Source organism: Lepidochelys olivacea (assembly GCF_965140295.1).
Source record: "Lepidochelys olivacea isolate rLepOli2 genome assembly, chromosome: 4".
Lineage (NCBI taxonomy): Eukaryota > Metazoa > Chordata > Testudines > Cheloniidae > Lepidochelys > Lepidochelys olivacea.
The window spans coordinates 120581996-120726174 of NC_140414.1; the positions used below are offsets into that span (position 1 = coordinate 120581996).

General features: G+C 40.0%; 1 protein-coding gene across 4 annotated transcripts; it reads left to right on the top strand.

Moving 5' to 3' along the window:
* The first annotated feature begins 15539 nt into the window (after positions 1 to 15539).
* On the top strand, positions 15540 to 105474 carry RAB28 (RAB28, member RAS oncogene family). Of its 4 annotated transcripts, none has more exons than XM_084626507.1 (8): positions 15540 to 15932; positions 24466 to 24562; positions 30458 to 30546; positions 40277 to 40406; positions 92909 to 93012; positions 96079 to 96156; positions 102961 to 103069; positions 104423 to 104517. In XM_084626507.1, the coding sequence occupies exons 1-7, from the start codon at positions 15858 to 15860 to the stop codon at positions 103054 to 103056; spliced, it is 669 nt and encodes a 222-aa protein (XP_084482633.1). In that variant the 5' UTR covers positions 15540 to 15857; the 3' UTR covers positions 103057 to 103069; positions 104423 to 104517. The 4 variants fall into 4 exon arrangements, with proteins under 4 accessions (XP_084482633.1, XP_084482632.1, XP_084482635.1 ...); XM_084626506.1 differs by having other exon boundaries at positions 15541 to 15932; positions 102961 to 103061; positions 104423 to 105474; XM_084626508.1 differs by lacking the exon at positions 102961 to 103069 and having other exon boundaries at positions 15547 to 15932; positions 104423 to 105474.
* Positions 105475 to 144179: the final 38705 nt, after the last annotated feature.

The following is a 144179-nucleotide window of genomic DNA, read 5'->3' on the forward strand; positions in this document are numbered from 1 at the left end:
ACTTAAACAATGTTTTGTTTTTAATTAAAATAAGTATAGACTGTAATTCATTGTATTCTTTTTGGAGTAGTATAAGACTTTGTAATTAGAGTAAGTGATGACAAATTTCTGGTAGGGATTCCAAAACATAGGAGATTGTTAGTGAAAACAAGAGGAAAGTGTTGCAAATAGTGTTAATTAAAAAAGTCCATGTGTAGTCCCTTCGAGGGCATGTGAATAAATAATATCTAATAGAGTTTCTATAGGCGTCTCCATTTATACTGAAAATGAGGAAGTCCTTATAATACATAACTATTAGGAAGCCTTTATGAAAGGTATTTCTCACATTTCATCCTGGAAACCATTAAATAATCTGTTTTTATTATACAGAGCCAAACAGTTGGTTTAATGTTTTGTTTTAGAAAAGACCACAAAATCATAGGGATATTAGCCATCTCATAATTTTTAGGGGTGTCTTAAAACCATGTACTTTTATTCCTGGCTTGAGAGTTTCCTAAAGTTACAATCTTTGATCCTTGTTCTCCAGAAAACATTACCCAGGATGCACATAAAACAGGCATTAAAGGGGTTTCCTACCCTATGTTTCTTCATTAACCATCTACCTTACCACCCACCAATGCTGTGGATTTAAGGGAGTCTACATAATTGAGTCCATAAATTAACAAAAACCCAGACAGCTGCCGAAATGAAGCAATAGATGGGACATTGGCCCTAATGTTCTCGTATTAGCACATTAAACAAGCAAAAGGGGAGCTCTTAATTACGCCTTACTTTATGGGAACATGATAAATTCCTTTTGCTGACCTTACTGCAAAGTCAATGGATTTTTGTGTGCCAGTGTTGAATTAATAGAGATAACAAAAGTGCTTGGGTTGAAGGATTATTTTGAGTATCTGAGAAACATTGTAAGTAGGTAGTAATGAACCTCAAACACAACCCAAACTGCTGTTCACCATTCTAAACTACCAGTTATTTAACATTTCAAACTGACAGCTTGTAAATGTACATTTTATTAAATGCACAGCAATAAAAATTTGTAGGTTTCTGTCACTTTGAATTTTAGTGGCTCAAAATGAGGCCTCTAGCCTTTTAAATTGTAGTTTATATAAGCACAGCTCTGAACCATTCACCGTTCTTAAACTGGTGCTTTTTAGAGCTTCATTATTTACATTTCTCACATAATATCCTTGTCAGAACCCAGGTTTGCATGTCTCATGTCACTGATGGGCTGACTGGCTTGTGTTTTCAGTTGCTTTTATATTGTAGACTATACATAATTTTTCTTACAACGTTTTAGGAAGTCAAAAAATAAAATAAAGCAAGCAATGATGTCACACAGTCCAGCCTACTCTGCCCTGGAGCCAAATGTGGCTCTGTTGATCTCAGTGGAACTCCTTTCTTTGAGTAAGGTGAACAGGATTTGGCCCAAGGACCAATTGACTGAGCTGGATATTGATGTTGAAAGTTGCAGGCTGAGTGAAAATGTTGGCACATGGCAGTTAATACCACAATACAGCAGGAAATGTTTTGGAAAAGTTCTTGTGGAACGAAATGACAACAGGTCTCTGCTCACATCTGAATGTGAGCAATCGGGCTTGATGCAATGGCAGTTTTGCCTGAGTGAGGATTGCAGGAAATGGCCCAAAGGATGCATACACGTTTTTTGCCAGATGTTTTAAATCGGAGTTTAGTTCCCACTTTGGAACATAAGAAGTGACCAGATTTTCAAAACTGCACAGTATCCAGTACATCCTACTATTGTCAATGGGAGCTGCCGGGCATTGAGGATAAATGAAAATATAGCCGCTTCCCTTAGGTGCCTACATGGGAGCTGTGCTCTTTTGAAAATCTGTCCCTTAGATACTAAATTCAGATATGACTATAGTGACTCCCTGTTCTTTTAGCCTATAAACCATTGAATACATATAATTTCTCTACCACATAATAAATACCATGTTCATAAAAATGCAAAGGGGCTGATCTTTTGGACATGAGAATTTTTGCAAAAATGCTGTTAACTGTATCGTGTTTATATGCATATACATACACACACCATTATTTTAACTTACTGAAAAAAACCCCAGTCCTTTAGCTGTGATGTAAAACCTAGGTCATGCCCATGCATGGACACTAATAAGCCTATGGAAGTTTTTGCCAGAGCACTGGTGTTACCCTGGTGTTCTGGATCAATTCCAATTTGGGTAGCTACATTTCTGTCTTAGTTCTCCTTGTAGTTCTAATTGGCAGTTGAATCCTTTGCCACTTTCTGTCCTCAACTATTATGTAGCATTTCCATAGTTTTTTTCTATTGAAAAGTTGCTACATTTCAGAGGTGGGTGAAATAGAAGCATTCCAACTTCTGGAAGCGTGATGATGTCAACAGGCTTCAGAGTACTGGCCGAAATCCCATCATGTACTTGGCTTATGCTTGGCAGATTTTTTTTTTAAATAATGTTGATGGATAATATCAATCTTTATTTTAAAGCATTTACAAATATTTTTATTGCTCTTAAATTTTCAAAGTTGTGGGAAATTATGGGGGAACCAGACAATTATTTAATGACTGTAGATGTTGAGATTCTAAAAGTTAGAGCTTTATAAAGTGTTAAAGTACAAATTGTTAGCATCTCATGTCAAAATATACAAAGTAAGTGTCCTTAAATCAACAAATCATACCTGTTTTTACTCCTCATTTGCTAATCCACTTGTAACAAGCCTATTTCAAAATTCTAAATAAGTGGATTTGGACTCTAATAAATTCTCAAGCAGCGTTTTTCTTACTTTGCCTACCTGTAAACTTTGATTATAGTTGGAAATACTTTTTTGTTGGTTTGCATGCATATAGTGAAGCTGGTTTTTACTGACATTTAGTGATAAAAATCGAACACTTCCAAGTCTAACTATGCTGTACATGTGTGTATTTAAAGGGACACTGTCAAATTGAAAATTATATTTACATTTTGCAAAAATGTGTACTCTTGGTGATTACAAGTAATCAGAGGCTCCAGAGTCAGAATAGCTAGTTCTGTGCTTGCATCTCAGTTCCCATGCTCAACCCGATAGAGGTGTATTCCACCAGTTTAATGGCAGATGAAAGTACTTTAGTGTTGACACTGGTCAATGAGTTACACATGCTATTTATTTTTAATATATTACTGGACCTAATCTGAACTCCTCCAATAGTTTTTATTAAGCCCGTATCTAGGTCAATGGGACTTTTGCCTGAATTTGGACTGAGTAAAAACTTCAGGGATTTGGCCCATTATTCAACATCCAGAGAGTGTGATGAGTGCTTTGATTTATTAGATATTGTATTAACATAAATGATCTATTTCGTCACAACATTTTTTTTATGTAACCTCAAAATTGCAATTGTCAACTCCATTTTCACTGGTAAAATCAAGGGTGTTAGTAACAATGGCCTGATTCTCCCTTTACTTTCCCTGGTGTAATTTCACTGATTTCAGTGGAGGTCATCCTCCTTTATGGAAGTATATGATGATCAAAGTTATAGAGATGCATTTTAAAGTAACAGAGGCTGTTTTAAAATTTTAGGATGTTTTGTTCCTAACAGTATCTTCTTTCTTCTCTCTCTTTATTCTGTACATCCATCAGGCTGCTAACTCTCCTTGATAGCTTAGATGCACATTAGGTCTGCATACATAGCCCATTGAAGACAACTCAATCTCTATCAAAAATGCCTGAAATTTTGGCAGTTCTAAATTACCCCCAAATAGATCCAAAACTTCCCTGGGAAAATTAGGGTTCTTTATACACAAAATAGCACCCAAATAAAACGCTTAGTAGGAGTTATGCTATTAAATCTTTTTAATTCAATTGTGTTTTGACAATGAAAGTTCATAACACTTTGACTCAGACATCTAATTTTGCAAATCATATTTGCTTAGGAAGTAACGACACATAATCCCTATTTTAGTTTCTTTTATATAGCAGGGACAAAGAATGGGAAATGTGCCTGAAATTCTAGCCCTCTTCTATCCAACCCAAGAAACAATACCCATTGCATGGTGAGCTTTAACAATATTAGTAAGAATTGTTCTGAAAATGCTATCAAATGCAATGCGCTTGTTAGTAACACTGGGCAATGACAAAATAACCATCCAACGTAACGTTTCAAAGTGGAATATGGCAAGTTACACACCTGCATCTAGTTATTGAATGTCTCTCCTATCACTGATCATCTCCTGACAATGCACACTGCCTTCTCTGGTACTTCTGTCATCTCTGCCTTATGCGCTGGCATTTTAAGGTGAAGCGGCCCAGCTGATATGGAGTTTCTTGGGATGGTGGAAGAAACACTGGGCCTGATCCTCCATCCCCCTACACCAGCTCACAGTGTGTAGTAAAGGGTACTAAATTAGAATGGATTTCACATCCATTTCAAATTTACCTTGCAGTAGGGTAAATGACCACACAAGAGAATCAGATCCATGGTGTCCATATTCAATGCAGTTTTTCCTCTTAGTGATTGACAGAAAATGCTGCATCCAATGGAGTTGTTTCAACTTGTTGTGCATCAGTTAGACAAACAGATGGAGCAATGAAGCCTCAGCAGTGCTTGGGAGGAGAGGGGCATTACCGTCTCACCTTTGGGGACCTGAGGATAGAGATTTAAGGAGCTGTGACCCTGGTAGCAGATATTTTCCATAAGCTATGGGGTTCAACCCCAGCATACAACACTACATGGATTTGCTTCAGGAAAGCAGCTGCTTGGCCAAAGGTTCATTTATCCAGTGGATCATGACTCAGAACATAGGCTATTTAAACAAAAGTGAGGTGCCTGGGGAGCTAATTAGTAAGGAATGGCCCTTCAGTATTGACTTTAACAACACTTGGCAAATACATGATTTTACTGGGCTCAAGTCAGGACTGAACTCAACAGCATGGTAGCATACTCTGCAGCAGAGATGGATTAGCTATATATTGGGAGAGTGCAAGGTAGTGGTTGACACTATAGCTGGTGGTGAGCGCTCCCACATGGGAGATGCAGGGTCTAGTTCCCCTACTACTATGTCTCTTTAATTCTATATCCACAGTGAAACAGTTTCAACAGAAGAGATTAATGGATCCCACATCAAAATACCCCAGCAATCAATGGCTAGAGCACTTTCCTGAGACCACTGTTCAAATCCTTTTGCCCCATCAGGCAGAGGGGGGAACTGAATCTGGGTTTCCCACATGCCAGGTGAATACTCTGCCCACTGGGCTAAAAATTATGAGGTGGGTAGTGGCACCTCCTCCATCCGGATTTTGAATGGGAATCCGTCTGGTAGGCAGCTTCAGAGCACACCTACCAGCTCAGACCCCATGGGTGAAATAGGTGCTACTTTATCCTTTCACAATTTGTGGATCGCACCGGGGCTTAGGTGGTAGACAGGTCCTGGGATGCCTAGAGTGAGGCAGCAGCATGCATGTTCAGAGGCAGAAACTTAGGGGCTGAGGGAACTTTTACAGTGGAAATTTAGGTACCAAGTGAGGTCAGGCAACCTACAGGGTTAGGTGGCAGTTGAGCAGCGGTGTTGTGGATCATAATGGCTCCTAATATTGGGACTTAGGTGCCTAAGTACCTTTGTGAATCTGGGCCTTTCTCTTTGTAAAAGAGGGATAACAGTACTATGATTTCTTTCACAGGGTGCTAGGTGAGTCAGTTAGCTCATACTTGTACAGTGCTTTGGATATGGAAATTATGAAGAATTACCATTGCTGCTGTGACAAATATAGCAATTTCCTGCCATAGCCTTAGGAGAGTTATTAAATTAAGTATCTTTGGGGTCCATTGTATTAAATTAATGGTTTATGTATCTTGGCATGGGGTTAGACTAGATGACCTCTGTGGTCCCTTCTAACCCTATGAGTCTTTGTATTTTTGTGGGTCAGGATTGCATGTAACCCCTCGGGGTCTGTGTGCGACAAATGAGAGACTTAGGAGTTCAAAGTGCTATCTTGAACAATGTGCCAGGCAAAAGTATACTTTTGGAACAAGAAGTTTTAAGTGGTTTTTCTGAGGGAAATCTACTGGGAGGTGAATGCAAATCTAGCCTTTTGAAGCTATGCCCTGAGGGGTGGGTCATTGTCTGCTGATCAGCTGTTACATGAGGCCGAGATCAAAGGACCAAATCATATAAAGGAAAGACTGAACGATCTATCCTTGTTCTGGTTCTGAATCCGAGACAATTATGAACTTGTAACCATTGGGAAAACCTAGTTGTGGATTTTGAAGCAGTGACATCTACCAGAGACCAAGATTGGAGTTTGGGTGACCTCTGCTAAGCTTTTTAGCATGTGAGAAGGTTCTTTTATTGTTTCTAATGTATTCTCTGTAATACTTTCACCTTAATAATAAATGTGCTCGCTTATAAAGAGCTGTGTGGTAACACAACCGTGGACAATTACTCCGTTCATAACTTCTGAAGAGAAATCAAAGTATAGATGCTGTCCTTTTAGGTGATCTGGCATGCTGGGGATATCACAGTGTAGGCAGGCAACTATGCAGCCTGGGGGTGAAAAACAGTCATGAGGGAGAGAGATGTGGGTCTCTGTCCAAAAGAGGTAATGGCTGGGAGCCAGAGGCCTAAAAGTGGGTGCCCTTCGTAGACCACAGAAGGGGAACACAGATGCAGTTGCCCTGAACTGTGACAGCTGCAAAAGGTGATCATAGAAAACATGACTAACCTATGACCCATTATCATGACAGATGAGTAAATAATATGTAATGAATAATTCATTCAACTGCTTATGCTGCTTTTCCTTTTAGTGAAATGTTCACAAACGGATCACTATTTTTCAGATTGATTTATTATTGGTAGAAGACATTGGGCTTGTTTATCTATCTACACTACTGTAGAGCAGGTGTCCAGTGTGGGTTGTTGATGGTATCTCAGATTAGAATGACTATTTCAGTCCTAACTCTTGGCCCTGTGTTATCTAGTTAGCAACCTGCTGTGTTTTGCTGGGTGCATGGAAGATTTCAGTGTCTTGTACAGAAAAAAGCCACCTCCTATCTTAACCGTTATGAAAATGGTCTTTACATCTGTAACAAGTAATTCTTCTCTATCATTTCTACTCATTTGTCAATCTGGTCAATTTTATTGGTTACAGTATTCAATTTAACATCAAAGGAATCAAATTACCCCCCAAAAATGTGCACAGACGTAAAACTGATTTAGTAGAGATATTAGAGATGGCAACTGATGAAGTGGAAACAGATTTTTATATATGCAAGCCTTTAATGTAATGAGAGTTAAGGGAGAAAAGGGATTAGACCATCACAAAACCATAAGTGGATCTGTGGACTAAGAGAGCTTTTCTAACAGAACTGTATTCCTATTTTTCTGTTTGGGCTTTGATTTTTTTCCCCAAAGGTGAGAATACCATTGGTGAAACAGGTGTAGTGAATGTTCTGGCTGCCAGAGGAAGAATGGATATGGTTCCCAATGGCGCTTGTCAACACTGCATTGAATGCCCACTTGTGGCCTCAGTGTCTTCCATGGGCTTTAAATCAGTGTGTAGCTGCAGAGTGAAAGAGATCATTCGGGAGCAGCAGGATTCTGGTTGAAATGGTGAGTGTACTAGCTCTGCAGAAGAAACTAGGGAAAATAGCTCAGGACTGAAATACTGATCCCCTGAATCAGTCCCTCTTTGTTTACTTCGAATGATGAGCCAATCATGACTATTTAGCACTTTCTCTAATAGTAGTTGACTTATCCCACACATGGAGGGTGTATCATTCTGCTTTGATGACCATCTTGTTGCTGTGAGGTTTGGGGAAGGGCATCTAAAATGACTCATTCTTGTCACAACCACTCCACATAAAGGATGTGCTCATACCTGTTTATATCTGTATTTGCACACTGAAAATGCTTCCTTTGTAGACTGCATATTCACACACAAACCTTGATTTGCTTGTGACCACCTAGTTGTGTGTTTTCACATGCAAAGTGCATGCATTTACTCCTGAAGAAATGCACATCTAAATAGATAGCAAGGATTGAAAATGAGACCTAAATTGAGCAAGCCACAATCATTTAGTGTAGCTTATTTAGCACATGGGAGACTAGATATTTTAGAGGATTGGTATTAGCTCTTCCTCCCCCGGACCCGCAGTTAAAATCCAGACAAGTCAATAGTCACTGGCGGTCATTACCATTTAAAGTAGGGATCTTTAACTCGAATCACCAGGAGGGCCACATGAGGACTAGTACATTGGTCAGAGGGCTGCATCACATGGTTTTCCTCTCTGTTGTTCACTTTCTTAGAGCAAGAGTATTCATACCTTAAATATACTCAAACTAAAAGAACTCATAAAGAAAATAAATGAACTACAAAGGAAAATTGTACATGTCAGATCTATCTATTGTGGTATTAAGAGTTATGTCATTTTTTGGTGTGTATTTTCAATACTGGCATTGACCCTTTCCCCCAGTCTGTTCCTCCATCCCAGATCTACATATTCACCTGCTCCCACTCATTGTCTCCTACTGTCACACACACACACTGTCCCAAGAATATTCATCATAGCTTTCTCTGAATTGCTTTTATTGTATTACAATACTCTTCCCCCCCCCCACATGGCTTTTCCTTTTTTTGCATCTTTCACTCTTCCTCTGCTTCTTTGGTTGCCTCCCCCACCCAGCTTCTACCCTTCCTCTCTCTCACTCCTCTCCTTGTTTCCCCTTTCTGTTACCCTTCTCTCAGGCATGGCAGAATACCTTCTCCCCTTCCAACTGGTCCGTTCCATTCCGAACCTCCCCCTACCCCGCCCCCTTGCTGCTCCACTGCTTTTTCCCTACTCCTGATTTAAGCAAAGCACCTAAATGAAAATAAGCAGCTGTTAGCAGGTTAGTGGGAGCACTTCAGTGTTGGTTAATTTAACTCCACCTATTCCATAGTGGAGGAACAGACCAGAGAGCAGGGAGTGAAATTACCCAGCTGCGGAGGGCTTCCACCAATTTCACAGCTGCTTATCTTAAATTAGCTGCTCTGGTGTGCACATGAGCAGACAAAAGGAGGCGCAGTGTGCAGAGAAGACAGTCATACCATGTACCATCAAAGTCTTCCATATAATGTTTCTTTATTATGCTTGTGGTAGTAAACATTATGGTTAAGACTGAGAAGTATTTCCATTCCAGCCCCCTGTATTTGTTCAGATGCTTTCTGAAATCTCTTTTCTAGGGGCTCAAACCTTCTGTTCTCCAAAGGTGAACTTTTTGAGAAACATTGAGCAACAAAAGCTAAGCTGGTTTTCAGTTAATTAGAAGATGGGGAAAGAGACACCTGTCTAGTTTAACCTGTGCACATGTGTGTTGAACACAACATAACTGTCCATGTGAAGTTCACACTTGGTAGGACGGTAGTCCTCAAGGAGGAAAAAACATTAAACTAATCATTTTGTGGAAAAACATTTCAAAAGCAATAAAGGTTTGGAAAACTGTGTTGGGCATAAACAGTATAAGCAGCTTTGCTACATTAGGCCCATACTATTCTTTAATAACAGTTCTGGTATAAGAAAAAATTACTTACCATATGGATATGTAAACTTATTCTGGGAAGTATATTTTTCTTCTTCTGATCACTAATCCAGAACCAGTGTTCAGAACAGTTTACTGGTCCCAAGAATATTTGCATTGGTCTGCCAGAGTGTTTCTCTGTCCTGGTGAGTCATGAAACACTTGCTTTATAGTGTGAGTGTCAACTACCTTAGTACACTCATTTTTCAATGTTATTTAGCATTAATCATACAAAACTTCAATAAAGTCACAAAGCATAATAGAAAGTTCATGTTTGTCTCAGTTCCTTTTCTTTCCTTCTTTGAGTCCTATTCAGATACTGACCTCTCAGAAGTTGGATAGGTTAATCAGAGTCACCACGGCCCAATTAAGTTAAAGGTGACCTACACAGGAAAATAGTAGGGGTATGCCATGTTTTACTTCTTTCTAATGTATGAGAAATAAATTCAGATTTTTCTCTGCTTGTCTTTTTACACTGGAAATTCAGGTCTTGTCTATCCTTGGATTATTGGAGAACTAGTTACTATTAGCTCTGATTCTGCAAACACTGGAGTACATTAGTAACTTTATCAACATGAGTAGTCCCCTTGAACTCACTGGGGTTATATTGTGTGTGTATATGGAGGATTGAAGCTTTTATGACCCCACAGTTACCAAGGAAGTGAAGCCTGATTGAAAGAAGAAATGATTTTTATTCAGACTTTTTAAATTTTGGTTATAAAAAAGACACTGTCAACCTGTCATCTCATCAGTTAAAAAATACAACAGTTTAGTTTCAGTTACTACACCTGCTCGAGTCCCTCTGCCAATTTTTGTTTTACAACTATATTGTCCTATTTTTGAAAAAAAAAAACGTTTCTCATCTTTGTTGCTGTGCGAAACACCCAAACAAACAAGGGAAACCAGCTATGGCACAAAGAAAAGGAGTACTTGTGGCACCTTAGAGACAAAAGAAGGATTCTAGGTGGACTCCTCCTGAAGGTCGAGACAGCAGACTGGACTTCTACATAGAGTGCTTCCGCCGACGTGCACGGGCTGAAATTGTGGAAAAGCAGCATCACTTGCCCCACAACCTCAGCCATGCAGAACACAATGCCATCCACAGCCTCAGAAACAACTCTGATATCATAATCAAAAAGGCTGACAAAGGAGGTGCTGTTGTCATCATGAATAGGTCGGAATATGAACAAGAGGCTGCTCGGCAGCTCTCCAACACCACTTTCTACAAGCCATTACCTTCTGATCCCACTGAGAGTTACCAAAAGAAACTACAGCATTTGCTCAAGAAACTCCCTGAAAAAGCACAAGATCAAATCCGCACAGACACACCCCTGGAACCCCGACCTGGGATATTCTATCTACTACCCAAGATCCATAAACCTGGAAATCCTGGGCGCCGCAGCATCTCAGGCATTGGCACCCTGACAGCAGGATTGTCTGGCTATGTAGACTCCCTCCTCAGGCCCTACGCTACCAGCATTCCCAGCTACCTTCGAGACACCACTGACTTCCTGAGGAAACTACCATCCACCGCAAAAAGAAAAGGAGTACTTGTGGCACCTTAGAGACTAACCAATTTATTTGAGCATAAGCTTTCGTGAGCTACAGCTCACTTCATCGGATGCATACTGTGGAAACTGCAGAAGACATCTATGTCTTCTGCAGTTTCCACAGTATGCATCCGATGAAGTGAGCTGCTGCAGTTTCCACAGTATGCATCCGATGAAGTGAGCTGTAGCTCACGAAAGCTTATGCTCATATAAATTGGTTAGTCTCTAAGGTGCCACAAGTACTCCTTTTCTTTTTGCGAATACAGACTAACACGGCTGTTACTCTGAAACCTACAATCCATCGGTGATCTTCCTGATAACACCATCCTGGCCACTATGGATGTAGAAGCCCTCTACACCAACATTCCACACAAAGATGGACTATAAGCCGTCAAGAACACTATCCCCGATAATGTCACGGCTAACCTGGTGGCTGAACTTTGTGACTTTGTCCTTACCCATAACTATTTTACATTTGGGGACAATGTATACCTTCAAATCAGCGGCACTGCTATGGATACCCGCATGGCCCCACAGTATGCCAACATTTTTATGGCTGACTTAGAACAATGCTTCCTCAGCTCTCGTCCCCTAACGCCCCTACTCTACTTGCGTTATATTGATGACATCTTTATCATCTGGACCCATGGAAAAGAAGCCCTTGAGGAATTCCACCATGATTTCAACAATTTCCATCCCACCACCAACCTCAGCCTGGTCCAGTCCACACAAGAGATCCACTTCCTGGACACTACAGTGCTAATAAACGATGGTCACGTAAACACCACCCTATACCGGAAACCTACTGACCGCTATTCCTACCTACATGCCTCCAGCTTTCACCCTGACCACACCACACGATCCATTGTCTACAGCCAAGCTCTGCAATAGAACCGCATTTGCTCCAACCCCTTAGACAGAGACAAACACCTACAAGATCTCTATCAAGCATTCTTACAACTACAATACCCACCTGCGGAAGTGAAGAAACAGATTGATAGAGCAAGAAGAGTTCCCAGAAGTCACCTACTACAGGACAGGCCTAACAAAGAAAATAACAGAACGCCACTAGCGGTCACCTTCAGCCCCCAACTAAAACCCCTCCAACGCATTATCAAGGATCTACAACTTATCCTGAAGGATGACCCAACATTCTCACAAATCTTGGGAGAAGGCCAGTCCTTGCCTACAGACAGCCCCCCAACCTGAAGCGAATACTCACCAGCAACCACATACCACACAACAGAACCACTAACCCGGGAACCTATCCTTGCAACAGAGCCCATTGCTAACTGTGTCCACATATCTATTCAGGGGACACCATCATAGGGCCTAATCACATCAGCCACACTATCAGAGGCTCATTCACCTGCACATCTACCAATGTGATATATGCCATCATGTGTCAGCAATGCCCCTCTGCCATGTACATTGGCCAAACTGAACAGTCTCTACGTAAAAGAATAAATGGACACAAATCAGATGTCAAGAATTATAACATTCATAAACCAGTCGGAGAACACTTCAATCTCTCTGGTCACACGATTACAGACATGAAAGTTGCGATATTACAACAGAAAAACTTCAAAACCAGACTCCAGCGAGAGACTGCTGAATTGGAATTAATTTGCAAATTGGATATAATTAACTTAGGTTACTTTTTATAATAACTCAACCATTCCCAGTCTCTATTCAAGCCTATTTCCCCTTGTTTATTCTTTCACCCCCTCTCCCGCACTGTTCCTCAGACGTTCTTGTTAAACCCTGGATTTGAGCTGGAAATGGCCCACCTTGATTATCATACACATTGTAAGGAGTGTGATCATTTTAGATAAGCTATTACCAGCAGGAGAGTAGAGTGGGGGGGAGAGAAAACATTTTGTAGTGATAAACACCCATTTTTTCATGGTTTGTGTGTATAAAAACATCTTCTGTATTTTCCACAGTATGCATCTGATGAAGGGAGCTGTAGCTCACGAAAGCTTATGCTCAAATAAATTGGTTAGTCTCTAAGGTGTCACAAGTACTAGTTTTCAAGATAGTGGCTGTAGAAATCAGTCTAGAATTGAAGTTGAGAGAAAGAAGCAAGAATGTAATTGGAATTATGAGATGTTAAGGTCTGGTACGTTGTAAATTGCCAAAGTTGAAAAGACTGACATATCATTACTTCATATGGCATTATAAGGATAAACACATGGAAGATTATGAATCACTTTGTGATCTGTTGATGAAGAGCACTATATAAGACCTCAGTATTAACATCAGGAAACTGAGATTCCCAGTCTTCCTGTGGGGGTTAGCATTAGTTTATCTCCCGGATAGTTTTCAGGGTATTGTACTATGAAGTGACCATGTAGACTAGGCAAAAATACAGGCCAGGCCATGGACACTTGCCAGCTAGTCAGCATCCCAAGTATTCTTGCCACTGAATCTTCGTTACTGGTAATAACATACAAGAACCCAGATTAGCTCTCAGAACCCAGGCTGAGTCTGCAGGAGCTGCGGTAAGAAAAAAACCCTCATGTAAACTGAGCAAATTTTTACTGGAAATCATTGTGAGATGGAAAATGGGACCCTTAGATGCCATTTTAACCGTCAGTTTTCAGAAAGGAATGCTTTAAAGAAGTGCATAAATATGCTTCTTACAATGCACGCAACGGGAATGCCTCCTTTTTGAACTCCAAATATGCAAGCTATATGCCAGCTATGCAAACTCACAGAGGTCTAGAGACAGGAAACATCCTTTATTCTGTTTGTACATTGCCTAAAATAGTGGCTCTCTGGGTACTACCACAGTCTATAGAAAAAGATTCCAGGACTGTAACTCTGAAGCCTAGAATGTCTGTTGAGTCAGTGTGAAGCAATATCACCATGTTAAATAATCACTAGGATTCACAGTCTGTTAGCATCCAATTTTTCAGTTCTCAGCTGGTTTTTGCTTTTTTACACTTTGACTTACACTTCTATGACAGCACAGGTGTTTTCACCTAGCTCCATAATGAAAAGAATCAAGATGGATGTTTTGAGTATTTTCCTCATCTATGTTGTGTATGTATCATCATCAAAGATTCTCTAGTGAGAACTTAGTGAGCAATGCACACAGCTGCCAGAAAATGGGGGGAATGAGACAAAGGACCTTTGGCACCTTTCCCCTTTTAAAAACAGAGCCAGCCACCTCCCCCACTTCTGAGAACCTACTCAGCAATTGGCTATTATTATTATTATCATTGGTAATGGGCTATTACCAGCAGGAGAGTGAGTTTGTGTGTGTGTGGGGGGGGTAGAGGGTGAGAAAACCTGGATTTGTGCTGGAAATGGCCCAACTTGATGATCACTTTAGATAAGCTATTACCAGCAGGACAGTGGGGTAGGAGGAGGTATTGTTTCATGATCTCTGTGTGTATATAATGTCTGCTGCAGTTTCCACGGCATGCATCCGATGAAGTGAGCTGTAGCTCACGAAAGCTCATGCTCAAATAAATTGGTTAGTCTCTAAGGTGCCACAAGTACTCCTTTTCTTTCTACTCAGCAAGTGTACCGTGGGGGGGGGGGGGGGCTGACCACAGCTGGTGGAGTACTTGTAGAGCCCCTTCCCTGCTGGCATGACAGATGGGTGGCTGGGCCAAACCCGAGGGAGAAGCATTGGGACCTGGCACACAGGGTCCCATGCCATTCAAATCTGGTTCTGTTTGATGGCTTCCCCCCCTTGGGCTCCTTCCTGCGGCCCTGCACACAAGAAGGGGTCCGATCCGGCTCAGGCTGCCAGCTGCGTTGTAGGGGAGCAGTGCCACCAACACGTTAGTCCTTGATGGCTACAGCCAGAAACACACCGCCTGAGCCCAGGCCCTGGAAGGGCTTCTTCCTTTGCGGGGGGAGGGGGCTGCCTGCCTCCCCTGGGAGCGCTTCAGTGCATGGGCCCGCGCCCCGAATCACTGGGGCAGGAAGGGGAGAAGCGATCTTACAGCCCCCGCTCCCCAGCCTGGGCAGCAGCACAGAACGGGGGAGGGTGGCGCTGGCTTGATCTCCCCTGGGGGCGGCTCCAGCCCCGCTCTCATTTGCACCCCGCCCGACGGCAGCAGCCTGGGGACACGGTTCCCCTCCCCAGGCCACGGCAGCTCCTTCCCCCGCTTCCTAGGGCCGAGCGACGCGGGGGGGTGGTAGGGGGGGCCTCCACGCGGCCTGGGCAAAAGAACCCTCTGCTCACCCCCTTCGCCCAGCGCTCGGAGACGGGAGTAAATGCCACGCCCCTGAGCGAGGGGGTGGGGCGAAAATTCCCATGCCCCGCCCCCCGCCGCCCCACCTCCTGAGCAGAGGGCAAATAATCCCCGTGCCTTGCCTGGGGGGCAAAGCAGAGGGCGGGAAATCCCCTAAGTCCCGCCCCCTTGGGGCAGGGAGAGGGAGGGGCCAGTTGTGGCGCTCCCCGCCCCGTGACCTTTCACTCCACGGCCCTTAGTTACCACGCCGGGCGTCACGAGGGGATGAAACCATTGAAGCGCTCAGAATTCCGGGCCAAGCCACTATCGCGCAGGGAGGGGGGAGAGGCTGTGAGGGTGCAGGGACGCGGGGGGCCCAGCGAGCTGATTCCCAGGCCGGGGAGCGGCCGCTGGGGCCGCCGCCCCGTCTCTCTCGCCCTCCTCCGGTTCGGCCGCGCGGTGGTCTCGCCCAGGCTCGGCCTTAGTGACAGCGGCCGCATCCAGGGAAGATGGCGGCTTCGGCCTCTGTGCCGGTAGCGGCTTCGTGAGTGCGGCCCCCGCTCCCCGCCCCGCCGGGCGCAGGGACCATGTCGGACTCGGAGGAGGAGAGTCCGGACCGGCAGCTCAAGCTAGTGGTGTTGGGGGATGGCACCTCCGGCAAGGTCAGTGCCGGGGCCCGTCTGCCCCCGCTCCTCGCTGCCGGGGCTGCACCCCAGCCCTCCCCGGGATGTTCTCTGTCCCCTCCAGCCGCGGAGCGTCCCGGGGTGCAGGCCCCGGCCTCGCACCGGACCCGCCGCCTTCGCCCCCCAGCCGGCCCCACCCCGCGGCTAGCAGCGCGTGCGGCTCGCGTAGCTCAAAGAGCCAAGCCCCTGCCCCCCGTCGCGAGCGACTCGTGTCTGTCGCGCCTGTCGTTGTCGCCATATCTGGCCAGTGACTGACAGGCGACCGGCCGCTGTCCCTAGCCCCGTCCCCGGGAGTCCAACGACCTCGGACGCGAGCCCACAGCGCGGCGGTGGGGGTGGAACAATCGCGCCACGAGCGGCCTCTCCGGCCGGGTCTCCAGAGACCTCTTGGGGCAGCGAATGGCCGCGATGAGGGTTCCCCGCTGTCAGCGCAGCCCCCCGAGACAGGCAGTGGGAGGGGAGGCTACTGTGGCCAGCCCCATCTGTCCTGTGGGGCGCAAAGAGCAGTGGCGCCGAGCAGCCCCCTAGACCCTTCCGCCCCCTGGCAACCGGCGCTCAAACGCTGGGCAAGGCTCCTGCGTCCTGCCACGCTCTGGTGCGGCAACCTAGGAATTCTAGACTGGCTGAACTTCAAGTATAAAAGTCCTTAATAAAGGTAAAAGTTGTTAATACAATCACTACAGTCGCCTCTGTGGTGTTTATTTTGACATTAAAACCGATTTATCCTATATTGTTCCCGTATTTTCGGTATGTTGCACACTTTGTATTGGCAAGGCATAGTTGCATCACAGAGGTTGTCGGGTGGGGGGGTGGGGGGAGCTGCAGCTTTTGGCATCTGGACAGGCACTGAGAAGGGATTTGGGGTTCTGGCAAGGCAGAGGGAGGGAATCTGGGGTTCGGGGACAAACATACTAGCTGGATGTTGCTGCTGAAATAATCAACAGTGCACTAGTTAGGAACGTTGCTGTTCAAGTTGTGTTCTTAAGGTTTCAAAAACTACTAGACTACTCACACGAATAAGGCAACTTTATATCTGTCAGAGCTATTATTTCAGGATATGGGAAGTCACCAGTGTGGTGTTTTAATTTTGGTTCACGTTTTCAAGGTTTTCTTTCTGTGAAGGTTAGGAACGTAATTAACAAATAACATGGTTACAGAATTGTGGACTACATGAGGTCCCTGACCAGCCTAGAGTCAAATAAGGCAAAGCACAAGTCACTATGCACCAAAGAAGACAATAAGACCTGATCTTTACTTGCAACAAAAAGTGATCATAGTGTATGTATTATTACACATATCTTGAATGTGTTTATAAGACATACCTGATAATCTCCCTCATGAATGTGAATTTCTAAAGTACAATTTCTCCTTTGTTACTGACTTTCCAGTAGGAAATTAAAAGTTCAGACATGGAAAAACTGGTTTACTTATGATTCAGGTGAAAAACCAAGACTTCGTATAATTTGCAGGTGTTGGAAAATCTGCTTGCCATTGATAAGTAGGAAAATTCTCTGTGGTGAAAAAGGCAAGTGGCTAAATGTAGACTTTACTCTTTTCTTTAAATGAAAGAGTATCTAGCTCTAATGGTTGTAAAGAAAACCTTTTATGCCATAAAAATAGTGTTATGTTTGAATCAGTGGACAAATAATTCCAAGTGACAATTTAAGGAGCGTATTATAAATGCTCAAGATTGCTCTAGTCTTTTGCTCTTAGCTTTCTCAGTATACAAATCAAACTAAGAAGTCGTTTTCACTACTGCTGTTTAGCACCTTATGGCAAGACCTCTTACCATAACTGGAATTACAAGCATTGGTGCATTTTTTTTTTTTTTTTTTTTCCTGGTTGCATCCCGAATCCTCTGCTGCAGGAAGAGGAACTTGCAACTTTGGGCCTTGCAGAAAAATCTTGCAAAAGTAAAAGAGGTCTGATAGCCTGAATGAGGGGGATAAAAATACAGCCTTGGGGCCAGTTCAGGTGAATTTGGAGACCTCTTAAGACCAAACCATTTGAGTTCCTCTCTTGTATTGTCACTTGTTCCCCCTCGTTCTTAAAATGGTGTGGGTATAAGCATAAGTTTCTTTATCCCCCACCCAGCCTCCCTCTTGTATATGTTTCTCATCCAGCCTCCTTTGTGCACGTTCTCAGCCCCCATTCACTGTGCACATTCCTCTCTCTGCAGGAACTATGATCTTCAGTCAATGGAGAGGAATGGGAATAGTGGCAGAAGATATATTCCCTCATTCCCTCCTGAGATCCAGAACTTCATGTTTTCCTTTTCTTCCTCCGGGCCAGCATTGACAACACTGGTCTCCTGCCTCTCAAGGAACAATGATTCAGCCAGCTTACAAGAAGGCAGCAAACTTGCATGTCTTCTGGTGTCATGCCTGGGAGATAGGGGGAAGGATTCAAATTCTGTGGAACTCCTGGCAGTAGTTTAAAAACAAAACTGCTCAGACAGCTCAGTGGCAGTTGCAGTCCAGGACAGTGTTTCCATTTCTCCTCCTCAGTCGTGCCCCGTTCATGAGGCAGAGAGCAATGCTTCACTCCCATTCACTTTTTGAGAAAATTTCATGACAGGTGTGTGGGGAAAAACACTCATGGAAACGACACTACGTGTATTTTTTTTGCTACAAAAATATACACAAGAGTATAGTGGGGGTTCTGAAAAATGAGACCTGGAGGGGAAGGTTGGAGAGAGAGAGCCCACCTAGCACTCAGTGCACAGCAGTGGCATTGCGACCTGTCAGATGATGTCTCAGTGCTACTCAAGTTTGGCCCGTCAAACTCTCCATAGATTGAGATGGAGGGATAGATGGGCTAAACCTGAGTGGTGACATGGCAGGGTGGTAAGGGAAATGGGAACGATTCAGGGTAGCTGGGGAGTCTAAATCAGGTTGACTTGATGGGAAGGAGTGGAAGTGCTGCTCCTGGAGGAGAGACGTATGGGTAACAGCATGATAGAAAGGTAGGAGCGACTGATAGAAGTACAAAGACACAGGCCAGAAGAAAAACAGTATAATAAAATGGAGAAAATAAACAAAAGATTAAAATTTTAAAAAATGCTAAGAAAATATTAAAAAGAAAAAAAATTGGGAAAACAATGCATGACCTGAGGGAAAAATGGTGATAAAAAGGGGTTGGAATGAGTTAGACAAAAATAAGGAAAACAGATTAAACCAGGTGAGGAAAAGAAATCTGAAACAGAAAAGGAGGATTGAGTTAAGCAAAAATACACAGCAGTATAAAAGAAATGACTTTCTTTTATAGGAAGGAATAGGAGGGAAAGAGAAAAGGGAACAAAATTCAGGAACGAGAGCTTTTGTCAAAACCCTCCCCTCCAGAAACGAAACCAAACTTTTTTAAAATTAGTGACATTAATATCGATTGAAAAAATGGTGTCAGTCTCTGGATTCTGCTTCTACATCTTTCCACATGCTCATTGGTTTGCATGTTGAGAAACATGGCAGTAGTGAAACTAACAAAAATCACATTAGTTTTGCTCTGCTGCTGCTCGGGAAAGCTGTCTCTCTCTGTGGAACTAGGTTCCGGAGCTATTCATGGGTAAGGTGTTCTTGGAAAAATAAAGGTCATGGGAGTGGGTAGAGCAGCAGAAATGCACCATCCCCTTACCTACTGGGAGGTTAGAGGAAGAATAAAATAGCTGGGACCACCCCAAAAGTTAGGAGGCTTTCGGGCTGGAGATAAGGGGCAGTGCACATTCCTTCTCTCCCTTCCAGATGGGTGTGGGTCTTCAATTTATCAGATATCTACTCTCAAGGTTGATACAAAAGATGGAACTTAACTGTGTCCTGCCCCTGGTAGGAATCCTAAAACCCTCTTCCCGTACATCAGCTTTGAGATGGGCTTCTCAACTGTGCATTGCTCCTAGATCTTTCTGATGTGTCTATTCTCCCCCCTTCCTCTTCTTTTTTTTTTTTTAATTTTGAATTGACCTGGGGGTAGTGAGACTCTATTTTCACATTCTATAACCTCATTGATCAACATAATTTCAGACTTCATTATTGCTGATCTCTGAGGAAGTACTGTAAATATTGGTCTACTCATCATATAACTATTTCCAGCCATTAATGAACTGGAATTTCCTTCTCTAACTAAAAAGTATTTAGCATTTATAGCTTCACTACCCACCTAATACTTTGTACTTTTGTACTACCTTTCATTTGAAGATCTCAAAGTACTTTAGAAACATTAATTAAATTTCACTCCACCACTATCATGTAGATTACTATCATAGTCTCCATTTTGCAGATGGAGAAACTATTCAAAGAGCCATATTCAGACTTGCAAACCTAGATAGTGAAAATAAATAGGTTGTCTGTAAACATTTATCAGCCATTTTTTCTTTTATAGGACAGTTTTTCATTGTTGGGTCGCAGTGGAGTGGGAAGGCCAAAAAAACAAAATTATAAAATTATTTGCTTTGTAAACTAGGAATAAGCAAAATTTTAGATCACTGTGTTTTTTATAAACTAGACCTAGACTTTCTTCAATGAAAAGTTATCCATATTTGAGTTACTCCATAACCCGTACAAAAATTAAAGCATTTTGTGCCCTACAGTGTTCTGTCATTTTGTGCATCTAACTAAGATTCTTACAATCTGGTGCTGGTACAGAATGTGGTCCAGTGGGCATTGCTACTATAAATAGAGACATGATAAACTGGAAGGGGTGAGGTGAGAGGGGATACAGATTAATTTTTGGGTAGTGATAGTGAATTCTCAATGGGTTTGGTAAAGTGGAAACCTTTGATGGAAGACCTTTATTGTGGGATCCAGAGGTAACAGCCAAAGTCCCATTAGCACTTCTGAAAAATTTACCTCCTAGGGAGGAAAAGGCAAGTAGGGCAGCCTTTGGGAAGTTCCTACTCCTGCTCTACAAATAACCACAACATGGCTGGTGGGAAAGCATAACTGACACTGTCCAGTGGGAGCTGCGATCGGCCGAACCTGTGGACGCAGCAGGTAAACAAACCGGCCTGGCCCGCCAGGGGCTTTCCCTGAACAAGCGGTGTCCCAAGTTGGGGAAACACTGACCTATACCATGACTTGCCATCTAACATTTGACAGATGGTAACTGTTTTTCAGACAGTCTGATTTTTTTGTTTGTTTGTCTGTAAATGAATGTTTGCAGTGGTGGTGTAGCCTTTTCTGTCCCAGGATATGAGAGAGACAAAGTAATTTCTTTTATTAGACCAAGTTCTGTTGTGAAAGAGACAAGCTTTTGAGCTGCAGAGCTCTTTTTCACGACAATTTATGGACCATTTGCAGCACAGGTGATACAACTAGTTGGTGATTGATCTAAAAATATAAGCAAGCAGTCTTCTCCTGTCCTTCACCCCTTACATTAAACTGTATCCTTGTTTTGTAGGGAACTCCCCCCAGATCACTCATTCTTAAAACTGCTGGTTTGGCTTTTAAGCTCTTTATTGTTCTTCTACTCTTATGATTTAATTATATGAATTGCTAATTCAACACCCCAAGAACTTTAGCTGAAAGGGGAGGGACTGGGCTGCTTAATAAATATCAGGCATATGCATTAAGACCCAGATTCAGTCAGCCATCCCGGTTCAGCAAAGTACTTATGCATATGCTTATATTTAGGCAAGTGCTTAAATGCTTTGCTGAATTGGGTCCTAAATAGAGAGTCTGTCAACACAACGGGCACTCTAGTTAGCAGTCATAGTAGAGAGGTCATGGAATGAGACCCAGTCTATGTTACAAAATTGTTCTTCAGATTAATGAAACTTTTTGGGTGGGGAAAACCTTGTTAAAAACAGTCACAGAAAATGTTCTTTTGAGCTAGAATGGCTTTCATCAACCATTGGAATGGAAAATAATTTACCTTGACCACACAGGCCACGGCTGCTGCCAAATTGTTACCTAAAACCTTTCTCAAGAACCCCTCTACAGAATAGTTTTAGGATCGCAGGGAGCTTTTGCATTGTGGATGGACCTGAATGGGCATGGAGACAACTTTTCCATGTGTAGAGGACTTGAACTGCTGCTGTCAGTGTTCTTGTGGATAAATACTTGTTCTGTGAATGAATAGAGAACTCCAGTCTTCATGGCTGGCAATCCTACACCTTTCGTGAGCACTAACATTCATTAAAAAATTAAAAAAGGAGTTAGTCAATGACTTTCTGCTATAAATTCCTTTGCATTCAGGAGAGTGGAGGAAAACTATTTAAGAGAACTTTGCCATGCTGTTGATTACTGGTTGCTCTTATTGGTTGGCTGTTAATTGAATGTGTTGTTTATTTTTATTAACACCCCTAGAAACCTTTTGGGAATATCAGGTGTCACAGAGTGATAAAGTTAATATTTACTGTACCCTTAAAACAGGGGAGGGTTTGCTTATTTATCATGGATCTAAATTAGCATTTTATATATTCCAAAACCCTATGATATAGTCAGATTATATTTTGTTCTTCATCCCAGGTGCTAGTTATTATTCACTAATGAAAGAGGAAATTACAAGGGAAAAGTTCCTATTTTGTAATTAAACATTCAGTTTACAGGAAAAGAGGGCCTATATAGTGTACTTCTGCACTTTATTTATACTTGCCTACATCTGAGGTGGTGATAGATTTTTTTTTTTTTTTTTTTTAAATACTGTTTGTGAAATGATCAAATGCTCAGTGTTAGATTACAAAATCAATGTGAATGAGTTAGTGGTATTCCAGTCAAAATTTTTACTGAATTTTATTTTGAATATGTACTTTAAAATAATTGTCAGATAGTTTTGCGGTGACAGATGGATTTTCATCCTCTGTGATCCTCAACATTTTCACTTTCAAGTGTGGTACAAATGGCATGAATATGCTTATTTAATTATAGTTTGCTTGTTTTCTAATTCTAATTTTCTAATTCTCTATGAGCCTGAGTCCACTAGAGTAAATTAAAAGATTCTCATTAATTTAATTGGGTTTTGGATCAGGTCTAAAAATATCTTCTGAGTTCAAGACACCTATTAATCTCTGACAGTGGTGGGAATATGAATGATACAATCAAGCAACTATTAAGTTTTGTATTACTTCCTTCACAAATAACTTTCTGGATCCCTATTTCCCTATTCATGCTTGATTCCTTAATTGTGGAGTCCTTTGGTGGTGGTAATGTATAAATAACTTCTCATGAAAAAAAGGTACAAGCTGTTGTAGAACAAGAGCGAGCGTTACAGTGTCCCTCTTCCCCCCTCCTCCTTTTTTTTTAATACATTAGTAGTGTAACATGTCTGGTTTTCAGTAACAGGACTATTTGTATTATTGTAATATATTGTATGTTAACTGGATATCCTCTACTACCCATTTTTAATAACACTTGATGTCGTTTAGTGGTTTATTTAAAGATTGGCTAGATTCCTATTTAGTCACTTTGGATGTCAGTCTCTGGCAGTGTAGGGGCTTTGTGAAGCTGTTTCCTGATATTTTTTTCCCTTACAAATAGACGCAGAAATATGGCTAATTTCTGCAGTTTGTAGATGTTATGTTAACAAGAGACTGATAAATGCCTGGCAATGATTTGATATAGGATACATTCTTTAAGCAACATCACACTTTTTTAAGGCATCACATTATTTTTTTTTCAACAGTTCTAGGAATGCATATAACTGGTGTTTTCTATTCTTTTGTATCCTTTTTACATTATATCATGTATTTTTATTGCCTTTGATGAATGGATTAGAACTGGTCATGAAGAAACAGAAAATACATACGTTGTTACTTTCTGCATATTAAAGTCATTAGAAGCATGCCCTTTTTGAGGTTCCTAGTAAAAATTAAGAAATCTGTTATTTCAAAAGGCAGCTCTATGTATCCGTGTACATTCACGATGACATAACTTTGTGAAATTTAACACTAGGAAAACAATTTCCAACGTACTGTTTGACACAATATATGCAAAACTTCATGTGTGTAGTCTCAATAGGCATATAAATGTTTGCAGGATCAGGCACTAGGTTAGTCCCCAGGTAGGCCCTTATCTTGCAACATTTGTGCAGGAAGTGGATCCCTGCAACCATACAGACCTGCAGTGTGGATCTGTGTGTGAGCAGTTGCCTTGTGTTGAAGGTTTGTGATTAGTGCTGTGCACATGGTCCTGTGTTGTAGAAATCAGGACTTTCTTTTTAACAATTGTTAGCCCTATGGGGTAGAGACCATATCACCGTATGTTTGTATGGAGCAGAGTGCGCTATTTGGCACTCAGTTAAAAATGTAACACAATTCTGCATTTTTAATATCAGAATATTTTTAAAATGTACAGGAAGCATGCTGAATGTTTTACTCTTTGTTTTTTTGCTGACATAACTTGCCATTATCATCTACTTTTATTATTTTTTAAACTTGACAGAAAGCTTGTCTGCTATCATAGAATATTGTTAGCTGGCGTTGATTAAAAAGCTGTTTACCTTTGTTTTATAAGATTTAGGACTGGTTTAAATTGGGTTTGCAGCCTTTAAAATACCAAATAATTTGATATGGTTCTGTTTTTAGACATCTTTAGCCACACGTTTTGCCCAAGAAGCTTTTGGGAAACAGTACAGACAGACTGTAGGACTGGACTTCTTTTTGAAAAGAATAACATTACCAGGTAAGAGAATATAGAGTCTTAGATTGAAAGTGGTGGTAATAGTAAGACTCCAGCGACAAGGTCTTGAGAATGAAATACATAACATAAGCTAGTGCTTTTCATGCAGATGTTTTTAAATAGAACAATTAATTTGGCTATTGAGGGTAGTTTCTCTCGGATTTCTTATTATGTAGACACCAAGTGAAAAAGGATTGTGTACTGGCAGTTTATGTCTTTAAAGATTGTTATTTTCCTAGAACCATTATTAGCCACATTTTAAAAAATATTACTTTTTGGTATCCCTATTAAAATTAACCTCTTCAAGTGGATAGTAGTATAATACACAACATAAACCAAATATAATTATGTATTAACTGAAAATATCTTTACATTTTGAAATAAATCTAGTTTTTTAGATAAAATACACTGAACTTGTATTTCGGTTGTGGGGGAGAAGTATAATGTACCTATGGAATCGCTGTGCTCTAATATGTGAATGCTGTTTTATGCAAGGCAGCATGAAATTGCTGGCATTTAATAGACCACTAAAATTTAACGTCCCTCGGCACTCATAAAAATACAGTTTGAGCATTCAAGATGTTTCAGTTCACGACGGCAAAGAAACTATTTAGATGCCAGTTGCACACACTGCATGGAAAATGCAAAAAATAATAAAAAAAGAATGGTTAGTGCTTAAAGTTTGTTTCTGAACAATTGGGGGTATAAAAAGAACCATTCATTCATTGTGGCTGTTCAATTTGTAAGCATGAAAGTATTCCATTAAAAGCAATTTACCCTGGTGAGCTTAATAAATGAAAGCTGGAAAAAGCACTTTTAAGTATTAAGTTGCAGTCAGGTATGATAAAGTTGATGCAAGTTCTGTCTTTATTTTGGTAACATACAAGTAGCAAACTAGAAAAGAAATTTGCAATCTTCCATGAAAACATGCAGTGTTCTGAACTTCATTTTGTTAAAACTATATTGCCAATAATTTTTAAATGTTATGTTAATTTTCCCCCCAAGTGATATAGAATGCAGGAGTACGTAAAAGGATTCTGTTCTTCAAGATTATTTTATTAGTTATTCCACTGTACTCTTTTGTGTATGACTTGACGCAAATTCCAACTCTGTGTGCTTATTTCTGTATAAAATGGATAGAGTAATTTTTTATTGTCCTGCCTGCTCTTCTAGAAATACAACTATGCAGAATACTTACAGCAGCACTTGTAAATGGAATGTGTACACAAATCATACAGCATGTATGCTGAGAACTTGTACTTTTGCAAGGTTTTTTCCAATGGTTAAACATACAGAAGCTATTAGTTGTTGAGTTTCTAAATATTCCTTTTGGGTGGAAAATTTGGAGAAGTATAATACTTTTGTCCCCATTCATAATAGTTTTGTTCCATAATTATTATGTTTCAAAATAAGAGTGTAGGTGTAAATCACACCCAAACATATAGAATAGTGACTGCTCATGTATATTTTCTTATTTCTGTATTTGTAAAATAAATACATTTTATATCAGGAAAGATGCATTTTTCCCTTGGTTTCTCACTGTGTCCCTCTGTCTCATTTTTATGGAAAAGTCAGATTTTGGGGGGGAAAGGTTTTAAAGTTCAAAAAGTAACTATGGAATGCACTTCCTCAGTAAATGGATTCTTTTAATTTATTGATTGCAACTATTAGTTTTGTTTATTCAAAGTTATTAATATTTCTCTAAAGATGAATTCATATAACTAGACAAAAGTATGCAAATATCAGTAGAAAAACATACACTAGTTTGCATCCTTTAGTAGGACAGCTGGTAGATAACTGACTTTGGAACAGCACTAATTTATGTGTTGATTTTAAATGTAAGCAGATTTTTCAAAATTGAAATGATAGTTTTAAAACCAAACAGAAATATGTATTATTCCATCCCCATAAAAACTATTTAAAAACAAATAGGAACTTAATATTAGTAGATAAAAATGAAATGTTGGTTTGGAATGTTGTGTTTATCCAGTATAGTCTTATACTTTTCAATTTTTTTAGTAACTGATATAATTTTACAGTAAGAAGTGGAATAACATTTTACCAGTTGATGATTCAAATAAAATAACAACTTAATACATTTTGCAAGTATTTTTGAGTAGTGTAATTGTGAACAATTTGATTTTTAGTGTTCTCCATGAAATTTTTTCCAGGTAATTATTTTCCAAATACCGATCCATTTCAGTATATTTCATGATCCAATATTCTGTAAAGTCTGGATGCAATCACTCTACAGATTTTATGGCTTTAAATAGTCTATCTGTTAGCCAGAGGTTCTGCTGATAGAGCTTCTTAAGAGCCATAGTCAAAATACTTGCAGGGAGGTTGTGGGTACAGTTCACTAAACAGGGTTCTACTGTGAAAAGGATTTTTTAAGTCTTCAGTACAAGAAGTAGGCAGACTTGTGTTTTTAGTTTCATCTGGACTGTGCAGCGCTTTAAGTAAGGTTAACCAATGCACCAAGCATACTTTTACAAAGGTCACTGTTGAATCCTTTTAGTGGCTTCAGTTCAGACCAAAAGCAACCTATATACCTATATGTTCCAATTTACTCATTTTTTGCATCCCAATGCATGCCATTTTCTACTAAGTGTGTGTAAAACAAATTAATAAACAAACAAACAAAAAACTCCACTTGAATTTTCTTGTTTGTCATCAATAGACTCTATGCAATTTTTCTGGAATTCTTTAGCTTTAATTGTTTACTGGTACATTCATTTTGGTGCTTGGAGAAAGCATACTATAGCTGTAAAAAAGCAAACTGTTGATATTTTTCTTCATGTATAGTTAACTTTTTTGTTATTGCCACTCATGAGTTAATATACACTTCCTTTAAATTGGTCAGTAGATAAATACATTTTATGCCAAAAGTAAAATTTAATGTTACCATATCTGATATTTGAATTTTAAATAGTCATATTGTTCAGATTTTTTCTACTGTCATAGCTATCCTAAAAAGTTGACCACAAAATAGATACTACACAACATGGAATAATCTTGCAAAAAAACATATGAAGCAGTATAGGGTTAATACTAATTTATTACTCTACATAATCAATATGAATTTCAGTAATTGCTCTAGTTTAATTTAAGCCAGGAGTCACCTTAACATGAATGAAACAATGAAGCTTTATTTAGACAAACAAGATTTTATTTTCTATAATATTAATAGAAGGGGAAAACTTCATAAGTTTTTAAGACTATAAGAGACCTAGATCATCTAGTCTGACCTCCTGTGTAACACAGGCCAGAGAAGATAACCCAGTTACCCCTGTATTGAGCCCAGTAACTTGTGTTTGTCTCCAACATTGGATAGTAATCAATTTGGAAACATTTTAACACACACAATTATGATTCTAAAATTTCCTTGTTTCAAAAATTACACTATTTCTAATATATTTTCCCATATATCTAACATGAATTAAATGGTAAATTGGCAATAGAACGAATACAGTGAAGTTAAAAGAAAAGGAGTACTTGTGGCACCTTAGAGACTAAGCTTTCGTGAGCTACAGCTCACTTCATCGGATGCATACTGTGGAAAGTGTAGAAGATCTTTTTATACACACCAAGGATGAAAAAATACCTCCCACTTTGTGTGTATAAAAAGATCTTCTACACTTTGCACAGTATGCATCCGACGAAGTGAGCTGTAGCTCACGAAAGCTTATGCTCAGATAAATTGGTTAGTCTCTAAGGTGCCACAAGTACTCCTTTTCTTTTTGCGAATACAGACTAACATGGCTGTTACAATGAAGTTAGATATAGGACACTACAGAATGAGTTGTTTGGTGGGCTTTTGGGTGTATTTAATTTGGTTACCCACTGAAGAAGCATAGTTGCTTCCTAGTGCTGATTCACCAGTTTGTTCATAACCACATATGTGTTATGAAAGACTTACTCCTGTGTTATCTGTAGTCACTATAGATTTATGTTCTAAGTTTTAAAAGCATCATTTAATGATTTGTCAATGCCTTATGAAAACAGATATGTTTCTTATTACAGGTGAAAGGTTACATTTGAATATTGAACATAAATACACTGTTTCCATAAATATTCTTTGTTTTTAAGAAGGGGATGTCATAAATTTAAAAACAGATTAATAAGTAAAGCTTGTTTTTAGTATTCTGAATCAATTGAATCTTTTAGTAAGTACATGAAATATTCACATCTGAGACATATGTACCAATTTTAAAAGATTTGGCTAAAAAGTCTGAACACTTAACCAAAGTAAAACAAAATGTGTTATAAAAATGTAATTGTTACATTTTGTAGCCCAAGCACAGTATATCCATGTATCTGTTTGTAACTTACTGTCTACTGTCACAAAGCAGTAGAATAAATTTTCATCAATAAGTGGGATATTTACTTGTGTAACTCATTTAATGCTAATAAAAGTTCTTCATGTAAATGCTCTGTTTCTTTATGGGTAAATAGATAACAACATTTTGCTCAAGAACATAAAGTTTGTAATATAATAATAAATATCCAATTTAAGGCTAAAACTCTCTCTGTAACCCATAGTATTTTGCTTTTTCTTCCCCCATTACATACCACACTATTGGTATGAGTTAAGAAATGTTAGACTTATGACTTATGTGGAATGTGTCACTTTATTGCATTTTTGTCTAGAAATAAAAATTAATTGGAAGTTATAGTTTTTTATACTTAAAGTATTATTAATGTATGCATTGTAGTTAGACTGGTGAAAATTTGTATTGAACTTTACTGTACTAGAGTCTGATGCTTCCTGACAATCAGTTTTGTACTGTAGAAGGTATCTGATCATAAAAGATGACAGTCAAGTTATGCACTCTGTGTGTGTTACAGGTTGGCATAGATCTGTGTGTATGTATGTATTTTTGTGTGCTAGTTTGGATTGTTTGCTCATAAAATACATCTGTTTCATTACATCTAAAGATGGCTCAGTGGACCATTGAGTTCTTTGGATGCAATAGACTTTAACAACTATGTGAATTTGACAGGTTTGCATGGACTGAAGATGATTTTTTTTTTTAACCTCTTTGCATATCATTCATTTTGGTATTTCTGTTCCTTGGGTTTTTTTAGGGGTTGTGTATAGAACAAACAAAACCCATTATCTACAGTATAGAATAATGGTCTTCAAAACTGAATTTAAAGCTACTTTGAGTGGTGTACCAAAAAGGGATGGTCTAGTCATTGGTTTAAAAAAAAATAACTTAGAGGCTGAGAATTTGTAAGCCAAGTCAGGTTTATGGCTGAGTGCCTCTTTGGAGGGGGGAGGGCAGAGGAGGAAGGATTTTGTATCCTAAAAATAGGGTTGTGTTGGCATTTCCATTATAGTCACCTAGCTGTACAGTAATATTGAGAACAGCTCTACCAAAATAGAGTTACTCTGTGCATGCATCCTAGTTTTAAATGTTTAAGACAGTTGAACAGGCGCACGGGAGATAAAATATGTGGTTAGGTTGATATTACTAGAAATAAAGGACAATGCAACTATTGTGGTATAAAGATTTGTTTTATTAAGCTTCTTTTCAGATTGCTTCTCTGAAATACATTATTAAACTTCGACTTAGGAAAACTGTACCTTATACCATTCTAGTTCTTTTCCTCCATAGAACATTTACAGTGAGATGTGGTTCATATCTAGCTATATTTTTACTGGATCTTAATGAGTATAATTTAATAGGAATTAACTTTTTTCCCCAGTTGATTTGTTCATCTCCATATTTTGACCAAACATTTATTAGGTGTACAAGAAAATATTTGTAAAAAGTACAAATATGCTGGAATTGTATCAACTGCTTTAATGTTACATTTGGAATTTAGTTGCATCTAACTTCATCAAATCAATGTCTTCAAAGAAATCAGCTTCTGCATATTTTTCTTTTTCAGGAAACTTGAATGTTACTCTTCAAGTGTGGGATATTGGGGGACAAACAATAGGAGGCAAGATGTTGGATAAATATATCTATGGAGCCCAGGTACAGTAAAAACAAAACAAAAGTTATCAACTTTGTTTTCATAATCGTACTCTTTCAGGAAACTTTTTTAGTCACAAAATTAAGCATCTGCTTAATTTAAAATTTATTTTAGCATTGATTTATGTGCAAGTTTTATTTTTGGATATAGTGATGTTTGCGCTGGCTTTAAAAAAAGCAGCAAAGGTGCTAGTTTGCAGATCCCTAACAACTCTCGAAAAACAGATGTATGTTTCCATGCATTGTGGCTTGGGTTGAGAAAAGCAATCACAGTAAACAGTAAAGGCTGTTTGGATATCCACATGGTATGGTAGATATACTGGCTGCTTTGAGAGCAGATGCCCCCTGAGGGGAAAAAGTAGAAGGAGGAAATTAAGAGCAATCCTACACCATTAAGCTCATACAAGCAAGTGGGGTTATAAGAGGGCAAACAAAAGGAGGCAACCAGGTAGCTAAATATTTTTTGCAGAACATGCATATAGTGAAAATTAATTTTTGCCCCAAAAGCTTATGAAACAACTTTAAGTGAATGCTAGGACTAAACAAAATATTGCAACAACATGTAGATTTATGAGATGCAGTTTTTAATGATGTGCACATAATAGGGCTGTCCAGCGATTAAAAAAATAATGGCGATTAATCACACTGTTAAACAATAATAGAATACCATTTTTTAAAATAGTTTTGGATATTTTTTACATTTTCAAATATATTGGTTTCAATTACAACAGAATACAAAGTGTACAGTGCTCGCTTTATATTTATTTTTGATTAAAAGTATTTGCACTGTAAAAAACAAAAGAAATAGTATTTTTCAATTCACCTAGTAAAGGTACTATAATGCAATCTCTTTATCTTAAAAGTTGAACTTACAAATGTAGAATTATGTACAAAAAATAACTGCATTCAAAAATAAAACAATGTAAAACTTTAACACCTACAAGTCCACCCAGTCCTCCTTCTTGTTCAGCCAATCGCTCAGACAAACAAGTTTATTTACATTTGCTGGAGCTAATGCTGCCCGCTTCATGTTTACAATATCATCTGAAAGTGAGAACAAGCATTTGCATGGCACTGTTGTAGCCGGCGTTTCAAGATATTTATGTGCCAGATGCACTAAAGATTCATATGTCCCTTCATGCTTCAACCACCATTCCAGAGGACATGTGTCCATGCTGATAATGAGTTCTGCTCGATAACCATCAAAAGCAGTATGGACTGATGCATGTTCATTTTCATCATCTGAGTCAGATGCCACCGGCAGAAAGATTGATTTTTCTTTTTTGGTAGTTCAGGTTCTTCAGTTTTCACTTTGGAATGTTGCTCTCTTTAAGACTTCTGAAAGCATGCTTTACACTTCGTCCCTCTCAGCTTTTGGAAGGCACTTCAGATTCTTAATTCTTGGGTTGAGTGATGTAGCTATCTTTAGAAATCTCACATTGGTACCTTCTTTGTGTGTTGTCAAACCTGCAGTGAAAGTGTTCTTAAAATGAACAACATGTGCTGGGTCATCATCTGAGACTGCAATAACATGAAATATATGGCAGAATGCAGGTAAAACAGAGTAGGAGACATACAATTCTCCCCCAAGGAGTTCAGTCACAAATTTAATTAATGCATTATTTTTTTAATGGGCATCATCAGCATGGAAGCATGTCCTCTGGAATGGTGGCTGAAGCATGAAGGGGCATACGACTGTTTAGCATAACAGGCACGTAAATACCTTGCAATGCCAGCTACAAAAGTGCCATGCGAACGCATGTTCTCACTTTCAGGTGACATTGTGAATAAGAAGCTGCCAGCATTATCTCCTGTAAATGTAAACAAACTTGTTTGTCTTAGCAGTTGGCAGAACAAGAAGTAGGTCTGAGTGGACTTGTAGGTTCTAAAGTTTTACATTGTTTTGTTTTTGAGTGCAGTTATGTAACAAAAAAAAATCTACGTTTGTAAGTTGCACTTACCCGATAAAGAGATTGATGCACTACAGTATTTGTATGAGGTGAATTAAAAAATACTATTTCTTCTGTTTGCCATTTTTACAGTGCAAATATTTGTAATAAAAATAATAATATAAAGTGAGCACTGTGAACTTTGTATACTGCGTTGTAATTGAAATCAATATATTTAAAAATGTAGAAAAACATTGAAAAATATTGAATTTCAATTGGTATTCTATTGTTTAACAGGGCGATGAAAACTGATTAATCATGATTAATTTTTTTGAGTTAATCATATGAGATAACGGTAATTAATCGATAGCCCTAGCACATAATTTTATTTTTGGCTTAGTAACATCAAACTAAGTACTACATTCTTTTATTTTTGGCAATAGTTGCAACAGGAACCATAGACAATGTATATGATAAAATGTATTGTTTTCATGTATTTTTTCTTTTTACTTCTATTTTCTGGTCCCTACTTCTCACAATAAAGGGAAGAATATGGCTCTAGACTTGGACAAGAGTGGAGGCTTGGCATCACACTAATAAATATAGAACAGGGGCTGCTAATTAAAATGACTAAGATTTGCAAATTGATAGGGTAAAATAATCTGACCTCCTTGTCGATTTAAAATTCAGTCAATTTCTAAAAAAGGCTAAGTAGTTTTAAGTATTACACCTGAACCTGAGTCACCCTGGTAACGTCTGTGGTTTTACGGCCACGCTTAACTTAATTTTTTTTTAAAAAGATTTTCTCTGTCCTGTGAAAGACCTATCAAGCAACAGGTGAAAGTGACTGCAGTGAAACAAGGAAACTAACTATTCACAGTGTTCCCAATGAGCACACATACTTTTTCTTTTATTACTTTCACTGATGATTTTAGGAGTTTCTTGTAGCAATAGTAGACCCAAAAAATTCAGACCAAAGTGTGATTTTTATAAAGCTGATTGTGTTCTTTTAAATCATAGTAATCTGTAATTTAGCAGCATTGGGTGATCTGGTAACATTTCCATTAAAATAACTAAGAACTGCAAAAGCTACTTTTATTTGATTGATAAACTACACTAGTTGCAACTTTCTAATAAATTAATGTCAGTTTCCGTCTCCTTAATTCTAGTAAGTATTATGCCAAGATGTCTGTCCTCCCAGGGCTGGTCTGAACACTTTCTTAGCATTAGCTTCCCAGCAGCCTCCATGAAGAACAGATGAAACAGCATGGATAGTTCTGGAAGAAGCTGTCGTCTGTTCTCTTCCAGGCTGAAAGTTGCTTCAATGTAGGGAATCTGAAGGTTTAGTGGAAACGAAAAAGGGGAGATCGAAATAGGGCACCATGTGGAATTTGAAGGGAAGAATCCTAGTCTACATATATAACAAAATTCTTGGGAGCAGGCAATATAGTGAAGTATAAAGAAAGGGAGTAGATAGGCAGAACATATAGCTGCATCCACCTGCATTCCATAACACAGCAGGCAGTTGAAATTGCTGGTGTTACTCGCCTTGTCACCAACGACTATAAGAAGTCACCTTAATTCAGACCCAAAACTAATTGCTCTTTAGAGATACAATCAGGTTGTTCAGAGGGATGAAATCGGAGAATCCATTTGCACTCTGACTTGATTTGTTTTTGCCTAAAGAGGTTTTTGTACTTTGATAACCTGCTACGAGATATGCTAAAGTCTAACTTTAAAAAGTGCAAATAGAAATACTGCATCCTGATCAGTTGCTCTGTTTGTTAAACCCGTGTGTATATCTTGGAATTAAGTAATGTGAAAATATAATGCATACTGAATATTAAGGTAAGGTTTCAGCCCTGGATCTTTTATTTCATAGATAAAATGATTCCATGATTGAATAATGTATTTGATCATTATAATAAGCCAAAGCTAGATATTTAATTAAGACAAAATATATGATGATATTCTTGAAGCAAAAAATTCATAAGGAATTATTACCTACCTACTTAGTGTCTTGAAATATGCCACTGCTCCAGTCTCCATTTACAAATTAACAAAAGTATTTAAATGCCTAAGAATGCAGATAGGTGTCTAATAGGATTTACAGAAGCATGTAAGCAGGTTAGACACCTAATTCCCATTGAAAGTCAATGGGATTTTGTCTCCAAAGTACCAAAATTATTTTTGAATAAGTGACTTAAGTGCCTAAATCATCAATGTGGTTTTCAAAATGTTACCATTAGTTCTTTTAATCTTTCCTGAAAAGTCAGTCCCTTCACATCCAATCACTTTTACGTGTGAGTTCATAAATCCCAGATCATTAGGCATCAGATTTATAAAGGTATTTAGGCACGTAAAGATGCAGATAGGTGCCTTATAAATCTCACTAGGTGCCTATATGCATCTTTACATGCCTAAATACCTTTTTTAAATCTGGCCCTTAATGCCTTGTTAGCTGTGAAATGAATGTATGACCGAAGCAACCATATACTGTCTGCATAAATATCTATCCAGAATATTTCATTTAGGTTCTATTAAGTGTGCAAAAGGCAATAATTTCAGTTCTTAAGGCAGATAACGTCATGTGTCATTTCCATAGAACTAATTATTAAGTACTGGTAGTTTTCTTGTTGCTTTGCCTGCAAAAAAGACTTGCCTCCTGCCCCAAGGAACTTAACCATGTAAAGCTTTGATTCTGCAACTTCTTGTGTGTGAATGGACTGCTATGCCTGTGCAAGTCACATGGACTCCACGTGGATGTAGAGGTCTACTACCCATATGCATCATTTTCCTGGGTTGGGGCATATGGTAGATACAGATTCTGCACAAGTCATTGTAAACAATATATCCTGTACCCATATCCTCTTAGTCCATGATCTGGTCAGATGACATAATCAGACTGTTGGGTGTGCTTAGTATTTGGATGAGGGGTATTCAAAGAAACTCCAGGTGCTGCAGAAATTGGCATTAGTGGCTTCCTTCTTTCTCATTCAGAATAGAATCAACTCTCCAGGATGGAGCTTTGGGTTATGGTACTGTTAGAGATGCCATCTTGTGGCTGAGGCATAGAACAGAGCTCTGGGCTTCCTATGTCACATTTTGCAATCGGAGTGGTATTAACCTTGGTGTCTCAGTCTATTTCCAGTGTATCTACCTAATTTTCCATGTACTTTCAGCTGAAGAAGTTAGTAATTTACTTCCCCTCCTAAAACTGTTGTTGTTTTAGTGTTGCTAGCCCAGAATGATGTGGTTGCTGCATTCCACCCCAGAGCTGGCTAAATTTCGTGGTGGCTGAAATGATTCTAGCAGACAGTAAAGAGCTTTGGGATCTTTCTGAATGAAAGGTGCTAAGTAAATATTATTTAAACAGCCAGAGTAAGGCACCCTTTAAAAGCTAACTTAGATTTTTGTTTAATGTATTATTGTGATAATTATCAGTATAAGGAACTTTTATGTACCTATGTTAACAATGGGAAAACTTATTAAGAGATTTACAAAAGAAGATGCAAGTAGATTGGCTCCTTTTTGTACTTTTGTGAGCTATGTAGTTTGCATCTAGTCCCTAGTGAGAATGTGGCCACATCACAGATTTGCCAGTCTTGGCAACCTTTAGGTTCGTCTCTTCAGAGAAGCTGATGATTAATAGGCATAGACAGTGAACTACCTTACCTTTTAAGCATGGATGCTCTCTGCATGTTTGTAGGGGGAAGATGCCACTACGTGAGCTCCGTCTGTTCTGTGGCTAGAAGATTTCAGTGTCTATTACTTTTAATCTGAGGCTTTTCATGAGCATTCAATTTAATTTAATTTGATGTCAAATTAAAATTTAATCAGCTCTTTCGTAATCATATCTATCATTTGGATAGGGCTATAACTTGATAAGCATTGATAATAAAATATTTAAACTATAAAATTATTGGATTAGCATTTTCTTTAATCTTTTTAATATACTACTGTTGTAAATATTTGAAACTTCTTAAATGTTTTTTCTAGTGTCAAATTATGTATAATTCCATTTAATACTGTTATGAAGCATTTAGAATTGCATTTTTATGCTGTAAATATGTTTTAGACCAACTCCCAACTCTGAGCTGTATAGCTGCAGACCCTATCCATATCTCTAGTGTAAAGTATCCTTCAGAGTTGGCATATGCTACTTCATAAATTAGCTTGTTAACAGAATAAGAGTAGTGCGGACCATACCTTCTCTAGAGACCAGCAAATCATTTCTGCAGTACACTCAGCTTCCAGTGGACTATTTTTGCAAATATGCTACAATTCAGAAACAAAAAACACTCACATGTACAGTAAGGTAGGCATAATGTCTCCATTGCCAGAATGTTGTTATGCAAGCAGGGAATATGTGCCGGAGACTAGAGAATTAACATACTGTTCACGTCGTGGTATCCTGTCAGTTCTCAAACATTTTTCTTTCTCATGGTGGGGCAGTGTGCTACATCTGTGTTACCAGGCTAATTTTAATTGTTTTTCTTTCTCATTTTTTATCCTTTAAAAATGCCTCCAAGTGTATTTCATGTGCATGTTGGGGAAATAGCAATGATAGAATTTTATATCTGTTCTCTCTGTACTTAAAGTATTGTAAGTTTGGGGAGGATACACTGTATTTTTCCAGAGAAAATGAAGGTTGAATCTCTGCTTTCAGTAGAAAACCGAACTAAATATTAGATATGAAGTTGTGACCAGCACCTCCATAATTGTAAAGTTCAGAATAAGTCAGTGGTAGAGCATTATACATTATCTTTTTGTTGGGGCAAAAAATAAGATTACAGATTAGTATTTAGTGTAAAGGCCATAAAATCAGTCTGTCCTTGTCTTCTATTGCATCCCTGCCAGTCCATGTCTCAAATAATAGAGTTACACTGATATAAAACCTGGGTAACACATTGATATCCGGTATTTGAAGACAGCATTGGGCCTGTTTCCACAATTTGTGGATATCCTGGGTTGCAATCAAAGTAAGCCCCAAGAGATGAAAGGAGAGAGTAGTGAACACTGTCAATCCTATATCATTTCCATGAGTTCAGACATCAGCATTTGCTTCTGTTGTTTAATTAAGAAGAGGGTGCGGTTCCGGATATACTGAGAGTGATCTCCCAGTTCATGCATAAGGGGTAACCTGGAAAAAAGTCTAGACATTGGAGTGGGAGAAAGAGGAAACAGCAGGGAGAAGTCGGTATTGTTAGAGGTGTGTGTGTGTGTGTGTGCGTGCACACGGGCAGGCAGGCAGGCCATGGCAGAATTGTGCAGGACCTTAGGAGCAAGTACCAAGAGTTTAAACTTGTTGTGTGGGACAATCAGTGAGAGGATTCAAAGACAGGGAATGATTGAGGAAAGTACATCATTTTTTAAGGCAGTGTTGGAGATGGCCTGGAAGGTAATAGTAAGGACACTGTGGAGCTACAGCTGCTAGAACTCACTTCAAGAGTATCTTCCACGAAACCTCTGTTGTGGGATTCCTTTTCTCCTAAGGGGGAGCAGGGGCTATGCTTGGCTTTGCAGCAGCACAGTGGTGGTCTGAAGAGATACTGGAGACAGCCAGCCCATCATGTTAGGTATAAATATTTTAAATACGTTACTCTGCATTAATTTTGTTTAACATGCTGCTATCGCCCAAGTGTCTTCTGAACTCTGGAGCTATCTGAGATAAGGACTGTCATGCTTTGCTACTAAATGGGGAAGGTGGCAGTACTGGAGCTGGAAGGAGCATGCCACATGCTCCTCCTCATTTTCTACCAACCTCACTCCTATTCTCCTACCTAAACAACCCCTACCCTTGTGCTCCCCTTTTTCCATTCCCATTAGACATGGCACAACACTGTGTCTTGCTCACAACAAAGCTTCCACTAGTAAAACAAAAATTTGGATACAGTGCAGTTTTTTGGCATCCCAACTGTCAGGTAGCTATGATAAATTGTGTTAAGCTTTCTGCCCTCACTGGGGTGTTGCTTTATTGCCCAAATCAAGATGAATGAAGGTGGGGCTTTGCCAAGGGGGTCTATCTTTTCATTTCAAGACCTTACCATCCTCCTTTATTTTCTGCCACTCTGTTTTTATAACAGCCACAAATTGCTCAAAAATCCATTTGTGTAGAATAGCCACTTGGTTAGTAGGCAGTATGTATCTATTACATTCTCCTTGGTATTTGATGGCACATCTCCAGTTCACAATGATCTTTATTTTGAGTTTCCATGTGAACACTTTCAGTCCTCACAGTCAACTGTTACCTTGATTGACCTGTTCATGAGCATACTTGCTTGAGGGCATGGCTTGTCCCAATCCCAGTCTCTTTGTACCCCTTCCCCCCAATTCCTACTGTATAACTGATGTTCAAAGTTAGGAAAGTAACTTTGCTATATAACTGCTACTTCCCTCCTGCATATTTCCAGGTTGAAATATTTCGGAAGAATGGGTAGAGTAGGAGTAAGGAGATCAGTAACTGGGAGAGATGGAGTCAAGGGGCAGGCGATGGAAGAGTTGGAAGGGAACGGTTGGTGCAAGACATTAGATTCAGTGAGTGAGATAAAAGAGGAAAGAGTGTTTCATGGGGAAGAGGGTGAAAGGGAGATCATGCTAGTTCTTGTCCATCTCCTTGAAGAAGCTGATAATACTGTACGGAGAGGGAGGAATCAAAGTTGTCGTAGGTTATAAGCAGGGCTTCTGAAGGAATAGTAAAGCCGTTTTGCAAGGAAGTTGGTGGTACATAAGGAGAAAAGGATGGATTTGTAGTGGAGGAACGCTACGTGGTCTTTGTGATTTTTCTTTAGAGGTATATAGAACGATGGGAACAGGATCAGCAGAAGCAGATTCTGGATGTGAGCCTGGGCTATGGGATATTGAATTGGAGGGAACAGTGGGAGAGAAGGACAAAGGGGTGAATAATTGAGAAGAGAATGAAGGTGAGAGCTGACCATTGAATCCATGGAGGAAAAAAGATGAGAAGAGATAGGCTAAAGCCTGCAGGGAAGTCAGGGATGTCAATGGACTTTCGCCACAAAATAATGGACTTTATGGGACACCTGACTAATATCTGTCTTTTGAATATTTCTCACTTAGGACATGACCTAAAGTCCATTTAAGTCAATGCTAGTCTCTCCATTGACCTATGCTGAGCTTTTGATCAGGCCCTTAGAGTTTTGTTAAAAGCCTGCCAATACTTGTCTTCTACAACAGTAAAGGACTGGAGCTGGCTTTTTGCCCCAGCTGGGAGAATAGAAGCAGCAGGCAGGCAATAAGAAATATGTGATTCACAATTTAAAAAAAAAAAAAATCAAATCTGGAAACCTATGGTGAAAACTAGATAATTAGCAGCCCTTTTACAACTTAGTTTTTACAATCATAGAATATCAGGGTTGGAAGGGACTTCAGGAGGCCATCTAGTCTAACCCCCTGCTCCAAGCAGGACCAATCCCTAACTAAATCAATATTAACTTTCATTTTGAAAAGCTTTTGAGGTTTTTAAAAGAAATGTAAATGTTGGACAGTGACATTCTACTCTGAGTAATATACTGGTTGCTGTTTTTCTTTGCTAAATTTCCATTGTGTTTCTCTAGCTGTGATACAATTAATATATGAGTAATAAAGTCTGTGTACTGCTATGTGTCTTATCTCATAAAATATTTATTTAGTGGAGTTGCTTGAATCCTAACTGTTCAGTTTGGATTACAATAATAATAATAATAAAACAAAATTTACAATTAGTGGCATCTCAGCTTTTGAAGAATTTTAAAAAATAAACTTAATGTGAATTTAATAGTAACTTATTGCAATGAATAACTTTTGTCAATGTATAATGTTTCAAATATATCTTTTCTCCTCAGGGTATCCTTTTGGTATATGACATCACCAATTACCAGAGCTTTGAAAATTTAGAAGACTGGTATAATATGGTAAAGAAAGCAAATGAAGAATCAGAAATTCAGCCACTTGTGGCGTTGGTAGGCAATAAAAGTAAGTTATTAATGCATAAATACTAGTTAATTGAAGTACTTTGGCTGTTTGTTTAATATTGAGAAATACTATAAGACAGATCTTTAGTTACAAAGGAACAACATAATGGGTTTTATGTTTTAGGTCTTTCTAAATTCTATATTGTAACAGTGACTGTTTTTCTTTGCTAGGTGGAAATCAGTTAATAAAATAATCTGCTTCCATAATTTAAAAGCATGGAATTAAGCTTTAAGCATAAAAAGAGATTTTTTCCTGGAGCATTTTTATTTTCTTGCATACCGTCTATAATTTAGAGGTGGATTATTCTCCATAGTTCTGTTGGTATTTGTCATTCATTGTAAACCCTTTTTTGATCATCAGAACATAGTTTAATCCTTTTCTTACTCTTAATCATCAAAAACCCTTCTTAAGAAATTATTTCCCAATCATAAAAATACCAGCTGGATCCTAATTTTCTCCTGGTTTTAATCAGTCCTTCAGAAACTCCCTGATTAGAAATCACAGGGCTTCATCCCACTTCTCTTAATCTTTTTACCATTAACTTCAGTAGGAGCAGGTTATGCCCAGTTTAAAAAGATAAAAAAAGCCATGCAATGAAAAAGTTCTAATAATCTTTAGTAACGGACATATATTTGTTTAAATAACACAAAGGGTAAAACACATTTTTGTGTCTTTCTCAAATAATTCATGTTCATGTCAAGACCAAACCTGATACATTTCATCCAGAAAGATAACTTTTTGAAACTGTTACAAGCAAATGAAAGTAAAGTTGAGATACGTTAATTCCTAGCCGTTAACTCTAGAGTTGCAACCGCAATGCTGAAACTATTTCTGATGTTCATTATGAAAGACTGCTTTTGTTTTTCTGGGAAGAACACAGAGCAACACTTAGTTACAATATATAAATAGCACTTCTGAAAGTATAACATAGACTCTGTTGTACCATAACACACCAGAGCCAATAGTACAGATTCTGTTGAAATCCAAATGAAAAATATTTTTCATTGATTTATATTCTACCTAGAAATTGGACTTCCCACCTGGAGTTGTGCAAAGCTTGTAAAGTATTTACAAGAGGATACACATAAGTAATGCTGTTTTGCTGGAATGACACCATCATAGACAGAAAATCAGACATTGATTTTCAATTTCGGTTAAAGGAGAGAACTGTATCTCTGTTATATAATTTGAGTCAAATTCTTTTCTTAATTATGTACATGAAACCTCATTAAACTAGTGGAACTCACTGAATACAACTGAAAGTAGGATTTGGTTTTATGGGTCTGTATGAATTTTTGAATAGCAGACTGACATTGACCAAGAAAAGGGCCTGTAGCTCATAAATATATGAGCTGAAGGAGTGGGGTACCTCTCATCTGTTTTGGAGAGCCTCTAATTTATGTCTGTTCTGTGGCCAGCTGGATATGAAAATAAAGCAAAATAGAACTTTCTTGTGATCCTAAAGAATGTATAGTGCTGTTATGGAAATCTCTAGAAGTATGGCATCTCTCCAGAGGAAGGGAGCATGGAATGCTACGTAGATTAGTAATTATTTTATATCCAAGTGCCTTATTGCTATTTAACCATGACCGGAATGAAGCATTTAGAAATTAATTACCTTTCCAAACTTTATAACAGGAAGAGGAAATCAAAGAAGGATTCTATCTCAATATGTCCTGAGTACTTTATTGTATTCATGCTCCTGTTGTGACACAAGCAGGCAGATAATAAGATCAGTACTCACAGGAGAAGTATGGTTTTGATGCCTATGTATCACAGGGGTTAAAGCTAACACAACTGACAACTGCGTCTAAATAAATGCATTCCATTTAGAATGGCTCAGCTTCTGCAGTCAGTAGGTGATGATAGGAAAACGTGTTGGGAGCTGCGACCTATTTGGAACATACAGAGTCACAGATTTAAAGGCCCGAAGGGAGCATTATGATCATCTAGTCTAACCTCCTGCATAACACAGGGTAAATAATCTCATCCAATAATTTCTGTCTCAAAACCATAATTTATGTTTGAGCTACAGCATATCTTTTTAGAAAACTGCAAAAAATGCTGAGTACCAAGCAGTTCCCATTCAAGTCAGTACTTCTGAAAATCAGGCCACTATTTAGGTGACTAAATATTGACTTAAGAGCCCAACTTTCAAAAATGCGTGGTTAAAGTCTTGGCATATGTTTAAAGGTGCTGGTGTCCCTTTTCAGTATCTTAATGTTACTTTGCTTTAAACTCCCATTTATCATACTATTCCACATATTGATACCACCTGTGAAGGAATAGGAACTTTTCTTGATGTCAGTTAGTCCTCTTGTGAAAGCGTTTAACTGAAGTGGGGAAATAATTCTCATTTAGATAATATTTTAAGAAGGGGGAAGAGATGATATCTTAAGTCTACATTTTCCTCCTTCACTTTGAACTACGTACATACATGCATTAAGGTAGTTGAAAATACCTTTTCCAAATAAATGCTGTTTTCAAATGGTGCAAGTTATCATCAAGTATTGTAGAATGTTAATGTAGTTGTGTACTGCATCTTCTTATGATACTTGCTAGCCATAGAAGAAGACAGTTAGCATATTTGTTAGTAAAGAGTTTTTTTTTTTTTTTTTTTTTTAAATTCTGCTTTCGCTGTACTACTAAATGGTTTGGAAGTGAACATGTTGGTAAAATGACAGGTTTCAGAGTAACAGCCGTGTTAGTCTGTATTCGCAAAAAGAAAAGGAGTACTTGTGGCACCTTAGAGACTAACCAATTTATTAGAGCATAAGCTTTCATGAGTTACAGACTTTTTGGTAAAAGTCATCTTTTGGAATGACAAGGTGAGTGAGGTAATATCTTCTATTGGAACAACTTCTGTTGCTGAGAGAGACGAGCTTTTGAGTCACACAGAGCTCTTCTTCAGGTCTGGGAAAGGTACTCAGAACCTTACAGCTAAATGCAAGATGGAACAGATTGTTCAGCAAAAGTAGGTAGCACATATTCTAAGGGACCATTCAAGGTAGAGTGACCCATTAACATCTCTGCAGTTTTAGGACAAAACGGGGGGTGGGGGGGGTTAGTGGATTACAGATTGTTGTAATAAACCATAAATCCAGCGTGTCTGTTCAGTCCATGATTTTTGGTATCTAGCAGAATTATGAATGTAAGTTCCATGTCTGTCTTTTGAAAGTGTTGTACACATTTCCTTTGAGGATGAGGACTGATGGTCAGATATAGAGTGATCGCTTTGTGAAGTGTTCACCCCACAGGTGATGTAAGGTTAGGGTGACCATATTTCCCAAAGGGAAAAAGGGACACCACATGGGGCTAGCCTGAGCCTTTATCCCCCCATGCAGGGCTGGCCCAAGCTGCTCACCCACCCCTGCTCCTCCCTGCATGAGGCTCTCCCCATGCAAGGCTGGCTCCCCCACTCTCCACATGCAAGGCTGGGGCTGGCATCACTGTTCACCCAAACCCCGCCTGCCCCCTGCCAAAGCCCTGCCCCCTCTGTGTGAGGGTGCCATTGCCACTCCCCCCACACACACACACATTCCTCCGCACCCCAATTTTTTGACTTGATCAGTTGGCAAGTGTAAATTGGACAAATGCCCATTTTTAGCAAAAAAGTCAGGATGGTCAGGACAGGGCTTAAAAAAAGGGACTGTCTCGGCCAAAATAGGATGTATGGTCACCCTATTTAGGGTGTTTTTGTCTCTCACCATTTTCCTGTGAGAGTTCATTCAAGAGTGTGGTGATAATTGCTATTGGGGCATTTAGTGCACTATGCTCTCATACGAACTCTCACAGGAAAATGATAAAAGACAAAAGCACCCTTACAATATGTGCTAACTACTTATGCTAAACAAATCTATTCTATCTTGCATTTAGCTGTGAGGTTCTGAGTACCGTTCCCAGACCTGAAGGAGAGCTCTCTGTGACTCAAAAGCTTGTTTTTCTCTCTACAACAGAAGTTGGTCCAATAGAAGATATTCCCTCACTCATCTTGTCTCTCTAATATCCTGGAACAGACATGGCTACAACTATATCTTTTGGAATGGGCAGAAAAGGCAGATTAAACTTTTGTATCAATTGGCTTTCATCCCCAGTTCCTTATAACAAGGTCTATTAGTACTTTGTTATCCTTACTTCCAATGACTTTTATTACTTGTCTCAGATAGTTTTCACTCTCTTCTCTGTAGCAGCCAGTTGTAGTCTTGTTCTGTGTAAGTGGAGATCTCATCCAAAGTCATAATCATGACCACGGTGTATCAAGCTTGTGGGGTCCTTCATTGAGACAAGACATCAGAAACTAAACCGTAATGATTGCTAATTCCATAAATGATCAGAGTATCCATGGATATATAGCATCACCAGGGATCCTAGTTTTCCGTAATTAAAATCCCCCAAATTCTCTGATTAAAAAACCCATAAAAATCTTATTTTTTTCCGCAATTAAAATGAGACGCTGAACTTTAGTTTCCCTAGCCACAGGTATCGGTTGAACACAGTGTTTTATTGATACACTGGAACCCCATTTATCCAACCTAATTGGAACCGGGGCCACATTGGTTAATCGAAAATTCAGATAATCCGGAGAGCTTCAGCCCCGTACGGCGGGGCTCTTACTTTCAGCCGTGTGTGGTGGAGCTCGGGCTTCAGCTGACAGCCCACGCCCCGATTCGGGCTGTCAGCCCTAGCTTGGTTAATACGAAGAGCTGGGTGATGGAAACTCAGATAAACGGGGTTCTACTGTATATGTTTTTATTTTTTCACAAAATGTAAAAACTAAAGATTCTCTGTAAAAACACAAATTCTGCATTTTTCCATGGCAAACGGATTTATTGGATTCCTAATGATCACTTGTCACAAAATACAAATAAGGTGATTTTAATTTCAACTAATTTAAAATGTTTTTTACTTCTCTAAAGACCAAATTTTCAAGTGTGGATGTTTGAATTTTAGCAACAAAACCTGCTTTTTTGTGTAAAATCCAGGTATGTTAACAGTATGATACTTAGAATCTTGATCTAGCAAAGCACTTAAACAAGTAGTCAGTGGAATTACTCCTGTTCATTAAATTAGGCACATATTTTCTGTTCGTTTCTTCTAGCCTTTTATGGCTTCTTCCAGCTACCTGTCTTAGAGCGGTGTTTTTTCTCATCTGCTTTTCAGTTAGCTTTTGGAGATTATTCCAATAATGTTTATTTCTGCATTTCTCCCTTGCAGTAGTGTAATTACGAAGACTTCCAGTGTTGCAAGTAGAAATCCTTTCTTGCCAGTACGCTGCATTAATGGGAGGGACACAAAGGTGGGGGGGCACGTGACTTCCCCACATGACCCTGCACGTGACTCCTCCTCACCAGGGTCCCCCTTGCTCTCCCTGTCCCCTCCCCATGATCCACATCCATCCTACGTTATCTGTGGGGAGGGGAGTTCCGTCCTCCTCCCGCTGTGCCGAAGACTTTTGCTGTACATACCCCAGGGAGGGGAGGACTCAGAGACACAGCTGCGTGGAAGGGCTAGGGGCCAGGCTGGGGGCGGTATAGCCATGCCAAAGGAGCTGCCGGTGTGGGGCTGCTCGGTGGCCCCACGTTCTGCTCCTTTCACCGCTGCAATTCTCGGGAGGGTCATGAACCGCATGGCTATCCCAGGAACCACAGCGGCGAAAGGGGCAAAACGTGCAACTCCTCCGGCAGGGCTGCTGTACAGACCCCATGCAGCAGGACTCAGAAGATGCAGCTGCTTGGAAGGGCTGGGGGCGGGCTCCTCCTGTGTCTTTCCGGTACGCCATACCAGCTATAAATATCTTACTGGTATGGCGTACCGTACCGTACCACCGTACTTGCATCACTGAAGGCTGCCATTAGACACTATTTCCACAGTGGTTATTCTGCATGTTTAATTGCAGTCCCATTAATTAGAAGTTTTCTTTGTGACTTCTAATGATGTTGTATTCAGCATCTGATCATTTGGACAGACAGCCTTAATTTGGCCTGCTTCGTGCTTTTTAAGCACTTATGAACTGCATGCATCTGCAGTGTTGTGTTTCTGTAGTGACACATTTGATGATTTGGGTATGTTGACAAAGTTACAATATGCATCTCTCTCTCTCTCTCACTCTCTCTCATTTTTTAAAAGAAAACTTAATTATTCGGCTGTTCTGCAGGGTAGAAAATGGGAAGAAACCCAGGGTTCCATCCACTGAATACTGATAAGGAAATCCATACTGAGGATTTACCTGGAGCTGTTAAGCATTGCTTGTATCTGGCTTTCTTTTCAGAAATAGTTATGAATGTGTATGTGGTGTTTTTGGTGTTTTTTTTTATACAACAGTTGCAACAAGATTGTTTACTGAAGTTTTTCTTCCAAACACCTCTGGCATGTTTTGCAGATTGGCTTCACAAATGACATGCACTCCATTCAGCAGCATGTGTGTTAGGCTTTTTCTCCTGTGGCACTTATATATGCACATTTGTCTCTTGTGGACACGAACACCTTTGTGTAAGGAATATCTGACTCATTAGTATTTTCAGCATTTCTTAGGAAGCAGTTTTATCATATGTGGCTTCCATCATTACACATCCTCAATATTAACATCTTTGAAATCATAATATTAAGTAGTAGTTACTTTAACACAGAAAACTGCCAAAAACTGCTTAGGTAACTTTACTGTTTGTTTTACATCAGTAGCCTGCTAGTCAAAGACTTTAGGTAGACCTTCAGAACCCAGCCACTGAGATGTTGGTGTGAATGCCCTTTCCAGGTAGAAGTTTGTTTTGCCTCCAGGTGGGGATGCAGAATTGTGTTATTCAGAGCACTAAACACCATATTAATTATTGTTTTTATCAAATTTAAAAGAGCTACTTTTCCAGTTTGGCATAATCACAATACGATAACTTTCACAGTCTTGTGGTTTTTTCCCATGGAGCAGGTTGCAGAAGTATCTAACTTTCTCTTTTCAGTACAGTACAATATTATTAGTTGACAATCACATGAGCTTTTCTTTTATAACTATCTGGACTATCTCTGCTTTATACTGCAGGATTCAAAATTAGGTAGAAAAGATTTCATTAAAAATTTGCTTTAGCCCCTTGATATATGTTCCCTGTATAGTTAGTTTCTTTAAAGTCTTTCAGGCTTGTCTTCAGAAGCAGATCCTCTAGGCAAGCAGGGTAACCTGACCTTGCTTAACTTCCAGAGGATTAAACCATCCAGAAGTAGGAGAAGCTGAAGAAACCCCAAAATTTAGGAGACAGTCCCTGCCTTCCTTGTCCCTCTCCCTCTGCTCACACCAACCTTACTTTGAGAGAACTATACTATTTGTTAATTTAGTACTGGCTTTCTTAGGTGTGTTGGGATGAGTTGAGGTCCCTTAAGTTTTTCATGTTTTTTTCCTCCTCTTGCTTCTGGAGTATTTATCTCTTCTCTGTGCAGCAGGAAAGAAGGAATTTGCCCTGCAGATTAGATCATTAGGAGCAGGAGACAGAAAAAAACACAAAAACTTAGGGGAACCATCCTTCTATGAGAAAACAGTACTGTTCTCTTCAGGATATATGGTCTCTTTTCTCCTAGTCTTCTGTTATGATGGGGTTTTCTTCCTTTCTCGTCTCTTCTTCCTTTACTTTCCCACATCATATCTCAGTGGTCTTGTTAGGCTCAGTTTGAAGGCATGTCTATCTACACTACAAACTTAAGTCAACCTATGTTAGGTTGACTTACAGCTACCTCAGTAATACTGCAGTAGTTCATGTCCACACTACCCTCCGTCTAGCGGTGGTGAGTGTCCCCACCAGGAGTGCTTCCACTGACTTGAGAGGCAGTGTGAGGAGCTTCCTACCTGGAGACTGGCTGCCCCCCCGGCTCGCTGCTTGAAACACAGCAGCTGCCTGGGCTCCCAGTGCATAGTTCCATGCCTGGAGCCTGGGTGCAGGCAGGTTCCCAGCAAGGAGTGGGGAGCTGGGCACCTCAATGCAGCCAGGTATGGGAGCTCGAGAAGTAGCGTGGCTAGGAGTGGGGAACCTGGACCGTGGGGGTAGCCTGGCTCCGAGTGGGGAGCCAGGGCAGTAGCCTGGGTCTGAGTGGGGAGCCCAGTGGGCAACTGGGCTCTAGCTGGAGCCCCCCACTCATCCCGGGGTGACAGCACAATCTGTGAGCAGCTTTCTTGTCAATTTCACAGCTCCCGCATGAAGCCCTGAAATAGATAAGAATGACTTCCAAGAGCTGATGTAAGTAACCCACAGAGTCTAAAATGGACTCTGTGTCGCCCTAGCTATACCGACATAAGCCCTACGCCTCTCGTGGAGGTGGAGTTGTTGTTATGTCGATGTAGTAAGGCACTTATATTGGTGGAAGCAAGGCTGTAGTGTGTACCCTGACATAATTAGGTTGATGTAAACTGCGCAAGTATAGATTGTAACCAAGGTCCAGCCAAATCTGCCTCCTTCATTTGCAGCCTATCATCAATTAAATCAGTTGCTTAATCACATCAGCACTTCTCAAGCTTTTATTTTTATTTATTCAGTAAGCAACTGATTAACATTTCACATTTATTTTCTGACAGCAAAATTAAATACTGAATTTCACATTTGTTGTAAAATCTGTGATGACTGTGATAATACAGCTTTTCTAAAACAGGAATGTTAATAACAGAAGTAAAGAACTTGTTTGCTAAAGTCAATTACAATACTAAAGTTACATTGTATTAAATATTAATCAAGGCAGCATGGAATGATGAAATAAGCTCCAGTTCTCAGCAAGTAGTTCAAAACAAAAACCTGTGTGTTGACTTTATCCCTTTAAGATACTGTATTCTACAAGTTTATTAAGTATTATCACAAGCTAAGACAAGTAAATTTTGTACAGTAAGATCTTTGCTTTTTTTTAACTTTGTGTGTTCACTTTCTAACAATTCAGTAATTCACTGTAAGCTTTCTAGTCATTAGTGTGAGTTAGCATGGTTCTACTATATTTTATTTGATTTGTGGTTTTTTTTTTACCATGACTAGTTCTTTTATATTTTCTGTATCTGATGTATTAACAGACTCCTCAAGTGTCAAACCAACATTCTCTGTGGATATATTGTAAACAAAAATTAACCCAGGTTGCATGGGAGCTACTCTCTTTTTGATTTATAGCTGCCTAGATAGTCTCAGGGCGGTGGTTATCTGTAAATTATATTGGGGGTAGAAATTATCAGGCACCAGTGTATGGTGGATGGATGAATGATTTCTACTCTTAGAGATATTAACCAGATCCTCTCCCCAATAAAGACTAATAACTCAGATTTTTAAACAGTCTTCATGACAGATGAGGGCATAGAGGAGAGTGCATCAACACTAATTAAGAATGTTGACTCTATGTTCGCCTGAGCAATGATTAATTGATCTTGGAGTGCTATCTCTGAGCAGGAAATGATGTGCTGTTATATTGTGAAGTTTAAAGGTTATATTTTAGTGTACCCTTTAACTTGCATTCACACAAAATACAATCTTATTACCTATCTTATCTGACCACAAAAAAGAAACATTTTCCAGTCTACGTATGAATGTTTGGCTTTAGAGTGCACTCATGTGAATCCTTTCTATATCAGGGCTTTCCTGGTCTGCTTTGAGTCCAGTTATTGCCTCCATTACCCTTTCTTCCCCAGCTAATCAAACTTCAAAATATGTGTATTTTCTCAATAACCTTCCCTTTCTGAGAGGCTGGCTTGTTCAATATAAAGTTCAAAAGAACACAGTTCTTCCACCAACCTTTCGAGCTGGCTCCTGCTCCCTGCAGGGTTGCGCTCTGCAGATCCTCTGCCTGGGAACTAAGGAGAGTGTCTGTGTAGAGCAGTTCACACAATCCTCCTGCTCATTTGAGTTTCTCCGGAATGAACTCAGCCTAGTCATATACCCCACAGCAGGCCTGTTCCTAGGCCGGTCTACAGTGACCAGATCTGCACTGACAAAGTTTTGTCAGGTTAGCTCTGTGGGTCTGGGGTGCCAAAAAATCACATACCCCAGACAGCCAGAACTATGCCAGCAAACCCCTCCAGTGTAGATGCAGCTATGGCAACAGAAGAGTGCTTCTGTTGGCGTAACTAATGTTTTTCGGGGAGGTAGTATAACTATACTGATAATAGGAGTACTTGTGGCACCTTAGAGACTAACATTTATTTGGGCATAAGCTTTTGTGGGCTACAGCCCACTTCATCGGTTGAATAGAATGGAACATATAGTAAGAAGATCATAATATACACACGCACAGAACATGAAAAGGTGGAGTAAGGGCATCAAGATGGCCCGTTTAGACAGTTGATAAGAAGGTGTGAGGATACTTAACATGGGAAATAGATTCAATATCTGTAATGACTCAGCCACTCCCAGTCTCTGTTCAAACCCAAGTTAATGGTATCTAATTTGCATATTAATTCAAGCTCAGCAGTTTCTCCCTGGAGTCTGTTTCTGAAGCTTTTCCGTTGCAAAATTCCCATCTTTAAGTCTGTTACTGAGTGGCCAGAGAGGTTGAAGTGTTCTCCTATCGGTTTTTGAATGTTACGATTCCTCATGTCAGATTTGTGTCCATTTATTGTTTTGCATAGAGACTGTCTGGTTTGGCCAATGTACATGGCAGAGGGGCATTGCTGGCACATGATGGCATATATCACATTGGTAGATGTGCAGGTTAATGAGCCCCTGATGGCGTGGCTAATGTGATTCGGTCCTATGATGGTGTCACTTGAATAAATATGTGGACAGAGTTGGCATCAGTCTTTGTTGCAAGGCAGGTTCCTGGGTTAGTGTTTTTGTTGTGTGGTGTGTGGTTGCTGGAGAGTATTTGCTTCAGGTTGGGGTGCTGTCTGTAAGCAAGGACTGGTCTGTCTCCCAAGATCTGTGAGAGTGAGGGATCATTTTTCAGGATAGGTTGTAGATCTTTGATGATGCACTGGAGAGGTTTTAGTTGGGGTCTGAAGGTGACAGCTAGTGGCGTTCTGTTATTCTTTGTTGGGCCTGTCCTGTAGTAGGTGACTTCTAGGTACTCTTCTGGCTCTGTCAGTCTGTTTTTTCACTTCAGCAGGTGGGTATTGTAGTTTTAAGACTGCTTGATAGAGATCTTGTAGGTGTTTGTCTTTGTCTGAGGGATTGGAGCAAATGCGGTTGTATCTTAGAGCTTGGCTGTAGACAATGGATCGTGTGGTGTGTCCTGGATGAAAGCTGGAGGCATGTAGGTAAGTATAGCAGTCAGTAGGTTTCTAGTATAGGGTGGTGTTTTATGTGACCATTGCTTATTAGCACAGTAGTGTGCAGGAAATGGACCGCTTGTGTGGATTGGTCTAGGCTGAGGTTGATGGTGCTGAGGTTGTTGAATGATTTCAACAATTTCCGTCCCACCATCAACCTCAGCCTAGACCAGTCCACACAAGCAGTCCATTAACTTGGGTTTGAATACAGACTGGGAGTGGCTGGGTCATTACAGATATTGAATCTATTTTCCCATGTTAAGTATCCTCACACCTTCTTGTCAACTGTCTAAATGGGCCATCTTGATTATCACTACGAAAGTTTTCTTTTCTCCTGCTGATAATAGCTCATCTTAACTAATTAGCCTCTCGCAGTTTGTGTGGCAACTTTCAACTTATCTGTATGTATATATTTTTCTTATTATTATATGTTCCATTCTATGCATCCAATGAAGTGGGCTGTAGCCCATGAAGGCTTATGCTCAAATAAATTTGTTAGTCTCTATTATTATTATTATTATCATCTAAGGTGCCACAAGTACTTCTGTTCTTTTTGCGGATACAGACTAACACGGCTGTTACTCTGAAACCTGTATACTGATAATACAACTCCTTCTTGTTGGCATATGTTGCGTTTGCTCTGCTCGTATAACTATACCGGTATAGATGTATCAGCAAACCACAGATAGTGTAGATAAGCCCTTATTCATATGCTTCCATCATATGACCCCTGGACTGAGAGAGAAACTAGTCAAAGGTGAGGCTGAACCCATGACTCCCTTAAAGGTCCAGCTTACCCTGTGATATAGCCCATCTGACAAGTTGTTTGTGTAGATATAGAATGTTTTATGTTAAATAATCATCCCTACACAGATTATTAAGAAAACCCCACATTCCCTGCATGTTTTGTTTTGGTGGTGAGTTTGGCCTTTAACATCCTAAAGAATCATTCAAGACAATGAAAGAAAAAAAAATGTCCAATGAAAGCAACCTTTTATGCAAAGTTCTAAAATATTTGCAGCTCAATTCATGAATACATTCTTTATTAGGTTAAGGACATGGGAAAATTAAAACCATATTTTAAAAACAAACTTCTTTACTTATGTTACCAAAAATGCATCAGAAGGGACGCCTCAGTGGCATGGTCCTGACCCTAAGTTCTAGTTGGTGCAGCAAAGGGGGATAGATGTTGTGGCACTGCTGGCTGACTGCAGTGCCAAAGAGGTCATGGGACTACCGCAGTTAAATTGCCATTGCTGGCAGGACAGTTTTGGGAGTGCTATTTGCAATATGTTAGAGGTAATAGTTACCCCGGCTTGGATCAAGTGCAGTCTGAACTACAAGTTCATTCCTTCATTAGCTAGCCAAGCATGCAGCAGGTTGTGTAAGATAGAAGAAGTTGGGAGTATTGATGTATAGTTCTGTAATGTTTATGTAGATATACTCCATGAGCTGTGAAGTGGGAATATGACCGGGAGAGGACCTCCAGGGTGTATCAAAGAACCTGGATGTGGGTACCAAGAGGGTAGTTGGGTCCTGGACTTAATATCTACATGTTCATCTATGTGGACAAATGTACATGGTGGATCTGATCTCATGGGGGAGCCCAGGTTCTACTCATAGTCCCCATCCAGAGTCCTTCTTGACATTAGCTGGGAAGCCAGAATGGAGACTGTATCTGCTAGACCATCCAGTATGCTAAATAGGGATTTCACTTTCCTTTTAGTTTCTTCCAAGGTTGAAGATGATTCTAGGGCAGCTAGCTATGATGGGGCACGATGGCAGATCAGAGTTTTGGCAGTTTTGTCTGTGGAGGCCCCATGATTTGGCAGCAGCCGTAGCAAGGAACAGAGCAGCATAGGGATGCATCCTGTCAGTACTGTAGCAAAAACGGCTGCGTCAGCTCATTGCCATCTTTATGGACATTGGCTGTGAAGTCCAAAGCCATTTCTGACAGGAGTAGGTAGGACAGGTCTATAGTAAGCCTGCTCTTTGGCTGGCTGGGGACTGCACTTCAAGCTTCAGCCACTGAGCTGAAGCTGACATATATATTTATAGCTATATAAATTAGTTGGACTCCAGAGATATAGGTATAATTCCATTCAGGACTGTGGACTTGCACTCACGCCAGGCTGAATCTGATTTATGGAATGTAATATTGCGTAGGCTACAAGTGGAAATTAGTGTCTTCTAAACCTATACCTATGTTGCCATCGGGGGGCCGGGGGCACCAGACCATTTTGGGAGCAAGAGAGAAGCAAGACAAGAGTAACAAAACTTTTGTAAGTCACCACTGAAATGCATTAACAGAGTTAAGTGAGGAAGCTTGCACACTGCCTGTCTGCACTAAACTCTAGCTAGTACATTGTTTTTCTCTTTCACTCAGAATTGAAGAGGAAAAGAGTAGGCAGTTAAGAGTGGAATTAAATGAGCCCCACTGGCAAATGACTACCATGTTACGCTTTCTTTTGTTTATGAGGACAAAAACAACAGACTTGATTTATTTCCCCCCAGTTAAAAATCTTTAGGTGCTGTTTTATTTGTGCACATATGTCCTACCTCCAAAGAACAACAGAAATTAGACAGCCAGGTTCAAAGTCTAACAGAATACTGTTACTGTACCTGGGAGCTCAGATACCGCTGCAGTGAGTGCTACAAAAATACCAATAAATAAAAAATTACCATACAGTAAATAGTTATGCTTAAATTTAGAGAACATGCCATTAAAAATGACAAGTGGTAATAAATGATTTAAATACAAAGGTTAGAACAATACGCATATCCTCTTTTTATAATAATACACACACAAAATGTTGAGAAATCATGTACTGTTGCCACGGGTTCTGGCTGTCATTTCTTTAGCAATGTGGACACATGTCTAATAAAAAAAAAGATGCTGCATAAGCCATAGTTCAGGCTGAATGTGCTTCTGTTTTTGGTTTAGGTAGAAATGTTGTTTCTGGCTGCGTCCTTCATACTTAGGTCTTCTTACAACAAATGGAAAGCCCTTAATTGTACCTCAGGGAATAGTTAATGTACAGTGGACATATGGTGGACAAAAGCTGAGTCTAGTAAATGAAATAAAATTATAAACAGAAAATGTGTGAATGTCTGCACAGTCTGACAGCTATGGAAGATATTGTGCTGTCTGAGTAGCTTATTTAGAATTAATTTGCAATGCGTTTCTACTCGTAGGTAAGTGTAATCATGCCGTTTAAAATACGTCAACATAACTTCTAGAAATTAATTTTGTATGTTTTGTTTGATTAAAAGAAAACCGCTAAGCTTTTCAAAGGCACAGAGTATGCACATTCATTCTTTCTAAAGTTTTTCTTCTCTATCATGTGACATAAATACAGTGTGATTTCACCAATGGAAATTAGACTTCTTGCATTTATGAAAAAGTTACAGCATTTGATTGGGGGCATCAGCATTAACCCTGAACAGCTCTTGGTCTTTATGGATTCAAGCATTATATGTGGTTTCACTGCTCCAGCAAAAGGTTAAGTATTAATGGAAAATGTTCACAGCTCTTTTACTCAAAGAAAACATGTTACTTGTAAGTTTTCTTTTGATTTTACTTTTACAGTTACATTGAATGTCTTCATTCATTTAGCCATCCATAAAGCAAATATTGTTGCACATGCAGTGGATAATAAGTCTTTTTAGGACTACTTGTGTGGTATGTCACAGATCATTAACTGCAAGTAACCACCTGACTTGAGGGAAGTCTGGAAGCATCATTACAGTGAAATAAGCTTTTATTTCTGTATCACTGCAGCACATTGATTTGTAGGAATGTCTCCATTAGCTACTGTGGAAATATATTCTCATATATTATCAGTGAGGAAAGCTGATGATAGAGGATAACCAACGTTCAAGTGTGAAAAGGACATTAATATCAGACTTTTGGACAAAGTAGGAAAAAAGTGCTCTTATAGCACTCTTTTTTTAATTCAAGAACTAGATATCGTTCAGTAAATAATTGTTTTTGTAATTATTTCTTAACCAGTGGTTAAAATCAAGACTGTAATAAAGAAGGAATGGTACAATGTTTATGCATACACTCTAACTTCATCTGATTTGTGTACACTAAATGATGGTTTACTATGCGGTGGTCAGATCGGGGGAGGATGGGGGGAAGATGGAGGAGGGAGAATTACCATCCTGTTCAGCAAGGAAAATGTAAACATCTCCCTCTTAGATTTGACTCGACTGAAAAAATTAAGAATTTTATTTGAGATATTCTTTAAATTAATTTCATCCTAGCTTAAAAGCAATTGAATGTAATTGATAGAAGTTTGGAATTCTGAAACATGACTTTGGCTACTAAAATAGTTTAGTACTTCTGATCAGTGGAGATTTTGTGGCAGTTAAAACTAAGGTAGCAGGTTTTTGCGTGTTTTCTTGATGTACTTCACTACTGTTTTTCAAAGTAAATTATAATTTGCTGTCAGATTCTTGAGGCACACAAGACAGCAGAAGGGCAGCTAATCTTAAAAAAATATTGGAATTTGTTTCTGTCAGCTGGAAAACATGAACTAAGATGTTCAGATTCAGGAAGGGGGGGGAGAAAAGGTGGAGGGGGAATTAAAAAAGTTAAAAGGGTTGGTAATTAGAGTTTCCCTTGGATAGCCTCAATCTTGTGTGTTAGTTTTTTTGTTTTTGTTTTTTAAATTCAGAATTATATGAGACTGGTTACTTTTTTAAGAGAGAGTTACCATTGCAGCCTCTGTATCACCTAGTATGTATATCACTACTGAGGTATATTGTGATTTATTAGAAGAACTTTTATTTGCCCCAGTGTGATATTTGTCCCCAGTGTACACTACACATTTTTAAATAGTCTTATGATTTGAGGGAAAATCAACCCTTACAATAAACATTTTTCAGGATATGATTTGAACTCTTCAACATTTTGCTTGATTTTCTATTTTATTTATTTATTTACTTATATATTCATAGAATCATAGAATATCAGGGTTGGAAGGGACCCCAGAAGGTCATCTAGTCCAACCCCCTGCTCAAAGCAGGACCAATTCCCAGTTAAATCATCCCAGCCAGGGCTTTGTCAAGCCTGACCTTAAAAACCTCTAAGGAAGGAGATTCTACCACCTCCCTAGGTAACGCATTCCAGTGTTTCACCACCCTCATAGTGAAAAAGTTTTTCCTAATATCCAATCTAAACCTCCCCCACTGCAACTTGAGACCATTACTCCTCGTTCTGTCATCTGCTACCATTGAGAACAGTCTAGAGCCATCCTCTTTGGAACCCCCTTTCAGGTAGTTGAAAGCAGCTATCAAATCCCCCCTCATTCTTCTCTTCTGCAGGCTAAACAATCCCAGCTCCCTCAGCCTCTCCTCATAACTCATGTGTTCCAGTCCCCTAATCATTTTTGTTGCCCTTCGCTGGACTCTCTCCAATTTATCCACATCCTTCTTGAAGTGTGGGGCCCAAAACTGGACACAGTACTCCAGATGAGGCCTCACCAATGTCGAATAGAGGGGGACGATCACGTCCCTCGATCTGCTCGCTATGCCCCTACTTATACATCCCAAAATGCCATTGGCCTTCTTGGCAACAAGGGCACACTGTGACTCATATCCAGCTTCTCATCCACTGTCACCCCTAGGTCCTTTTCCGCAGAACTGCTGCCTAGCCATTCGGTCCCTAGTCTGTAGCTGTGCATTGGGTTCTTCCGTCCTAAGTGCAGGACCCTGCACTTATCCTTATTGAACCTCATCAGATTTCTTTTGGCCCAATCCTCCAATTTGTCTAGGTCTTTCTGTATCCTATCCCTCCCCTCCAGCGTATCTACCACTCCTCCCAGTTTAGTGTATATATATCATGATATATATATCAACAATTCATGTAACTATATATACATCTATATATACACACACACACATACATATACATATATGTGTGTGTGTATATATATAGATGTGTATATATAGTTACATGAATTGTTAAGGGGCAAATTACAGCTAAAATTTTATCATTTTCACTGTGCATGCACTGGTTCATTTTGTGCTTTCTGTTGCTAATAGCCAAATTGTGAAGGCAAATAGTAAATATATTTTTCTTTTCTCTTTTTTTCTCTTTCTTTTCTTTTCGAAAGTGATAAGCAGTTCTGTACAAAATGGACGAACATTATGGTCTCAATCTTGCAATTTGGATCTGCACGGAGTCCCATTGAAACCTGAGCAGATCCAATTGGGGAACAGGACCTAGAGTTGTAGAGTGAAGCTCTCAATTCAGGAAGTGCACCATCTTATCTTTGTTCCTTGTGTGTATGTCTTACGATCCGATCTTTGATCCCTCTCATTTCAATGTGCAGATTAGATGGTGTGTAGCTGGGGCTCTAATTGCAGGAAAGTGGGGAGGTTGTGGTGGTGGTGAGTACTGGTATAGTTCCAGGCTCCCCTCGCAAACATAGCTCCATCCACCTGGTACACTGAGATGTCACTCTCAATAGGTTGTACATAACTTCAAAATATGATCATGTGTGGTCTTCTAAACTTTTTGCTTGGCTCCTCCTCGGTGGATCTTGAATGTCTCCCTGGGCTTTATGAGCTTGGATCCCTTTGGGTGGGATTTTCATGCCTTACTGAGTTCTCCATGTGCTTGGGGTGGGATTCCACCTAGGTGAGGCTCGGATGCTAACAGAGGACTCCCCCTTCCTTCTGCCTTGTTTACTTCACAGGTCAGATTGAGGGGAAAAAAATTAAGTGGTGGTGTTTTTCCATGTACTACTCATTTGTTAAACAAACAGAGAAACTACAGGACTCTATAGATTTTGCTGATCTCTATAATATGATCATCCCTCTCCTTTTTTAACACCTCACTGAGATGACTGGGGCTGTTCACACCTCTCTGCTATTGTTCCAGGATTACAGGCAGATAATAAACTTGTACTAGTTATGGTTGCTTGATATTTTTCAAGGATATTTTCCCAGTCATAAGGGCTAGAAACTGTTTTTTTTAAATGAAGGAGCTGAGATTCTGTAGCTCATGATGCTAATCTCAAAAATAACTATCATTTCACCGAACCTCCACAAGATGGGCCAGTTTGATCTCTGGTGTGTAGTGAATGAGGCAAAGGTCTGACTCTAATTTAAAATAACCTACTAAAGCAGAAAAGAGGAACCCTTCACATAGTGAAATTCCTGTTTCTAGAAGTATTACAATATATATTCTCTATTGAAATTTCATTATATATTTTACCAATTTGTTAATATATCCCCATTCATTTGGAAATATTACTTTAAAATATTTTTGTCTTTTACTGCTTAATAAGTGTACTTTGTCTCATTTATGGTAAAATTCCCATAGGATGTAAGTGATACAGAAGCTTTGTGCTGGCCCTCTGCACAAGAGAGAATTTCGCCCTTGCTACATACTATTCTATCTATGAGCAGTTACCACCCTGCCTCATTCATTGTTTAGGGTCTCTGTGATACAGTAAACAGTCATATCTCATTCACTGCACACTTGTTGAGCCACCAATCTGAAGGACAAATTTTGATCTTGGTTATACAGGTGTTAAGTCTCTGGTTTTATTCCAAATTAAATTGAATTATGTCAGATTTACACTGATGTAATTGTGAACAGAATTTGGCCCAGAATGATCCTTTGGATTCTTGCCTCATGCATCTCAGAACCCTACCTCATTTGCTGGGCATCATGCAGTCTGTGCACTGAATGAGGCATAGCAAATTCAGTAATAGTATGTGATATCAATAAATAGTCTTTTGTATTATGTATATACAGAAGGGAGCAGAATTATTGTTAACATTGCTGCTTTTTGAGTTTTGGGTGCTTAACTCTTCAACCTAAACATTTGTATTTGTATTACATTAGCACTTGGAAGCACCAACCACGATCGCTGCCCTCTTCTGCTAGGTGCTATATAAACATGTAGTAACAGTCCTTCCCAGTTTGAAAGAGTTTATAATCTAAATAGACCAGACAGCTGAAGGTGAGAGGAGACAGAGTCGCAGAGAGATGAAATGATTTGTGGAAGACTTTCTTGTGGGAAAAATAGTATGTGACCACGTAAATAAAGATTGTATCATAATACATATGCAGAAAGAGGCTGAATAAAGATTTCATGGGCAACCTTAATTCGGACAGTCTTAACTGTCACATTTCTTAACTTTTGAGTGCTTGATTTTGCACCCTTAACTTTCTTTTAGTATATCTATATTTTTATTGTAATAGATATAATTTCCCCATAGGTCAGATTGTTAGGGACCTTAGTTTTTTTTCCTTCCATGCAGCATGGAGTGTGAATTGCCTGCTAGGATTGGTTGAGGATATCCCACCTAATCATTGCATGGTCCTTGGACATTCGTGGCACCTCAGTCTCCCCTGTTCTCTGGCTGTGAACAGTTTAATCCCCTGAGGACTGAAATGCTTTAGTCTATCTCAAGTCATTGGGCTCAATGTAGGGGTACCTGGGTGAAATTTAATGACCTGTGATATACAGGAGGTCAGACTAGATGATGTAATGGTCCCTTCTGGCTTTAAACTGTATGAAATACATTTTAAGTCTGTTTTATATAGACATAGTGTAAAAAGTAAAACTCTTGTATATATTCTTTATCAAAAGAAAAGAGCAGAGACCATCAGTTATTAAACATCTATTTTTAAGAACTTGCAGAAGAGTGCTCTTTGAAATGTCCCCACTACTTCATCCTCACTAACTACTTGATTCTGACCAACAGGGAGGAATTGGAGTCAAAGGAATGTGGAGTGCAATTTGGGTGAAAGTGATCATGAAATGTTAGATTTTATGATTCTAAGGAAAGAAAGGAGACGAGAGCATCAGAATAAGGACAATGGACTTCAAAAAAAGCAGACTTTAACAAACTCAGAGAACTGGCAGGTAATGTCTCATGGGAAGAAAATCTAAGTGATAAAAGGAGATCAGCTGGCAGTTTCTCAAAGAGATGGTATTAAAGGCATAACAACAACTATCCCAGTGAGAAGGAGAGATAGGAAGAATAGTAAGAGGCCAATATGGCTCCATGAGGAGCTCTTTAATGACCTGAAAATCAAAAAGGAATCCTACAAAAAGTGGAAACCCAAATGAATTGCTAAGGAGGAGTACAAAAGAATAGCATAGAAAATTAGGGTTGGAAGAGACCTCAGGAGGTCATCTAGTCGAATCCCCTGCTCAAAGCAGGACCAACACCAACTAAATCATCCCAGCCAGGGATGAGCATGTAGGCACAAAATCAGAAAGGCTAAGACACTAAATGAGTTATACCTAGGAAGGGGCATAAAAGGCATTAAGAAGTGGTTCTTTAAAATACATCGAGAGAGATGAAGAAAAATGTAGACCTTCTGCTTATCAGGGAAAGAGAACTAATAACTGATGTCTTCAAGAAGGCTGAGGTGTTTAATGCCTATTTTGCATCAGTCTTCACTGAAAAGCTTAATGGTTACCAGATACTCAACATCATTATTAAAAACAAAGGGGAAGGAACACAAGCCAAAATAGGGCATGAACAAGTTAAAGGATATATAGATAAGTTAGATGTATTCAGGTTATCAGGACCTGTTGAAATTCATCCTAAGGTACTTGAACTAGCTGAAGCAATCTTGGAACTATTTGCAATTATCTTGGAGTACTCATGTAGGATGGGTGAGGTCCCAGAGGATTGGAGAAGGGCAAACATAGTTACTATCTTTTAAAATTGCAACAAAGAGGACCTGGGAATTATAGATCAATCAACGTAAATTAGATACCTGGAAAGATAGTGGAACAGATTATTGAGCAGTTTGTAAGCATCTGAAGCATAACAGGGTTATAAAGAACATAAGCACTGGCTCTGTGTGTGCTCCGGGGATGGAGCACCCACAGGGAAAAAAAAAAGCGAGTGCTCAGCACCCACCGGCAGCCCTGTGGATCAGTTCCTTCCCCTCCCTCCCAGCATCTCCTGCCTGCCACAATCAGCTGTTCAGCAGCATGCAGAGGGGGTGGAACAGGGTGGGAGGAGGTGAGGGTGGGGCTTTGGGGGAAGGGTTGGAGTGGGGGTGGAGTCTGCGGCAGAGTTGGGGTTGAGCACCCCTAGGGAATGAGGAAGGAATAGCCAGCATGGATTAGTCAAGAGAAAATCATGCCAAACCAACATAATGTCTTTCTTTAACAGTGTTACTGGCCTAATGTGGACAGAGGGAAGCAGTAGTTATGATACATCTTGATTTTAATAAGGCTTTTGACACAATTCCACATGACATTCTCATAAGCAAACTAGGGACATGTGGTCTAGATGAAATTACTCTAAGGTGGGTACACAGCTGGCTGAAAGACCACAGTGGGTCACAAATTGAATAGCGGCAGTATGGTGCAGTTGTGAAAAAGAGTAATGTCATGCTGGGGTGTATTAACAGGAGTGTTGTCTTGCTGTACTTGGCACCGGTGAGGTCACAGCTGGAGTACTGTGTTCAGTTCTGGCCATCACACTTCAGGAAAGATGTGGATAAACTGGAGAGAGTCCAGAAGAGAGCAACAAAAATGATGAAAGGTTTAGAAAACCTGACTTTTGAGGAAAGATTAAAAAACTGAGCATGTTTAGACTGGAGGAAAGAAGACTGGAGGGGCACCTGATAAGTCTTCAAATATGTGAAGAACTGTTAAAAAGAGGATTGTGATCAGTTCTCTATGTCCCCTGAAGGTAAGACAAGAAGTCTAATCACAGCAAAGGAGATTTAGGTTAGGTATTAGAAAAAAACTTTCTAACTATAAGGTAGTTAAGCTCTGGAATAGACTTCCAAGAGAGCTTGTTCCGTCCTCACTGGAGGTTTTTAAGAACAGGTTGGACAAAAACCTTGCAGCAATGGTCTGGGTTTACTTGGTCCTGTCTTAGCATAGGGAGCTGAACTTTGACTTTTTGAGGTCCCTTCCTGCCCTACATTTCTATGATTCTGTGATTTCTTCCCTCTCTAATGCTACAATGTATGGGAGTTAGTCAAACTCTAAAGTACAGCTGGTTAGAAAATGTCTACCCCCCAACCCTTTCCACCCCACAGAAAATATTGACTTTTTGATAGAAAATCAAAAGCCAACTTATTTGGGTCATGAACTGAAGTACTTAGGATTCAGATATGCCACCACAATGTCTCATGGGAATTGTTATTCAAGTGCCTTGTACTCTCAGTCTTCTCCTTAGGCTGGTCTCCCTGGTCAGACTACATCTCCCAAGATGTACCACAGTCTCTCCTCTTAGTTGGGGAGATGGTGCAACCTGAGAATTGCTGTCTGTGGTTCATTATGGGAGATGGAGTCCAGTGAGGGAGCCCAACCCGTAGCTGAGAATGGAGATATGAGGCACTGTGATAGCATTTCCAAACCAAACGTTGGTTTTTGACCAAAAAATTTTCAGGCATTGTTTTTTGATGAAAAAAACAAATTTCTGTGGAAAGTAGCCTCTTCTTCCCCCTCCCAATTGTTTTAAGTAGAACTTCAGAGTTACAAACTGACTTCATTTGGAATTGGAAGTACTCAGACAGTATCAGAGACCGAAAAAAAAGGCAAATACAGTACAGTACTGTGTTAAACGTAAACTACTAAAAAAAAAAAAGGGGGGGGGAAAGTTTAAAAAATTTTTTGACAAAGTAAGGAAACTGCTTCCATGCTTGTTTCATTTAAATTCAGATGGTTAAAAGCAGCGTTTTTCTTCTGCATAGTAAAGTTTCAAAGCTCTGTTAAGTCAATGGTCAGTTGTAAACTTTTGAAAGAACAATCATAACGTTTTGTTCAGAATTATGAACAACCTCAATTCTCGAGGTGTTCGTAACTCTGAGGTTCTACTGTAGTTGAAATTCATTTTCAGTTTCAGAGAGTTTTTTGACAGAAAGATTCTGATCCGCCCAACGCTAGAGTGTGTGACAGATATTGTAACCACATACAGTATCTTTGGGGAGCACATTGCAGTTTATATTTAAAGCTTGAAAACCTCAAAAAATTATATTGAAATGGACCAGATAATATGAGCTGTAGAATATTCATAGCCCTTTGTATCAATACAGGAGATGTGTGCTTGTGTGTGACAGTGTTAAATCATCTGTTGGACTGAATCAACATTAGAATGAGTAGGCAGTGTCCATTGTAGAGACATTTGACTTAAATCCATTGTTCCATTTAAAACATAGTACCATGGTTGCAGATATCAGAATCAAAATACCCTATACTTGCAGATAAAGATGGGGAGTAGGGAGAAGGAATCAGCACATCCATAGCTGCTGTATAATTCTGTGTTGTTAATAAAGGTACTGTCTCCAAGTTCTTAAGTATTGTCAATAATTTTACCATAGTACCATTTAGTAAATGTTCATGGTGCTGCAAAGAGATTTCTAGAAGTCCTACTTCTGGAGATGCAGGAGGGCATTCATTTAATATATCATTGCACACATGCAGCCCCATGTTGTCTAAGGGTATCTGGATTTTACTAGAACTTGTTCATTCTATCCCTAACTTTATTAGTTGTAACTTTTCTAAAGAAAAGAGAAAAATTTGAAATAACTCATTGCAATAATAAACCTTAACTTTTATGAGAGCCTATAACTTGAACTCCACCAAATTCACCATTTTGAATAATTGTTCCTGATGGATGTCCATTGTGATGAACTGTGAGGAGAAAATTGAAGTTTGTTTTGTAAAGGAAATTAAATAAAGGAATAGTCTTTGTAAAGAGAACTTTGAATTGCCAGATAGTACTCCAATTACCAAATCATTAATTTTCTTATGTTGTCTTTCTGGTAAAAATCTATAAACTATAGCTTTAGAGAAGACTTCCAGTTTGAGAGCAGAGTCAGGCAAAACTGTTTTCAGAGGACTGAGTAGTTATTGGGGTAGTTGCATATTTCAAGTGGTTGATCACTAGGGCAATAATGTAGGTTTCTGAGCACAGCCAGTACTTTTTCCAGCTGCTTTATAGTGATATCTTGAAGCTTAAAATGTAATCTATATGGGTAAGCCACAAAAGCCACTCTATATTAAAGCAGACTCTGACAGTAAATCAGTTGAACAGCTGGCAACACTACTAACTCATAAACTTATTTATTAAAAAAAACTAAACAGGAGAATTATATTAAAAAGAGAGGAATATGTTCTACCAGACCAGTGGATATATCTTAAAACCTGGAAAGTGCTCTAGATTAAGGGCCCAATTTATGAACATCTGTTCTGGCATGTGATTCTCATGTTCTTTACAATAAAAGTGTGAAACATGTTTTCTCCCCATACTAATCATGCTTTTATGCAGTTCATAAAACTCCCTATTCAGCCCTATGCAACTGGGCCTCTTTGCTTTACACACTTGCTAGAGTAATTACTCTACTGAAGAGTAAGTACTATAGCAACTTCATAATTCCATGGTATACAGTTATTCTCACGTGTTCAAAGAAGTCATATTGGCATACAAAGCAATAAATGAACATTAAATTTTCCTTCATGTGTTTAAATTTAAACGAAAGCACTGAAGTAATAATGGAAACAGGTCACTGGATAGCAAGGGGAACAGATAAATGTCTTTAAATAATCACGAAGTCCCTTAAAACAGAAAATATTTAGAAATAAGTTATATTTTCTTGGAATCATGGCATACTCTACCTTGGACAATTACTATTAACTCATTTTATATCTTATTCCTGTTGGTGAATTTTCACATCATGCTTATTCAGGTTAATTTTTTATATTTTAATGATGTCCACACACCACCACCTTTTTTTTTTTTTTCTTTTTTTTAAACTATTGGCGCTCCGGTTGCATTCTGGTTTGGAGCAAACCTTTTGTCTTGGTGCATAAATGGAATGGAGCCTTTCAGGGCAGCCCAGTCATGTTCTACAACTCTGGAGGCCTACTTGTAATCTCATGCAGAGTGTCTCTTAGAAGCCAGATGGTGTTAAGTGCCCACTTAATATTTCACTGTATCCAGAAGATGAGTAAGAGGCTATATCTTCTCTGAATGTTGGGGGATACCTGTGAGGTATTCAACATGCAAAGGTTTCAGAGTAACAGCCTTGTTAGTCTATCTTTGCAAAAAGAAAAGGAGTACTTGTGGCACCTTAGAGACTAACCAATTTATTTGAGCATGAGCTTTCGTGAGCTACAGCTCACTTCATCGGATGCATACCGTGGAAACTGCAGAAGACATTATATACACACAGAGACCATGAAACAATACCTCCTCCCACCCCACTGTCCTGCTGGTAATAGCTTATCTAAAGTGATCATCAAGTGATGATCATCAAGTTGTGCTGGAAATGGCCCAACTTGATGATCACTTTAGATAAGCTATTACCAGCAGGACAGTGGGGTGGGAGGAGGTATTGTTTCATGGTCTCTGTGTGTATATAATGTCTTCTGCAGTTTCCACGGTATGCATCCGATGAAGTGAGCTGTAGCTCACGAAAGCTCATGCTCAAATAAATTGGTTAGTCTCTAAGGTGCCACAAGTACTCCTCTTCAACATGCAAAGGGCCTCCCTCACTCTGGAGAGATAATTAACACCTAGGAAGATGATTCCTAGCATGAAATCATGGCCCCCTTTAAGTCATATTGTCCCATTGACTTTAGTGGAGACACAATTTCACATGCAGATTTTTTTTTTAACAATTTATTTATTGAGAATGTTTGAACAGGTTTACAAATCCATGCCATGTGAATATCGGAGACAATACAATAATATTACAACATTGAGCTTTAGTTTAGAGAAACCGTATATCAAATCTCTGTTTGACAGGGTGTTACTAGGTTACAGAGGGAACATCTTTACACTACCCATGACATGTCATTTTTAATGATTATGTTACACTGAGTGAAATCTGTGATTACACACATTTAACAAACCAGGCATATCTATCAAATGTTAATATTCAAAAACAATTGGACTAGTGAAGCGTTTGGGTTTTTTTTGGTTGGGTTTTTTTTGCAGGTGAATGTACTTTGAATAAATGGTGTAACTACATATCTAAGTATTTTCTTGTCTTCTGTCTATTTTTCTGGGTATGTAACTGGTGTATTAATTTTTCTATAACAACCACCCTTTTTTTTTTTTTTTAAACCATTCCTCTAGAATTTCACCCGTAGATTTTTAAGGCCAAAATAAACCACTGTGATCATTTAGTCTGACCTGTGCAATGCAGGTCATAGCAGTTCACTTTGTAATTCCTACTTCAAGGCCAGTAATTTAGGTTGAATTTAAAGCATTTCTTTTTTGAAAGACCAGCCAGTCTTGACCAAAGATTTCAAGTGATGAAGCATCCATCACATCCCTTACTCTCATTGTTATTTATTGTTTGTATTGTGTTAGCACTTAGGAGACCAAATTATAGGCCAGGAAGCCGTTGTGCTACGCACTGTGAACACATTAGTAAAAGACAAGTCCCTGTCCGGAAGAGTTTACAATCTAACTGTAACACATCACTTGGTAAATTATTCCAGTGGTTAGTTAATCTTATTGTTAAAAATATTTGCCTTATTTCCAGTTTGAATTTTGTCGTGTTTCAGCTTCTGGCCATTGGGTCTTATTATGGCTTTGCTAGATTAAAGAGCACTGTGCTATTAGATATCGGATGCAGAAAGGACAGCTCCCAGCTGACAATCTTTAGAGAGGAGATGTATATTCTCTCTCTCTCTCTCTCTCTCTCTCCCCCAAGCTATAGGAGAAGAAATGGGCGTGGGGAAGGATAGAATCCCACACTCTTCAAAAAATCCAATGATATCTTGGCTGTACACCAGCTTTTAAAGTTTTTTTTACCCCAGGTTTCTTTTGGCAATGACATGTGGCTTCCTGTACTATAGGATCACCGTGCCTTCTTTGGGGTATCATAAGAAAAGTTAAGAATTCATAAATTCCTCTTTAGGGAGTATCTTGCATGAATGAATTCCCAGTCTACCTCCTCCTCACCTGCCACCCTTTTTAAAGTATCCTGTATAATAGCCACTCCTTCTGTATGGTCCCATTTACATTGAGCCCAACTGTCTTCAAGATGACTTAGCCAGCTGTTTAAGGTAGCTTACACAGTGTTAAGGAGCTTCCATGTCACTGACTGCCAGGTATGGATAGGTTAGTTCTACCTTGAATGATACCTCTATAATTAACTTGTGTGCAAGACTACATAACAAATGTTAATTTATTTTATATGAAATAATGTTTTTACTTAGTCACTCTAATTATCTGGTGGAATTTCACCTCCTACAGTGCAAAGTATTAGACTTATTTCAGACAGTAGTTGGCACAGTGTGAATTGTTCAAAGTATCATTTTAGCTGTCATTGGTGAACTACTGTGCAAATAGTTCTCAAAACACAGTATTTTATTCTCAGGAGCTTTGGAAGTGTGTTAAAGTCATATTTGCCTTTTTCAGTGTGACTTTTTCTGTGATTAAATTGTTTTGTTAGGTCAGGTATACTGAGATGCTAAGATGTAATTTGTGTCCCTCTATATATAACTGGTTGCCCTTTGGTCTGAGTTTCCCTTGTAACAAAGCCGTGAATCACAGAAAGAGCTACTTTGATAGAAGATCAAAATACAGTTAACTAGCTGGAGGTTTATAATGGAAAATATGTCAGTCTTATTATAGCAATAATATTTTAGGTGGTTTATTACTTTAACATAAAGTTTGTTTTAGTACTGAACATGACATCCCATAAACCATTGTATTCCACCCCAGTGGGGATTGGTATTTTCATATTTAAGAACATTTGCGAGTATCCAAGCTGATGGAGACCCTGGTTAGGGCCTCTTGGATCCCGGGTCCCAGTTAGGCAAGTAATCCTGCTTTCCCTCCTCATTCTGGGTCCCCTCTGTCCTAGTCCTTAGCCCCAACTTGCCCCTTCCCTTCCTCCATGTATGTGTGCATGTAATTACCCTATCCCCAAGAACTTTCCATCTGCCTCCTTGCACTAACCACTGACCTCCTCCAGCATGGAGCCCTCTTCTCTTACTTCTTTTATTCTTCTCCTCTCTCCCACCCAGCCCCTTGTTGGACGTAGTATACAGGGAGTGCTTTTAATACTGTTGACTTTGCTTTCCCTTCTCAGATCTTCAGGGAACACTGCTTTAGCAGACCAGTGTAGACTCCAGTATTTTGTTCTTATTTTTTTTTAAATATCCTAGTTGTGTTTTGAAAAGTGTGGGTTACTCTACAGGCACATATTTTATTATTTTTTTGAACAGTACAAATCTTATGAGGATTTTCAGCAGTTTCTTTGGCTGAATTAACTTGATAGATGAGCCATTATGGTTCTTTGGTTTAAATAATATGTGCACTAGGAAGGATTTCCTTTGGAGCTGTTATTCTGCTGGGTAAATAATCCTTGTGAATTAATGTAGAACCTCCTTCATAATACTATCAAATTCAGCCTAATAAATGCTCTATTATGTTTTTTTAAATGCTTTAGTAGCAAAGACTCTTTAAGTACTCTGATGATATGTAGCACTACCATTGTGTGCTTTCATACTCAATTTATACCTATAAAAATAGGTGTAAAAATGTGAATTCTAATTCCACCTTCCTTTTTAGTTTAATTTCTCCTATCTTTAGCGCTATGTTTTGGCATTAATAAGTATTTAGGGTCCGATTTCAAAGCCACCTAGAAATGCAGATAGGCACCTAGTGAGCTTTTTCAGAAGCACCTAATCAGTAGAGCCCTACGTGGATACAACATTTGTATTTGTATCCAATCTCCAAACATGGTCCGTGGATTTAAGGCGGATATCTGCAGATTTGTAGGACTCTACTAATCAGGTCAGGTGCCTAACTGCTAGGGAGTTAAAAGCACTTAAGCAGGTAAAATGCTTTTTAAATCCCACTAAGCACCTATGTGCATCTTTAGGCATCTAAATACATTTGAAATCTGGTCATTGATGTGTTTGTTTTTTATATTAAGATTTTTTAAAATAATATTGGAATCTATGAAACAGGAATTCATTCTGATGGGATCTGACTGGAGAGCACTATATCGGTAGATCATATTATCACATTTGTCAAGATTTGGCCAAATCATAATGAATTTCACTTCCTTTTGAGAAAACATCTGAGATAAGTCACACAGGGTTAACTTTCCATTAACTAAAATTAAAATAGAAATGCACGGTGAAAACTTTGTTTTGTGGAGCTATTTTGTGTAATTACTCTACCTCATTTCTTGTTCTGGACTTCTTTCCCTGGCATAAGCACAGCTGCATCACCCATTGCCATGGCCCTTTTAACCTCCCCTTTTAATTAAAAAAAAAAAAAAAACTTAAATCAAATGCTGTTTAAAGCTTTAGTTTTGGGAAAACAGAAGTTCAGATCTAGCCCAGGCGTGGGTGTACAGCTGTTAAAAGCCACAAGCAAAACAATACTTGTAAAAGGGGAGAAAGTTTTAAAACTGTTTTAAAAGTGAAGTTGCCAGTTGGGCTGCATGTTTCAATAGCTCTTCACTTTCAGTCAACTGCTTTTAACTGTTGTTTTCTATTAAAAAAAGCTGTGTTTTATTGAAGCAGCAGCACAAGCTATTAGGCTGGTGGTAATAGGAGGCACCTTGCCATTTCTCTTTAACTTTTTATGAAATTTCTCTGAGTCTAGGGAAATTGCTTGTTAGAAATATACAAGACGTTGAGAGGATGTAGGTCCCCCAGTGCCTTTCCCTGGGATAGGCCCATACCCATCTGATCCTTGGGTGATCCTGATCATTGTTCTGGAGGAAGGTGATACTCCCGAGGTCACAGAGGAAGCCTCAGGGAAGAAGGTAGCTTCCTCACACCTAATTTTTGACACATTTTACTTGTGTGCATGATTGAAACATCTAACACCACTTATTTCCCAAGATACTGCTGGTTTCTAACTAACTGTTTTTCTTGAATCCTGGTAAACCAGATTTGGCCAATAACTCTGAATGGGACTAGAAAGAGAATTTGAGATGCTAAATACTCCATATAGAGTGGAGCACTTCAGAATGATCCTTGTTCTGTCCAAATCCTGCCCATCTCTATGCTGACATAGGGCTAACTTGTGGTACAGCTTGCAGGCTGCCCTGGAGAGGAAGGAGGCTATAAAGCACTGTTTCTTCCCTGGAGAAGGTACATGTACTTTGGGTACCTATGCATGAGGGAGAGCAGCCTCTGTGCCCCACTGTACTTCTCCCAACATAAGTGGGGTGGGAAGGAGTGGGAAATGGATGGAGCCTCGGCCATGTCTCCCCATATCTATGCTGATGCACTGGGGAATGTACGCTGAGCCAGTTATAGATACCTTATTGTAGATTATACTTCCTCACTCCCCATTCCTCCAGAACAAGTGGGGAACCAGGAGACAAATTGTGTTTCTTGATTTGTTCCTGTTGGAGCACAACAATGCACCTGGCAAAGCTACAGTTTAGTCTTTCATTTTCTTGCATGGATGCAAGCACTTGAGCTATCTGTTTTCTTTTAATCCTTCATAGACAGGAGCGCAGTACAGACTGGATTTCTTGTGCTGGCATTGAAAGAATCTGGCTTGGTATTTACCACCCAGTTATGCCGTTGAGTTCCCTGCACTTGTGTCTATGCCTTTATCAAATCTGGCTCCAGAGTCTCTGTTTGCCTCAGCATCACTGTTGTATGTGCAGTCTAACGTGGTACAGTCTGTTAGGAAATTTCACTGCATTTCTAATTTGCACAACACTTTTCTCTGTTATACCACAGCCAGGTGGGCAAGATAAATTAAGGGGTAAGGTGAATTGTTCACAAGCAATAGAGTTTGTCATAGTCCTCTCTTCCCTGGTCTGTTTAAATACCTTTCATGAAGATGTTAGGACTTCATTTAATCAGAAAGCCAGAATAAAAGCCTCTCAACCACTTCTAGTAAATAAATCTCATCCCTATCCCGACTCAGTCCATCAGAACCCGCTAACAAGCTCCACGCTGCACTCTCACATCTCTGAGGAGAAGAGTCAACTGTAATAGACACAAATACAGTTAAGTAATTTATTTTTGTTGTAATGACTTCATCTTGACATTTTTTTAACTTGACTGTCCATGATGGGATTAGAATTTTGTGTATAATTTACATAATTAAACAAAGTCGGGAATTGAAAAAGTTAAGGTACTGATTAGCATTAACTTGTCTATATTGCACATACTTTATATTCTTAAGTATATCTTTGAGTACCTAAATAGTAGTTGAAAATAAGTGCAATATGTATGAAGTAATTTTACTATTGAACTTTAACAGTTTGCCTTTCCTGACTTTGCCATGTTAGCTTTTTCATAGATTCTAATCTGATCATCTAGTCTGACAACCTGCATAACAGTGGCCAGGGATCTCACCCAGTAGTTTCTGTATCAAGTCCATAACTTCTGTTTGAGCATTAGTTTATCTTTTAGAAAGACATCCAGTCTTGTAAGCTGTCCCTATGGTTAATTCTCTTCAATATTACAGTTTTTCTTAACCTATTTCTAGTCTGAATATGTGTAGCTTTATCTTTCGACCATTTGATCTCATTATGCCCTTTTCCATTAGATTAAAGAGCTGTCTACCATCAGAAATCTCTTCCATATATATATTTGTAGACTATGATCAAGTCACCTCTTAACTTTCTCTTGGATAAACTAAATAGATTGAAAATTAAATGTATTGAATTACCACTGTGTTTAGCATTTAACTTCCTTGTTTATATTATAATAAAGAAAACAATAAATGAAAAGAGGTATGTCAAGGTTCCTCCCCCACTCTGAACTCTAGGGTACAGATGTGGGGACCTGCATGAAAAACCTCCTAAGCTTATCTTTACCAGCTTAGGTCAAAACTTCCCCAAGGTACAAAATATTCCACCCGTTGTCCTTGGACTGGCCGCTACCACCACCAAACTAATACTGGTTACTGGGGAAGAGCTGTTTGGACGCGTCCTTCCCCCTAAAATACTTCCCAAAACCTTGCACCCCACTTCCTGGACAAGGTTTGGTAAAAAGCCTCACCAATTTGCCTAGGTGACTACAGACCCAGACCCTTGGATCTTAAGAACAATGAACAATCCTCCCAACACTTGCACCCCCCCTTTCCTGGGAAATGTTGGATAAAAAGCCTCACCAATTTGCATAGGTGACCACAGACCCAAACCCTTGGATCTGAGAACAATGAAAAAGCATTCAGTTTCTTACAAGAAGACTTTTAATAAAAATAGAAGTAAATAGAAATGAAGAAATCCCCCTTGTAAAATCAGGATGCTAGATATCTTACAGGGTAATTAGATTCAAAAACATAGAGAACCCCTCTAGGCAAAACCTTAAGTTACAAAAAAGATACACAGATAGAAATAGTTATTCTATTCAGCACAATTCTTTTCTCAGCCATTTAAAGAAATCATAATCTAACACATACCTAGCTAGATTACTTACTAAAAGTTCTAAGACTCCATTCCTGGTCTATCCCCGACAAAGAAGACTACAGACAGACACACAGACCCTTTGTTTCTCTCCCTCCTCCCAGCTTTTGAAAGTATCTTGTCTCCTCATTGGTCATTTTGGTCAGGTGCCAGCGAGGTTACCTTTAGCTTCTTAACCCTTTACAGGTGAAAGGAGCTTTCCCCTGGCCAGGAGGGATTTCAAAGGGGTTTACCCTTCCCTTTATATTTATGACAAGGTACGAAAAACTTTCCCATTCAGGCTAGTATTTAAATTCTTCCAAATAGCTTTGAAGTGGACATCTCACAGAGGGGAACTAGGTAGAGGAAAAGCATGTCCCTCTGTTGTTGTTGTTGTTAGGTTGGAGACATTTTTCTGCTAAGTTGAATTAGCAAAGGTACACACCGGGAAAGAACAACAGAAGGGAAAAGTGTCCAGATTCTCACTGATATAAAATGACATGGCCTAAGTGAAGTCAGTAGAGCTATGCTGATTTACACTAGGTGAGGATCTGCCCCAAAAATCTTAATTAGTATCATTTCGATCTTGGATAAAGTTTTCAAAAGCACCTTAAGAAACTTTTGAAAATTTCACTTCTTACCGAGATTATATGAAAGAGGTTTGTTTAAAAAAAAAAAAAGTTAGTTAACACATTTTAACAAGTATGTTTTAAGTCCCTAATGAAACAGAAAAAGTTTTATTTTAACATATGTTCCTTGTTGAGACGAGCCTTTACGGTGGGATTTTTCAAAAGTGGCTCAGTGTTGGCCTGATTCTGCTCCCATTGAAATCAATGGGAGTTTTAGCATTAACTTAGTTGGGTCTAGATTTAGGTGGATGCTGAGAACTTCTGTAAATTCCACCTGCATAATCCTCCTGCAAATTGTCTCTGAGCAGCCTTTAAGCCTACTCGGCTAGATTGCATCATAGTGCATGCATTGTAGGGCCACAGAGGAGCCATTAGGGGTCTACTGAAATCTTGAGAGGTCTCCTGAGCATATTTAGAAAGGGCTTGTCAGTCCCCTATAAGTTTGATTTTTAATTCACTCCCCTTTCTCTTTTCAAGCATAGCAAAGGAACTGTTTCTTCTCATTAAAGATTACTTAACTGCAAAGTTTAGAATGTGTTTGTTCAGCTATTTTGAATTATGGCTGACAAAAGACACTGGAAAAACACATTTTCAGGATTTACATTCTCCTGTAGCACAAAAATGGCTGAAGGGATTTTTCTCAAACATAAAAAAAATCATGTTGGTGTTGAGATCAAGCATGTGAAAAGGAGGGAGTTGTTTGATTTAATTGGGGATCGGTCCTGCTTTGAGCAGGGGGTTGGACTAGATAACCTCCTGAGGTCCCTTCCAACCCTGATATTCTATTATTCTATGATTCAGAAGTCCAAACTTAGCCTTAACCTTAGTAGTTTTACATTTTCAAAGTTTTACAAACTAATCCTCACAACTATGAAATATACCAACATTTACCAAGTCTGTATATGTTGATGAAATCAGCGAAAAAATATTATCCATCCATGTTGGAAGAAAGACAGAAGGCCCTGGATGTGGTTTAATGAGGCCATAACTTTATTCACTTATAATATTTGGGAGTACCCAGTAACAAATTCTACAGTGCAGGAAGGACAGGGGGAAGTTTGTTCTACATCTGGATCAGAGGGGGAGCCCAAAGTCCCCTTCTTCAGCTCTGTTAAAGGAGGGTCAGGAAAAGAAGGGGGTTTGCTCCCCGCTGACAAAACATAGGAGCCTCTAATCTCCATTACTCAGCTCCCATAAGGATGCTTTTCTTCAAATCCTTTCCCAATCCATTCAATCTGATAATTGTATCCCTTCCATACTGAGTACTTGCACTGGACATCTGCCACAGGTTTTACATATTAAATTGTGACATTATAACCTGATCCTCCTGTTTTACCCCACCAGCTCCCAGACCAGCTTTGGGGGAAGCAAAAAAATCCACCCCACCTCAGCCAATCTAGCGGTGAGGGAAATATTTCTTCCCAGCCCCCCCTCCCCCCAAGGAAAAGGGGCAACTAGCATAAAGCTGAATGGAGTTTAAATATTTGCCCCCCCCCCCCCCCCGACCCACACTCTTCCGGACAGTAGGAAGGGCAATGCAGATGCCTTATCCTGACCTGGCCTCAATTGCTTCCTGTCCATCCCTCTAAGTTTCACCCTTTCCCCTACCTGCTGTAAGGGAGCCTTTAAAGGGGGCAATGTCCCTCTTCTTCCAGCTAGCTGAACAAATAGCTACTCACATAGAGGTGGCCGGGGCACATTTCCATCTACAATAATGGAAATTTACAGATAGTCAAAGTAAGAAAAATGCAGCTTGAGAACTTCTTAGTTGAATTTAAGGATATTTATTTTGTATATTTTGACGTGATCCTGACAATTTGTGCGTTAATGGTTACAAAGCTTTAACTTTTTGAATCTCAGTGCCTATTGTCATTAAATAATTGTTTGATTTCCCCCATGATTTCATGCAACTTTGAAAATGTAAATAGATAAAAATAGAAAAAAATGCTTAAAATAAACATCTATTATCTGTCAAAATTAAAAAAGAAAAATAATAAATTGAATTATTCTTCAAGTGCTTGTTAATGTCCATTCCAATCAGGTGTGTGCACGTGCATGGTAGTTGGAAGATTTTTCCCATAGCAGCCTCTGTAGGATCAGCCTGGGCTCCCCCTGGAGTTGCACCATCATGGTACTCAATATAGAGGCCTGCCAACCCACCACTGCCTCAGTTCCTTCTTACCACCAGTGATGGTTAGCTGGAACGTCCCATAGCCCTTGCTTAGCAAGTGCCTTTATCTCCATTTTGTATATAGTTTTTCTTTAGTTAGTATTGTGTAGTAGTTATAATTAGCTAGAGATAGTTGTGGGTTCTTTCCTCCCCCCCCCCTTACTCCCTGGAACCAGGGTATCCTGCGGTCCCTGGGGTTTAAAACCTGTGATGTCTGTGCTAAGCGCATGCCAAAGAGTGACCCTCACGCTTCTTGTTTAAGGTGCCTAGGGGAAGGTCAGCAAAAGGACCCTGAGTTCCGTCCCAGAACTATTAAAGAAAGGGAACAGCGGCTTAAGGTTCTCGTAATGGAGGCAGCTCTTCGTCCCCACTCAGACCCCAGGTCGGGGGACCCCAAACCCAGCATGTCCTCATTGATGCGGAGTGCCCCGGCACCGTCATCCCAGGAGCCGATGCCGAAAGTGAAGGACTCCTGAGACACTCGGCTCTTCCTGTGGCCAATTGATGGCCAGGCACTGGGCTCAGTCGCCAGTGCCTCAGAAGAAGAAGCAACTGGAGAGAGACCGTTCTGCCCCCTCCCCCCACCCCGCTAAATCTAAGGAGCCAATGGCTGTGAGACCCCAGTCGGGCCACGGCACCAGGTCCCCGGGCAGAGCTGTGTCGACTCCTGCCCAGGCGAGGCAGTTGAGCCTGGGCCCACCGTGCTCACTGGACCCTACTGGCTAGTGTGGAAGTATAACATTGTATAAGTATAACATTGTATAAGGGGACATGCTGGATACATTGTATATGAGAGGGCATGCCAAAACATGTTACAAAGTATCTGAGGGAGCACACGTAGGGACAGTTAGCTTTTGAATGGAGGAGCAATTAAGATAGAGCCAGCACGTCTAAGAAGCAGGCATCAGAATGGAAGGTGTGAAGGGCAATTAGTTAAGTTAACTGGAAGCTGTTAAAGGAGATTATTCAGGGTGGCAGGTAACTGAAGATATGTGACTGGTCTCAGGGATCTCGAAGGGTGGTGATTAAAATCTTTTTCTTCTTTTGTCTGTAACTTCTCTGTAACTTGTTCTCCAGCAAGCTGTATAAATTAAGAGACACAAGCCCCACTCGGGGGGCTCACTTCTAAATGTATTAGCAGAGCAGCTTTGCTAAAAAACAGGGTGGTCTGATAAATTGTGAGTCTGAGTCAAACTTTGACACTAGCAACTGCTGCTCCCCTTGACACAGGAGGCCTTTGAGGCAGCTCGAGACTTGTTGTGCTTCACAGCTCCATTCTTGCCCCCTAGGACAGAGGCGGCTCTGGCCCTGTCTGCACCACCACGGCCCCAGGTGCAATCAAGAGGGAAGCCAGCGATAATGTCCCGGCGCTCTCCTTCTCCACGGCACCCTCCGGCTCTGACCTCTTTGGAAAGAGAACCCAGTCGGTGCCCCAAAGCACGGCTCCTCTGTGGTGTTCCTTTTTGGAGACCTCGGAGTCGGAATCAGGCTCCAATAAGAGCAGGAGAAGGAGGTCCAGGTCACGGCAGGAGAGTCGGGCTTACCTGGCGCTGTGGCTGCCGCAGTGGCAGAACCCTCCTGAGTGGCCCTTCTGGACTCCCTGGTCCTTTCACCAGAGCCCAGGAAGGAGCCAAGGGTCCCGCTCACTGTTGACTTCAGTGGTTTCGGCCACCTTTATTCCACTGGCTGCACGACCAGCCACTAAACTATTGCCACTGACGTCGACACCATCGGCTGCGGCACCATCACCGGTATCGACTTCGGCGGCAGCACTGTTGCTGGCATCGGCTTTGACAGCGGCTCCTGCACCACCAGTGGCACCGACGGTGGCACTGACAGTGGCTCCGACAGCACCGCAGCGGTGATGCTGACGCCGGTACCGAGTTCAGTGCTGACAGCCCCGCACTAGCCATGGCACCGTCCGTGTTGGCACCTGCACAGGATCCCTGAGAGTCACGGGAGCCCTTGGGAGCCAATGGCAGGGAGCAGCCACTGTTCTTTGGGACTTCCTCCTCGTTGTCGCCGGACAAGGCGCTGGCTGGCACCACCATAGCCCCGGCGTTTAAAGACAGTCGGGTGTTGCAGTAGTTGTTGTGCCAAGTTGCCCAGGGTCTGGGCATCAAGGCAGAGGAGGTAGCAGAGGACTCTGATCTCAGAGTGGATATCCTCGCACCCTTTGGACCTTCCCGTATTGCCCTACCACTCATAAAACTATTGCAGACACCACCAAAACCCTGTGGCAGACCTCAGCCTCATTGCCACACACTGCCAAGTGCAATGATGGGCAATATTTTGTACCCTCTAATTGTTATGAACATCTTTATTCCCACCCGCAACCTGATTCCCTTGTTGTCGACGCTGCTAATCAGCGTGAGCGGCAAGGTTTCCAAGGCCCCTCCCCCAGAAACAGGGAGGCTAAAAAACTCAACCTTTTCGGGAGGAAGGTCTCTTCCACGGGTGCAGCTTCGAATTTCCAACCAATCGGCCATTTTTGCAGCAATGGCAAAATTTGTGTAGCTGCTCCCTCTAGACTCCCGTGCCGAGTTTTCGGGCTGGTTGAGGAGGGCAAGCTAATCTCCCGAGCTTCCCTGCAGGCTGCGCTGGACAGTGCTGCTACAGCCACGAGAGTCATGGCTACAGGGGTGGCCATGAGAAGGGGCTCCAGGTCTCTGGTCTCCCGTACAAGGTCCAGCAGATAATACAGGACCTCCCCTTTGAGGTTGTGACTGTTTTCGGAGAAGACAGATAAAAGGCTACATAGCCTGAAGTACTCTAGAGCCACCCTCAAATCCTTTGGCCTACATACTCCCGCCATGCAATGGAAACATTTCAGGCCTCAACCTCCTCCACGGTTCTACAAACAGAACCGACAGAATGGCTCCCGGTGGAGGAATAGGAACGGCAGAAAAAGGCTGCACCTGTCCTCAGGCCAGGGCTTCAGCCAACCCAAGCCACCTTCCAGCCCCAAACTGGCCTTTTGAAGGTGTGGTCGAGGATGACGCACCAGAAGAAGAACTGGATCTACCCTGCCTTATCTTTTTCTCCTGACTGTCCCTTTTCTACCGTGCATGGTCCCATTTCACTTTGGACCGCTGGGTGCTCCGCATGGTAGAAAGGGGATACTCCATCCAATTCTGTGCCCTCCTTCCCTTCCGCCCCGCTTCCCCATCCCTCTTCGGGGACCCCTTTCACGAGCAACTCCTTATACAGAAGGTGCACTTGCTCCTTTCGCGAGGGGCAGTGGAAGAGGCTTCTCAGGAGCAGAAGGGCTAGGGTTTCTATTCTCAGTATTTCCTAATACCAAAATCCAAAGGCGGGCTCAGGCCCATACTAGACCTGTGAGAACTCAACACATTCATGAAGAAGCTCAAGTTCCACACGGTCTCTTTGGCCTCCATCATCCCGTCATTGGATCCAGGAGACTGGTATGCCACCCTCAATTTTAAGGACGCATACTTTCACATAGCAATAACTCTATCCCACAGAAAATACCTCAGGTTTGTAGTGAACAACCACTACCAGTTCAGTCCTCCTGTTCGGCCTGTCAGCAGCGCCTCGTGTTTTTATCAAGTGCATGGCAGTCATGCGCACTCCGTCAGGGCTCAGGCCTCTTCAGCCGCTTTCCTGGCACATATTCCCACCCAGGAAATCTGCAGAGCAGCAACGTGGTGCTCCGTACACACTTTCACCACGCACTATGCAATCGCCCAGCAGGCCAGAGACGATGTGGCCTTCGGAAGAACAGTGCTCCAATCAGTGGACGCCTCCTGAACTTGGGCTTGTGAGTCATTTGATTGGAATGGACGTGAACAAGCACTCAAAGAAGAAAAAACAGTTACTCATCTTCTGTAACTGTTATTCTGCGAGATGTGGTGTTCATGTCCATTCCAATATGCACCCCCGCATCCCTCTGTTGGAGTAGCCGGCAAGAAGGAACTGAGGGGGTGGCGGGTTGGCAGGGCTTTATATTGAGCGCCATGAAGAGGTGACTCCCGGTGGCATTCAGACCAACCTGACAGAGGTTGCTATGGGAAAAATCTTCTGGCTACCATGCACATGCGTGCGCGCACACCTGATTGGAATGGACATGAACAACACCTCTCAAAGAACAACAGTTACAAGAAGGTGAGTAACTTTTTCTGCCAGGCCTATATATCTATATCTAGATAACACTTTGAAGATCTTTGATTGTATCCTTCCACACTTCATATATCACTTGCCTTCTAAGGTTGGGAGAGAGTCCTAGTGTAACTCTCATGTAGCAACTTTCCAGATGGTCAAGATTTTTTTGGACTATTGATAAATTTGTCAATAATGTAAAAGTATTTCTATTCATGTGAGCTTTATTCAGGCATTTTAACTTAGGCTGAAGACTAGAAGCAGTTAATCTGCTGAGAACAAACAAGTACACAAAAGGTACCAGGTTTAGATTTAATACAACTCTTAAAATTGCCAATTTACTGAATTTTCAAATTACAGAGTTAGCATCCTGAAGGAGAATTGACCAAAGGAATTAAAATATCCAGAAGAAACAAACTGCACATCACTTGAAGGCAAGAAAAACTCAGCATATACATAGTAGTCCAAATTCAGCCCTTCATAGTGGTTTCACACACATAATTGAGGGCAGAATGTGGCCATGTGTGTATCTACCAGATGAGTGTTAGAAACATGTAGACTGTACATTTAGTATATTCACGGTAGTCTAGCTGAATGTGCTTGTATTCCAGTACATTCTTTCTCTACAGTACATCAAAATTTGTTGTAATTTTTACTGAGAAGTCCTGGTTTTGTATTTTTTTTTTAAAAAAACTATCATTTCATAACAACTCGAATTGGTGATAATTAGTTACAGAAGCTTTAAGATATCAGAAAAACTAGGTTAAAGTAGGATTTGATGTACAAGGAACAATTAAACAGCTATAGCTCAGTTACTCTCTGAGTAATTATTCTCAGATACATGCCAATCTTGCCTCTAAACTAAAAAACTTTGGAAGAGGAATTGATGTTTCCAGTTACTTAATATTGGAGGCAAATTATAATAAGAAAAATAAAACCTTGCCCTCATCTTTGAGCATACATGGCTTCTTTTTATACCCTAGATGATAATTTTGTGTTCATTTATAGTTTTGTTTGTTGTTGTTGTGGGAGAGCTCCTAGAGAGGTGCATTGGAGAAGTAAAAGTGTCTCCAACTCTTCGTTACAGCTGTTGGAAGCGACAATGGAATGAACCATGAAAGGCTATGGAGCCAAGTTGGCTCTCTCAGGAGCAAATAATTCAGAGAATTGGCAAAAAATGACACTCCAGAAAATAGCCATTTTTTTTCTTGGCTCTTTGGACTCAGATCAACAGAAGGATACCTGTAGAAGCACTCTCTGAGTTGTAGACGGACGCAACAGCTGCCACTAAGAAGACTGGACTCAGAGTCTGTGAGGGAACTGCTTCTCTGCACTTCTATTCCTGACCTGCTATGTTACTTTGGGAAAGTCATGTCAGTTCTCTGCACCTCAGTTTCCCCATCTCCATAATATGGCTAATTATACTTACCTTTCTTTGTAGATTGGTTTGAATCCATGGAATATGTTACTCTGAGATTTGCTCTTAATACATTCATTTCAAGTGGGCATATATTAATAAATAAATACATTGATATGTAAAGATAAAATTTCTCTACCACATTAAGTCCTATTTTACGTTACTTTTGTGCACAGATGCCCACAAGACACTTGGTATGATGTTTGTATTTCATTATAGCAACAGTTACAGCAGCTGCAGCCCTTTCAAAGGAGACACTTTTCTATTTGGGATATGCCTATATTTACAGGCCAGTATCTAAACCTTAGTCCAGAAATAATTAAATCTTTTAAGTTGGTAAAGATAAATAATTCTTCATGTTAATTTAATAGTGAGATAATTCCAAGAGTCTGAATAAAGTCACTCTGGAACTCTGAGGCTGAAATCCTGTGTTGAAGTTAGTGGGAGTTTTACCATTGACTGCGGGGATTTTGGAGAAGCAGGATTTCACCACTAGACACTTATGAGTTGAAATTAGTGCTTTTGTTATTGTATAAAGACAATTTCCTTTAAGTTTTCTGTAAAATCCTGAGATCCTGTGAAGTTATTAAATTCTAATGATCTTTATATAGCTAATATACAGACAGTTATTTCTAGATTAACTAAAAATTCATGAATTTTACTAAGGAATATTCATTAGTAGGACATGCTGCTTACTAGCATTTAACTTGTAATGAATATACCTATTCGTTGGGCAAGTAAATTCAATTATATTGTTTTAGATGCATCCAAATTGGGGAAAATGTAGAGTGATATGTTGAAAGAGAAGCTGATCCATCCGTGGCTCATAGATATATTGGACTAGCACCATCTTCTGATTGTTTAGTACATTACATCTTTCATGCCTTTGACTAAAGCAGAAAGAACTCTACAGGAAAATATTCATTCAGTTTGGGTTTCAGTAACCTTAGTACCTTAATGTACTTTTCTTCTTGTGAGCTACACTGTTTATAAAATAGCTAAATAGTGAACATACATTATTAGCTTTTGCATTGGTTTTATTGTAACTGTAAATTCTGTATTTCATTATATTGTTTAATTTATGCAGTATAGAGTAGCCTCTAATGTCAGTTCTTACAAAGGAACATTGCTTTTTGCACCAAATAATGTCTTTATTAATTGTTTATCAGTATGTCATTAGTAGATTAACCAAACCAAATTAATTTAAACTCATCCATTGTGTCTGTGATATTTGAAATATATTTTCATTGTAGATTAAAGAGATGATTCTGATATCTTTTCTGCCGGCCAGCTGTGTTTCAAGGCACATGGTGATAGTATAAAATAGGGAGCAAGACCAGTAAAGTTGTGGGAACAGCTACTAAGTCTCTTCATTCTAGAGGAAAATACTTTTTCTTGAATTTATATTTACTGGAATAGAGCATTTATTGACCAAATAGGTTAATTTTAATTAAATTGAAAGAATGAAGTGCAATCATCATGGAATTAAACATCAATTAAAAAGGTTTTGAAACCAGCATTTCTGTAAAGTTAAATCCCTCCCCCCCCCACACATCCCTCAAAGAGTGAGTATGAAATAGTGTAATAAGTTAAGTGTTTTGGAAACTGAAACAAATGCTCTTGTATAGTTCATTTACTTAAAAAAATGTTTTTTGTGTGACTGTTGTGCTTGTAAAAGGTTGACAGTCCTCAAATTGAACTCTATTTATTCACTGAAAAGTCACTTGGAGAGGAAATATTGTGCAAATAGAAATTCAGAGAGCCACAAAGTAATCACCACCATTGCCCTTACACTGTAATGTGATGCTTGTTACTTGTGTGCAGTGATTGCCATTTGTCTGATATAGTTAGTACACTATGGTATCTGAGATGTTGCTACATTTCCCAATATTTGGTCTAGTGTGCCTATGATAGATTAGATTGTAACTAAATGGAGGATTGGAGCCCAAATTTTATAGGATGTGTTGATGGGTATGTTGGATTTGCTGTTTTGTTTTGTTTTTTGTTTCATTTAAATATGGCATAGAAAATTGTTTTACTGACCTTGACATTTATACTGTGGTAATCACTGTGGCATCTTGAGTGATTGGTATGATACAAATCCAGCAAAAAAAAAGGTTAATCTTGGGTTTTCTCCCTTCATCACCAGCACAGGTCATGTTTTCTTTCTTTCTTCCCTCCCCGCATATAGTAGGTACTCCATTAGAGGTCCTATGACAATAAAAGGAATTAGACATAACCTGCAAGTAAAAAAACTTAGTTATACATATACTGATGCTTGAGACAGAAGTAGCAGTTTTAACTTAAGCAACTTACTTCCATTGGTCAAGTGTCTTCATCACAAAATAACAATAATCAATATTTACTGATTGGCACCATGGTTGGGAATCTGAACCAAGGTGCCAAGGAGTCTGTGGCAGGAAGGATAGTATGATGGACGGAGCAACAGACTTGGACTCAGGAGAACAGAATTCAGTTCTTGCCTCAATGAGAGACTTCCTGTGTGACTGTGAACAAGTTACTTCATTGAACCTATACCTCATTTTCTAATCTGTGAAATGAGGCTATCACTTCCTTACCTTACAGGGATATTGTGAGGAAAAAATCTGTTAATAATTGTGAAGCACTCAGATGCTCTGGTGATGAGGGCAATGTAAGTACCTGGATATCTAGGTAGATTGTAATGGAGATTGAACAATCCTCTCCACCACGCAGTGGTAGTCTCTATTTGAGATTAAGCTAAAGCGTACAAAGGCGACACTGCTGAATGAGATTGTTCACACAACAGTTTTATATGCTTTAACTTCATATCTTTAATTAATTTGTCTGAACTTTCTTGAGTGTCCCTGCATTAATAAGCTCTTAGTCACTCTAGGAATTGAGGGGCTCAATGGCTGGAGATGGGACAAACCAAAATCAGCAGAAATCTTTAAGTTTCAGCTCTTGCCTCCTTCTCCCTCACTCCCTCAGAAAAGTGAAGGATAGACCATTGTTCCTGTGATGTGTTTTAAATTAAAATATATTGCAATTTAACTCAATTGATCTGTCTAATTAATACTGTCTTCTGTTTTGAACATCATCCTTGTTTCTTAAAGTATTTGTGGTAGGATTAAGAACTAAAGATGTGTCTGACATGAAGGCAAAGCAAAACACAAAAGGGATCAAGTTCAAATTATCTGTATTGACTTAGTCTGTTCAGTCAATGACTCTATGGTGCCTGTAAAGTTTTCTGCCAAGAATGTATCAAAAGTGAAATAAGAGGAAAATGTCCAGTTGAAAAAAATATCTTTCTTCTACACTATGTAATGTTCTTTCAGTGCTTCTAAGTAAATTGTTGTATAAACTTGTATCTTGTTTTTAGTTTTGAAAACAAATTTAAGCATATTCTTTCACCCCTTTTAGAATAACTTTTGTTTGCATTTTATCCCCTTAAAAATGCTAAGAAGGTTGTTTGCAAGCAATATCAACCTATTTCCTTAAAATAAATATTTCCTGAGGTACCAAACATTTGACACACTTGTTGGCATGCCCATACTAAAGCCCGCTCGCAGATATGCTCCAGAGATGAACACAGTTGGCTTGTTGCTTTTCATTGGAATCTGCTTACTATTTGACTGAAGCCAATTTTAAATCCTGGAAGCACTATATTTTTCAGTATTGTCTTGTTGCTAACGGTTTGCAAGAACTAATATATTTGTTGAAGCCTTAACGACAACATAAGACAGGCATTTTTTAATATATAATCTGTTTAAATATGACTTGAAAGTCCTTATTAAATCTGATTATTTTTCTTTCAGAAGATTAATCTCTAGATTAAAACCATTACAATGAACATAAAAAATACAATAAAGGAAAACTTGCCCCATTATGTTTAGCTTTTGCTAGTTCATGTTGTAGAAACACCCATTGCATGATGACCTAATACGTACGTGTACGTATGTTGCCGAGCTGATTTACTGTGTGCTTTGTTCTAGAAAGCTCCACCACAGATCCGACACCTTTGTGCACATTACTCGTTTTAGCAGCAAGAGTAATCTTCATAGTTTTTATATGCATATGCTGGTGCCATGGTCAGGAAGTGTATGTACAGAAGGAAGTCTGTGCACAAAACCATGCAGATCTCACCTCTGCTCTCATAATACCCTTTTGAAGCTCCTGTTGTAAAGCTTTTCTGGTTTTAGAGGGGCCAGGACTGTGATGAAAAATTTCCACCTTACATTCCCTCTAGTAGACATGAATTTTCTTGTGCCTATATCTAGCATTCTGCCCGAATTTGGTCCTCTGTTTAAAAAGAGTTAAGATTATAAAATGAGCTGTTTTTCTTGAATTGTTCTGAAATGCATATTTTTGATACCTGTGGTTTCCTACCGAGGATGAAGCTTTAAAAATATATTGTGTAGGTTACTGAGTTTTTGGGCTATCAATTTCCGGTTTTCTGTAAAAGTAATTTCTAGATATTTTCATGGTTTTGTGGGAGAAAGAGGAAAAGTAATAGCTTTCTAAAATGCTAAAATATGGCACTAACTATTATTACTCTGCCTTAACAATTCTTCTAATACGGTATCTGATTTGTTACTATGTCCTCATAAAGAAGCATCAGCATTAGAGTGTATATGACAGCAAGAAAGTAAACACATGCTTGCAATCAAATTAATGTATTTCATCTGTCTTCAACTAATAACAATCTGTCATGCTATCTATCTGAGCAGGGGCATAAACAGTTTATTTTGTGTTTGGAATAACTTCCTGGAGGTAGTTAATGTGACATGTAGTTTGTCTGAAATGAGTATAACCAGATCAACACTCTAGATGTTTTCTTGATAACCTAAAAAATTACTGAGAAAATCTGTACTGGAACTATATTTATATTTCACTTTCAGCTTCCTTAAGTCAGACGGGTGGTATACGTTTCACCAGGACTTCACTGAAAGTGTGTTCTTTTCTTGGCATCTGATACAGCTTTAGTGTGAGAAAAGGATTACAGGCATTAATAGAAATTTAAGTATAAAAGGTTGCAGTTCCCATTCTGACACTAAGATTCCATTGTTTACCTTGTAAAGGAGAGTGCATTATACTGATGCTAATTTACAAGTGTCAAGTCAAAGCTAGTTTTTTAAAAGCAGTCTCTCTCTCTCTGTAGGTGATACACAGTGTATAACCGTAATGAGAAGAAATGATTGAATACTGAAATAATGCAGCTCGGTGACTGATTAATGCATATGACTCCTGCATATGTCGTGTTTACCCTTTTATCTAAATATCTTAGCTAAGTTTTGTTTTTTTTTTTAATGAAAACTTATCTTTAACCAGAAAATAACAATGTACTCAGCCCGAAAATCTTACAAAATATAACTCCTCTATTTGGCGCATCCAAATAGTTGTTAAATTTAAGGGCTAATTAGTAGCTCCCAGACTTAGCTGGGGAGCAATGGGACACAGAGTAATAGACTCAGGCAGAAGAGAGCTATAACTTTGGGATGCTGGGAAATACAAGGGGAGGAACCAGATAGGGCTAGTGCCTAGGAGGGACTGTATCTGACCAGGACTTTGGGCCCTGCCAGTCAGGAACCTGGTAGGACAGTGCTAGAGAGCATGCCACTAAACCTATTAAACAAGTGTAGTAAATCCTGTTGCCCAGCATATATCTCCTCATACCCCAGTGGCATCATGCCTTAAGGCATGATATATTAAAGCACTTCTGCTATGGTGGTGCCCCTCCTTTTCCCTAGTGCATCAATACCTAAGCACAACAAAACTTGAGGTGAAGTTAAAATGACTGTAGTGTTTGAACTACATTGTTTCCCCATACAAACCAGTATGAAGACAATTCACTTAATCAGTGTATTGCATGATTGAGTTAAGATGCTTGAGTTAAAAATGTCTAGTGAAAAAGGCCATCTGACACTATAGTAAGGAAATAAGATGAAAAAGAGAAAATGTTATATACTGGCCATTTATATAATGACCCAGGAGTATTTTAGAAGAGAAAATATGTACATAATATTAAGCACATGTAAATAAAATTAATAAATTATTAGCACATTTTACTTGTCACGTCTGTGTGGGCTAATTGTGATAGCTCATTGTTTATACTTTGTGTAATTTTATAACTTGTATGAACAGCTGCAAATACTTTTCAGAAAGATTTATATTTCATTTTCCACAACATACTCTATAAAAGAATATACTTATAAATAGGGCTATAGATTAATAATAATGTGTATTCATAACTTAAATTACCCTTAATTACAGTTAAATATGAAATTGTGAAATTGTCCATTTTTAATGATAAAATCAGATGGTTGTAAATGCATGCACATATATAGTGCATACTTATATGCCAATAATGTAACATTGATTTGTGAAAGTTTAAGCATAAATATGAGAACTGTCTATTAATGATGGATGCCCTCGCAATACAGTTAGCACAACTGTATATTTTTAAATTAAAGGGGTATCCGATTTAGACTGGGGAAACCCTTGTGAAATTACCTTTGCAAATCAAATGTGTTAATGTACATGATTTAAAAAAAAATGGGTAGCTTAGCAATTAGTGGTAGATACAATACCTTGACATAAGCATAGTTCAGGTTCTCTATATGGGAGTGGTGCCATATAGGTTAGATGAATAGACTGGAGATCCATGAGAAACCCCTGCAAACCATTAAACACACACAGACACAGGTCTTGCCTAATATGCATAGTGGCTGCTCCTCTCCACTGCTCCCAGCACAGGCATCATGGTTGTTTCCTGGGCTGCCTTCAGATTGCCTTGTGAGCTGTATGCTCCTGTTCCCTCCACTGTTGTGTGGCATTCATGCAGAACTGTAACCCTGCCCTGCCCCTAATCCAGCAAACTCTTATTCCTTGTGGAGTTCTGGGTGGTAATGATGCAGAATGCTGGCAGCCACTTGGTGAGTGGAGATTACTACTATATGTAGCTACTTTCCCGGCTGTGTGGGCCTTTGAACCGTATTTCTGCATAATTGCTTCTCTCTCTGTGGCACAGAGCCATTTGAAAGTATGTGTAATTATTTGTTTTTGTAACTTTTTTGAGTTGTTACTGTTATTCTCAGAACTTGTCATTTATCAGCCATGAGATGACTGACTGACTGTTTTTGAAATATCTTTACCATAACATATAGCATTTTACTGATTGCCCAATAAAATATCTTTTGGCACTTATTGGCCTGTCACGGTAGTTACTAGTTTTATTACAGCTCTATATAGTAAGTTACATTAAACATGTTTTATTACCAAGCCTTATTTTGAGACAATAAACATGTCCCTATTGGGACTTGGTGTCAGGTTTTTATTTGTTGAAATCAACTTCTGCTAAGCTAGTAAAATTAGTCCCTGTTTCATTTTATTGAAATCAGTGGGCTAGAGCTAATTAAACTGTTCTGATTATTAGAGTTTTGCATGTTTACAGTGGATTGGAATGTAAATGAAAGACAGTTGGTAAGTGGTCTGATGCAAGCTTTTTTATTTTGGTATATTTGGGTTGCCCTCTAAATGGTGCAAATGAAATGAGTTTAAATAGTACTTTAAATTCCATAAAGACAGATGCAATCTTGTTGATTTTCATACCAGTTCTCCAATTTGTCTAGGGTATTTTGAATTCCAAACCTGTCCTCCAAAGTGCTTGCAACCCCTCCCAGCTTTGGTGTCATCTTCAGATTTTGTAAGCGTACTCTCCAGTCCACTATCCAAGTCATGAATAAACGTATTGATGAGTACCAGCACACATCTTATAGTAATTTCATTTACACCACATTTCCCTAGTTTGGTTATGAGAATATCATAGTGGACAGTGTCAAAAGCCTTACTAAAATAAAGATATAATATGTCTGCTGTTTTCCTGCCCATCCAGTAGGCTATCCTGTGCCTGATATTGACTAGAAAACTGTCCATATCATGAGAGAACAGGTTATTTCTACTTACAGAATCACTGACTGCCATAATACATTCTTAAATAACTTGGTTGTGGAATCAAATCACTTGTAGAGAGAATGTAATTTTGGTGGTTGTTGTAACAGTCTTACTACTTCAGTACATTCCAAACTGGTAGGTATAGAATGAGACAGTAAATGAGCAAATAGTTAGTTAGTTATGGGTAAGCCTCCATGAACAATGTGGAATGTATCACAGATTGAAACTGTCCTTGGTAGTTACTGCAAACTCTTCTCTGGCTTCAGGGATCCATTTCCCACCCCCCTCCTCTCACCGCGGAGACATGGCCACCATCTAATCTTGTCTTTTAACTTGTCACTGAATGTGTTCCAGTTAGGCGTTATCTTCTTCCTGCTCCAATAATTTCATTTCAGTGACTTTGGATACACTTACTCTGTGTTTTAGCTACCTGGATTAAATGTATGGATTAGCCAACCTTTACCGCTATGGATGATAGTGTCATGCTACCCACTAGGCTCATAAAATGGAAAAAAAGAAATTCAGTACATTAGAGGGAGAAACAAAGACTTTGAGAATCAACTTGACAGGAATAATCTGAGCTTCATTGGAATTCTGGAGGGCTCAGAAAGATTTGAACCTGTGGCCTTTTTTGAATCTTGTATATCCCAAAATGGGTCTGAATATACTCAATGGTAATATTGTCATTGATAGATCGCACTGTGAACACCACTGAAGTTGCCTCTTCCAAGACCAAGCGAAAATACAACTAGCAGCTAGAAAGATGAGGGAGAGTAAAATTGACAATAGCATGGTTTGGGTTTTCCATGATTCATGGTTGGCATAATAGTTTTGTGCAAACATAATTACATTTCAGACACTTGGCTATGTACCAAAGATACTAAATTCACTATTGGGTATACGTCTGCTTTGAAAATATTGGGACCCTCCATTGCACCTTCACTTCTGTATCTGCAGAAGAAGCAGGCCAGTATCTTATTCAAAGGAAGATGAGTAATAATAGTTCTAGTTACTGCCTTTTGTTTTTGTTTTCAACATGTTATGTTAAACTAAGTCAGTTACATTGCTTACTGGTTGCTAGGGACCTCCTGTTATGGATCTCACTGTAGGCACTGCTTTCCCATTTGTTATCTCTGTTACAAGCATACCCCTTTCCTTCTTCTTTCCCATGTTCTTCCTCTGTTAGCGTTCCTCTTTCTCATTTGTCTAATCTGAGATGTAGTTTATATATTGTTCTATTTTTTTGTTCTGGACACAAAACCACATGGTATCTAAACCTTCATATAATGCCACCTACAGTACCATTCTTATACTGAAGTACAGCTGTATGCAGATAGTATGTTACATCCTTGCCCTAAAATCTGCATTGGCTTTCATGTACTTTCAGCATGGATTTTAATGTGGTGGTGAAGTGGGACTACTTGTGTGCTTAAGAACCATGCTGGATAAAGGTCTTCGACCCCTTTAGGTAAACTAAGTAAAAACCAATATAGAAGTACATTGCTGAACTGAGGCCTAAATGACTTGAGCTCGGCTACCTGAAGGAACTTCTCTCTGGTGGATACCCTGGCAGTTGCAATAAGTGGAGCTGCTTGAACTGAGATCTCCTGGTTTAAAAGGGAGAAAGGGCTGCTGCAGGGCAATTTTTGTGAGGGTGCTGCCACTTACTTTGGAATTTCTTCCCTTAGACCAACAGATCCTGAGTTTGTCAAAGCATGCTGTGGCACTTCTTTATTCTGTAATATTTTTGGCGGGAGAGAGAGGTTGTCACTCCTCTGGGAGTCACTGGTAGAGTTAAATGGCATCGGTGGCAGAGTCATAATGTATTAAGCAAATTTATCTTGCGTGTTCAGTATTTGTACAGGTGCATAGAGTTTGGATATGCACTTTTAATAATGCATTTAAAGAAATATAATAAAATAAAATTGGAGGCTGGACTGAGGCCTCTCTAAAAATTTGGCCCATTAAGGTTGAATTAAAAAAAACAAAACCTTTTCCCCCACCCCAAAATAGTTCTCCAGCAGGTGTGGTGGTGTAGTTCCCTCCCACACAGCTATGTTACATCTAAAATGTGAAGACTAAAAATAGGGAAAGAAAATATTCTGTATTTTCCATCTAAAAGATTTCTTGGCACAAGCCATCTCTTGTAGTAGATTTTCTTTTCAAGAGAAAAAAAAAAGCAGTTGCTATATTAGCTGTGCAAGGTTTTTGGTTTTTTTTTTAAAATTGGTTACTGACTTCATTTGGGACTTATCTTAACGGTGTTTGTTCTTTCTGTTTTTTTGTTAAATAAGTATTCTAGCTTCAATATTATGATAAACCAGTACTATAAACATTCTTGTTAATAGCTTAGTATTTTAGTCCTCCACAAATTAATGCCTGTGGTAGATGGATGATTTTAGGTCTGTTCTTGTAAACAAGGCCTCAGTGATGTGTAAGGAAAAGCAACATGTGGCAAAAAGCTCCACATTAACCAAGGTAAGCAGCATAAATGGGGTATAGGAATCTCCTGTAAGATCAAAAATCTTGTAGAGAAAAAAATCTCCAGAGCCTACAAATTAAAGACCTCCAATATCATTTTTAAATAAAGCCTTTTATGTAGTATGAGAACATTTTTTTCAGTTGATAGTCAAATGACACTATTATGCAGACTTACTAGATTTGCAAATTTACAAGTTTTTACAAGTCAGTTGGGTCCCTTCCTCAGGAAATCAGTTTAAGTTTTTTTTTCCTGTATTGACTCAAAGAGCCTAGTTGTCCTTAAATCCTTGTGAATATATTTGCCTTATAATTTGACGGCATTGAGTCAACACCCTTATAGGGACTGTAATGCAATAAAAAGAAACTGTTCAATATAGCTTCCAGTTACCCTAGGATCAGATTTGGAGAAATTGGAATGTACACAATAAAACCTGTACAAGACTTGAGTTCCATGTTGTATTTTAAGCACCCAATGTGTTTCAATGAAACATATTGTTTAAAAGCTTTGCTCTACTTCCAATGGGTATATAATGGGAAAAATGAAAATAATGCATACCACTCTTAAAATATGCATTTTGTGTTGTTTAATACAGCTTTCTGAAGTATATCTTTGTGGAATTGAAAACTCCACTTACAAATAAATGAATGTCAATATTTATTCAGTGTGATTTTAGTGGATTTAATGTAACGGATATTTTTGCTGCACTGCTTTGTATTAACATTCTTTATAACTCATTTACATTTTTAACTTGGAAGCAAACTATATGGAAGCAGACATGTATCTGTAAGCTTTACCTTTATTTTGCAACAGTATTTGAATAACATTAGAATTTTTGTAGTGTATCACGTTTGCATGCAGAACATTTGGAGCGTAGTTTTACCCTCAGACTTGTGTACATGGCTCCTAATAGAGACAATGGGAGCTGCTTGTATGTGCCTGAGCATGGAATTTGGGTTTTATTTTTAAATGAGTTTATTGCATTTCACAGTTCAATTTTTATTGTAATTTATTTTTCATGTACCCACAGAAATTTCAAGTAATGGATTATTTTTCCTTTAGCAAATAATTATAAAAACAAAAGGTTGTTGTTTGTATGAGGGAAAGATTGTGTCTGTTGTAAGCATTTTCAAGGAATAATTGCTGAGACAGGTATCTAAATAAATGGGCTCCATTATAGTAATTTTTCCTTTGAACCTTTTTATAGTTGATTTGGAGCATATGCGAACAGTGAAAACTGACAAACACCAACGATTTTGCCAGGAAAATGGTTTCAGTAGCCATTTTGTGTCAGCCAAGACAGGCGATTCTGTAAGTAAGACCAATCAAATAATTTTTTTAAAAAAAAAACTATAACTCTGGAATGTGATGTGGTCATTTCACTGCACTCCAACTATCAAGCTATCCAGAACTTCAGTCACTGCAGAGTGCAACTGCTTCGCTAGCGGAATAGATCATCGGTATATATGTTATAATTGTGCTTTGTTAATTATAGTGACGTCTCATCTGCTTTGAAATTCCACATATTGGCTCTAATCTATAAATGGTTTGAGGTTTGGCTACCTTGCACACTGCCTCTTTGTTTCTCTATGCATAGCATGACAGCTGTGATGAGCTAAATCTCTCTTTGCTGCCAGTCCGGTCTCTAGGAGTATTGTCTTGAGGTCTGGAGACAGTATTTTCAGTAGAGGGTCCCCAGCCAATGGATACACTCCCTCTGGTGGTTCATTGAAGCTTAATTTACTTACCTTCAGAACACAGTTAAAAATGCATTTTTGGTTAATTATTTGACTGTGAACCATAATCAGCTAGTACGTTTGGTTAGATGAGACAGGAAGAACTTTTGTGCTAACTATAACAGGCAATTTAAATAAACATGGTGTTGTATTTAACTTTTGTTACACATCTTGATGTTATGGAAATGGGCATGAAAAGCCATAAAAACAATCTCACTGTCTCCTTAGTGGAAGCCATCATATTTAATAAATGATTTACTACCCTGGCTACATAATTGAATAATAAAAAAAAAACACTTTTTAATGTACAAAACGAATTATGTTTTCAAAATGGAGTATTCAAATATTGTGGTTTAAGATCCTTATTCAAAAAACATAAAATTATAATAAAATTCTAAAATTAATCTTATAGGTTTGTGATAACAGTCATCACGTAATAACCTCTAACATTTCTGTTATGAACACAGATTATCAGGGGTTTCTAAATTGGCCATAAAATTCTGTATAAAAGTCTGTGCTCCAATCAGGTTGTCAGATTTAGTTAATTTTTTTAAGTGTAACTTTTTGTTTTCGAACAAACAAAACTAAACATTTTGCACTTTTAATGTCATACTCACTATAGTAGGCGCATTCTATAATATGTTTTTTCAAATAGGCAACATCTCCTTTTCAAACTGATTTGATACATTGTGATGAGCAAATTAACGGTTCTTTTTTTGTAATTGATATAGTTAATGTTGAAATCTGTGAAAGAGCCTTTCTAGTTTTCTTTTTCACTGATCCCCAAATTACGGAAGTGTTTCATAGAATTTTTTTGAGTTTTTTAACTTGCTGGCCAGAAACATATGGATACTTGAACATAAAAGAATACATTACACAGAAGTATCTACTTCTCGTGAGCAGCTACTTATACTGTTAAAGTGAAAACTTCAACTCCATTCTTAAATCTTCCGGGTGAGTGTATTCAGTAGAGAGTTCAGTATTACTCATTTTAATTCCAGTGTAGATATGGACTAGCGGAAATATATTAACTAATTCTTTTGCTACTGACAGGTTTCAGAGTAACAGCCGTGTTAGTCTGTATTCGCAAAAAGAAAAGGAGTACTTGTGGCACCTTAGAGACTAAACAATTTATTTGAGCATAAGCTCATGAGCTACAGCTCACTTCATCGGATGCATACTGTGGAAAGTATGCATCCGATGAAGTGAGCTGTAGCTCACGAAAGCTTATGCTCAAATAAATTGTTTAGTCTCTAAGGTGCCACAAGTACTCCTTTTCTTTTGCTACTGTCCCACAGTAGAACAGAGGACTTTCCAAATCTCCCAGAATCCAATCCTCTGCGAGCTGTGCTGAGAACTGGCACACCCCCTTTCCTGGGGAGGCCTGAGATAAACAAGATGAGCACAGACCAACCTTGGGTTTTTAGAACCCCAAAAACCCAATCAGATTCTTAAAAAACAGAACTTTATTAGACGAACAAAAAAAGATAAAAGAAACACTGTGTAAGATTAGAATGGAAGATAATTTCACAGGCAGTCAGATTCAAAACACAGAGAATCCCTCTAGGCAAAACCTTAAGTTACAAAAAGACACAAACAGGAATACACATTCCCTCCAGCACAGCAAATTTCACAAGCCAAAAACAAAAGAAAATCTAACGCATTTTCTAACTAGATTACTTACTAACTCTATAGGAGTTGGATTGCTTGCTTTCTTAATCTGTCCCCGGCAGAGGCATCACACAAACAGACAGACAAAGCCTTCCTCCCCCTCCCCCCACCTCCACCCCGATTTGAAAGTGTCTTTTCCCCTTATTGGTCATTTTGGTCAGGTGACAGCCAGGTTACTTGAGCTTCTTAACCCTTTACAGGTAAGAAGATTTTATAGTACTGTATCAGAGCTTCTTACCCCCTTCCCTTTGTATTTATGACACCAACCAATTCAAGGACAAAAGATGTAATCTTGTAGCATAGGCACAGCCCAAATGTCTGTCTAGGGAAAGTTTCACTTTTTAAAAGGGGTTTTATGCAATGTGTCCATCTTGTTTTATTGTCCAAGTATAGGATTCAGTGCCAGGCTGCCACATATTTTAAATGCAGCATGTTGTTAATGAGATAATGCTATTTCTTAAAAGCCATTATGGATTTAAGACACTATACTGCAAACACTTACACATGTGTCTAACTTTAAGTGGGGAACTAATCACATGCAGAATAGGGGCCCCGGTGGTGTATGTGCTAAACCCAATTGTTCTGAGGTACAGAAACCCACATTTCTGCTGCACAATACACGAGTAAAATATTTTTCAAGCAAACATTAATGAATGCCCTTATTCATATTTTGCAAAACTAATCATCATATTTGAAAGGGGTTTTGTATAAGCACTTGTTTAAACTTACGTCTCTGGAGACAAAGTAGAAGTGCTGCCTAACAATCCAGCATGCTGTTCATTCCCTTATATCATTGCTGAATTATTTTAAACAGCATTGAATTTACCAGATGAAGTTATTTTCAGATCTGTTTTGCACAGGTCATATTTTTGCATATCTCATTGTTTACAGTTCAGGAAAGGTTTGATATATTTAAAAGTAACTTGAGGATGTCTGTTTTTAATCATTTAAGCTCTATTTTTTTATGTAGGTCTTCCTGTGTTTTCAGAGAATTACTGCTGACATCCTTGGCATCAAATTAAACAAAGCAGAAATGGAACAATCACAGGTGATTGTCCTGCATACCTTGCTTTTATTAGATATTTTGTTGGTGTTTAAAAAAAATCTGAATACAAATGAATAATAAATTTTCCTTCAAGGTAAGCTGCATCCCATTTGTGCTTGAGTCAGTTGTATGCTTCTATTACAGCCTTCCGTATATATTCATTCCTTATATGTGTAGCTTAAAAACATTTTAAACTTTGCAAAATTTGTGTCCTACTAAATTAGAAAAAAAAATTCAAAAGCTTTTTCCGGTTAAAAAATAACATAGCTATATTAAATACATCCAAGTGTGTGTTTATATACCTATATATAGTTTTATTGTATCTTCAAGTTATGGTGCCTGACACACTCATTGCATTTACAGTGTGCTCAGTACTTTACATGGTACAAATGTATACTTGCAGTCCTCAAAAACACAAGTCAGAACACACTGAGAAATCCAAAAGCAGGAACAAACTTGGAGGGTTTAATTAGATAAAGATATAGGTATATAGTTATAGATATACAGAAACAGAGACATTGTCAAATGTACATATGCTTTCATTAAACACTAGGTATGATTTTATGGCACTTACGTCCTTATTTGTAGTTCCGTACATTTTTAAATAGAATTTATTTTAGAGAGTTATAGGTTAAAAAAAAAAGGAATTGTAGGTATAAATCTAAATGGATATAAATGTTGCACATTTACGTAACTGTAAACAATATCTTGTCAAAGTGGAAAAAGATGTTGCATGTGGTTCTCACAGTCAAGAAAAAAACCCCATCCATATAATACAGTATGTTAAGGCCAGATTTTGGTTCATTCTTTGTACCCACACAACGAGGTGCCTCTATGTTGACTGCCCATCCCAAAGAGCGAAAAGCAACCTCTTCAAAGTAACTACTCCCCACCCTACACCAGTGGGTGGATGGGAAGTGGTTGGAGTTTTGGCTCTAGAGTCTCTCATGCCAATTAATTAGGCAACTCAGTTGTACTGGCACCCTAGGTAGCGTTGCCACCTGTCCAGGTTTTCCCTGGATCATCCCTTTTTTGAGGTAGCTCCATAAAGGTGCTCAGTCTACACTGCCAGCTGTCCCATTTTATGTGCTTAGGATCATTCCAGGTGTCCTGGTCTTCTGTACCTCAGAGGCTTGAACCCTAACCCCAGGGGACATGTGCTGTGCTAGGTATAGCATAGTTTTACTGGCTTCAGTAAATCATATTTCCATTAATGCGACACTGATTTATATCAGATGAGAATCAAGCCCATCATGTTCAAATGGCTGTGAAAAAATTGCTGCTTATTCCTTTATGAAGGGTTTGTGACATTGATTTTTAATTAGCTTCCTGGAAGTACCAATCCCAAAAAATCTTAGTTTAACACTGAAATATCTTTAAATGATCTCATTGCATTCAGCTTCTCTGTGTGTTGGGTACCTCAGTGCTGTGTTTTGTGGCTAATCCTATTAATTAGTTACCAGTGTATCGGACACTACAGGAGAATCTTGGTGGCAAAAAAGACCATCAAGAACTAACACTGCATGCGTTTCACATCAGACAATTTGATCTTAGTGACATTCTCCAATCACATGTGGGGGATTGTCTTCTGTTTCCTCTAGTTTCAATAGGGACTGAGGGTGAGAAAATAGATCCCAGCAACAGTTGTAAACTTGGTTTTCTAAGGAAGCCCTTGCCCATACTCCTAAATTGATAGCTAGGGATGTGACTATGGTGACTTCTGTATGAGCACATAGTTCAGCTGCTGCAGGCCCCTTTTGGACTATGACTGTATTTGAAAAATATGATGATCATTTTGTGTCATTCAGTGTTTGTCACATGTATAATAGTATTAATTGAGAAAAATATATTTTTCTCAATTTTTTTGTCCCCAGAATAGGAAAAGCAGTTAGTTCACATTAATGAAAGAAAACTGTTTAGGAGAAAAACTTCAAAAAGAATGTCAATCCTCTCATTAAAAACATTCCTATTTTTTCTAAATTCCATTTTTTTAAAAATAATTTCCCTTTCAGGTTGACTGTGCGCACAAACATCCAACCCAAAAGGATTTTACACACACAAGTTTCATAAACCCCTGAAAATAAGGATTAAAATACAGAATCTAACTTTTATTGTATCATGATGTTATGAGATTATAATACATATATTTTTAATTTACTTATTATACTCAAAGCAATCTCTTCTGGCAGTTCAAGGGGCTGCATTTTGGCCACTGTTGACTTAGTAGTTATTTAAAAAAGTCAAAAAAATTCAGTAAAATATGTTTATTAAAATTTTACCCTTTTATGGACAGCCTGCTCTCTAGTTTGCTTAAATATACAATACATCTATTTTCTAATCATATAATAAGAAAATAAGTCTTTCCCCAAGGCAATATTTACAATCTGTGTTGAAATATATAGCTAGAATTATTTTAACAATAGAAGACCAAAATATATTGTGCAGTACACACCTAACAAGTAAAGCAAAACAGCTATGAAAAACTTTTGTTTGTATGCTACACAAAAATAAAAAAGATCAGAACAATGTCCTTTTGTCTTTATATATAATATGTAGCACGAGAGAGTGAGAGAGAAAGAAAGGTGCCTGCTATTTGCTTTTCTTAGTTGCATAATGATTTATGTATAAATTCATTAAATTGGAAATCAGTTGTTCTTTAACTGTACAACATTGAAACACCGTTCTTATCTCAGATCTGCACACAGCAGTGCCAAAAGCAGCAATATATTCATGCTTTTTTGATAGTCTAGGTGTGAATTCACTTTGCATAGAACTAGGAAATAGATGGTAAAGTACTGCAAATTAAAAAGAAGGATATGAGAAATGAGCCAAATATTATATCAAGTTTTGTAGATTTCTAAAATAAGCGCATCAGATATTCTAAAGATCTGTACGTAATGCAAAACCAAGAATGCATAGTTTGCTATATTGGACCTATATCAACCGTAAGGCCTTTCCCCACCTCAGTATTATATTTATGGTTCGTAATTCTTCTGGCCAATTTATTGGAACTTATAGTTTCAGCCAAAGATGGTTTGTAATATAAATTTCAGCTACTTTTCTTATCTATTATATTCGAAAAATAAATGGCTCAGCAGTCAGTCTTGGATTGGTCAGGCAGAATGAGGTAAATGGCAGAAGTAACAGCCTACATGAGGCTCCTAACTATAAGTTAAACATTGACCATGGTCCACATACTACCTTCCAGTATGAACCCAAGGTAGAGAGGAGGCAAAGCCCTGAAGTAGATAGAGCAGCAGCTCCACTGTATTGTCCCATGATTTCAAGACACTACAAACTCTGTGGTGTTCTGACTTGGGGAGAGGAGTTGAGGGGGTAAAAGCTCTAGAGCACTTGCTGGGCCTGGCAAGGCTTCCACCTATATTGGGTCAACAGAAATTCCTGCTAATAATATAACTCCCATTGATGTTTGTTTTCTTAGATGAGCATCAGTGGGGCCCATGGAGAAAGTAAGGGAGGAGCCTGGGGAGCTGTGTTGAGGCTAGTGCCTCCCACTGGTATCTTGAAATCTGTGGGTCTAGGAGACAAAATGCTCTGGTCGCTACACAGGATTGGAATGGGGAAGGGACAAGTCTTAACCTTGTGTTCTCAAAAGAATTGGAAGAAAATTTCGTAAGAGGAAAATTGTAGATTTCCTAGTCCCTGTACTGGAAAGCTCTTATGGGGTAGTACGTGGCTTCATATTTTCTAGAAGCATGGAATTGGGCTCTTGCCAGGGAGGAAGGATGATCTGGATGCTAAAGCACTGGAATGGGATTCAGGAGCTAGAGGTTCTTTTCGTGCTCTACCACAGATTTCCTGTGTGACCTTGGGCAAGTCCCTGAATCTCCTGTATGTCATATCTCCATCTGTAAAATGAGTATGAAACGTCCGTATTTCACAAAAGCATTGTGAGAATATATTCATTAAAGTTTCTGAAGCACTCAGATTCAAGGAGCATCTGGTGAAAGTTAGGTTGCCTTTATAGCAACACAGATAATACAATTATTTGAATTTTTAAACAAAGATCAGAACTGGGTTCTATTTTTAAAAATGTGCATTGTTTTAAATACTGTAACGATACCTTTGGAATTAGTCCATTGAGTGGAATACCTACTTAGGTACATTGCTAAAAAAGCAATAGAGTGGAACTGCTGCTTTACTATCCTTCTAACTCTCACAGAAATGGAGATTATTTTTTAAATGTAATAGATCCACTTTTTGTTGTAACTGCATATATCGAGCCCAACATTGAACTCAGACAACCACCAAAAGTGAAGAATCTGTGTGTCTGAGGAACACACACCAAAACAGAATCACGAGGTCTGAAAAGTTGTCTGATTGCTTAACACTCTAAGTGTACACTTTACAAAAATAACATTGCTGACTTCCATGATTTTATGCACGAGAATCTCAGCTTTCATTAAAAAAAAAAGTTTCTTACCCTTACGATTATGGAAAAAAACTTCAAAATGTGACTCAAGTGCATCCAGAAGGTAAATAAAAGCAACTCCAAATGTATTGTTGTTTTTTTTAAATCATAGTTTCTAAGCCAATATCATGATTTTGCGGGGCTTGACACACAAGTTTTGAAGGCTTGGGTTAGACATATAAAACACTTGTGCCATGATGGAGGGAGCTCTTGGTCCCATTAAAGTCAACAGCAAAACCTTTGTTGACTTTACCTGGTACAAGACAGTCTTTTAGAATATGGTGCCTCCTAATCAAACCCATAGTCAGTCAAAGGCCAGATAAAACAAAAGTAGATAAGACTGGAACTTGGAGCATGTTTTCAAAGTCAAAGAATTCCAAAACAAAAAATTTACACATTACATCTTATTTTCAGCCCTCAAATTCCTAACTCTTTTAAAACACAAGGGGCTGTTGAAACTTAAGGAAATGGCTCCTTTACTGATTAAATGTTTTTCTTTCAATATTTTTTACTTCCAGTCATAGTATAGAAACTGCATGAGGTACAACTTTGTTTCTGGGCATTGGCAAGAATTAACATTTTTCTAAGTGATATAGAAGGTTTTTCTCTTTAACTAAATGCCCATTTAACGTGATCGTGCTAGTGTGCCGGGCCACTATAATACAGTGTTTGGCATTAAGCAAGGTCTGGAATTCTGAGCACCTGCGCCAAACAAACTTGTGGATCTGATTGTTGATAGAAACTGGAGCCTTGGCTAATACTTCCAATCTAATATAGAGATGTCCCAAAACGCATAATGTGTGTGTAATGGGTAGGAAGCTAGCAGGAAAAAGTGTTGCATGCTGTTTCTTCTCTTCTTATTTAGCTGAAATTCCTTTAGAAAATCCAAGTCATTTATGTTAGTCAGTCTCCTGCCACAAAGTGACTTAAACACGGGTCACTAACCTAGCTATGTTTACATGATGGGATTTAAACCAACATTGGGGGGGAACAATTAATTGCTTACTGATTGCAAGGACCCTTTTTCTTCAGTCTAGCGTAGAACTTGGTATGAAGAAATTAGGTCCTGCAAGGTCAGATAACACTGTTTAATGCTGAACCCCCTACTAGCGCCTTACACGGGATTAGGCAACCCTTCCCTTGATAACATCAGGCCAGAAGTCTAGTAAATCATGACTCTTGTCCACCCGATAAGATATGAAGTTGATCAATTAAAACTTAAGCAGAGTACTTCAGCAGTTAATAAATCTAAACACTCTACCGTCTAGTTCAATTACTATTGCTTGTTTTACATATATGCTTTATTTACAGAGGTTATCTTCAGCAAACAATGTTTATATATTCATGTCCATATTAATTGATGTTTCCTTTAGAAATATAAAATTGTTTCCCCCCATTTGTGCTTCACTTGTAACAAACATATATATTTTAATTATGTAAGAATTGAAATATTAAACCAGTAGACTCAGTCCATATAGTTGCTGTCGTAGGTTCCCCCTGCTATTTTGCATTACTGTTTGATTTGTGTCTTTGTATTTTTCTCCTGTAAGCATAAATATTTTTTATTCTGAAGACTTTTCAATTAAGTTTTTTATAAAGGTTAAGAGAGGTTTGGACAGATGATTGATTGTTTTTACTAAAAGCAAATATTTGGCAAAGAGCATTGAAGGAATTTTTTTTATTAAGCCTGAGTGAAATCTTCATTTGGAGTCATTAGAATTCAACCATAAAATGCAGATGCGCACATCCCCTCTACTTTTCCTTTTGCAAGTTGTATGTCCCAGTCACTTCACTGAAGGATTGCTTCAGCAAAACTTGCAAGTGATTAAGAACAGTTGGCAAGTAAAACATGTACTAACTGAAAGCATTTGGATATGAGGTTTTATGTTTATCATTTTGGAATTGCACTACAATTCTGAAGTGGGAATGATGCATGCATATCTTTAATATAATTGTGAATAGAAGTGGATCTATGTAGCATTTACATTGATTAGAGGCAAAGAATCTGTCCTCTTACCCCCTCCCCCCCCCTTTTTTTTTCAAATCCCTTTTCATGTCTGAGCTGCAAAACATTTTTATTGGTTGCTTAAACTGATTATTTTGTGTTGGTTGTGGGAGAGGGCATGATTGATGATGAATCTGAGAAGCTACTCCAACTCCCGCTATAAAACTTTCTGCTAGGCATATCTGTCTCTTATTCAGCACGGGGCCTGGAAAGAAATGCATTTTTGTTTCGGTTAATTGTTTTTGCTTTTGTGCTGTCATTTGTGTCATTCATTCCTTCTTTTCAGCTATTGATCTGTCTCTCCATTTTCTTTTTTGTTTTTCATTCTCTTCCTTGCTATTTGCCCATTATATTGACATGTGGTTGACAGCATGTTGTCAGGGCAGAACTAGTGAAGTATCCCGAAGAAGATAACCAACACTACAGCACTGCCAACTGTCAGAGTAAAATCTGTTCAGTGCAATAGTTCAGGTATCATGGTAAAAATCAATGTTGTTTTTATTACTTTGCTTTTCCATGAAGTAGTAAGTATGACAATGAATACCACTCTGAAATGTTCTGTGCTGTATATCTATTAATAGTGAAGCAATGTTGTATATCTCTTCACAACATTTACACAGATTAAATTAAATTTCAAATACTGATTAATTCCTCGCAGCTCTGTAATAATATCATGTATTAATATTTTTGGGACAATTTTCAAAGCTGCGTACTCAATTTGACGCACAGCAATTCAAAATGGACACCAGATTCCTTATTTGAGCACTACACGTGGAATTGGGTCCTCTAGATTTGTTGTCCAGATTTGAAAACTGGGTACGCTGATTTCATGTTTATGTCCTAACTGGTTACATGTCACCAATAGTAATCCAAAAATGTATCTTATGGGCCAGTTAAAATGGGATGAAGTTCAAAAGTTAAAGTTTTAGGTAGTTCATTAGTGGTTTGGTAGAAGTTATTACTAATGGCAAACATGTTGATAGCAGACTGAAACTGATTTTGTACAGATATAATCTTGGATAAAATGCTCTTGTGGTTTGAATCTTTAATGTACAAATACAGAATGAGATCCGCATAGAAATTCTTTGTAAAGTACAAGGGTTGCGCAACATACAGAATGCACCAAAGAACCCCCATCAAAAGTTTATTAAGTTCTTAATGAATAGATTCACTAATAGATGTGTGGAGTACATAATATGGGAGATACCTAGCTTTTATATTTGTTTTGCTCCTTAAATTTTCTGCCTATTACAACTTTGCTGAAATGTCATTTTGTTAACTCAGAATCTTGTTTTGGTTTTTAATTTCCTATGCGGGCAGAAAGAGTGAAAAATTTCCATTTCATTCTAACAATATATACCAAATTTCCAGTTAAACAATAGACTGTTATTAAAAATACCACATACAGTATTCTTATTAAACAGATACTGTTTTATTATCTACCATCAACACTTAATACAAAAAGCTTGTCTCATTAAAGAAAATACTGTTTAATGATTTTAAAGTGAGTTATGTTAATACGTACATCAGCCTTACAAAATTGTCATGAAAACTTAGTAACCAAGGCACTCTTTTTCCATCTAGTGCCAAGAATCAATATTTAGAAAGAGAATGAACACCTAGACAAGTCTTACCGCATAATTTCCAGAAAAAGAATACTACAGTGTATGTCTGTTCGTACTGATTCTTTATTAGCACAAACATATTTCATAGTAACACATCTGTGTTCTAGGGTTCATTAAAATAATTGCCGTATTAAATGTTTTTAGTAGCACTTTGAACAATGTCTGCTTCTGATATCTTGATAATCGCTGTGTTTTCTTTTATGACAGAGGGTGGTGAAGGCAGATATTGTAAACTACAGTCAAGAGCCTGTGGCAAGAACTGTTAACCCTCCTAGAAGCTCAATGTGTGCAATTCAGTGAACATATTTTTCTTTGTATTGATACCGTTGGCAGCCTTTCTTCCCTTGAACAGGCCTAGAGGTTGCCAGGAACTTTGTTTGAACAGTGACCATCACTGTAGTGCAGTTAGAGGTTTCGAAAACTTGCTACGCCATTGTGTGTTGAAAAGCAGCAGGCATCTTGTTTTATTGGCCTAGATTCAAACAGTGGACCACACACTTTGAAAAATTAAGATATATATTTTTCTGAATTATATTCCCATAAAGCAGTGTAACTGTGTATACATATGCCCTACTATCTTTCTGACTGATGTTGAGGTAAAATTGGATTAGAATTCCTGTATTCAAAATAGTTTTAAAGGCATTACTGCTGTAAGGTATTTTGCAAAGGCATTTTGTCTTTTTTTTCCTGTGATCTAAACTGACACTCAGCAAAATGTAACTTGGAGAAGCTATTGTCATATTATCATTTGAACCAGTAATATATTTTCTGTAGGAATAATTTGGAAGATACTCCATTGTTATATAGTGCAAAAATGTATAAACTGTATCTAATGAGGAACAGTCCTTGAAATAAAGCTACAATAAGAACATACTTTTTTTTTTTAAAGGACCCAAATTGTCCCCATTGCTACTTGCAAGATGCCAGTAATGAACATTAGTGTACCATATCAATGTCCTTTTTTTTGTTTGATGCAGTGCATGTATGTGTTCATGAATTTGGATGAACCTCAGTCAGCAGTTTGGTCTGTTTATGATGAGCGATGTATTCAGCACGCATTAGAAACTGTTGATGAATCAATTAGGATCAGTCATTTTTAGTTCATTCATAACCCCCCAGGGATGTTATGCACCTTGGCAGGATGGGCTGGATTGGGTTTGGCCTGGCACTTGTTTCTTTCCCTATGACCCAATCTCAACAGCAATTCTTGCCAATACAGTTCAGAGTAAAAGCCACAAATAAAAAGTTAAGTCACTCAGTCTTATCCTCTCTGTGACCAACAAATTTCTTCTCTGCTCCACTGAATATTACTTATTTCTGGAGAGTCTCTTTCCGACATAGTGTACTCTGGGGTACATCTGAACGGGAAGCCCAAGAAGGAGGTGAGATTTAAGACAGACTGCTTGGTTTCAGCAGAGAGGAGTCTTTCTTAGCCTTCTAAAGGTGGGAAAAGCCAGTAGAAATCCTGTTTACTGTCACAGGGAGAACATGATTAGAGAGGAGGTGGGCAGGTAATTGGAGAGGAAATGAGGCAAGTAATGGGAGTGGACAATCCCAGTGCTTTGCAACCAGTGTGTGAAAGACGAGATTCCAAAAGAGAGTTACAAATGGTATGAATGTGGTGTCTGGTGTGTCTGTTGTTTTGGCTTTTTTGGGGGGGCTCACTGTATTATTTTGAAACTGATCAATATGCAGTGTGAATGGTAGTTTTAACTGGATGGTAGAAAACTAAAAAGGCTGTGATTTATTATTTCTGAGTGCTCACAAGTGTGCTAGGCACTTCACTGGAACAAGCTGAGGCCAGTCCCCGCCTTAAAGAGTACACAACCAAACAGGCAGATTTTCAGCATAAGCACGCTCTATTTCGGGTCAAATTGAATAGAGATTGTTTATTTTCTGGGCTGGAGAGGGGCAGGTTGGGAAGCTCAGTCCTGTTTCCCCCAACAAATGTACATTTGAGGTTGTACCATCATAGTATGATGTGGATGCTGAAAGGAGCTTTTGTTGAATTATCCTCTTTTACAAAAATATTAGGTTTGTTTTAAATCATGGTCTATCTAGTTATTAACCCCTTAACTGCTGGGTTTCCATATCACTTGCTGCTCAATTAAGGAAGGATGAAGAATGGGCATATGGCTGAAGCACAAGACTGGGAACCAGGAGATCTGGGTTTAATTCAGTCTACCACAAACATTCTGTGTGGATTTGGACAAGTTTTTGATGTTTTGTTTGTTGAATTAATGTATCATTTTGTGCTGCTGTTTCCTATCTGTAAAGTGGGATTAATATTTCAAAGTGGCTTCTTCATATTCCCACCTTTGGGATGCCCCTCTCTGAACGGTTTCAAAGCTTTCTGGAAAGTTTTGAAACTGCAATGGACAATGGGTGCGCTATGACCTTCCTCAGTTGCAATAACAATTATTCATTAGCCACATTTATTAAAAGGGCTGTGTGGCCACAACTGGCTCAGTCCCTTGTACTAAATTTGAGTTCTTAGAACTCCCAGGAAGACGTGAGGGTGGATGGGGATTGTTAATATGCAGGGGCAACACACTCAGAGAACTACAATTTCTGGTGGTAAGTAATCTTTTTCTCCCCCTGTACTTATAAATCTAATGGGATGCTGAGAAAAGTAGGGTTCCTACTTTTCTGCACTAGGCCTTACAAGACACTGAAGTTGGTACAGCCACCTATTGACTTAGTTGGATTTGTCATAAAAGGGTGATTATTTTTCTATACATTTAATATTTTCATGGCTTGTAATAGCAATAATGACCTCCAAACTGGGCCTTTCTTGTCTAGTTAGGGGCACAAGGGTGAATTTCTGGCCACACTGAATTCACCTCCAGTTGCTCATATAAATACAAAGAAATGTCTAGCCGTTTTATGGCATTTAACTAGCAAACATATATAAATGTTAATTCTTCTTCCCCCTTCCTCCAAATTTTATGTAATACACTTTGCATAACTCTTAGTATTCTTGCTCCCTTCTGTATAAATTAGATAAAAAATAAAAATTAACCCTTCTAACTGCTGCACCTGGAAAAAATCCTCTCCTCACTTGTTCCTCTTTTCCCTTTCTTTCTCTCTGTCCTGTCCCTCATGCCCTGCTGCCAAACAATTAAAATAACAAAGCAAACCTTTACCGGCCCTTTTCACCAGTGAAAGGGACATTGCCAGTTGTGTTCAAGTTACTTCTTAGCATATGTGCAACGTGCCTCAGGTGGCACATGACCAGGATTCATCACCGAATTTGGTGCACTTGTTGGATCATTAGCTTCCCTGGCCCAGGGATGTAGAAGTTAGTTATTAATTAAAAACCCAAATGCTTTACTTTTTACATTTAGAAAAAAATCTGTTTAATCATTTACCATAGCATTAGTGTTTTCATAGAACAAGTTCTTTTGCTGCTGGATACAGCTGCTCTCCCATAGTAATTTGTGTTCTGCATTTTTCTGTGGGTCTCTTAGTCCTCCTTTCTGCCCCTCTCCTCTTTTTTTGTACTTTCTTCCTGTTGATCTTTTTCTCCTTCATTCTGTTTTCTCTTCCATTTATATTTTTTAGTCTTTATTTTCTCCATACATCCTTTTTTTATATTTCTAAAATGTGCTTATTTATGCATCTTAGGGTCCATGTATATTATTTACTTACCCTGTGCATCTCTTGTGTTTTTCCATGTCCCCTTCCCTTCCTTATGTTGCTCCTCTTAACCTCCTCATATTTGTCTTTATTGTGTATTGACTCCCACATTCTCCTACCTCTGTCCAGCCTAGCAACCCCATCTAGCTCCATTACCTGTCTACTTTTTAATCCTTACAAATGAGCTTTGCTCTTTTCACTCAGCCCCTGGGGCCCCACCCTGAGCCTTCAGATTCCAGCTGCAGTCCTAAATCCTTAGCTGTAACCTCTTTTGAAGTACTACAGCAGCTGGTGTTAAAGATTCTGGGGTACATTTGGGATCTTTATAGCCTGGGTTCCACAAGCCTGAGCAGAGAGGCCAGAGATAATTCTTGAGAATTAAAGGACACACAGAGGGGAATCAGAGGTGGATGCTGTGCTATATAGAAGTCAAAGGATATCTGGAGTCTGTGGGGATATATAGAAACAAATTGTTTAGCAGAGGTTATGTGGTGGGAGAAGCAGATGGTTATTGATTGCATCGTAGGTGTCTGCATGCAAGTGCATATCATTTACTGTCATTCAGCATGACATGACTTCCATGCAGTTCAGGGTAAGTGATGGATCCCTGGGCCTTCTTTCTAAACCAAGGCCCCAGTTCAGAAAAATACAAAAGTACATAAATATCTTCCACTGACATCAGTGGTAGTTTAGCATGTGCTTTCCTGAATAGCAGCATATCCCTAATCAGAGTTTGACGAAGGGGAAAAAACATGCTCTATGCTGGTGCTGGGATCTGTCTGCTCAGAACTTGGCGCAGGATAGGGTCCTCTGTTGTTAACTGATTATTTTGATAATAGCTCTGTAGCTTGATCGCTAAAGAGGTCTGCTCATTGTTCTATTTAAATCAGCCTCTCATGATGTCAGAGAAATCAGTAAACTTACATGTCTATCTGTTTTATATTCAAAAAGCCAGTGTTTCTTTTAAAAATACGTGAGTAATTTAAAATTTACAGCTTTTTTTGTTTTGTAATAAAGTTTTGTTGGGGCCAATTCCGCCTTTTTCACGAACATACTGTTAATACCTTGTTTCTCATGATCATCTGATCTTCAAGTGCTTGGACATGTCCATTCCATGTTAAGTATGCATGCGCCATATGCACAGTCACTGAACATTTCTCCCCTCAGTGGAAATGCCGTTTCAGCTGTAGTGCCCTCTGGTGCCACACGCCCATGCGCCGATATAAGTGGTTTGGCTGAACCTGTACCCTCTTAGTTCCTCCTTACTGCCTGTGATGGTCGCTGGAACTGCTCCTCCTGCTTTGGCAAACTCTTCTCAGTGGTCTTAGTTTACTATTTTTCCCTTTGTTTCTTTCATCCCAGTTCTTTATTTCTTGTTTGGACTGTTGTCAATTTGTTATACATAGTTAGTTGGCATTTTTCACTGTGGTTAGTGGAGTTTTTGTCCAGTGCTGGTGCTGGGGCATGCCTCGGTGTCTGGGTCTCAATCTTTGTGCCTCTTGTGGCAAGCCTATGCCTGTGAGCAACCCACACTCCATTTATCTGAAGTACCTGGGAGAGACTTATATCAGAGATTGCTGCCAGGTATACCGGGACTTCAAGTCCCGTACTAAGAAGGACCTGGAGGCAAGGTTGAAATCTCTCCTGATGGTGCCGAGCCAGTTGGACTTGGCACTGAGTACCTCGGCATTGGTGTGGAGTGTTCCTCCTGCCGTGAGAGTCTCTCAGCACTGTTCCCCTTCACCGGTGCCAAGGAAAAGAAACATAAGAAACAGCTGGCTGAGAGGGGGCATTCCCAACTCTAAAGAAAGCCAAGCACGGGGAGCACAGTGGTGTGCGACCTGAGTCTGGCTACTCCTCTGCCCCTGGTCCAAGGGCAGTACCATTGACTCCAACCTGTACATGCTCCATTGAGTCCGATCCTGGACCAGCCATTGGCACCAGAGGGACAATGCTGCACCAGTTGGATCGCGGTACCATCTATCTCTAAGGCATTTGTTGTGGTTAGGGAGTTGCTGGTGCTTTTAGTACCACTGTCACCAGCAGTACAAGAGTCGGCGTCGTCCATGCCGGTGACCAGAAGGGAGAATGTTGCCCCAAGCTCCTGTTCAGTACCGACCCCTCAGAACTGTCTAGAGGGACACTGGCCCTGCTGGCCTTGATGCAGGTCTTCCCACCTTGGCACTTTTCCCCAGCAGTGATGGGTACTGCTCCTTCATGGTCCCCAGAGGAAGGCTCATTGTTGGACTTGGAACTGGAGTTGTATCCCCAACCGAGAAACCATTGCCAGTACCCTCCCACCCTGGTCAGTCCTATTTGGTTTTGGATCTGGATGCAAGGTAGTCCTGAATGCTTGGCACAGTGGGCATTGGCCTGTGCAGATGCAGTGGCCATTTTGGAACCCATACGGTTTTTCCCCAATGCAAGGGCCCCCTTCCAGGTGCTCATATTCAGTGGCCTCAGAAAGGAGAGCACCTCCATCCCTTTGACAATCACCTGACCTGGAATCTGGTACTGAGCCCAGTACAGACCCTCAAGACCTAGACCTGCGGGAATCCAGTCAGTGCAGAAGGGGAAGAAGAGGACCTCTTGCTGATGCAGGCATCTTTCTCGTCCCTGGATGAGGTAGTGTCAGGGGCATGCACATCACCTCCCTACAATGACTTCAGAGCTCATCAGGAGCTGTTGAAAAGAGTGGCCTCGAACCTCAGGCTGGAAGTGGAGGTAGTCAGAGTCCTCCCATAACCTGGCTGATATTTTGACCACAGTGGCCCTGTCAAAGGTGGCTCTCCATCTCAATTAGGCCATCGTGGGACCGGTTAAAGCCCTGTGGGTACTTTGTTCCCGCTCAAGGATGGTAGTACAAGTACTTATACCCTCCTCTGGGGTCCCTGGTGGTCTCGGTGGCCAATGAGGGACAGGCAAGGGCATCAAGGAGTGACCCCCAAGGTGAAAGACACTGAGACTAGATCTTTTTGATAGAAAGGTTTATTCTACAGGGGGTCTACAGCTCCACATCTCCAAGCAGCAGGCATTGATGAGGAGGTATGACTTCAATGTCTGGGAATGGATGTTGAAATTCAAGGACTTACTTTCTCAGGAGTCCAGGCAGGAGTTCTCCACTCTGGTGGACGAAGGGAAGTCTGCAGCCAGGGCTTCCCTTCAGGCCACCCTGGATGCTGAAGGCTCAGTGGCCAGATCCATGGCTTCTGATCATACGCTGGTGCTCTTAGCTCCAGTCCTTGGGACTGCCAATGGAAGTCCAGCAGTCCATCCAGGACATTCCATTTGAAGGCGCTTCACCCTTCTCCAGAGCAAGCGGATTCAAAGCTCCATGCCCTGAAAGACTTCAGAGCCACCCTCAAGTCTCTGGGTCTCTATGCCCTGGCACCTTTGAGGAAGCACTTCAGGCCTCAGCACTCCACCCATTTCTCAGCTCCACCGCCCCCTCAGGACCTGCTAAAGAAACTAAGCAGAGGGTTTAGACACAGCCAGCTGCCCTCGTCTGCCTCAACATCCCAGCCTGGCCCACTCAGATACCCGGGGGCAGCCAAACAGAACTTTTGATGGGATGCCCTTGAGCATTTTACCAGTTCCCATGCCACCTGATCCTGTCCCCCCTTTTGTTTTTGGACCGCCTATCCCACTTCAGCTCGGCATGGTCTCTTATCACCATGGACCACTGGGTGCTGAACACTGTGGAAAGGGGTTATATGCTCCAGTTTATTTCCACTCTGCCACACACACACACACACACACCCTCCCTCTTCCCATCCCTCTTCAAGGACCCTTGTCATGAGTAATTTCTGGTCCAGGAGGTGCAAGCCCTCCTCCAAGTGGGAGCCATGGAGGGGGTTCCTGAGACTTAGGAGGGAAGGGATATTTACTTCCAATATTTACTTCCAATATTTCCTAATGCCAAAGGCCAAGGGAAGGTGGGGTCTGCCCATTTTAGACCTGCGCTGTCTCAACAGCTACCTCAAAAAGCTGAAGTTCCACATGGGCTCCCTGGCCTCCATCATCCCCTCCCTGGACCTGGGGGACTGGCAAGCCACCCTCACTTGAGAGACACTTATTTCCATGTCTCAGTTTTCCAAGGCCACAGGAGGTTCCTCAGGTTCATTGTAAGCCAGACTCACCACCAATTCATGGTTCTCCCATTTGGCCTTTCAGCGGCCCGAAGGGTTCTCACAAAATGCACAGTGGGAGTGGCAGCCTTCCTCAGAAGAAGAGGGGTACAAGTCTAGCCATACCTTGATGATTGGCAGGTCAAGGACTGGTCCCAGGCCCAAATGGACACCAGTATCCACCTCATACAGTTGACCTTTCAGGCACTGGGCCTGCTTACAAATGAGCAGAATCATAGAATAGAATCATAGAATATCAGGGTTGGAAGGGACCCCAGAAGGTCATCTAGTCCAACCCCCTGCTCAAAGCAGGACCAATTCCCAGTTAAATCATCCCAGCCAGGGCTTTGTCAAGCCTGACCTTAAAAACCTCTATAGAGTCTACCCGCATTCCCATGTAGAGAATAGAGTTTGTCGGAGCGGTTCTTGTTTCTTCCCAGGCCAGAGCTTTTCTCCCAGAAGTCAGTTTCCAGACAATGCGGTCATTGATAGTGCAAGTCAAGGCCCATCCAATCATGACAGCTCATTTCTGCCTCAGACTGTAAGGCCACATGACCATGTGCAGTTACGTACTGCAGCATGTGAGGCTACACCGCAGACCACTTCAGGCTTGGCTGGCCTCGGTGTACTCACTTGAGCTATTATCACCTGGACTTGGTGCTTGGAGTTCCTGCCCTTGGTCTTTGCCTTCCTTGACTTATGGCGGAGCCCTCTGTTTGGTCTGCTCAGGCCTCCCCTTCACCAGGCCACAGCCTTTGTCCCTAGTTTCAGATGAGTCAGATCTAGGATGGAGGGCTCACCTTGGGCACCTCAGGATGCAAGTCCTGTGGTTCCCCAGAGGAGCTCTCCCTACATATAAATGTCAGGGAGCTAAGAGCGGTCCACCTAGCCTGTCAGGTGTGTTTACCCCCTATTGTGAACAAGAACGTGCTAGTGCTCATGGACAATATGGCAGCCATGTTTTACTTCAACAGGCAGGGAGGGGCTTGCTCTTTCCCCCTGTGCCAAGAAACTATCCACCTGTGGGAATTCTGCATAACGCAATTGATCCATCTTGAGCCTCTCACCTTCCAGAAGCCCAGAACAAGCTGGCAAATCACCTCAGCAGGTATTTCTCCAGTCAGCACTGGTGGTCCCTTTGCTCCGACGTAACAAGGGTAGTTTTCCAACAGTGGGGGACTTCCCAGGTAGATCTGTTTGTGACCAGGCAGAGCAGGAAATGTCACCAATTATGCTCCCTGCAAGGCCACAGTCCGGGCTCACTCACAGATGCTTTCCTGCTCCCTTGGACGAGGCACCTGTTCTATGCCTTCCCCTGCCATTCCTCTCGTGCAAAAGGTCCCGCTGAAGATCAAGCGGGAGAGAGCAGGAGTCATTCCCATAGCCCCAGCCTGATCCTGCCAGCACTGGTTTGCTATGCTGCTAGGCCTTTCGGTAGCAACTCTGATGCCACTCCCTCTCATTCCAACCTGATATCGCAGGACCATAGTCAAATGCTCCACCCCAATCTCATCTGTCAGCTTGGAAACTCCAATCCTGAGGAGTTGACCTGTTTGGAGCAAGTTCACCAGGTTCTGCTAGGTTGTAGGAAGCCCTCTACCAGAGCTACATACCTTGCCAAGAGTAAGCGTTTTTCCATTTGGTCTTCCCAGCAAAGCCTCTCACCCATCTGGTCATCTCTACAGACCATTCTGGAGTATTTGCTACATCTGAAACAGCAAGGTCTGGCAATTTCAGTTGTTAAAGTCCACCTGGCAGTGATTTTGGCATTCCCAATGGATAACTGATCAATTTTCTTGCATGAGATGACCATTTGTTTTCTCAAGGGCCTAGAAAGATTATACCCACAGATTTGGGAGCCCATTCCCTCATGGGACTTTAAACCTGGTCTTGTCAAAACTCACAGGCCCCCCCCATTTGAGCCACTGGCCACATGCTTCTTGTCATACCTTTCCTGGAAGGTGGCCTTTCTAGTGTCTATCACTTCAGCCAGAAGGGTCTCAGAGATCAGGGCACTTACGTCAGAATCCCCATACACGGTCTTCTTTAAGGACAAGGTACAGCTTCACCCCGCATTCCTCCCAAAAGTGGTTTAGCAATTTCACAGTAATCAGTCTATTTTCCTGCCAGTTTCCTCCCCAAAACCACACGCAAGCAGGGAGGAGCAATGTTTCCACACACTGGACGTTAGAAGCATCCAAGCTTTCTATATTGAGAGGACAAGACTGTTCCGTAGATTCAAGCAGCTCTTTGTGGCGGTAGCAGAGAGATTGAGGGGCCTTCCTAATTCAGCTCAGAGGATTTCATCCTGGATCACATAGTGCATCCACACATGCTATGAACAGGCAGGGGTCCCGTCACCGGCTATAGTGATAGACCATTTAACGAGGGTGAAAGCTTCCTCAGCGCATTCCTGGCCCAGATCCCAATCCAGTACATCTGCAGAGCAGTGTCTTGGTCATCAGTATGTACATTTTCATCCCACTACATCATCACACAGCAAGCTAAAGATAACTCCAGGTTTGGTCGAGCTGTATTGCAGTCAGCATGTCCATGAACTCTGATTCAAGCTCCGGTGGTACTGCCTGGGAGACACCTAATATGGAAGGGACATGTGCAAGCACTCGAAGAAGAAAAAAAGGTTACTAAACTTTTTGTAACTGTTGTACTTCAAGATGTGTTGCATATGTCCATTCCACGACCCACCCTCCTACCCCTCTGTCAAAGTTGGCCGGCAAGAAGGAACTGAGATGGTGCGGAGTTGGCTGAACACCTTATACTGGCACATGAGCACATGGCACCAGAGGGTGCTAAAGCTGACCAAATGGATACCGCTGAGGGAAAAAATTTCCAGCAACTGTGCACATGGCGTGCGCACACCTAATATGGAATGGACATGTGCAATGCATCTCAAAGGACAGTTACAGAAAGGTTAATAACCATTTTTTATGAGTTCCATCATGCTTGATGATTTCATAATCTTCTTTCTAAATATACTGTTCTTTGACAGTCAGAAAAAGTTATAAAAACATGAGCTTTTAAAGTGAAGTATCTTAATGTATGTTAATAATGTTTAAGGAAATCACAAGGTCTTTAAAAGAATTAATTTTAGTGAATTTGCTTTTTTGAAGGTGCTTTTGGAAATCCCACTCAGTGCCTAAATACTTCTAAAAATCTATCCCTGAGGACCTTAATTAGTGATAATTGTAGGAAATGGAAATCTTTCTCTTGACTTCAATGGGTTTTGGATCAAGCCCCCCAAAATTAATTTGGACTGTCTAAATGTGAACAAGTTCACCAGGTTTTGCTCCATTATCTTCCTCAGCAATTCAGTCCTGTATTCATTTTTATCACTTACTAAGGATTTGACAATCTTATGTTGGCTCTGTTTAGTCAGCATTCTTTTTATTAATAATCGTGTCAAGTATAAATTAATGGAAAGCAGATTTTTCTTTATAAACTCTTTATAGGCCTGATCTTGCCCCATTGTAAACAATGGGAGTTTTGTTGCTGATTTAACTGAACAATGGGGTCAAGCCTTAAGTGAGAGAGAATTGGACACACCTCACACACCTTTGTAGTTTAATGTTAAAAATTATGTCCAGAATGTTGGATTTTTTTGTATTAAAGAGATTGTATAAACTTTGTCAAATTTATATCATATATTAACTTTTTATATGGCAAGTTAAACAGCACAACGTATTGGGACTGTACCAATTAGCGGGGAACATATAATTTCCTGTACTCTAAAATACAGTTAACCACTGATGCTGGGCTTAAGGTTTGATCTGTTAAGGTACTGAGTACTTTGTTTTCATTGGCTCCAGTCTGGCAAGAAGAAGGAAGATTGCGAGGAACTTCAGAGGGACTTAACAAAGCTAGGTGTTTGGGCAGCACAATGGCACATGAAATTCAGTCTCAACAAATGCAAGATAATGCACTGAAAAAATTAATTTGAGCTACTCATACAGATTGCTGGAGTCTAAATTAGCTGTAATGGGGGGGAAAAAGTATGTTTCTCTGTGACGAGCCACTTTTATTGGCCACTGTCAGAAACATGACAAGGAAGAGGATGGACCCCTGGTCTGATCCAGTATGGCAAATTTATGTGTGCATTTAAAAAATAAACATAAAAACCTTAACTCCCATCTCCCTGTTCTGCCAGAATAAATTCTGTGTTGGAATTGGAAAGAAGACAAATGAGAGATGCATTATCCCTTATAATGGTAAGTTGATGTGAATGGAACAAAGCCAATAAACCAAAAATCTCAAGATATGTAGCCAGAATTGTACATCATTGTTTGTTTTGGCATCAACATAAGATAAAATTGCTGTGCCTTAAGATAATGACCCCCTTTTTACTAATTAATAGGACTTTTCAGCTAGAGTACTTCATATTTAAAATGCTTACCTTCATTGTCTCATAATATTTTATGAATTTCTATGATAAACTTGTAAATGCTAGGTTTGTGTACTGAAGTTGTAATACAAATTATATGCAGATTATATGCAAATTGTTTACAGTTGCTATGATTAGATATTTTCTGTTTTTTCAGATCTGTAGTAGCATCATTTCCCAATAAGAGGGATTATTTTCTAGTGCTATTCTTGCATTCAGAATGGCCTCAGTCCAGCAACCCTTATGTCGCTTGAACAAGTCAGCTGTGGTGCTATCTATATTGTGTGAAACACAACAAATGATCAGATGGTTAAAGTATCAAAACTTGGAATGTTGCTAAAGAAGCAAATCTAAAGTTTTCCCATGTTTGTAAGAGAGAAATCAGATAACTAGGAGGAGATTAAAACACCAGTCTAGCTATTTACCTCTAGGAAGCAAGGCTTTTACTCTGGCTTCGGCTACTATGAATAGAATGCGATTAGAATTTAGTGTAGTTAGGTTTTGTTTGTACAATACATGGGATGTATATAAAACCCTTTTTGTAACCACTTTCCCACATACCTTGGGTATCCCAGTTTAACTTGCAAATTTGGAAGTTTGATCTTCCCCAGATAAAAGATAATGAAGCTCCTGAGTTCCATGGGCTGCTTTCTATTTTCAGCTTCCCATAGAGAGCAGACTGTTCAGCCAATTTAAACTTATTTTTCTACCCCACTTCATCTTCGTTCATTTTGGCACCGAGTGAATTTTTAAACTGGAAGGTTTCCAGCTAGCTAATTGGCCGCCTGCCTTGTTTTGTGTGGGGGTGATGTCAAGTGCTGAAATAACCAATTGACTGAAAGCAATCTCATTTCAGAGGCCTGCCAGAACCAAAGCTAAGAAGGTACCAATTCAGGTTTGTTTTGTATTTAACCACTACACAGAGTCCCCTATCCTGGTGCACAAACCTCTGAGAAGAATATAGAGTTGAGGTCAAGAGCTGGTGTTTGCTCAGATACCACATTTAGAGCACTGAATTCTGGAGGAAATAGCTAGGAATCCAGATTTTTTTTTAATTTTACTTTTAAAACTCCTCCTCCCCCCCCAAAGACAAATAACTGTTTTTATAAACATATCAATAGCAAATATTTTAAGTCCCCCTTTAAAAAATATTCTTAGTAATTATACATTTATTAGAGAAAATGTTTTTTTCTTTTTAAAATAAGCTACATTTTGCTCTCAAATCTACAATATCTCGATGCAGAGATCTTTACCTTCAGGTTTTTACCAGTCATAGCCCACCTGATGTTTTTTCTCTTTCCTATTTTCCCTGTGATTCCAATCAATAATGGAAACTATCTGTGTGTGTGAAAACTGACTGTAGCACATTTGTGCCATAAAACCTTGATGCTGTGAACTGCTCCAGGTAGGCAAATCCTTCTGTCTGCAGAGAACTTTATTGTGGTCCATGGCTGAGGTCCAACCATGTGGAGTAGTTTACAGGATCATGGCCCACATATTTAATCCTCTTTTGAGTTCTAGCAAGCTTCCAAGAGCAAAGTAAACAGAAACAATGAAGCAAATTTTAAAGACTCACAACTAGCTCTGAAAAGCAAACATTGCATTGGATTGGAAAGGTGTGAGTATTTGAGTCCATCCCTGTTCAGCAAAGAACTTTTACTCAAAGTCCTGAACATGTTTATGTTTAAATTCTGTCAAAGTCCATAAGACTTACCTGTGAAATGTTAAGCACATGTTCGCATGCTTTGCTGACTCAGAAATCTTGGCCCCATTGAAATCAATGGGAGCTTTGCCATTGACTTTAGTGAAGCTAGGATTTCACTTAGAAACTTAGGCCCAGATCTGCAAAGGTATTTAGGCACTTGAAGCCTTATTGATTTCAATGGGAGCTAGGCACCTAAATGCCTTTGAAGATTTAGGCCTTAGTGCTGTATCTTAAAATTGCTTCCCATGACTTAGGACAGAACTTAAAACCACACCCACAGTTAAAAAAAAAAAAGTCAAAAGATGGATTGATAAATGGGAAATGCTTTCCCCCCTCGTAGCTTAAACTAATCCTGAATAATAGAGAAATTGCTAATAGTGAAGTACACTTCAGCTTCACTTGTATGGTCATAAAGTTTGCTTATTATCTGGGTGGGATCACTCCTTTTGGAACAAATGTTGTTCAGATCCTTAATGAAGCAGAAACACAGAGAGGAATGTGTGGAGCTAGTTGGTATATTCCAAGTTGGTTAAGAACTGAATACCAGACTGATAGAGCAAAACATATCAAAATCTCATTTGTATTGTCTGGATCAGAGCCCTGACATGGAGGATAAACAAGAACTGGTTCATCTTGCTGGGATTTGGGGAGGTATTTGATCGCCATCTAGGAAAAAACGAAGTGTGATTTCTGGATATATTCCAGTGTTTGTTAAAGAACGGTGAGGCAATGTTTAACTGCTTAATGGAAACTTTAGAGAAATGTTGACATCCCACTCATCAATCCAATAGCTTTTTTATCTCCCCACTGTCTTGGAAAGAGAGCAAAGTGTAAACCAACGTTTGGCACAAATGGGTTGCCTGTGCCATTTAGCAGCAATTCGCATGTAATCGGTAACAATTGTACAGACAACCCATTTATAACCATGAGTGAGCTCACAATCCAGCATAAACTAGTGAAAAGCTAAGCACATCCCCTTAGAATCACTCACTGACGTAAGGAAGGAAAATGGAAGCCTTTTGGCTTGACCTCTTTCCTAGCTTTGCCACCCACAAATTCATAGATACAAAACAGGTCATATCAGGCAGTTCAGACTTTCTGAAATTGAAAGTCAACAATTTGACTGTGTAGCATTTACCATTTTAAATCCATTTTAAAGAACACTAGGATGTTGCTCAGATTGTTTTTCTCAGTGTAGTTTCTAATAATTCTCCTATTTTAAAACTCTTTGGTTTCTACCCCCACCTTGGGAAGGTCAAATTTAGATCTGTCTCAATACAATTATCAGAATAGAGACCAGTTAGATAGCTTTCTCATCTCTGAGCCAGGAGGAAATGAACCAGGCCCATATTAGGGGTTGGGATTATACCCAGAGCTGACACTGAAGTGCAGCAGGGGATACTCCAGTAATGAGCCACATTTCTGAACTCACACAGTTGTAACTCTGGAGAAACTCAATTGACTGCAGAGCAATAACTTTGTTTTATACGGCTGTAACTGAGAGCAAATTCTGTCCCAGTGTCATTTGAATGAGACATGACACTGGGTCCCTTTTGGCCAGGCAGTGGTGCTGGAACAATTTTTATAGTGGGGGTGATGAGAGCCATTGAACCAAACTGTAAACCCGGTATATAATCGAAACCACTTCTAGTCAGGGGGTGCTGCAGCATTCCCCTGCACCCATAGTTTCAGCACCTGTGTGTCCAGGTATAAAATTGCCATATTTGCTTGTGAAGACAGGTCATATTCTCTGCGCTATTCAGGGTCCATGAAGGCCCATATCTCCATACAGCCAGCCTCCAACAGCCCTGGTATAAGGGACAGGAAGGTGACCGGACCAGAGTATACTGCACTCTGGAAATCCTCAGCTGGCAGCTAGTCCATAGAGGACCTTTACCAAACAGAGGAGTTTAGAGCAGCCCCACACGTAGCTGTAAACTTCACCAGGATTGTGGTAAGTATAACACCTCCAAGAGAGTCGGGGAGCCATAACCAGCTCTTCCATGGGGTGAGCAGAGAAGTTGAGCCAGCATCCCTATCTTTCTGTCCATTTGTTAATGGGCAACAGAAAGGTAGTGACTGCCGCAGCCCCGTCAGGATATGTCTATACAGCAATTAGAACCATGCAGCTGGCCCATGACAGCTGATTTGGGCTTGCAGGGCTCAGGATAAGGGGCTGTTTAATTGTGGTGTAGACATTTGGACACGGGCTGTTCCCCGAACTCTGGGACCCTCCCACCCTTCAGCGTCCTAGAGGCCAGGCTCCAGCCCTAGTCCAACCATCTACACTGCAATTAAACAGCCCTTTAGGTCTAGCCCCGCGAGCTGGAGTCACCTGTCACGGGCCAGTTGTGATTGTCTACTTGAAGTGTAGACATACCCTCAGCCACCTGCAGTCCTTGCTCTATGTAACTGAACCGTTTTTATTGATCACTAACAAAATTTTACATTCATTTATCTACTGTATGGTGAAAATTCTACTTTATTAAAGCAGTGTAAATCTAAAGTGATGCCAGTGTGGTCAGTGGAGTTGCACTACTTTTACATCAGTTATTTAATCTAATGTGCTCAGTTTATGCCAGTTCTATGAGAGAGCTGGAAGCGAGAAGCCATATGTTCTTGATAAAGTGAATTCAATATTGGAGTCTAGGCAACAGGAGAAATCATCGTTAGAAGAAACTGGTTTATACAATCCCCTTGCCCCTACCAAAATCAGAATTTTTCCTTTAAATGAACAGCTCTTATCAACCATTTTACTTCTAAGTCCACAAGACAAGAACAAGGTGACCTTTTGTGGGATGAGTTTAAAGGGAGCTGTTGGAACGTTCCTGACAAGAATTGTATAGGTAATAAGCACAACTCCCATGCAGTTCATTATAATAAATCTCATGCAGTCGGCTTTTGTTGCTAACTCTGACATGAACCAGAAAGAGACAGTATTGTATATTATATTTAACATAATGCAGCAATTTGCAAAGAGGAATGCTATGCTCCATCAAAACATTGAAAAAAACCCCAAACAACTGAGCTCCTTAGCAACACCATCACCCTAAAGAAAAGGCAACACTTCCAAATGAAAATACAGGTTTTGTTTGGCTAATTATGCAGATAGGTTTGTGAATCTGCACAGTGCATGAAATAAACCATAGCCCTGGTCCTGGGATAGCCCTGCACATCACAGAATCCCCATCTGACCATGCTGGGTATGAATGATCAGGATCAGCTACTGGGGGATGGGCTATTGATTCAATGGTCCAAACCCCTTTACGGATGAGGGACGGGGACAGAGTCGCTGCCCAGGGTACACATCATTCCCATGCAACCCCGGCATTGTTTCCTGTCAGAAGACCCATTATTCAGTGAACATTTAACTTGCAATGCAGGATGTACAGCTTTAGTAAACTACAGTTCACATTTTCAAATCATGCACATAGCAGTTTCATCTATATAGGTAGGGCCCTACCAAATTCACAGGCATGAAAAACATGTCACGGACTGTGAAATCTGGTCTCTTGTGTGCTTTTACCCTATACTATACAGATTTCATGGGGGAGACCAGCATTTCTCAAATTGGGGGTCCTTACTCAACAGGGAGTTGCAGGGGGGTCACCAGGTTATTTTAGGGGAGACACAGTAATGCCACCCTTACTTCTGCGCTGCCTTCAGAGCTAAGCAGCCGGAGAGCGGCAGCTATTGGCCGGGCGCCCAGCTCTGAAGGCAGCGCACCACTAAGAGCCGTGCAGATGTAAGGGTGGCAATACCATGCCATGCCTTTCTTATTTCTGCACTGCTGCCTTCAGAGCTTGGCCACCGGAGAGTGGTGGCCGCTGACTGCGGGCCCAGCTCTGCAGGCAGCAGCGCAGAAGTAAGGGTAGCACTACCGTACCAGGCCATCCTTCCTTCTGCACCGCTGCTGGTGGTGGCTCTGCCTTCAGAGCGGGGCTCCCGGCCAGCAGTGCTGCTCTCCAGCTGCCCAGCTCTGAAGGCAGTGACGCCACCAGCAGCAGAGCAGAAGTAAGGGTCGCAGTCGCAACTCCCCCCTACAAAAACCTGGTGCCCCCCCACAACTCCTTTTTGGGTCAGGACCCCTACAATTATACTACCATGAAATTTCAGATTTTAATAGCTGAAATCATTAAATTTATTACATTTAAAATCCTATGACAGTGGAATTTACCAAAATGGCCCGTGAATTTGGTAGGATCCTATATATAGGGCTGGAATAGCAGATATGTGGCCAAGTTGTGTCAATAGATAAGAATTTTAATTCTAGAGAGGGAGCTGGTGGCACAGAACAAAACCTGATTTAATATGCTTTCAGATGCTGGTCTTAATACGTTATTTAACTACCGTGTACAGTTTGGATCTGCTGGCGAGTGGTACTGGGAACCAGCATAAGATGCATCACAATATTTAACACGAGTAATAAATAAAAAGTAACAGATAAACCATATTCCACCATGAGTGAGCAAGTTCAGGCAAAATGTTTATGCCTATGAAATGGTAGAAATATTCTTGATTGTGGTAACCTCAGCTTGAATGAAGCCCCCAAATCACTAACTGCTTTAACCATAGCCCAAATTCCTCTCTGTCAAATTCAACACACGGAAACTAACCTCTCAGTGGTCTGCAGAGGGCTAGGAACAACCTCTTAGAAGCACCAGTGTGTTTGCTGGATTTAAACAAAACCACTAGATGCCATCTAAGTTTGGATCTCTCACAGGGAACTGAATTGCAAAGAAATCAGAAAGTAAAAGGAGAGTTACTGAATATTAATTGACGTGCTGATGCCATGTTTTGCGGATTGTACATTGTATTTCTCGTAGAAATATTTCCAGCACTGGGGCCCCTTTACCAGAGCTGGAGCAGAGCCAAGAGCCTTGTAAATGTTTACCATTAAAGCTTGGCTCATGAGTAGAACAGGGTTTTAACCAGACCACTGCAACCGACCCACCTCCAGCTTTGAGGAAACTTGAGTCCAGATCCTTCCCTCAGCGTCTCTGCACAGGCCCTTCTCACCTTATAAAACCATAGCCATTTTGATTAGCCCCACACAAGGAGTGGCTTGACTGACTTTGGCAAACTACAGGTAAAGTGCAAAGTATCTGTTCACTGAAAATAGATTTTCTAACTCTCTTTTTTAAAACGAATGAAAGTACTAACCAGTCTTACTACTGCTAACCATCTGAAATCAGGGTGTAATACCCATGTTTTAAAGATTATGTAGAATTGTACTGGGCAGATCGGTATTTCAAATATAAAGAGTGAAGTATTATTGTGATAGGTTCAGAGTAAACGTGTTAGAGTCAGGAGAGGGGAAAATTGGTCTTTTGGAGACTAGGACTCAGGAGAGGTGATTTCAGCTACTAGCTCTGCCACAGACTTCCTGTGTTGTTTTAAACAAGTCACTAACCTTGTCTGTGTGTCAGGACCCCATCTGCAAGAAGGATTGTAATACAGCACTTCCTTACCTGCCTGGGCCTGGGTCAGAAGTAGTCTATTCTGATTTGCGTAGCACTTAGATCAGTGGTTCTCAAACTCTTGTACTGGTGACCCCTTTCACAGAGCAAGCCTTTAAGTGCGACCCCCCCCCCATACATTAAAAACACTTTTTAATATATTTAACACCATTATAAATGCTGGAGGCAAAGCCGGGTTTGGGGTGGAGGCTGACAGCTCGTGACCCCCCCATGTAATAACCTCACAACTCCTTCAGGGGTCCTGACCCCCAGTTTGAGAACCCCCAACTTAGATACGGTGGCAGTGGGAGCCATGGACACACCTCGGTAGGTACATTTTAATTTTGCTGAGACACGGACTGGTAGATTAAAATAAATGAAGTTACTTAGGACCATTATTTTTTAATTATTTCTGTTGCACTTCCCAGATGTCTTCCATACATCTTTGTGGTCTGGACCATGTCACTTCAGAGCGATGACTGAGTGGCTTTGCAAAGCAGCATGGGGAGGGTTGCACAGCATCTGGATGAACTTGGCCCAGATCCTCAAAGGTCATCAAACTTCCAATGAAATCACTGAGTTAGGTGCCTAAATACCTTGGAGGATCTAGTCCACTGTGCCTGGCTATAGCCAATGACACACTGTTAGTCCTGTACGTTCCTCACCACACTACACAAAACCAGATTTGATCATTCTGGCCAAAATAAAGGTTTTTTTTGGTCTTCAAACTGGAGTCATTAGAGCTTTTGAGCTCTGAGGTCTTGAATTTCTTTCTAGGTACCGCATTGCCGCTATCATCTTTCTGGCAAATACAGGATGCCACTCACTCCCTTTGGAGCCTAGCAGCCCTACTCCTCAGTCAGCCACAGGAGCTGTGGTCAAGTAGCACTCCAGCCTTTTCTTGCTCATAAACACAGGGGCTTGAGTACAAATTTCTACTCGGGTCCAAAGCCTCTGCCAACCAAGGGCAAAACCAGAGGTTGGAACTCTGGTCTTTCCCAGGCCAACTCATCTCTGGGAATTACAAAAACCTATTGCATACAAAGTCACTTCAGTACATGACTGAGCCTGATGTTCTTTTCCTTGCTCGGATTACATTTGGAAAATTGTATTACTCACAAAAATAAGCATTCATGGTATTGGGAATGGTAGAGAGACTGAGTGGGTCCTTTCACCCGCACAGTTTTGGCAATATCTCAATTGCTAACAGTCCTAATATTTCAATACTATTGAATGCATGTATCTGTCATGCAGCTTCAAGCCAGGCATACCTGCTGTGAATGGTTCCAAGGTCTGCACAGCTGGTAAAATGCCTCTGGGACCCGTTATAATGCACTCAATATCTTCAGTTATTGATAAGTACTCTAGGTTTTTATCATGCTGATGTAACTCCCTGTAGGCTGTATTGAGACCTATTATGACTTAAACACAGTAGGAACCCCGATCAATATATATTCTGGCATATTTTTTTTATTTTAGTTTTACTTATAATATAGCTCCAAAAAGCACGGTAAACATAAAGGAGAGCAAAATTCTGGCCCAAAGAGTTTGCATCCTATTGGTAAATAGGGCCACAATGGAGAGCTACAAGAGGAAGAAGATAAATGAGAGGATGGATACACCAAGGTTACAAAAAATAGGTTACACAGTTATTTAGTTATTATGTACAGTTTGTTGATGTAAGCAGTGTCAGGATGAGCTCCACCCTGACATCTGGTGGTGAGGTGTGGCAAGTTGTGGAAAAAAACTTCAGGGGCCAATCTCATTTGCATAGGCACACCCACCACGCCTAGAATGAGACCATAGCTGCCCAAATGGTCACTTTGGCTGCTGTGGGATCCCCAGTGTCTCTGTTATTGGGGCAGGAAGAATAAATTGTTATTACCCTGATTATGGGAACTGTGCTTGGAACTGTACGTGGCCTTTTGTTATGATGGAGGGATTCACCATCAACTAAGTAGCACTCGCTAGGCAAGGGTCATGGGTTCCAAAACTGTGTGAAGGGAGAGAGGCTGGGGACAAGTATTAATACTTGGTGGCATGGGCCCCTTGGTGAGGGCCTTGCATGCTAATTGCACTTCCTCCTCTCTCCACTGTGGAATATCAGAGCTAATTTTGATTTCATTAGAAGTCTAGTTATAGGCTGCTGAGCTCACTTTGAGCTGACAGTGCACCAGCACTGGGGCTCCCCTTCTACAAGCTGAATTCACCTAAGAGCTGAAATCACTGAGTGTTGTGTTAAGTAGTGGGGGAGCCTGAAGATATATTGTGGAGCAGTTTGTGGGACGGCTGGTGAAGCAGTTCGACGCGGAGCAGTGTGTGGATGGCAGGAGCTGCTTGTGGGCCGTGGAGCTGAGCGAAGGAGTTCGTGGGGCGGCTGGCGGAGCGGAGCGGAGCGAAGGAGTTCGTGGGGCGGCTGGCGGAGCGGAGCGCCGCTATGGAGCTATGGGGCGGTCAGCTTCAGATCATGTAAGGTGCCTCTTACCCCCGTCCCATTTCCACCCAGGTTGGGAGGTAAAGCTCCGCAGATAAACTTTCGAACTCTGGGGCTGCCCTGACCAGAGACAGAGACTTTTGGGGCATTGGACTTTTGGGACTTTGGGTGATTTGGGGTTGCTGGACTCAAGAACCAAAGGGAAAAGGGCATGCCCCAATTTGCCTGGGGTGGATTTTTTTTGCTCATGGGTTGTGTTATGAATCTTGGTGGTGGTGTTTCCCCAACATAATGCCACATTGTTTCTCTCTGTTATTAAAAGGCTTTTGCTACACTCAGACTATGTGCTTGCGAGAGGGGAAGTATTGCCTCTTGGAGGCGCCCAGCGGGGGTGGTATATATTTGTCCCAGGTCACTGGGTGGGGGCTCGAGCCGGTTTGCATTGTGTTATTGGAATGGAACCCCTAGATATTGAACCCGGCCCTTGTTGCTGCCAACTCTGACGGGCAGAAGGGTTACATTACCATATATATTCCCCAGCTCCCTTACCTAATCAAATTCCCCTGTAGGACAAAGTGCCTGCTTTCTATCTTCCCATACCCCATCCCTGTTCCCTCATTCATCCTGAACGTCCAACCTCACCATTATCCTAACTCCAGATGGTGACCCCGGCAAGTCATCCTGTGAACACTCCATACCCTCCCCCTGATGATCAGCACAGGTCCCCTTCCCTTCACATCGCTCAATGTCAGCAGCTCCCAGCTTTATGGGAGGCATTCCGATTCTGTCCTGTCAGCCCCTCACGGAAAAGTTGCCATAATGCACAGACAGTTAGCAATGTGTCCCAGGCAACAGCTGGCTTTTCTCTTTTTGCTCCATTTGACAACGATGGTGCATTGGAGGAAGGAAGTGCAGTTTAATGCCAATGCACTTCCTCTGAGCTGAATTAGAACTTGTCACATGCACTTCCTCTCACCTACCAGGAAGGCTCTTCTCTGAGAAAATGTGCACCTGACACAAATGGGTGTGAATTTATTGAAGCCAATGAAGTTACACTTACATATACCCAGCTCTGATATTGGTCCAGGATATAGAAATTAGAACCCCATTCAGTGCCTATTAAGAGGCACTGAGCTGATATTATGCTTTATACTAAAAATAATGCACATTTATGGTCTGTTGTGCCATTTGTCAGGGCTAGTCCAAGCACATGTGGGTCCTTCCTTGTGAACAGATGGTGTGGGGTTATTTTCAGAGATTGGGAGCAGGGGGGGAGCATGGTTCTCCATTAAATGGAAGGACAGTATAACCTGTAATGTGACCCACCCAAGGTGAAGGCTGAGGGAGGCATTCTGATTTCTCATGGATCTCAGGGTATTAACATCACAGAACTTAAATTCACCAGGAAGGAGTTTGTGCTCCATAGCATATGGCACTGGGGCATGTATAGTAGCCGGTGAGCTGACGTTTCCACCTCTCCCTAGTGGGTAGGAAGAGGTGGGTCCTTGTGAGTTGCAGATTTGACAGCATCATCTGACCCAGCACTGCAGAGATGCCAAGGCACTTTACAAACTATCAATAAACTGCAGGAATCTCTTCACTCCACTGAAATGCTGCCCCTTCTGAAGTTGAGGGCACCAACCAGGCAGATAACCAGTGACTAATGTAAGTGTTGTCACATATTGTGTAATACTAATCTTTATCCACAAAGAGAGTCAGCATGACCAGTTGACAGGAGTGTTGGGTTCTATTTCAAGCTCTGCTACTGACCTTTTTGTGACCTTGGGCAAGTCACTTCACCTCTGTGTGTCTGTTTCCCCTCCCATCCATGGTCTGTCTTCTCTGTTTAGATTGTAAGCTCTTTGGGACATGATTGTCTCTTGCTCTGTTGATACACTGCCTAGGACAACAGGGCCCACATCTTGGTTGGAGGCTTTAGTCACTACTGTAATACAAATAAAGATAATAATAAAAATGCTTCATTACTGGGTCCATTATCTGGCTACTTGTCACAGCTGATTAATCATTCATTTGGAAATGGAATTTTATTCACCATTGACTTCCAAGCGTGCAATAAAAAGACCCCTGATGATTGCTCAGAGCATAGTGTAGTTTGCTGTTCTCCTCTGCAGTAACAGCAGATCTGTTTTACAATAATTTAACACCACTGAAACAACTGCATTTTACAGTGGCAAAAATGTGGAGCTGGTAAGACCGTCAAAACAGTCTCAAATTATTAATAACAACACATATTTGAAGGACTAAGGACTTCTCCATGTAGCTGTACAGCACTTAATCTGCTACTTAATTTAATAGAGTTGGGAGATGGAATTAATAAAAAGCTGGACTTCTGCCCTCTATTACTGATTCGTTGCCATTTACATGAGCAAAACCATTGACCTTTTAATTTGTAAGAGAGTTTTATATATGAAGACACTTCAAAATATTTTGGACATTACTTTTTATCCAGACCAGCTGAATAAATGTTGTGAAAAGGCACTCGGATTTGATGTTCTTAGATGAAGTAAACCCAGGCCTGTTATTTTGTTGTCTGTGTACTACAAAAGGAAATGGTCACTTTTTTGGATAATATAATTTCTTAGGACATTTAACTGCCTGAAGTGAATGGGTTATCTGCCTTGCCAGGTGCTGGGCACTTCTTGAGGGGGCAGAGAGCCCTCTGCTGCTGCTGTGGTCTATGAGAACTGAGGTTGCTCACAGTATCTTGGAGGATCTGCTATGAATAATGTTGGATGTCCTTTTAGCAAAGGAAGAAAATTGATGGAGAAAAATAAATAATACTTTGATCTGTGGAACCTGCACTTTTTCCTACACGTGCTTCACACCTTTAGTGGTTTTCTATGTCATCTGAAATTGGGAAAGCTGACTTTAAAACACTGAAGTCCAGTACTTCTATGTAGTCTTAATATCTTTTGAAAGGAGGGGAGACCATGTCAAACTTCAATGAAACTACTTAGGTCCCAATATCACACACACATGCTTAACTTTACTACTTTGAACAGGTCCACTGAAATTGATCTTGAACACAATTACACAAAAGCTTAACTTTACTCGTTGGAGTTGTCCCAATGGTTACGTCTACACAGCCTGTGGCAGCAAGATTCCCACCCGGGTCGACAGACTTGGGCTCGCCAGGCTCACACGACCATGATAAAAATAACTGTGTAGACAGAGCTCTGATGTTGCAGGTGGGACTGGAGGTTGTGCTCCGAAGCTCCAGCCTAAGCCGCAACATCTACACAGCTATTGTTAGTGCAGCAACACTGGTCTGAAGCTGTCCATTGGGGCTAGGAGGCTTGCTGCTGGGGCTAGAGAGACATACCCAGTGAAGACAATGGGCCAAATTGTATTAAAAGAAAGCTAACCCAGATGTGTAAGCTTTGGCCATCTATGTGATTCAAGGTATGAAGAACACAGGTGACAGGATTTTAAATGGGTGGTATATACTTCAAATAAGCTTACATACTGTCGGGATTGTCTAAGGTGACCTGAAATTCCTGAATACACAGTAATGATAAGACTTAGGCAGTAACAGAGTTATTCTCTATTAATGCCTCTTAATCAATATGAAATCTGAATTTTGATTGTGAGTAAGAAAAGACTGTTATCAAATCTCAGTTCATGTGCATATTTGATATATAACTTCGTAATATTATGAATAAAGCCATTTGCTGCCCTTGATCCATGCGCAAAACTCCAGCTCTTCTATAGTGCTTTTCATCATTAGATTTCAAAGGAGTTAAGTATAATTTTTCCCATTTTACAGATAGGGAAACCGAGGCATAGAGCAGGCAACGACTTCCCCATGGTCATGCAGCAGGCCAGAGGCTGAGTGATGAATGGAACTCAGGGCCCCTGAGTCCCAGTCTAATTCTTGATTCACTAGGTAATATAGCTTTTGATAGCACCACTGGCTGCTACTCTTATTATATCATTTTAATCTTATGAAAAATTGTTATCCTGCAAATGCAGGTTATAGCAGAAATAATGGTAGCATGAAATAATTATTAGGTAAAATACACGGAAGCCACCTCTTTCACTACAAGTGCTTTCCTTTGTAATTGTCCGAGCCTTACTAGTAGTCCATACTGCTGGATTGACCTTTGATAGGATTTTGTTCCCCCAGAATGTTTTACTGGGGATTGCCCTTTTAAGCTTTGCTCAGTGAAGCAGCCATTTTGCAACCCTAAAGTAGCCATTTTGCAGCTGACTGTTGCTTGCTACAGCTTCCTATCTTCCAGCAGGTAAGTACTTCTAAACCTTGATTTGTTTTCTTCCAGTTTTCAATTTCTTGGTCCTTAGAGGATAGCATGTTCTTACATAATATTATAGGCAGAGGTTGTAATATTTCCTATTCTTAAGGTCGCCTGACACTTTCCATTATAAGACCATGTTTTCAGTTCCTTGTAACTTAGCAAAGTTTAACCATTTGGGCTAAATATTTCTATGCTAAATAGTTACCTCAGACTGATTTTATTGGGAAAGTTGCAGCAAAAAATTGTTCAGCCATTTCCAAGAATAAGATTAGGTAAAAATATGGTTTTTGCCCTTTTTATGGTTTGGACTGAGAGCTAACTGGTTTGTGTGGGAGAGAGGGAGCAACTGAGATCAGCCAGAGTGTTGGGAGGGGGTGAACTGGGACTGGCAATAGTCTGATAATGCAACTAGACTAGGAGCAAAGAGGGTGCAAATACTCTTATAGGGTGTTGTGAAAATATATTAATTAGCGTTTATCATGCACACAGATACTATAGTGATGAGTACCATAGAAAAACTCACAAGGAAATTAATAATTTATTTTCTAATGGTGTTTTTATATGCTACAGTCTAGAAGAGAGCCTCAGCTATGATATGGCCCACTAACATGGCTTCAGACACATTAGGCTGCCTCTTTACATGGCTTTTCAATCATGCTGAGCTACCTTGATTGAATTAACACAACTCAAAGGTATCTTTTTGCCTGTTAAGACATATCTCATGAGCTCATTATGCAGTGTTCATGAACAGTTTTTTTTCTGGATGTGTCCATCTTCCCTAACTGTTCAACCAGTAATTTGTGCATACTCATTTTAGCCTATTGCCTGCCACAAATCAGTTGCCGCAAATGTCTGTTTGTTAGGCAGGCTAACTGATTGGTCACCTGAGTTGCAGGTTGTTCTTTTTGTTCCCTAGTTGGAAGATTGAAACTTTAAACATAGGCAGTCCCATTCTCTGTTTGCAGATTGTCTGAGAAAATGTGGAACAGTTCAAATCTACTTTGTGCCATCATAGGAGTTCTTTACTAGGGACATGTAAAGCACTTTGGCTGTGAGTATTCTTACAAACATATTTCGCATTGCTCTGCACAAGCCTTGCAAATAAAATTTTGCTAACACAAATGGTGGGGCAATAATGCCTTGACCCTGCAAACACTTACACATATGCTTACTTTAAACCTGTGGGTAGTCCCATGGACTTCATATGAGCAATGGTAAGCTCATGTGTATGTGCCTGCAGGATCAAGGCCTAAAGAAACAAATGGTGGTGAATACCAGTGAAATGAATCGGCAGAAGAAATAATTGGCAAGAGAATCTTTGCAAATACATTTTGCTATAGTTGCCCAGCACTATTAAATAAAAGGACTGGAAAAATTAACCACTCTGATTATCTGACAAGCATGTGAAACTACCCATAGTCAGCAATATTTAAGCTTAGAATTTGTTAGTCATAGCAGCATCATTAAAGGGAAAAAAATTAGAATACCATAATGAAAAGCCAAAAATAACTGCAGAAAAAATCCCTAATACTCCATCATCTCTCCCAGGCCTCGTTGCCCCTTTCCACCTGGTATTAATCTAATTTTTATTTTATTTTAAATAATCTTTGGTACACCATTGGCTTTATGACCTTGTAGTGCAAGTTCTCCTTTCTACATTGGCAGCCCCTTTGAAGCAGGCATACAGCTCAGAAGGGAATAAAGTATTTTTTTCTTTTTTTAAAATCACAGCTAAGTTTAAATGTCTTTAAATATTGGCTTCAATAACCTAATGAAGTCTTAATATGCTTTGGAGCAGCTCTATTCCCTCCTGACCCTCATGTCAGCTTTAAGGGCGATGCTGCTGACTCAGAGATGGAAACGTACAAATTAACAAGGGAAATATTGAAATGAATTGCTCCCCCCAGTTCCACACTCAGCAGACTGGATTGCATTGCAGCAAGCCTGCTCTCACTGAAGCCAAAGGCAAAACTCCTATCGACTTGTATGGGAACAGAACCATGCCCAGAAAGAAACAAGATCTCACATCCAGTGACTAAATTTTCCTGTAAGGCTTGCTTCCCAACTGGTTTCTTTTTCTGATGGTGGTTTAGGAAGGAGTATGAGATGCTGTCACTCAGATATAGCTCATCTGAAATTAAAACCATATTGCTACATTAGCACAGTCGAAAGCTAAAAATCAGCAGAGAAATTTATTTTTCGTAGATTCTAATGCCGGAAGGGATGACTGTGATCATTTAGTCTGACCTTCAGTATAACCCAGGCCCTAGGACTTCCCTGCATTAATTCCTGCTTGTTTAAAAGATAATCAAAATGCAATTTTCTGAGAACAATTAGGCGCTTAAAATTTTCTTGTATTAATTCTGCAATGAGATATTTTAACCTTCTACCTAATAAAATACTAGGTGCCAAATCCATCCTGGACCCAGAGACCACAGTGCAGCTGTTGCAGCTCCCTGATTTGGAGGTTGGGTCTCCACTGCTCCAGCCCCAGCACCGATTAGAACAGCCTGAAGGCTGCTGTAAAATATACCGACAGGCTATGGTCTCCAAAGGGCCACCTGACTTCTGTAACACTCCAGCTACACCCGCTACCTATGCTAACATGCCCCTGTGCTGGCGTCTGCAGGCACAGGAGCTGGCTACTGGGGCCATATGCCCACTTGGGTCTCCCCCACATCAGGAGAATTTCCAGCTGGGGAGACCTGGTAGCTCTCAACTGGACCTAGATTAAATTAATAGAATGGATTTCACATCTTGTCACTTAGAACACCACTAGAAAATTAACTTGACGACACAGGGCAAAGGGGTGGGTTTACAAAGAGATTCTTTTTTTAAACTGGAATTTACAAAACGTGCTATGTACTTCTGCTCCACCTACTCTTTGCTTCTCTCACCCATTCATCTACCCTCCACTGATATTTTGTCTATCTGACTGCTTATACCACACCCATCACTGGCATCTGAGCTTTTATGAAATCCGTACCTGTTTACTAATGTGAGCTCTGAGCGCAAGATCCTTGTATCTCTATCTTTTTCTTATTCTGTAGAGATTTTTTTGGCATATATTTTGGTTACTGAGGAGAGGTTGAGTTGAAGAAGTGGGTTTCCATTTTCTTCTGAAGGCTTTCAGATCTGTGTCCATTTGAATCTAAACCAAGAGCTCTTTAGACGAGGAACCATGTCCTTTTGTCAACAAAGCACAAAGCACCTTTTTGTGCTGTATCAACTGCAGTAATAGTAAGGACAGTCGATTAATTGCAGTTAACTCATGCAATTAACTCAAAAAAATTAATCGCGATTAATCGCACTGTTAAAAATAGAATACCAATTAAAATTTATTAAATATTTTTGGATGTTTTTCTACATTTTCAAATATATTGATTTCTATTACAACATAGAATACAAAGTGTACAGTGCTTGTTTGATATGATTATTTTTGATTACAAATATTTGCACTGTAAAAATAACAAAAGAAATAATATTTTTAAATTCACTTCATACAAGTATGGTAGTGCAATCTCTTTTTATCGTGAAAGTAGAACTTACAAATGTAGATTTTTTTTGTTACATAAATGCATTCAAAAACAAAACAATGTAAAACAGTAGAGCCTACAAGTCCATGACATTCTACTTCTTGTTCAGCCAATCGCTAAGAAAACAACTTTGTTCAAATTTACGGGAGACAATGCTGCCTGCTTCTTATTTACAATGTCACCTGAAAGTGAGAACAGGCGTTCACATAGCACTTTTGTAGCCAGGCATTCGCATGTACAGTTTTGCAAGGTATTTACTTGCCAGATATGCTAAACATTTGTATGCCCCTTCATGCTTTGGCCACCATTTCAGAGGACATGCTTCCATACTTATGATGCTCATTAAAAAAATATTGCATTAATTAAATTTGTGACTCTACTCCTTGGGGGTAGAATTGTATGTCTCCTGCTTTGTGTTTTACCTTCATCCTGCCATATATTTCATGTGATAGCAGTCTTGGATGATGACCCAGCACATATTGGTTTTAAGAACTTTCACAGCAGATTTGAGAAAACGCAAAGAAGGTATCAATGTGAGATTTCTAAAAATAGGTACAGTGCTTGACCCAAGGTTTGAGAATCTGAAATGCTATCCAAAATCTGATCAGGAGGGAGCATGCTTTCAGAGCAGCACTCTGATGCAGAAACTACAGAACCCAAAGAAAAAAGAAAATCAACCTTCTGCTGGTGGCGTCTGACTCAGATGATGAAAATGAACATGCGTTGGTCCACTCTGCTTTGGATCGTTATCGAGCAGAACCCATCATCAGCATGGATGCATGTCCTCTCAAATGGTGGTTGAAGCATCAAGGGACAAATGAATCTTTAGCGTGTCTGGCACATAAATATCTTGCAACGCCGGCTACAACAGTGCCATGCGAACACCTGATCTCACTTTTAGGTGACATTGTAATCAAGAAGCAGGCAGCATTATCTTCTGCAAATTGTAACCAAACTTGTTTGTCTGAGCGATTGACTGAAGTAAGAGTGAGTGGACTTTTAGCCTCTAAAGTTTTGCATTGTTTTATTCTTGAATGAAGGGTTTTTTATATAATTCTATATTTGTAAGTTCAACTTTCATGTTAAAGAGATTGGAGTACAAATGCTTGTTTTAGGTGAATTGAAGAATACTATTTCTTTTGTTTTTTACAGTGCAAATATTTGTAATAAAAATAAATATAAAGAGAGCACTGTACACTTTGTATCCTGTGTTGTAACTGAAATCAATATATTTGAATATGTAGAAAACATCCAAAAATATTTAAATAAATGGTATTCTATTATTGTTTAACAGCGCGATTAATTGTGATTAATTTTTTTAATCTCTTGACAGCCCAAGTAATAGTGGGTCTACACAGTAGTTCTTGTTATCACTCTGAATCTCTTGAGAGTTCAGTGGTAATGGAAATTATATCATCAGGAAATCAGTTAAAAAAACAATGCAGTGATGTTGTATGTTAACTGCTGTGTCTGCCTTTTGGGAGACTCCACACATATCTGCATTAACATTAATGAGCATAAAGGTGTAATATAGCAGCAGAATTGTTCTCCACGTGAAGAAAATAAAATGATTGAATAGAGTTACTGTTTTAACCTGTGACAGAGTGCTGGCCGTAGCACTCTGCTCACTGAGGTTGCTGGAGCACAGAGCGGTCTGTGGGTTGAACTGGAAGCAATTAAGCAGTTTCTGTTGGGGGGTGATTGCTGATGGTTGGTTGGTCATTGCTGGGCTAATGAGACAACTGGCTCAGTACCTGGGAGGAACAGGAAACAGCGGAGCTCAGAGTGGTGAGAGGAGGGAGGAGAGAAGCCTGTGTGTAAGGGCTGGTGTACACCGAACACTTACATTGGCATAGCCAGGTCTCTCCCGCGTGTGAAAAATCCACACCCTGGAGAGATGTTGCTGGGCCGGCCTAACCCCTGGTGTTGACAGCGCTAGGTCGCTGGAAGAATTCTTCTGTCAGCCTAGCTACTGCTTCCTGGGGATGTAGATTAACTACACCGATGGGAGAACCCCTGTCACTGCTGTGAGTAGCTATGCTGAAGTGCTGCAGCGCTTTAAGTGTGGACATACCCTAAGTCTTCTCCTGCTGTACACATGTGTCGTGTCATGTTCTGTTTTGCTTGGGAACTAAAGAATTAATGTACAGATGGTGAAAGAGAAACAGCCTGGGTGTGTGTGTCACTGAGAGACCATGAAAACAGGCTAGACCACGCTGCCCCCTGGCTAGCTGAAGAAGCAGCACCCTGTGGTGCCATCTTTTCTTTGTCATGGATAAGAACTGTGTACCGTGAACGCTCCCGATACAGTAGGTAGGTTTCTAAGAAACAGGTACTATTACAATCATAGGATTTGTAATTCCTTTGCCTGACTTTGTGAAACAATATTAACTTCTCAGGCTACTGCCTAAAATAAAACATGTCATGGTTGGTTTATAGCCTTTGGTCAAATACTCGCATTGAGTTTGATCCATCTGCTAGATTGTACAAAGTTGTGGGAAAGATTAATTGGCATGGAAGTTGTATCTTGTCAAGATCTTTCCCCGTCTAACTAACTGTCAAATAGATAATTACACTGATTAAAATTGCCAAAGAAAAGGAATACTAACCAGATGTATGATTAAATCAATTGTACTGTTATAACAATTAAAAGCTTCAGTTGAGGTACTTCTTAAGGAAAGGCTGAATTTATTATCTAGGATAAAGAGGGGATGCAACAATTACATTGCACACGATATTTTACAGGAATCAACTGATCTTTTTTGGAAATGTAATAATTATCCTGAAAAGTTTGTTTTTCTATAAGTTTCTTCTAGTTTCTATCGAAATGGAAAGGTTTAACTAGAAGCATGCCAGATTTCTGTCATATTGGTTCCTACAGGTGTGACGCATCAATCCAAGTTGTCTCAGCGTTGAAGACTGTGGCACAGACAGTTATACCCAACGGCATCATGTTAGCTACCTAAGTCAGATTTATTGACTGATTCAGTATTTATCTATTAAGATTATAAAAAGAAACAAGAATAGGCCCTGTGTAGTTTAAGTGAAACATCTTTAAATAGCACATATAAATTCCTTGGCTGATAGCTGAATATGAAACTTTGGAATTGCCCTACTGGGTTCATCTAATCAGGTATTAGTGGCCACAACCAGATCCTCCAGAGGAGGGTATAAGAACCTTTCGGTAGGCCAGTGTAGGGTAAAATATTCCCCAAATAGTTCTCATTCTGGTCTCTAACAGAGATTGGCTCAAGCCCTGAAGCACACGATTTCATATCCTTGCCCAGTTAAATTTATACTACAATAGTAGTTTTTATGAGATACAGATTATTCTGTAGACTAGGGGTTCCCTACCTTTTTCTTTCTGAGGCCCTCCCAACATGCTATAAAAACTCCACGGCCCACCTGTACCACAACAATTGTTTTTCTCCATATAAAAGCTATGGCTGGCATTAAGGGGTAGGAAGCAAGGCAGTTGCCCCTGGGGCTCACACCACAAGGGGCACCATGAAACTAAATTGCTCAGGCTTCAGCCCAAGGTGCTGAAGCTCAGGGCTGCAGTCCTGCATGGTGGGGCTTCAGCTTTCTGCCCTGGGCCCTAGTGAGTCTAATGCCAGCCATGCTTGGCGGACCCCCAGAAACCAGCTTGCGGCCCTCCAGGAGGCCACAGCCTTCTAGGAGGCCCTGGACCACTGGTTGAGAACCACTGCTGTAGACTATAATGGCTCCAAATGAGCCTCTGTGGTGATGGACTGAGTCATGGAATTCCAAGTTAATTTTAAACCGTTCATCTTGGGAGTTTAATTTTAGCAGTTATAGGTTCTAGGGAAATAGATTGTACAAGAGCAGGAGTTGTGAGTTCAAGAGCAAGGAGAGAGAGTAACATGCAGTCAGTAAGGGCCAGATCCACACAGGTATTCTGGCACCTAAGTCCACTGTTGAGCTGCCCCTGACATTCTCAAAACTACCACTCTGCTGCCACCTAACCTGGTAGGCATCTACGTTTCTGCCGATAGGTAGCTTTGTAAATGCCTAAGTGCTGACATCACCCCACAACTTAGAATCTGCTCAGAGCCCTCGCTGAAGCAGGAAACTAGGCATTCTCCTGCCCATCTCACCAGCGGGGTCCCATGCTCCCGGTGTGTTGTGAGCATCCTAAGACCTGATATTTGTCACAACAGCCAACCAGGGATGAACAATCTGAGAGTGGGTGTGACCTGACCTAGCTGTTCGGGCACTTAGCTGGGATGTGGGAACCCAAGTTCAGATCGCTGTTCTATCTGATTTGGAACAAAGACTTGAACCCAGGTCATCCACAGCCCAGATGAGTGTCCTGCTGGCAGACTACTTGCAGCTCCCTGCTTCGGTGTCTGGCTTCTGAGTAAGCCTTCCTTAGGCACTTACCTCTTCCTGTACAATGCCTGGATGCCTACCTTGGGGCTGAGGATTCAATCAGGTGGCAGGGCACCTAGGGCTTAGGTGCTGAAATCCCTAAATACTTTTGTTGATCTGGCCCTGGGAGCCAGCTCCTTCCTCAGTTAAATCAATCTGAGTTTGCTTTTGACTTCAATGTGAGAAGAAGCCACCTTACACCTTACAACCACTGGTGATAACAAGGCTCAGTGACAGGAGTCAGTAGCTCCACCAATGGAGGAAATCAATATTGACAAGTATGACAGCTATTAATGAATTATACCTCTTAGTTACACTCCCTGCAGGAGCAGGAGGGCCTGGAGACCTATGTTTTAGAATTAGAGCAGTTAATCTGGACTGTGATACCCAATCTACTTCAGTGTGAGCATCATCTTTATTTTTGTGCATGTCACAGGGTGGCTGGCTCTTTAAGGGGAGTTGGTTCCAGTCTGACCTGGGACGTAGTTGATCCATCACATCTGGGACTGATCAGATGGAGATTAGGGGATTATAAAAGACAGCCAGTGGCTCAGTTATGGGTAGAGAACTGCAGGGAAATTGAGCAACAGAAAGCAGGTGATACAAGTGGCTGAGTGGGAATGTAGGGGCTAAATAGACCCCTGCAGAAGACTGTGGGTTTGTGGGGGAAAAGATGACTCATGTGCTGAATTTGTGTTATTTGGAGAAAATGAAGTTGAAGCCCTGAGGAAAAAGGGCCTGACCAAGACTCTGGGGGTGGTGTGTAGCTTTCCTTGGGTAGAGAGACAGACTGCAATGTACTAAGCAGATGTAAATCTGGTCTTACAGTGAGCATCTATTTTCAACTTTAACATAACTGAACTAAAATCTCAGTCTGCTGGGTGCCAGAAAGGCCAGACAACACAAGTGTTGTAAGAATCGGATAGTTACCTGCTAATTGCACAACCTTCAATTCTGCAAATGCTTACGCATGAATTTAACGCTACTAATGTGAGTAGTTCCATTGATTTCAGTGATACTACTTCTGGTAGTAAAGTTTAGCATGTGCTTAAGTGTTTCCAGGATTGGGGCCATATTTATTAGTTAACCTACTGTGGTCTTATAGTTTAGATAAGATACAGGAAATGAAGATAAATTGACTCTATAATAATCCCTCTCTCTTCAAGGATTGTGTTGATCACAAAAACTAAATGCTCCAAAAACTCATTTAAATATTTACCTACAAAATCCTTGATTCACCATCAATGCAATTCAGTTGAGCCCCAATCTTTCTGTGTTTCCATGGCCCAGCTTTAAAATGGGGATAACATTGCTGTACCTCACAGATGTGTGGTGAGGAGAAATTCATAAATACTTGGGAGGTACTAATGTCCAGAGTCTCAAAAATATTTAGGTGCTTAACTTCCATCTAAATCAATGGGAGTGAGGCACCTAAATCTCCTTGAGGCTCTAGGCCATTACTGTGGTAATGGAGTGGACTCATAGAAGTACCTAGATAAAAGGGAGAAGTGCAGTAGCAGCAACTTCACGGTGTTCTTCACTTTGGATATGTGCACAACTTGATGGCTGAGTCAAAAGTAATTGGTTTATTAATTCTTATTGAACTATTTCTTGTGATCATCTTGGAAGGGTATGCTTTAAAGAGAGATTTGTTTATATATATATATATATATATATATATATATATATATATATATATATATATATATATATATATATATAATGTAGATACTTGACCCTAAAGACTATAATCCCCAAATCCCTCTTTAAATCCTTGTTTTTCTGTGTTCTGCAAACTCTTTGTTTGTACCATGACTGAGCATTGGGATGCTGTATTGTGCTGAGTTGTATCTACCAATGATTGTTGAACAAAGCTATTAAAAATCCTGTAGCTATTTTTCCGTAGTGACCTGCTTTTATTGGACCCAGTTCACCATCCTCATTCCAGTTTGACACTTATGTAACTCCATCTCTTACAGCCTAATTACTAGTTGTATTTTCTCTCGCCACATTGTGGACAAAATTCACTCCTGTTGGAACCCTACAGCAGGGATGAATGTGACCCAAAATGCACTGTAAGCATGTGTGTGTGTGTATATATGTATAAATTCTGACACAATTATTTTATTTATTCTTTATACAGAAGTTTGCAAGAAACTTTACAACAGTCTCAGACATATTGAAATACAGTTTTATGTTAAATAACTCCTGAATGGTGACTTGCTCTAATACTATTTCAGGATAGACAATCATAAGAACTGAATTCTGTTGGTTTTTATAGCATAATTTGAGAAATACTCGTTCCTAATAAAATAGTAAATGCAACCAGATTATTTCAATGTCTGACAATACACTTAAAACAAACTAGTTATTTTTAGTCCTGTCTACAATAATGGAAATTAAATGTCAACAGGCTGATGAGGCAAAAATTGGCATTCTTCAGTGAAACTGAGATGACCTTTCCTTGCCTAAATTCTTCTTAGTCCTCTTTATTAATCTGACACCTCAACAAAGGTGACCGGCTTCTTTTGCTTCTAGAAAAGTTCAGGTGATCTTTGTCAAACAGGTGACTATCTTCTGTCATTAAAAACTGGCAATCACTGTGGTATGTATTGTTGTGTGTCTTTGTTTCAGGTGTGCTAAGATCACCTTAGAGATACTACATGGCTAATGTTAATTTTGCTTAAGTAGTCGACTATTTAGAATACTTAAATAACTTCACGCCCTTAGTTTCTGCATGCTAAGATAGCTCACACAGCTGTTTTGATGTATAGTGCAAAGATGAAAACCTAGACATGATTGCAACAACCAGATTAAACTTTTTTCCCCATCTTTAATGTGTTTTATAGAAATGATCTACAACAGCACAAGCTGTCAAACAGAGGGTATCATTTCTGAATGGTATCCAATATTACACATAGTTTAGGGGAAAGTATTCTGTACACTTAATCTTGGTGTATCAAAGCTCATTGAGTTTCAAATAAATGTGCTAAATTACTTTATACATGATCAATAGCTTTTAATTTGAATATTCTTCAGCAATTAAATACCCACTAAAGACATTACTGATCGGCTTTAGCCAGATATTTACACTCAATTATTTCAAAGTCATAATATACTAAGAACACGTGGATGAACCCACTGGTTCCAGTGGGGTTCCATGTGGATGCAGAGGATTTCCTACTTGGAGTTCATTGCAGGGTCAGGGCTTAGGTTTTCAGTTTGGAAGTGTGTCGGGTGGTTGGTTAGTGGAAGAGAAACTTTTCCTGACCAATGTGGCTCAGTGCATCTTTGAAACCGTGATGTTTCAGAAAGATTCCTACACAACTTTTTGCTCCATAAGTTCCAAATGTAACAGATTCCTAAAGTTGCAACTTTCTTGCCTCGCTGGTAACACCCCAAAGGATTACTAAAATTGGAATACTGTAGTTAACGATCATTAGTAATCTCCACAGAGAGGAGAGGCTTGCGTGAGTATAAACAATGAGCTACTCTCTTAGCCCTACATAATCCCTGCAGAATGTTAAATCATAAAATTATATTGGTGGGTCATTGAGGGGAAACAATAGCAATTTGCTTTGCAGAAATGAACATTTTAAACGTAATGTCCCAGTACAGAATTTAGCAGATACTTCGATGGCACATGCTATTATTGGCATTATCATTTCTTATTTAGGTGATAACAATGTGCTCAATTCTGTACAAGACACAAACTGCAGACAGTCCCTATTCCAGAGAACTGAAGATCTAAAAATGATGGCAGGAGAAGATGGAAGGATTAACTCTGATTGATATGTTTGCGGTGGGAATGTTTACTTCTTGTGGAGCTAATTAGTCGTAGGGATGGATTTGAATGTTGAATAGGCTGTGGCTTGGCAAATCAAGATGTTGATTGTATTCTTGAAAGGTTCAGGGTTGGGGCTGGGAAAAATAAAAAAGTATGAAGATGGTAATAAGAGAATATGAACATGGCACTGAGAGTGGCATCATTGGTATTTATCATGTACTCTTTTTGTTTCTTATTCATGAAGTGCTACAAGCACTATTCAGTAGGGAAACCATGCCAGTCTTGTAGTAGGTTCCCTGGAGGACTAACCATTAATGGGCACGATCTGGGACAGAAGCAGTCAGTTCAGTAAAGTACAAAAACCCACAAGCAGCTGGTCATTTTAAGTAATTTTTCACATATTAGTTAGGGGATTGCTTCAGATGTATGCAGTAGCATGGAAGAAGCCACAGCCAGGAATGAACAGAGGAAACAGTGTGGTAAATACTGAGGTTGGGTAGAGGAAAAAGATGAGTGTTGAAGTGTAGGTAGGAGATGCTGAGCCGTGCCTTCCAGGTACAGAGAAGTTTGTTGATAAAGGATTGCAATGGCCAGTGTTGGGAAAGGAAAGGAGTTGGCATCTGTATTGGATGGACTGGAGAGAAGAGAGAGTTATGCATGTTTTTAAAAGCCGACTAAACATTGTTTTGTATTGCATGGTATTTGCACTTTCAAAACTGTTACCCAGTCTACGTAATACTTAGAGGATATTTAACATACACAATTAATTCAGTATTTAGATGCAACAGTTGAATTTCAGTTGTACACTCTGTTTTGTAAGCTCTTTAGAGCAGGGACTGTCTCTTTGTTATGTGATTGTACAGTGTCTAGTACAATGGACCCTGGGTTGTAGGTACTACCATAATACATGTAATAAAAATGGATACATTCATAGATTCAGTGGCCAGAAGGGATCATTGTGAACATTTAGTCTCACCTCCTGTATAACAAGGGCCATTGAACTTCCCCAAAATAATTCCTAGAGCATATTTTTTAGAAAAATATCCAATCTTGATTTTAAAAATTGTCAGTAATGGAGAATCTACGATGACCCTTAGTAAATGGTTTCAATTTTTAATTACCCTCACTGTTAAAAAATCTACAACTTATTTCCAGTCTGAATTTGCCTAGCTTCAACTGCCAGCCATTGGATCATGTTATACCTTCCTCTGCTAGATTGAAGAGTGCATTATTAAATATTTATTCCCTGGGTAGGTACTTATAGACCTGCAATCAAGTCACTCTTATCTGCTACCCTTCCAGGGATATGAAGGTAGAGTCATTGGCATTATAACTATAACTACATGCAACCTTGACTGCTACAGGTAAGCCTTGTTGCTAAAGCCTTATCCAGTTTGTAAAGGAATGCTTTTTGTTTTGGTCATTTATGAATTTTAGGATAATCCTGACGTGATTCTGTTGAACAATGTAGAACGCTATCTTTCTCCACCCACCACAAATCTATTTTACTTAATATATTATGAGCAAGTAATAATTAATGAGTAATTTCTTCAGTGTACTGTAGGGAGTCATTAGGCCACTTATTCAAGGTTCATTCGGAAGTTTTGCATGTTCTTTTTTGTGTCTTTGAAAGAGCTTGTCCCAGATTCACAGGATCAGTGCTATGGCCCCAACTTTGGAATGGTCTCTAGGAGGGACCCCTTCAATGTGCCAGACTCTCTGGGGGTCTTGCTCTGCCTCCAGGATAAGCCAGCTGGCTTCACCACCTCCTTAGACTGGACCTCTGGCCTTGCAGTGCTCCTGCTTCACACCATTAGCTCTGTTCAGTGAGTCCAACTGAGACAGGCCCCAATGGAGACTCGTACACTTTTTACTGATCAGTGCACCTCTCCAAGCCTTTGCAGTGACACTCTCAAAGTGTTGTCAAAATGGCAGGGTTTATTAGTCATCTGGAACACAGCATAGCAAGTCTTTAGGTTAGCACAGAAGACCAAAAGTTAAAGCATAGTCCATTCTGGTTAGCTCAGAGCCTAGCCAAGCTGTAGTGAACCCCATTGTTCAAGGTCCGTGTCTCTGTCCATGTGACCTCCTTCATCAGACTCCCAGGTGAGTCCTGAATGCTTTGTGCAGCCCACACACCCGTAGCTCCCACCTCCCAGTTCTTTATTCTCCAGATCAGGAACTACTGCTCAGCTTCCTGCAGAGTGGT

Bases quoted from the DNA above. Each gene is read 5' to 3' on its own strand.
- RAB28 (XM_084626507.1), top strand. From the start codon at position 15,858: ATGTCGGACTCGGAGGAGGAGAGTCCGGACCGGCAGCTCAAGCTAGTG. The intron at 93,013-96,078 runs GTAAGTAAGACC...TTTTTTATGTAG, and splicing joins CAGCCAAGACAGGCGATTCT to GTCTTCCTGTGTTTTCAGAG. The intron at 96,157-102,960 runs GTGATTGTCCTG...TGTGGTTGACAG, and splicing joins CAGAAATGGAACAATCACAG to CATGTTGTCAGGGCAGAACT.